Raw genomic sequence first — 144179 nt, 5'->3', positions numbered from 1 at the left:
AATGGACATTTCCCCCTCGTCCCACGCTCTAGTGATGAATATTCAGCAACATATCATAAATATTTAGATTTTATTTTCAAATTATAAAATTAAACATATCAAGGATTCTAAACCAATTTGAATTTTTGTAAACAGGCCCCCCTACTGTTGCCCCACATGTTCTTGTTATCGGCAAGGAGCGGCCGATGTGTTAGGTAGTGTGCATGGGGAAATGAGAGGAATCATTATTTCATTGTTTTGGTACAATAATTCCTTATCAATAACATGTATAAAAGTTCTGAATAAAGACCTTATATATATATATATATATATATATATATATATATATATATATATATATCATGTGATCTACAAAATCTATTATTACATTCATTTGCATACTATCATGATGGTAATTCAACTAACATTTCTTAAATCAATTTAGTTTCTTCAATGCACATAGGCGGATTGAGAATTTCAATTCAAATTTTTGTGGGAATAAAAATTCGGTGTGTTGGTCGCTTTTAGGTCACCCGAGTTCGTCCTGATGGGGGCCCAGGGGCATCCCGTATGTTTAACTGTGTGTTTCACAAACTAATAGACGTTTCAAGTACGTATGCTATAATTTAACTTGGGAATAAGTAATGTTTAATGTAGAAGTTTTTAAGCTTCATCCCGTCTTGTTTGATAACGCTGAACATGGACTCCCTGTGTCTAGCCACTTTTTCAGAGACAGACTTGGGTGACTTCACATTTTTAGAAAATGTTTATTCAGAACTTCCTCGATATACATGTTGTAGCACCTGTAAGTTTAAGATCTTTTTAAACGCACTTGCTGGTTTTAAAATGATAAATTTTAATTTCTGTTGCAATTTTAACTGGGCACATCCAATATTGACACCGAAAAATTGATATTTATTACATTCATAATCATTTTTGGAAAATCCTTAAGTGCCCTTACATAAAGGATAGTATTATTAAATATTATTAAATGTGTTTTTAAAGTGAGTATTCAAATTTTTTTGTTTAAATTGTGTCAGTTTCCATTTTTAAATAAAGTATTTGATAGTACAATTTCCATGTGTCTTTTTTTATTTGAAATAGTTTTGAATACCGGTATCTAAAATTTTAGCGACTGATTTGACGCTTTGTATCAAAAGAAGATGGGTGAACTTGGCGAACAATAAGCCTATTCATGATTGGGCACCGGTCGCCAATCGAGAGTTTAAAATCCACATTGATGGTACCAGTAGTTACAATAGATACAGTACCGTACTAAAACGCTGTCCAAAATATTTAGAATTCAAAACAAATATATAGATCATACTTCAAAGAATGATATTTAATCCAAATCATCATCATAATTTGTTTCACAGGCAGCATCATGTATATCAGACATAAAGCGGGTTTTAACTGACACATAATAACACCGATGCCTGGAGTACCTTAAGGTACTAAACGACATTGCATACATGCTCGCAACATCCAACAGAATGTGCTCCGCATTTCCATTGACATATTAACTGATGTGAATGAGAAACCTCACGTTTTGGGGTGTAAATCAAATGTGGAATAGCGTTTTCTGTATGGTGCAGTATCAATGTTTTCATTTGGATTCAGTTTCCCCCCAACAAATGTTTTTGAACAGCATTTACATATGGCAAGCCCTTTTACTATCTATTCGTAAAATAAGATAGCTCTTTAGATACAAGAGGCCCATGGGCCACATCGCTCACCTGAGTCACCTTGACCCATATCTGAAGACTTTCCATATATATTTGCATGTAAAACTTTAATCCCTATTATGGCCCCAACTACCCTGGAGGCCACGATATTTGCAAACTTGGATCTACACTACGTCAGAAAGCTTTCATGTAAATGTCAACTTCTTTGGCCCAATGGTTCTTGAAAAGAAGATTTTTAAAGATTTTCCCTATATTTGTATGTAAAACTTTGACCCCCTCCCCACTTGTGGCCCCATCCTACCCCCTGGGGCCATGATTTGAACAAACTTGAATCAGCACTATGTCAGAAAGTTTTCTTGTAAATATCAGCTTTTCTGAGTCGGTGGTTATTGAGAAGAAGATTTTAACTATATATTTGTATGTAAAACTTTGATCCCCCTTGTGGCCCCAACCTACCCCCGGGGGCCATGATTTGAACAAACTTGAATGTGCACTATGTCAGAAAGTTTTCATGTAAAAATAAGCTTTTCTGGCTCAGTGCTTCTTGAAAAGATTCTTAAAGATTTTTCCTATATATTTGTATGTAAAACTTTGATCCCCTATTGTGACCCCATTCAACTCCCGGGGCCCATGATTTGAACAAACTTGAGACTGCATTATGTCAGGAAGCTTTCATGTAAATCTCAGCTTTTCTGGCTTAGTGGTTTTTGAGAAGAAGATTTTTAAAGTTTTTCCCTATATATTTGTATGTAGAACTTTGATCCCCCCTTGTGGCCCCATCCTACCCCCCGGGGGCCATGATTTGATCAAACTTGAATCTGCACTATGTCAGAAAGTTTTCATGTAAAAATCAGCTTTTCTGGCTCAGTGCTTCTCGAGAAGATTTTTCCTATATTTGTATATAAAACTTTGATCCCCCCTTGTGGCCCCATCCTACCCCCGGGGCCCATGATTTGAACAAACTTGAATCTGCATTACGTCAGGAAGCTTTCATGTAAATTTCAGCTCTTCTGGCCCAGTGGTTCTTGAGAAGATTTTTAAATGACCCCACCCTATTTTTGCGATTATCTCCCTTTTGAAAGGGATAAGGCCCTTCATTTGAACAAACTTTAAAGCCCTTTACCCAAGGATGCTTTTGACCAAGTTTGGTTGAAATTGGCCCAGTGGTTCTAGAGAAGAAGTCGAAAATGTGAAAAGTTTACAGACAGACGGACAACATGTGATCAGAAAAGCTCACTTGAACCTTCGGTTCAGGTGAGCTAAAAAGAGATATCTCTACACTAGAGAGATATCTCTTTTGGTTGTAGAAATATCTCTGAAAGTTAGAGAGATATCTTTTTACATTTGGGAGATATATCTTTAAACAAAAGATATCTCTTTATGCTAGAGAGCTATCTCTTTCTCTTTTAAAAATATCTATAGCTTTAAGAGATGTCTCTCAAGGAGAAAGAGACATCTCCCTTACATAAAGAGATGTCTTGTTTTGCTCTCTACACCGTTGTCATGGTATTACATTGATAAAATTCAAAATGAATTTTGAGGTTTGGTTATAGTTGATACAGTATATTATCTCTTCATGAAACATTTTGTACAGTATCCTATTAGTGTCTTTACTACATGAAATGAGGTTAGAAATACATGCAAGGTGAAGATAACGTACATGTAAATTGTCTATATATGTACCTTTAAATACCTAATTAGAGAGCACTCGTATAGACAGACATTAGTAACAAATTAGACATTTTTATACAACTGAAATACATCAAAGAGTTTGATATTATTAACTGCTGGGAAGAAAATCAAACACAATATTTTATGATAGACAAAAGAAATACCATGTCTAAATGTTCATTAACTGCTCGAATTTGAAAAGCAAGTAACAGAATCGACATACTTGCAGCAACAGGAAAGACATTAACTTTAAAAATATGAAACTTTTCCATGATTTTCTATTATAGTAATTAACAAGAGGCCCATGGGCCTAGAATCACTCTTCTGATACATTGTAGAACAGGCAAAAATTCTCACTAACCAAGATTCATCAATTAACAAAGTTTGAAGACCTCTGAAGACTCAAAATAGTACCTGAAATTTAAATGTAACTGTCCAAAAGTAGGTCATGGTGACCTACTTTTGGTTGACACACTGAAGACTCAAGATGCATCAACTGACAACTCAAATAGTATTCAAATATAGCCGTCAAATTCCAAAAGAAGGCCACAGTGACACACTCCAAAGACTCAAGATGCATCAACTAACAAAGTTTGATAATTGAAGTCAAATAGTATCCAAAATATTCAAATATAAACATCAAATTCCAAAAGTAGGTCATAGTGACCTACTTTTTGGTCGACACACTCTGAAGACTCAAGACCCATCAACTGACAAAGTTTGATGATTGTAAGTCAAATAGTATCTGAATTATTCAAATATAACCGTCAAAATCCAAAAATAGGTCACGGTGACCTACTTTTTATTCAAAACACTCTGAAGATTCAACATGCATCAACTGACAAAGTTTGATAATTGTAAGTCAAATAGTATCTGAAATATTAAAGTATAGCTGTCAAATTCCAAAAGTAGGTCATGGTGACCTACTTTTTGGTCAACAAACTATGAAGACTCAAGATGCATCAACTGGCAAAGTTTGATGATCCTAGCTTTCATAGTGTCCAAAATATGCATCTAAAATTGAAAATGTGAAATTTGAATGTCTGCAAAATTCAAAAAGTAGGTTACTGTGACCTACTTTTTTTATAAATATGTTTCGAGGCCTCTAGACGCATCAACTTACAAGGTTTGATGATTCTAAACCTCTCGTTATCTGAAATAACAACCTAAAATGTATTCATAAATGATTAGCCATAAAATTCAAAAAGTAGGTTATGGTGACATACTTTTCACATGGCGCACTTCAAGGTCCCATGATCCATCACCTGGCAACTTTTGATGATCATAGGCTCAAAAGTGTCCAAGATATGCATCAAAATCCATTTAATAATTACCTGCGAAATTCAAAAAGTAGATCACCATGACCTACTTTTAAGACATGATATCAGGTCCTAAGATGCATCAACTGACAAAATTTGATGATCCTAGTCCTTATACTAAGCAAAATATCAAAGTTTTAACAAAACAAAATTTAAGGTCAACTTTGAAGTGACCTCGAGACCACACCCTTTGCCCCAGGATGATGCCTTGAACAACTTTTTATCTACAACCTATCCTCATCCTTATGCATAAATTTGGTGATAATTTGCCCAGTGGTTCTTGAGAAGATTGTTTAGCAACCACTACTTTTTTGCATTTTCCTAATTATCTCCTCTTGTTAAAGGGTCACAACCCTAGTTTTAGTACAAATGAAAGCCCTTGGGCCAAGGATATCCTGTGACAAATTTGACAAAAATTGGCCAAGGGGTTCTTAAGATATAGCCCTTTTTCCAAAAAGTTGACACACACCGCACACCAGACATATGGCCATATGATTAGCTCTTTGAGCCTTCGGCTCAGAAGAGCTAATAAATCTAGATTCTGGAAGCACAATTTGAAAGTTTTTGATTTATAAATCCAACTAATTTTCATTTTATATGCTATGGATATTATTGGAATTGAAGTGAAGTTCAGCTCACGGATAATGTACGTAACAGCATACACAACAGTCTGTATCAGCAGATGACTGATTACTCAAATAAGATAAACACAAGTCACTCAGAGAGATAGTTTTACTCAGAAAATAATCATTTATCACAAATCAAAGCAAAAGCACATTATACCTTTACCATGATTACAATGCAAATGTAGTCAGCTGTGCAGAATAAATCAAACATATTATGTGTTGGAATTTTTTTCCAAATCAAATGAATTATGCTTTACAATCACCATGATATATACATGTCTTTGTTAAAAAGAACAGAAAAGACCTCTTTGGGAAAACATCTACCTCTAAAATAAATGTACACTATTTTCTAGGTGTATTACACAGATTAAATCTGATTACATGTATTGGATGACAAATTCATATTCCAGATATCAGTTTATTTAATTTAGTATTTTTTTGTCCATCATTCCCTATTTGTGCTTGCTTACCCATGATGCTTAGCACCGTGGGAAAACAAAGTGTGCTGCCAAGGCAACAATAGGGGCTCCAGTGGGGATTCCTGGGAATGGTCCTGATGAGCCAGCAATATCTAGATGGGAATATGGCAGAGGTTTGTCTGAATCCTTACCGTGCTGTAAACAAGTACATTCAGATCACTTTAATTCCACCAATATGGCTTGTCAATAATGTAATGAGTCTATTTCATCAACAGCTTCATGTGGTATCAATATTGTAATGAGGTTATTTCATCAATAACTACATGCTGCATCAATATTGTAATGAGGTTATTTCATCAATAGCTACATGTGGTATCAATATTGTAATGAGGTTATTTCATCAATAACTACATGCTGCATCAATATTGTAATGAGGTTATTTCATCAATAGCTACATGTGGTATCAATATTGTAATGAGGTTATTTCATCAATAACTACATGTGGTATCAATATTGTAATGAGGTTATTTCATCAATAGCTACATGTGGTATCAATATTGTAATGAGGTTATTTCATCAATAGCTACATGTGGTATCAATATTGTAATGAGGTTATTTCATCAATAACTACATGCTGCATCAATATTGTAATGAGGTTATTTCATCAATAGCTACATGTGGTATCAATATTGTAATGAGATTATTTCATCAATAGCTACATGTGGTATCAATATTGTAATGAGGTTATTTCATCAATAACTACATGCTGCATCAATATTGTAATGAGGTTATTTCATCAATAGCTACATGTGGTATCAATATTGTAATGAGGTTATTTCATCAATAACTACATGCTGCATCAATATTGTAATGAGGTTATTTCATCAATAGCTACATGTGGTATCAATATTGTAATGAGATTATTTCATCAATAGCTACATGTGGTATCAATATTGTAATGAGGTTATTTCATCAATAACTACATGCTGCATCAATATTGTAATGAGGTTATTTCATCAATAGCTACATGTGGTATCAATATTGTAATGAGGTTATTTCATCAATAGCTACATGTGGTATCAATATTGTAATGAGGTTATTTCATCAATAGCTACATGTGGTATCAATATTGTAATGAGATTATTTCATCAATAACTACATGTGGTATCAATATTGTAATGAGATTATTTCATCAATAACTACATGTGGTATCAATATTGTAATGAGATTATTTCATCAATAGCTACATGTGGTATCAATATTGTAATGAGGTTATTTCATCAATAGCTACATGTGGTATCAATATTGTAATGAGATTATTTCATCAATAACTACATGTGGTATCAATATTGTAATGAGGTTATTTCATCAATAACTACATGCTGCATCAATATTGTAATGAGGTTATTTCATCAATAGCTACATGTGGTATCAATATTGTAATGAGGTTATTTCATCAATAGCTACATGTGGTATCAATATTGTAATGAGATTATTTCATCAATAACTACATGTGGTATCAATATTGTAATGAGGTTATTTCATCCATATCTACATGCTATATCAATATTGTAATGAGGTTATTTCATCAATAGCTACATGTGGTATCAATATTGTAATGAGATTATTTCATCAATAACTACATGTGGTATCAATATTGTAATGAGATTATTTCATCAATAACTACATGTGGTATCAATATTGTAATGAGATTATTTCATCAATAGCTACATGTGGTATCAATATTGTAATGAGGTTATTTCATCAATAGCTACATGTGGTATCAATATTGTAATGAGGTTATTTCATCAATAGCTACATGTGGTATCAATATTGTAATGAGGTTATTTCATCCATATCTACATGCTATATCAATATTGTAATGAGGTTATTTCATCAATAGCTACATGTGGTATCAATATTGTAATGAGGTTATTTCATCCATATCTACATGCTATATCAATATTGTAATGAGGCTATTTCATCAATAACTCCTCCCCACACACTAGATCTCACCTTCTCCAGTCCCGAAGCCTCTATCATGAATGCTGCTGGGGTTTGGTGACCCCGAGCTGTGGCTGAAGATGGGGCATTATTACACTGGAGAACATCCTCATACTCTGAGGGTCCGCGATGGAAGTCGTAGTCCTAAATAAGAAATACATGTATCTAAATTTTCTGACACCACTGGAGAACACTCTATTTAATGACATGTTTGTGGCAGTCATGCATGTCCTGTTTCATTTTGTCACTTCTTAAGGTTAAATTATTCAGAATTTGCATTTACTGTATAGGGGAAAAATAAATTGTGGCGGAAATTTTCCCTATATTCGCGGTCTAGACAAATCCTCGAATTTAAGAAACCGTGAATATTTTTATTATTCTTTAATACACAATGTGTTTTTAAAAAAGGGTGGTGGTGGGGCTTATAGTGGTTCGAATCCACAAATTTATGAACCTGCAAATGTGTCTAAAATGAAAAACCCTCGAAAATTACAACCCATGAAATTATTCCCCTATACAGTATATCTTGTATATATGTACAAGCAGTCTGTCTGCTTCACAATTTGAGCAAGTACTAATTATCATTTTATAGGCATTAATTGTTTATTTTCAGACATGATATGCATGGGTGAGCAAACAAATTGAAAAACATTTGTTTCAAAATTTGTCTGTACACTGCTGTGTCCAAACAGAACACCTCACCCTTTACTCCGTTCCTTTATAAAAAGTAAAGGGCGAGGGGTTCCGATTGCACTGTGTCTTATCAGCGCAACAGATGTTACAACACTTAACATTGTAAAATCCTTATCCTAGAACTCTCCGTGTTTTAAAAGCTGGATCCGCCAATGCTTTCTCTACACAGTTGGATCGGCATTGAGATGTCGGCGTTATTGTTTTACAGTGTGACATTGTGATGTCATTCAGATTATTGTCAAACATTCATATTTTTCATAGAAAAATCATGTTGAAATATAAATGTAATACATGCATATATACATTTAATGTAGACAAACCATATAAATGGAATTCTGCTGAAAGGCTGAATTAGTGAATGCCCATTACATACTGACCTCAGCAATAAAATTCTAGAAATTTGACACATGATTCCAACTCTTTGACAGAGAATGCAAACTTACATCTCTTCTGAGAGTTGAGATTTCGAAGGGATCCCCCCATGTGTCCCCTGCTGCCTGGATATCCTGGGCGTTGTTCAACTTTCTGGCCGGTCCATTGTCAAGAATAGCCTGAAAAAATGTTGTCAAATTGTGCTATGACTGCATTGACAGTAATCCTTCTGTATCACTAGTTATAAAACGCTGGGCCGGAGAACATTACAACATGTATCTAACACAGATGTAGCTGTCGTCAGAATTACGTACTGTATAATTTGGTCCATAGGCTCTGATGACATGTCCTGTTAATGTTGCAATGGTGAACAGTTGAGGATTTACTGCATTCAGGGCCTTCAAAAAACAAGACATGTTTCAACAGTCATTAAATGACAACTTCTGATAAATGCGTGCATCAACTGAAATACCAATTTTTACTATCAATCAGAAATGTAACATAACAAATTACTTGTTCCTTAGCTTGACAAAGAACATCAGCCATGGCCATACGACCTTCGGCATCGGTGTTTCCGACCCTTATCCTTACTCCAGCTCGTGAAGTGATGATCTCGTCAGCCACGTAGCAATCTACAGAATATCAAAACCATTGAAACAAATCTAACTTTTTGATTGAAAAAAATTCAATACAAAAAATTTTCCTTTGGAAAGTTCAAAGCATCTTCATAATTGTATATTTATTTGAATTTCACTCCTGTCATCGAAGAGTGATAAAAGCCCACAAAAGCAATTGTCAATTCACTTACTTGCACCGACACTGTTTCTCACCATTGCCATTGACCCAACAACTCGCAGACCTTTAGGCTTCATTTCACTCAATATCTATAACCAAATGAAATAACAATCTATTTTTAATGAAAGTGAGACATTTACTACCATTTTATATATACCTGCTTTGTATTCTACAATCTGTCAATCACTAATATAACCCTATACTGGTACCTTGAAGAAGCCTGCTACAGCTGCTGCCCCACACTTGTCTCTGTGCATTCCTGCCATCACTCCCCCAGCCTTGATGTCAGCCCCACCGGTGTCATAGGTCACACCCTATTGGTAAAATGCATATTCATCTCGTGGTGTATTCATCTCATGAATATGCATGTTTATCATCATACTCTGGTTGTTAACATTTATTTACCTTGCCAACGAGGAACAAAGTCTTCTCAATGTCTCCTGCTCCAACATACTCCAAGAAAATTACCCTACCTTGGTGTCTCTCTACCTCTGTTAAATAATATTTACTACTTTTAAAAGTGTCATTTACATGTACATGTAATAATTCTTATGCATATAATTAAACACAGAGTTAAGCCAAAACATATTAATTGTATATTTGATCACGAATACATATGTACCTACTGGAAAATATCAAGTTTTTTAAAATTTTACATCATTTAGTAAAAAAAAAAACCCCACTATTATAATTCCAAAATTATTTGAATGATTTATTTCCTATATATTACTGGTAAAGTCATATCCATGTTATCTAGTTAAAGGTGGTCTGACTGAACAAAGAACACTACAGAATCTTGTAAAGAAATGAATCCCACCTGACTTTATTTGACCCTGTGAATTTTCAAAAAAATTCAAAGTTGTTGGTATAAGCATATTTAGAAAGCACATCACGATTAAAGATCTTTGATTATTATAATACATATTGTACCTTATACACTAATATTGTGTGTTACATTGTATAATCATACTATTTAATTATTAAGTTGTTATAGCATGATTCTGTCAATTTTTCATTCATAGCAACCAAACATTTAAGATATTTTTATTTAGAGAATATTACCTGTGATTTACTTTTTAAATATAATTAACAATAGAACTGATATTGACACCTAATACTATTCATTTATTTCTTTGGACTCGTGTTCAAATACTTTGTGATATAATCGAAATCAAGAACTTTACAATCTTGCATGCCCTGTTTTTCCCCAACTGCACTCCATTGAAGAACTGAAATGCTCTATGAGTGCTCTATTTTTATATCTGTATCTAAAATTGGGCATGAGTAAGCATTTGTTTGATTTGTAAATTTAACAGGACCATTACAAGTGTACAGTGAACCTTGCTCTCTCTGACCTGTGTTGTAAATCTAAAATGGTTCAAGGGTATCATCTAAAAAGCAACATTGAAACAACTCGTCAATACGTACGATCGGCTGATCTGTTGACTGCAGCATACAGTGGGTATTCACGCCTCAGTTTGGCAGGATCGGATATCACTGTGACCTGATTTCAAAGCGAGACAAGTCTTAGTGCTTTGCTTTATTCCGCAGATATCTCACAATACATGTGTATTGACACTCTTTATAAATTTGTGAGAAAGCCATCAATATTAGCATACCCAGCCAGATACCACATTGGCCTGATTTCAAAGTGAGGCCATGCAGTCTATTTGAGTGCTTCAGATTACTATTCTGTTTCAGATATTTATACATATATTTCATGTTCTCAAAGCTTTCAAAAGAGCCCTTGATTATTAACATCAAATACAGTTTTGGTTATACATGTAGCATGTTCTTTCTAGTATATGTAATATATTATTGGCTCTTGTGTGGCTTGAAAGGTTTGTTCTGTTAGACAAAATTTGATTGATTAATCTGACCTTGACACAGGTGTCCTTGAACTCTTCCTCCACATACTTGGCCACATTGGGGGCAGCCATTCTTTCTGGGTCTGATCCACCAATATCCCTTGTAATAATCCTGTTGAAAAATCAAACCCAGGATTAATGCTGTTCTCCTGACTTGTTTTATTAGTTTGTAATACCTTGACTTAAAGATAATTGCTCCTGGGCATGAATGTCTTTAGAAAATTTTGCAAGTACAATGTATATTTTAAAGTTCTGTCTACAAACTTGACAAATTACAAAATTAGACATAAAAGAGGGGGTCTTTGTGCTGCTTAACGTGGTTCCACCCTCCTGTGACATCATAAGATTTTGCAGTCAACGATTTGACAAGATTTATTTGTTAACCATAAAATATTTCAAAAGCGTAAGTTATATATGAATAATCAATTATATGTTTCAAAACATAAAATCCATGGGAAATAACTGTTTTCATGAAATTATTTATTAAGTCCATTATGTGATAGATTTCCTTAATTTTTCACAAACATTTTGTATATTTCTTTAAGAAATAGTTTCATGAAATTGTTATGAATACTATCATATTGTTTCAACAAGATTTTGTGAAATTTTGATAAATAAATGCTGTTTTAAAAAATTTCAATTTTCCGATGTTGATACAGGTATATGTGTGCTAACTGATAAGAAAAAATGTTAATACCACATCATACTTATTTCATCATTTTTATTTGTTACTAAGATATATCATTTGAAGAATCAACAATCAAATATAAAATTGAACCTATTAATTCTAGAAGGGTGGAGTTACCTTAAGGTCATATTAAAGATACACAAAATTTTGGAGGCATCAAATGAAGGATTTTTCTGTGCTTACAAAGAACACTAAGAAAAATACGTTTCTCAAGGATTTTAATTTTCAGGTAAAATTTTTCAATTTTCAAGTAAAGATTTGTTAAAATTGCAAAAATAAAAGTGGTTTCATAGGAAATTTTCTGGTAATTGTGGAATTTCAGCAATATTAAATACTTATAAACAGATTTACAAAATTCTATGACAAATCTTTTATTATTATTCTTTTTTTGGTAACCTATATGTCCTTAACAAGCTAAATGGCATTGAATTTTACATTTTTGCTATTAAAATTCAAAATTTACCTAATCATATAAAAACATTTGCTATGATTAAAATGATTGTATCTCTATGATAAAAGTCGTTTGATGCAAAGTAACACAATGACAAAACTTTTCATACATCTTTTTCTGCATCAGTTGTGACCTTTTTGCACTTAAATGTTTAATAAACTTAACATATGAAGATGTTAATATCATGAGTGTTTCTTGAAAAGAAGTTTAAAACTTTAGAAATCTTTACACAACAGTGAAACAGAAATTTATTCTCAATTTGAAAAAGAAATTACGGAGACCGCGGTCCACGTTGAAATCATGAAGATTATAAGAGAGTGCAAGTACAATTTATAGAATATTTTCAAAAATGTTCAACCCAGTAATACTAAACCCCTCTCCAAAGTAGATAAACATTTACAAGTACTTTATCAGTTGAAACCGAATCCAAGATACAAAAAGTTTTTATTTCGTCTGTGTTGGAATTTCCATCCTTTTCTTCTATAAACAAGAATACTTGAAATTAGGTACATAATATGCCTGTCACAAGCTTAATATATAGAGTGTATTTCTTAAGCCATGAGTTGAGGAAATATCAGCCATTATCAAACTGTGACATACATATAGGATCTCCCATGGTTTGATACGATTTATATTCAACGAGTTGTGTGTTTTCTATCCCTGAGTTTTGGCGAGGGGATAGAAAACACACAACAAGTTGGATATAAATCATATCAAACCACAAACCATGGGAGATTCCTTTTATCTCATGTTAACCCCCTTCCCCAGTTTTATTTACGTTACTGTTTGGCCTTCAAAGCCGCATAGCATTCTGTAGCTACGTCACTATAAACATTTTGTTAACATACTGTACATAAAATTGACGATAGTTTGTGAGGTCACAAACTGTGTAGGAATACCTAGTGTAATAATTAAAATATATATAACGGGTGGTATAGACTGGATAAAGGAGTAAACATGTAATAAACGTACTTTCTTTTGCATCTTACGAATAAAAGGTCCTTGCTTAGAAACTGTGTCGGGGGAAAATAATCAAACCAAGAACTCTTTGTGTAAAATATTTCAATAACATGTATTTTTTTGCATTATCAAAGACAACTTGCACATCTTCAAGTTTTTTGGCCTTAGCTTGAAAACTGTAAGAGGAGTGAGATGGACAAAGAAGTACTCACCTTGCAATGTGTCCACTAAGTGAAAACTGACAAAGTCTAACAACTTGTAATTTTCTCAAATATTGAAGAAACTCACAATCCTTGCCACATGCACATCTTCAATACCAATACAAAGATTTCATAAAATAAGAAGGTCCTCACTTGAAAACTCTGGAGGGGAGACAGACAAATCATGCACCCTCCATATAATATCAAATTTTAAGGGGCAAAACTCCTGCAAAATAGGTCCAAAATGAATCAATTCAAACTTGCAACAAGATCTAGAGTGACCCACAAAGATGGTACACAGCAAGTCAGATATGAAAATAGAAACAGAAAACCCTGAACAGAGAGATGTACAGACATCTCTGTACCACAAGACATCCCCTAGACTGACAAACAGGCATTTATAAACCAATCTGCCACAAAAATATACTCACTTGCACATACATGTACATACAGGGCACTACATTTAAGGCTATGATTTTACGACCAAAAATTCTCACATACACAGTAGAATTTATAAGACATGCACAAGTTGTTGCACAATCTTCAGAAGCATATACAAATTGATTAGCGACATAAAGAAATGTTTCTCTCTTTCTTCTGCAATATATGCTGCAAAATTTGTGTGACATTCAATGATTCCATACTATGATTTTGAATCTGACACTATTTTAAACACATTCTAAAGTATAACATTACCTGCCCAATTCCACGGCCTTTGCTAGAGCGATGCCCTCTTTGACTCTCTCCTCCGAATTACACCAGATCCCCACAGCTTCAGCCTTATAGCATTTGGACGGTACATCCTCTCGTACCTCTATAGGCTATGAAACAAGACACTGCTATAGTAATCAAAGTACCGATACATCATGATCCTAGTTTGCTTCATAATTCATTTCTGGTATATCCAATAAGTTAATTGTTATCTTTACACGGGGAATAAAAATTACTTCATCATAAGCAGTCCTTTATCATCAGAATGTTCATTATAACCATGTCTTATAGTACACATACCGGTATAAACTTTTTGTTAGTACAGAAAAATTCCAATTCTAAGCAGCATAAAAAATCTGAAGCATTTATATGCTCTCTATTTTTTTTTTTTTTTTTTTTTTTGCAATATTTGTTTGATTAATTCAAAATTAAATTATTGCAAACTCAAGTGGTAAGGTTTACAAATTGTTTGAATTGTGCTATTAACATGGATTAAAATTTCATGGTGGCATGGATCTTGATACATGTATGTTCATGTACTAAGATGACCACATTATCAAAAACTAAAATGTGAAAATCAGAAAAGTATGACTTCTTAGACTGACCACATAGAGTCAGAAAAGTATGACTTCTTAGACTGACCACATAGAGGGCCGAGAGGCTGCCCAGTGTTGTGACACTTCCTGCTTTTGGAAAACTGTCATCTATTGGCCGGACAAGGAGGGGTTTCCTACAGCCAGCCTGCAGGGCCCTGAACACAAAGCATTAAGAGTATAGTCTCTTTATATGTATTATATATTAGATATTTTTACTGTACCGTAATATGTAATGAGATATAAATCTACACATGTACTACTGTAATGAGATATATCTACACATGTTCTACACACTATAATGAGATATATACTACACACTGTAATGAGATATATATACTACACACTGTAATGAGATATATGTACTACACACTGTAATGAGATATATGTTCTACACACTGTAATGAGATATATGTACTACACACTGTAATGAGATATATGTACTACACACTGTAATGAGATATATGTACTACACACTGTAATGAGATATATACTACACACTGTAATGAGATATATGTACTACACACTGTAATGAGATATATGTTCTACACACTGTAATGAGATATATGTACTACACACTGTAATGAGATATATGTACTACACACTGTAATGAGATATATGTACTAAACACTGTAATGAGATATATGTACTACACACTGTAATGAGATATATGTACTACACACTGTAATGAGATATATGTAATACACACTGTAATGAGATATATGTACTACACACTGTAATGAGATATATGTACTAAACACTGTAATGAGATATATACTACACACTGTAATGAGATATATGTACTACACACTGTAATGAGATATATGTACTAAACACTGTAATGAGATATATACTACACACTGTAATGAGATATACGTACTACACACTGTAATGAGATATACGTACTACACACTGTAATGAGATATATGTACTACACACTGTAATGAGATATATGTACTACACACTGTAATGAGATATATGTACTAAACACTGTAATGAGATATATACTACACACTGTAATGAGATATACGTACTACACACTGTAATGAGATATATGTACACATGTATTAACTCTTTATTTTGTAACAAAATACTGGCAGTAGCACTGTAGAACGACATACCTCTTCATTCCTTTGAGTGCAGCATCAGCAAACCTTCTGACATCATCGTAGTCCCGGTTTAAGGGCCCAGTAGGAGCAAATATCTAATTCAACAGATAAAGTCTGAGCACATCATCTGATGAATCATCAAAACACCAACACCAAAACAACAACCGGTAATGAGTCAACAACCGGTAATGAGTCAACAACCGGTAATGAGTCATTAATGAGGATACTGGTTACTATATCACCTCCATACAGAGTACGTCCCTGATGATAGAGACGGTTTAATCTGATGATGGAGACGGTTTAATCTGATGATAGAGACGGTTTAATCTGATGATGGAGACGGTTTAATCTGATGATAGAGACGGTTTAATCTGATGATGGAGACGGTTTAATCTGATGATAGAGACGGTTTAATCTGATGATGGAGACGGTTTAATGGCTAGTTATGAAGCTTCATACTTACCAGTCTTTTCGAAGGAACAACATCTGTGTTGATTAAAACCACTTCTTTTTCAAAAGCTGAGTCCACCTGGAATTTAAAACGACTTCAAATTCAGTATTCTACTTTTTCAAAATGATGTGATGGATATTAATTAATTTTCTGTCTGAAAAATTTGCTCAAATACATATCTCAATTTATTTCTCCTTCAAACTTTGTTCACAAACGACATCAAGTATATAGGTATAATTTCCTTTAACATATCACGCAGCAATTATAATCAGATCAGTTCTATAGCAAAATTATACACTTAAATGCCAATTTACTTGAAAGAATTTTAAAATTCATCATAAACACAATAAAAACTAACAAAATCAGAATGTGACCTTTGATTTCTATTGTTACTAACTTTTGCATAGTTCTGTACTGCCTCTGCCAATGTGTTCAGCTGATTGTCCCGCAACTTTTGGACTGTGTCTGTAACCACCACCACTCCATCATACTGGGGGTCATTTACGTCCAGGCAAGGAAGAAGTTCTGGCAATCTATAAATATTTACGTGTACCTAAGTTACTGGTATGAAGTGGAAGGAAGAAGTTCTGGCAATCTATACATATTTACGTGTACCTAAGTTACTGGTATGAAGTGGAAGGAAGAAGTTCTGGCAATCTATACATATTTACGTGTACCTAAGTTACTGGTATGAAGTGGAAGGAAGAAGTTCTGGTAATCTATACATATTTACGTGTACCTAAGTTACTGGTATGAAGTGGAAGGAAGAAGTTCTGGCAATCTATACATATTTACGTGTACCTAAGTTACTGGTATGAAGTGGAAGGAAGAAGTTCTGGCAATCTATACATATTTACGTGTACCTAAGTTACTGGTATGAAGTGGAAGGAAGAAGTTCTGGCAATCTATACATATTTACGTGTACCTAAGTTACTGGTATGAAGTGGAAGGAAGAAGTTCTGGCAATCTATACATATTTTACGTGTACCTAAGTTACTGGTATGAAGTGGAAGGAAGAAGTTCTGGCAATCTATACATATTTACGTGTACCTAAGTTACTGGTATGAAGTGGAAGGAAGAAGTTCTGGCAATCTATACATATTTACGTGTACCTAAGTTACTGGTATGAAGTGGAGGGAAGAAGTTCTGGCAATCTATACATATTTACGTGTACCTAAGTTACTGGTATGAAGTGGAAGGAAGAAGTTCTGGCAATCTATACATATTTACGTGTACCTAAGTTACTGGTATGAAGTGGAAGGAAGAAGTTCTGGCAATCTATACATATTTACGTGTACCTAAGTTACTGGTATGAAGTGGTTAGCATCCATACAACTTTATAACATAACAAGAGCTCTGCATGGAAGGGCATATTCCCTTGCAATGAGTGTCTACAGGTTTTTTTCCCTGTAATTCCCATAGTGATCTTGACCTTTGGACCCCAAAATCAATAGGGTTCTTCCTCTTTCAATAACAAAGGTACACGTGAAGTATCAAATCAATCGAGCAAAAATTGTAGCCTTTAGTTTGTGTCCACAAGCTTTTTCTATGAAGTCCTGTAGTGACCTAGGCCTTTTGACCCTAAAATCAATAGGATACTCCCTCTTTTAATAACTGTTACAATATGGTAAATATATTTTATCAAACAAGAAATCAAACACAAATTGTTGGCATTCTTCTTTTATTTTACATATACAACTTTCTTTTAAGCTTTTAAAATTTTCGATTATTCTTTTTAAATCATCTAGCCTAAGAATTGATGTGTTTGTCATGTCGCACATAAACTTTCACATTGAACTTTATTTTTTAACAAATACATTTTTTGCCAGTTTTTATTATTGGGAAAAGTGAAAGTTAAATTGGGAAAAAATCGGCAATTTTTGGGAAGGTAAAAGGCCGATATTCGGACCTAAAATGGGTCTTAAAAAATCACTGGTTACACACAAACATTAACTCACTCACATGCAACTGTTACTATATCCCCTCTCGCAATGAATTTCGAGATGGTAATAAATGATTGTTGTGTAAATAATTGAATTTCTTTCCTATGGAAGAACTGTTAGAATTATGGTTGAGTAGATAATGCTGTAATATAACAGGAAGGGATAAAATGCAACGAACCAGACCAGGATTCGAACCCAGGCCCCCTGAATCTCTAGTCAGCTGCTCTACCAACTGAGCTATCTGGCCACCGATGATCTAACACAACTGACCACTACATTCCTCCCTCCTTAAATTGTCTTTGCTCTCAAAGACACACAACCCAGATTTTTTGCCCCTGGCTGGACTTTTACCTGCAAGTCCTCAAGTGATTAACAGCACAAAATGTAAAAGGAAGGGAGAAAATGCTACGGACCAGACCAAGATTCGAACCCTGGCCTCCTGAATCTCTCTTGTCAGGTGCTCTACCAACTGAGCTATCTGGCTACCGGAGATAGAACCAGAATGACTGCTAGCCCACAACTGTAAATCTTCAGACAAGTCCACAGCCAAACTGGGTGAAGGTCATGCCTGTCCACTTCTCTAAAGAAGCCGATGTGGGGGAGAAAAAAAAAGGTTCCTGCTCGAAAAAAAGAAATCCTTTTCTGCATGTGCTGCAGCAGATGTAGAGTATAGTGTGTATAGTGTCTATTTGCACGACGGGTCTACAATTACACAACATATGTGAAGCATCTAATTTCACCTTTGAGAATATATTATATTGTAGATGAGATGGGGACGTGACGATGCAAACATCCTCTAAAATAACACAAATAACAAAACTGAAAGTTATAAAAATTTATGTCTAATATGCATTAGCCTAATTAATGTTTCGATACAGTTTAAAATTACATGATTCTTATGAGAGAGAAAAAGGCAAAATTGAAATTAAAGATTTTGAACTTACCCATTTTTGGCTGGCATTTTTGGTTACTCGTCGTCAGCGTCCAGGTCTGGAGTGCTATCACCTGATACACGATGTGTTGAGCTGATGTTCGTGGAGGGTAAAATTAGATCATGTGACCGGTACTTATGAATTAAAGACGCAAGATAGTTAATGTAGTCTAGGTTTTTCTCTTATTACTCATGATAAAATTAAAGTGAGTCATATAGTGATGTACTGCAACAACCAGTCATATTGAAACTAATATATTTTGAACTTGTGATGAAAACTACGCCCGCCGGATCACCTCTTGTAGGTCTAGTTTTACACAGCGTTTACTTTCATTTTCGCTGTGTTTGAATTGGAATTTCCAGCAATTTTGGGTCTAACAGTGAGTTATTGATAATTTAAACCTGAAAATGAATGTAGAATGTATATATGAAGTGATATTCCAAAACCTTTTTTGTGAACTTTCAGAGATAAGAGTAACCTGGTTAAGATAAGAGCTGTCAGCTGACCCGCAGTGATATTCGTAACCTCTCGTGACTTTCCAGCACAATGCGGTTTGTCCAGTTTGAGAGGGGCGGAGTGCGACAGGTAGGGGTGGAGGTTTGCGATGGCGGGGACATCGTGGATTTGTGTGCAGGAGATTCTAAAATTCCATCAGACATGCGAAGTTTTATTGAAGGTGGTCAAAAGAGCTTACTTGCTGCAAAAAGGTATGAGCTGGTTACCCGGAGTCCTAATTTATCTGTGGTGTCAGAAATAGTGACGTTGCAGGTATATATGTGCCCCAACTCGCCTATCTGCAGCCGTATTGTGCACCAAATCGATCATTATAGCACGTCGAATTAAATAGGCACGGTATCTGACATATTTTTAATCACGTAGGAAAGCACAGAAGATGTGTTCAGTAGATTGTTTGCCCGCCCCTTTACAAACCTGATCGATTAATTTAACTGTACCCCCCCCCCCCTCCCTTAGAAATTCTTGTGTTCTAGATTCATGCACTCACACGAGAGCATTTTATGAAACATCAGCTTTATTAATAATAATTAGTCACATGTGCCTGTTACAAGTCGTGAAAAAGGGCCGATCTTTTGAAACCCTGCCGGGTACATGTAACCCATACATGTATTTTGAAGAGATGTGGGTATACAGTGCAGTTTCCCAAAATAGTAGTGCGCAGTTATCTCTGTAGTAACCCTTGTTTTATCTATGGGTTTACAAAACAATCTCAGACTAGTCACTACCTGTACGTGTATATATATAATTAATATATATAATATATGATATGATTTATTTCCAAATTGGGGCCCTCTTGGGCATACAGCATACATGATAGTTAACATTTCAATGTACAATGTTTATAAAAATGATATATATAGTACAACCCCCTCCTGAAATATATTCCAACACGTATCAACATCAAACTTTTGCAGTGTCGTCGACAGAGGCGGATCAATTATTCCCAGGGATTCTGTCACAATAGCAGCTCCGATCTATAACCCAGACAAGGTGCTGTGTGTAGGGATGAATTATAAGGACCACTGTGAGGAACAGAACGCACCTGTTCCTGTAGAGCCTGTAATCTTCAACAAATTCCCGAGCTGCATCATAGGTCCCACGGACGACTTGGTGTATCCCTCAGAGACAAAGGTCAGAACTGAATAAAGTCCACAGTTAGCTCATGTTCCATTGTATCGATTAAGATTGTTATAATGAAGTCACGCAATGCAAAGTAGCGTTTGAAGATAGGTAGAAAATAGGTAGAATTCAAATAGAATTGGACTGAAAAGGTATAAATTATATAAAATTCAAATGATATGTATGGGGAATATATTTTTCTTAATGATGTCCATCTTTTGGTATAAATATCGTAAAGAGAATTTACAAACTGTGTTGTAGGTTGTTTATTTTTATCAAGGTAATATACATGTACATGTGTATGGTGAAATTCGAAATCGGAGAGAAAAGTGGGGCTCCGTGACCTGGTGTAGGAGCCAGATGATGTAGCTATTTCAGATGTACCCCTGTTACAATTTCCATAATAGATGTTCTCCGTGTCCCCGAAAATTGTTGTCTTTTAAAAGTTAACAAACTTGCTGACAACAATTCTCGTGACATCTCTTTTTGTATCAGTTGGGACCTATTCGCATTTAGAATTGTATTAAATTTTATTCATTGAATTTCTGTCATATTACAAAAGAAATTCATAAGCTTTTTTTCCCCTTGAAACTCATGTTATTAACATCGATATGATCATTATAGTATCTTAAAATTTGAAATAGAAAAAGAAATTACGAGAGTCCATGATGTAATCAAGACGGAAACTTGCGAGTGCATTTTGGATTAAAAATTTACAAATATTCAAAAATATTTCATCTGACAATACTAATTCTCTAAAATGTCTCTAGCACACAGGTACTTGTTTCATACATGGGTCCCCCCTCCTTGATGATACCAGTATTATTAAGGAAGGGGGGACGGGGACCCATGTATGAAACATGTGTCTGTTCTCTAGAACCAGTTTTAAATTTTGATTTTATATTGTAGAAATTGGACTGGGAAGTAGAACTGACAATTGTTATTGGGAAAGACGCCAAACGGGTTCAGGTACACCCATTTTGTCTCCTGTTTACATTTCTTACCGCTTCAATGACGTAATATTGATGTTTTTGATTAATGCATGTGCTGATCAGTCTCAGTCTAAAATAAATACAGGAAAGTGATGCGATGAATTACGTGTTTGGTTATACTGTTGCACATGACGTAAGTGCACGGGACTGGCAGCTAGATCCTGGGAAGAATGGTGGGCAGTGGGTGATAGGAAAAGCCATGGATGGGTTCTGTCCACTGGGACCCGCCATAGTTATGAAGGAGGACATAGTTGGTACGTATAACAGTCATGTCGAATTTAATATTTCAGAAGCGGTTTCATGATTCAGCGCATAGACATATTTTAGACATGGATAGGGTTAAAGGGAGGGGGTGGGTGGGGGCAGAAGAGGGGAAAGTGAAGAAAAGTGGACCCTACTGTGCAACCCCACACATAGCAAAATGTAAGAAAGTGAGAGATAACCAGACAGCACACTCTTACGTGTCACATAGCAAAATGTAAGAAAGTGAGAGATAACCAGACAGCACACTCTTACGTGTCACGTGATATGTAACAGAATTGTGGCTAATTGTTTATTGTAAACAATGGATGGAATGTGTACAGGGCCACGCAGCTCAGTTTCATGACACAGTACAGCGAATTGTAGGTCTGTTATTGAATGACTGCTGTTTATGACGTGATGGTGCGATGACGATGACACGGTAATCCGACAGCGCGATGACGATTGCTTGGTGGTTCGATGAAGTGATATTAACGAAGGTACGATGAAGCACTATAGATATGCGGATGTTGTTCGCTAATCGTTACCATCACACCATTGCTCTCTCGTTTGATTGTCATCACGTCATCGCGCCATTATGTTAGCGTACATAATTTGATGACCGAATTACATGGCCTTGTCTGGATTCCCAACCAGTGTTGTTTCGTCGTGAGTAAATATATAAGTAAATCAATCTGCAGGCAATTAAGTAGCTTTCGTCAATTCGGGATAGAAGATCATAAAGCTAGTGTGCAGGACATACCCTTCATAAAATATGTAAACAAAATCATAAAGTCAATATGCAGGGATGTGCCCTTCATAATGCCCATCTAAGTTTAGAAAGAAGATGATAAAATCAGTCTACAGGGAGATAGTCTTCGTAATATACGTCGTATAGATCAATGATCCTTTCGTGCAAATACCGAGCCAACGAAAAGTTATAAATGCAAGTTGTAGATTATTTTTTTACGTCCCGTTGAGAATTTTTCACTCGTATTGAGACGTCACCAGCTGTAGGCAAAGTACCACAAATTTAGGCCTATGCTTAGCGCTTATGGCTGTAGCAGTGAGGGTTCTATATCGTGCCAACGCCTGTCGCGACATGGGGGCCTCCGTTTTTAAGGTCACATCCGAAAGAGCCATGATTCACACTTCTAATAAATGCTGAGGATTTGGCGAGGAAGCAATCACAGCCTATTTTCACGTCTTAAGTTTGACGCGTCTATTGTACGGGCGGGAATCGAACTCACGGCCTCCTGGTTACAAAGCGAACGTTCTACTACTAAGTTACCACGACCGGTTTGCAAGCTGTACAACTTGTTTATTTAGAATACGTAGAAAAATATGATAAAGTCAATCTACAGAGGTATACCTAGTCGCGGATTGGTTCTAAAGTAGTTGGATGCAGTATACATATTGTGTATGTAGGATTTAAGCGTCTTGTTTTATTTCCCGGGAGCTCCTCTGTATGTATTATATATCTGTTTTAAATATCTATAACGACATAACACTGTGCATCATAGTCATTCTCTATTAACAGATCCTCACAATCTGGGTCTACGCTGTAAAGTGAACGGCGTCACCAAACAAGACAGCAACACTAATCAGCTCATTCACAAAACGGCAGCAATGGTCGCATTCATATCCAGGTAACACACATTGATACACACAATAGCTTATGGAAACGGTGAAAGGGGCAGTAATTATGTAGAGAGATCTTAGTGCACGTGATAGCTCCCTATAACTGCACGTCACGATAATTATGTAGAGAGATCTTAGTGCACGTGGTAGCTCCCTATAACTGCACGTCACGATAATTATGTAGAGAGATCTTAGTGCACGTGGTAGCTCCCTATAACTGCACGTCACGATAATTATGTAGAGAGATCTTAGTGCACGTGGTAGCTCCCTATAACTGCACGTCACGATAATTATGTAGAGAGATCTTAGATTACACGGTGCAGATGAATGATCGAGCTTATTGTAACGATTAAAGTTAGCAGTATATTTAGAGAGATGGTAAATATAAGTACATAGATGAGGTGTGTAGAACTCTTCAGATGTTGTGTTACTAGGGTGGTTAGATCAATCTACCCTGAACTGTATACCTGTGCATGTACGTCACGTTTACTGACGGTACCAGAAACAAAATAGTTTTAAGAATTATTCAAGTTTTCTTCTGCTAATTTTCCATGTGAGTTAGAATACCATGAAAATGTGTGATAGAATATTGTCTTTTAAAAAAACTGAAGACTACTTTTTATGACATAGTCGCATACTAATACTTGGACACGATTGTCCTCTTGTGAAATATGCTACTTCTGTACTGTCGTAACTCGTTACATACTAGTATCATCTCTTGCCCATGATGAAAGACCTGTCGACAAGTACATAGTACGGGTCCATGGAATTCGCGAAAACACCAGGTAATTACCAACATGGTGCTAGTTTGTACTTATATACATATATTCTGTAAGTTTCTTTCACACTGATAGAAAATTGAGTGATTTATGGCTGGTGTATCCGCTAATTCCTGGACTGCACGGTACTATTGATCAGTATGGGTAAACAAAAGTATATTCGTAGGATGTATTCAAAACGTAATATTTTATGAATTCTATTCTTGCTTTAAAGGTTCATGACGCTGAAACCAGGAGACCTGATTTTGACAGGTACTCCGCCAGGTGTCGGGGTGTTTGGAAAACCACCGGAATACCTACAGGTAAATGATACGGAGTATTAGGGCTGGAACGAGTACCTGAAATAACCAAAAACAGCGGGTCATTTTCGGGTCGGGATTGGTTCCATTTTTTCCGTATTTCGGTTCGGGTCCGATTTTTACGATGGAATCATTTTTAGAAATCCGTTCAAACAAGATGATGTCAAAATTCTCAAATATGACTGTATGGTGGCATTGTGGACAAAACAATGACAGTATGTAAAATATGTCAGACACATTTGAAATACGCCACAGGATCAACATCGTCAATGACAATCATTGAGAACGAGTAGAAGTGACAATGCTGTTTCTAGTACCATGGATGTCGAGTCTAAAGCTCAGTCCGCATCCACGAGTAATTATTGTAACAAAATACAATAAAAGTGTTTGATTTTAGATTAATCATTTTTAAAATAGCTATATAGACCCAAACCGAAATACTCGAACCCGAATTGAGAAATCCTGAACCGACCCAACTCGAAAAGTTTTTGGAACCCTACTGAATGAGCTGTAGCTCTACCGGTTCCGCGTACACTGTCTATTTAATACTAATCAATCTGTGAATGCATCTGTTTATGGAACATTTAAGAAATAAATTTCATGTTTGAAAATACACGAGGACATAAACTGCAACATATTATGCCAGCATACTTCATGAAGCACATTGCTGTTTAATCAAAAATGAAATTTATTTTATATATATATATATATATATAATATATAATATATATATATATATATATATATATATATTTACATTTTCCTTTCATTTTTGTTGGAATATTTCTAGTCGTTAAAATAGTTGTACCATATTTATCAAGATTTTTTCACACACTCATTATTTTATGAGTCAATAATTGTTCAATCTCATAGATAGCTCATTTTCAAACACACTTAACTTGCTTTATCTACCTAACAAATTCGCACTCACCGGCATGCAATGAACACAGAATATTTTTTTTATTTTCCAGAAAGGTGATATTGTGGAATGTGAAATTGACAACATAGGGAAAGTTGTCAACAAAATAGTATAGAATTTAAATTTGTTTATCATATTAACACTTGCCTTTGTTATTCTGAAGAAGAAAATGTCTGAAAATTTAAAGTGATTCATCTCCAATAGAACAAGACATGCCTACTTAATAATTGAAAACTATTAGTGGATATTCGAGAAGGAATAAATCATCGCTGTTTTCATTTCATGAAGAGTGCGAAATACTCCATGTCTTGGAGAACTGAGACGGTGTTGTCGTTGGTAGGAGGGTTTGGCGTTTGTATGACTTGTCTTTTCACACGTCACACATGTATGAGACTGCCAAATGCATTATCAATAAATCGTTTTGAAAATATTTTATGTTCGTTTTGCTAGTTTGTATAAGTATCAGCTCATTTAAAGCTTGCAAAATTACATCATTACATGACATATAATATTAACAGAGGATTGCCATTACCGGTATCCGTCATTTAAATTTTCAACAAAAGGAGAGTGACCTTGATGTCAAATTATACCAAGGTGATCATTTCACCCAGATAGTTGTGCACAAATACCCGTATAGAAGTTCAAACAGTCCATATGAAAATAAAAAGTTTGATTTTTTTTAAATTGCTGAGACAGTTGCTGATCAGAATCCATGAATATCACAGTTAAATTTTTTTTTTCATGAAAAGCACCACTTTTGTTCTGATGATCTGTTTAAAACACATGTTATTCTGTGGTTTTGACTTTTGATTCGTTGTTGATTATATTATTATTAATTGTCGGGTCTTCCAGAAATTTTCGACTTCGTCTAGAGTCAGCAGATCCTGTTTTTAAACGTTCAGTCGATTCAGATCGATAAAAGCGTTCCGTAGAAGCTGATCGAATTCGATTGATTCTTTTTGTAAAGTTTATGTTTGTAGATTCCTCGACCCATCGAATGATTCGAGTGTCGACTTTAGAATCCTCGCGTACCGTGACCCTCTCTTTGTCACCAGAGTGCAGTGCATCGTGGACGCCTAGGTTGTGCTCGTTCAACATTGCTTGCGTTTTGTACTTTCCACCGAATTTTGCTTGAGTTTGTTCGACAACGTATGTATTGACACTAGGAATGATTTCGGAGTCCTCTCGAAACAACTCTTTACCTATGTTATCCGGAAGTCGATATGAAAACCTGACCTTCTTTTCTTCAATGGAGGCTGATGACTTGTGACCTCCACTTAAGGGTCTTGTGTTGGAGGATGTCGGGGGTCGTGGGGAAACCGCTCGTTGCTGAACAGAGTTAGGTGTTCTCGGACGGGCGTGCAGTTTGGAGGATACAGATATTCTTGGCGCTAAAGGAACACCATGAGTGATATTTGGTCGACCATGAACATCCAGCTGAAGCGGCACACGCCGGATGATGTAGTCTGATTCACGAACAGTACTGTTTGGCGCTAAATAATTGTTTTGGCTGTTCATTTTCAAACGTCTTTTAAACAATTGTAATGAAGTGTGAATTTGAGCTTGTCTTTGAGCTGCCTCAGTTCTGCGTAATATTAATGGAACAGATTTATGAAGTCCGGAGGAAGATTTAATGGCATTACCACGCACTTCGTATCCGGGGTTTTGGTTTCCTGGTACGTAACCGTTTGTGTCCTCCATCCTGAACCTGACTGTTTTAGCACTAGCTGTCCTTGGGTCACTCTGTGGCATGACGTCATCCCTGTGAGAAATATCCCCTATATCCAGCGCTGGAAATTGATGTGCTCCTCTACCACGTGACTCTTTTAACATTTTCAAATGAATTCTTTTCACTTTATCGTTTTGTTTGTCTTCCTTTGTCTTTATCGGCTCAATGGGAGCAACTCCTCCTTTCTTTTTTATTTGATAAATGATAGCGGATTCTTCTATATTCATATCGAGGTTTTCTTCTGTCTGTTCTTTTACCAATTCAATGATGTGCTGCCGGAGATCATTGACTACACCCGAACGTATAGGACTGCGCATGCGTCCTTGACACTGACTGTGTACGGTGACCGGAGTACACACTCGTAACATCTCTTACTTTGGGGTACTTCCACTGCAAAGAAGAGCTAGAAATTAGATCTGTACACATTCCAAATGAACTGAACAACACACATCTGTTTGAAAAGCCTGGCGTAACACCCTCTATAATATGGCTTTTGCCATGCCCCTATTGTGTAGTTTCTTTTATTCCGTTGTGACAAGTAGTTAATAAACAAGTTAATCCGATATAATTAAATCTTTTCTTTAGGAGTATGTTCCATTTAACGCTTGTACAAAATCAAACCCAGAGTTAAGAATTTTTCTGTGCAGAAGTTTGCGAAGCTCTTCAAGACACCATTACAAGTGAAAAGAGTATCGAATTTTTCGGCGACTACAATGATAATGAACTGTAATAATTTCTAATGATCAAGTTGACATAAAATGCCGCTTACCCGGATTGTAAAATAAATCCCTACATCAAATCATCGTTCTATCATTCCTAGACCTCACGTCGGAGATGATATTTGAAACACTAGACTTCTTGGTGTACAGAGATATATTCAAAATATATCTTGTTAAATCTCACGAGAGGTTACACAAATCCCAACATTACAATCCATGGAGTGTACGGATTGAATATATCCCGTTAATTTAATTACTAGGGTTTGTCGTACACGAACGGTTTTCAAAGATTTAAATGCAGGTTTTTGTTGATTGTATTAAAAGGCGCCTCTATCGTAGTGGCGAATCTCAAATACATATACGGAATTAAAGCTGGATTAGGAAAACATATGTGGCCACAATAGGCATAGTCACGCGCCTCTTGTAGATAACATTGTCTTCTCGTGAGACCTCTTTTGTCAAGGAGGGATCAAGCAGTGTTTTATCTCGTCAAAATATTCCCTCCTGTTGCCCGATATTTGATGTTTAGGACCAATATATCGCACCGAATTGGTAGAAAGAAAAAGCTTCTAAGCGCCGATTAAGCACTGTGTGGGGGAATCAACGACTTTCCGCAAGAAGGACGACAGGCCGCTATTCAAAGAATTATTTCAAACAGAACTACTCGAACTCTCAAATAGACCTACTCATTCTAAAGCCGGTCTTGCTGTGCATGTGGATATCAGGACATACCTGAGACATGTATGCTATGTATGTCTCTTGGCATACTAAATATGACACAGACAAGACGCAGCAATATCGGTTTTGTGTTTTTGAACATTTGGAACAAGTCAATAAATCGGTTAGAAAAATTTGAAAAAGTTAATACCGTAGTTTTTAGCGAAAGAAAATGTTCTTCGTGGTTGGAGATGGGAAGATGTCAAAATGCGACCTTCCTACCATTCTTTTCAAATATGTCTAGAATTGTTTACATTCAGCCAAATCATTACTGCAGTGGGTGTTTATTCATTTGAGACATTTCTTATTTGGCTGAAAGGTTTTTTATTCATATTTCCTCATCGAGACGAAAAATCAATTTGAAATACAACTTTATAATCCCATTACGTTGTTTGACAGGGTTATAATTGTATTGCAATTTGACTGATCAATAGTTGGTAAAAAAAAAATAAAAATATTAATTACATCGCATTCAAACTTGCGTAGCATTCACACCTACTCCTTCAGGGTTATAAGCTCTTTCGTAAAGAATGATGCTGATTGTCCTTTACGCTACAATTTGAAATCCAGGGTATCTATAAATTGTTCGTTTCATGAATTCAAAAGATTACTTACTGGTTATGGAACTCGGCATGTTGTGTATTTCAATTAAATCTGCAAATAATCCATCGTGTTCGGGTTTGAAATGAACATTGCGATAATTTAAACAGTGGGCGGATGCTTAGTGAAGATATTTTGTCAAAATAGGTGTCAATTTCCGCGTCTTTATAAATGAGAATTGTTTAGTACATTGTCTTCAACTGGGTCACGTGGTGTAGGACGTCATTGTACCCTTTTTTTGTTTTAAAACTCTTCGCTTTATCAGGAATCTTTACTTAGCAGGAATCAATCTCCAAGTTTAAGTTCATTTGTAATCGGCGCGATGATAACCTTGGTTGATTGCTGATACCCTTGCTGTATTTGTAGTAATTTTAGGATACATGCCACTTCTTGCACGTTGATTAAGAAGGTAAAGCCGTTGACAAGCCGTGATTCGGAACTACCAATTAAATTACCTTTCAAGGACGTGTATGTTAAACAGAAATCAATTATTTAATCTTCAAATCGATACACTGTTAATTAAGTTATAATTATGTTTGTTCGATAAATCGGATATTCTGTTGATTGCGGTCTGAGGTAGACTAGTAATTTATATTGATTTTAGTAAAGTTCTATATCTGACGTGATTCCCCCCCCCCCCCTCTGACGTGATTCCCCCCCCCAACCCTTTCACAATGGAAAGCCAGGACAAGTGGGTCACATAGGTCCCACGTAGTTTTCTCTGTATCATGCAGATTCATATGGATTGTGTTATCAAATGTGCTGGCTGCAGATCTGTAGCTCTCTGAAAAAATATTGGGACATATCTTTCTGAGAGATCTACAGATCTGCAGCTAAAGCTGTGTATTTAAGACATGGAAGTTAAGTTTTTGGAAAAGTTCTGTAAAAAATTGTTTTTAACCATGCATTTTTACCTTGTTATTACGGAGAACAATACTAGAAAGTGGTCCCCAGGTGCCTATGTCTAGGTAGTTTTTATTGAGGGTATATAGACAAAGGAAGCTAATTATAATGCTGGTATTATCCCCAAACGCTTCCACTGTTTTACCCCCTCCTTCTCCCAGAAATACAAATAACTTGGAGACAGGTATTCTTCCTTTCTTTGTATATATGTAAGCTAATGGTATGTAGGATTTTAATGTCAAAAGAAAAATATATTTCATCGAGAAGATTAGATATATGTTAATGAGTATTATACATGTATAAGGAGTACTGATTCGGTGAGGCTACAAGTAAGTAAATTTTCTTAATTCATCTCTTGTTATCTGTATTTTTTTTTTCCAAAATATTTATTCATTTTGAGTTACCTCGCTTTTCATAATCGATTTATCCACCGAAGGCAAGGTAAATATGGTCTTTGGAAGGTAGCTAAATAATCATATTAATCTTATAAAGATCTAATAATATACCATTCCTTACATCTACAAGTAAGAAGCCTGGTGGAAAGTGGGTAGAGAAGCGAGGTTTGAATGGACGACCAAAAAGTATATGATAATCAATTTTGAGATTTCCAATTAAATTTTTGTCCGATGTTAGAAAAATCAAATGTTATAGGCAGGTACAGATCACGTTTTAAATTTTGTTGAGTGAGCGGACAGGAGGGGTGGGGGGGGGGGGGGGGGGAGTTTGTGTCGGATTGAACAAGAAAAGCAAAAACGAAAATACCCCACATTATGGTTAATAACATGGTTTGCCATTGGTTGCTAAAATGAAACTTCGAAGTTTCAAATATTGGTTCAAATTAAGAGCAACAGAAAATTGAATTCTCAAATCTTGTTACGAAAATTTAGTGGTACGAAATGCAATCTAATTAAAATTAGATCCTTTGATCCGCTCACGTATATCGCTACACAAGGTTGTGATATACGTGAGCGGATCAAAGGATCTAATTTTAATTAGATTGTACGAAATGAGAAATGGATTTTACATAAAAAAAAAAATGAATTGATGTCACTTGGTTTAAACTATATATGGTCAGAAAATCACATAGACTTGAGATATTTTTCTGTTATAAAGCAAAGACTTCTAGATCTACATTAACAAAATTTGTTTGAAAATATTGTTTGATCTTCAAAAGGCTACTTATATCATCACCTTATCGATAATTGCTGTTTATTTAACAAAACCCATAGATTAAAAAAAACCACAGAAGGTTATTAACTAAATGTAGGTTGTCTAACCATCTTCTGAACATTGAATTAGGTAGAAACTACAACGTTATCAAATCTAACAGATTGTCTACATGTTGTGATCTCCATGATAATGAGGACGAATTTCATTTCATATTGAAATGTCCACTGTATAACGATTTGAGGGGGGAAATGAAAAGGTATTATTCTAGACCAAGTGTTTTTAAATTAATTCAATTATTAACTACTAGTAATGTCAGCGATTTGTTAAAATTGGGAAACATTTTGAGTGCTGCTATACTAATTTAAAAGAGAATGTCACACTGATGTTTAGTTATTTACCTGTTTACTTTGTACGTTCACACTCTCTGAATTACCTTCAAATATCACTGTGTTCAATTGTTACTCTGGTGAGCCAGTTGGCTCAAAGAAATATAGAAATTGGCTATAAAGGTCAAATTTTATAACCTGATCATAAATTATGAAATATTCACAAGCTTTGAATCTTTTAAGGTAATGAAAGGTCGAGTCGGATTTTTTTTTTTGTTTTTTTTTTGGTCTTGGTCAGTCTAGTCATGTTCTGACTTTTCGACTCTCACAAACACAACTCATTTACCCTGCCTGTGTCCACATTTAAACCCTAAACCCTTGTCTCCTCAATATCCAAAGGCATTCTATATGGGTCTAATGAATGCATCTAACACATTCAAAAAAATAACATAGAATGAAGAAGGTTGGTGTTATACATGTTTATACGCAGTGTGTGGCATGCAGAAATCTTGAGCCCTTTTCGCAAAAAATCTTACAATTGAGTGAAACTTTAAAAGTCTATACATAAATGATAAAACTGGCATTCTTACTCGGGGCATAGTTGCATTCCATTGATTATAAAGCAGACACAAAATTATAATATAAGTCGTAAGATTTTTTGTGAATATGGCCACTGTCTCCATGTGTTTCGTTCGAATTTAAAAGTGAAATACACTTGGAACAGGTGCCTAAAAGCGCATTGACTTCACTTTATCTTAAAATAAAAAGTATTGAGTTTTGCACCTAAAATAACAAATTACATTCATTGTACTAATGCTATATGTACCTGTAACATGAAAATATACCGCAATTAAAGTGGTAATCTTACTTTTCTAGAAAATGATTTTGCATATCAGCAATTAATTGAAAATGAAATTGAGTTAGTTCTGTTGCCCTAAAGGATGTACCAAAAACATTCATGTCCTAGTATCCAAAAATACATCTAAAGTTTTTTGTGTACGCATGTACATGTACTAGTATTTTTTAAAAGATGTATTTTTGAGTGTGACGTATCTTTCTGTATGTATGCAAGTTCAAACTAGCCCCGTTAAAGGCATGGTGGTTGCTTCATTGTCAATTCGATGGGTCGGGATAGTTGTGATTATGAATATCATCTTATGCATTTGGGGTGGGCAGGGACGTAAATTACATGGAGGCGGGGGAGGCAGCTGCCTCCTCCAACTTTTGAGCCAAACAAAATTAAAATTTAAAGTTCATTAGAATTTATGTTGTTTCCAATAACTAAGAACATGATACCTCCCTTAAAAAGCATTCCAAATCTTTCTTTTAGAATGAGTTAGTCAAGTAACATCTTAGAAGGCCCTAGAATCAAGGATTTTGCACGAAACGTGTTCAGTGTGCACAAAATGTGCTCAGCGTCTGGGGGCCTGGGTGGCCCCCAGACCCCCGCCTAATTTCCTGCCTCCTCCAAATTGAAGGTTAATTTACGGCCCTGGTGGGTGTGTACATATGTGGACGTAATTGAAAACTAAACAGGCTGTCTAGCACGGGACATCACATGTAACTGACATTAGAGGAATACTAAGCTCAATGATATACTTTTGTATGCAACATCTGTTGAGACAGGGAACTCGTAGTTTGGATTTAATTTCCAAAGGTACAACGGATGATTTAAAAAATTCCAAAACTGCAAGGAATGTACGCATACGAATATCTTAACGCCATTTTATGGTACATGTATACTTAAGAATTTTGCCATCTTTATCAGATAGGAAAACCTAAGTCGCCGACGGGCTTGTGATGCGATATGTACAGTATAAATGTATATTATGTATATGAAATATTCTGCCGACCGAATTTTTAAAGTTTTCCGGCTTTGATGTAGGTCATCCGGATCGATAACTATCCATGTGTTTACCATCTCATATAATTTGTCACTTTAAAATAACATACCAAGGTATAAAGTACGTTTTGTGATGCATTTTTTGTTGTACGTGTTGTCTTTTTCCGATCACTACAAAATGCAAAACTGAGAAATTATGGAGTAGCCTTTTGTTCCTTAGATCGACATTTTACCCGAATCTATCGACTTAAAATAGTTCGCAATGTTTTTAAAATTTACAAAGTGGATCAATTAATCACCATGTGCAGAGTCACTAATTTTTTTTTTATCAGAAACAGAACTTTTGTCAATATGCTGTAAACACAGCATTGCCATGATTTGATGTCGCTTTGAATAGATTCATCTTGTCTTGATAACAGTTGAAATCTTTAGAATAACGGGAAAATGACTGTTCAATAATTTCAGTTGTACAGTGATGCAGTTATTTTAAAATAAAATCATCATCGCTTTTGAGACACTTATATACATTATTAGTTCAGCCATCTGCCCGAGTCAAGGGTTTCTGATCAGCTCCGCTCCACATAGATATGGAGCGGATCAGAAACCCTTGACTTGGGAAGATGTAGTTCAGTGCAATTCAATTCATAGCATGTACAAGCCGTCAATACCTTAACCGAATCTCCGGGGTGGCCAGCTACTTAAGTCAATTAAATTATTTGTTGCATTTAAAGTAGTCCGAGTGACAGATTTTTCGTTTAATGCCGATGACAGCACGACACAAAAACATAACAATTGTTAATTTGGAAACTGTAGATAAATATATCCAGGTAGATATCTCCAACACGCACGGAGAGCCCTAGATACACGCGAATGTTTCATATGCAAAGGAATTATGAAAAAACTTGATATCATAATTAGTTGATAAATGGTTGGTATATCTCAATGGCTTATACTGGTCAATAATTCCGCGCTTTTCTTCCTGCGACATTTCAGTGTTGTCAAAGAGGGTATATATATATATAAAGTTAATAACAAACAGTGTTGACTTGTGGCAACGATATGAAGTCATGCACCATATGTTCTTAAAACCCCCTATAGCAGTGCGATTTTGAATTTTAAATCTTATCGTTTCAATTGACGATAAGTAATTCAAAAATAAGAATGGAACGTGTAAAGATTTCCTAATTCAATCCGATAGTTTACAGTGTGCACAAAAGAGGGCCGTACAAGGGTACCCCGCTCCGATTTCACACAAGAGCCCGCGGTCTCGGTATATGTAATTTTTCCAAGGTTGATTCTATGTAGCAGGTGGGACTTCCATATATAAGGAAGGTAGCGGCAGAAGTCTGGGAGATAAGAATCTGAGGATTGCAGGGATGTTAACACACGAGTCGCCGCTTCTAAAACTGACTTGATTTCATGTGTTCAGAAACTGTTACAACGGTGACCGGATGTGTGGGGGGAAATCACCATATAGAAGTCACTGACTTGATTCTAAATTATGTAATTTATTCTTTGAATGTTTTCGGACGGCGAATTACGGAAGTCTTTCAGAAAAAAACATTGTGAAGAAATGAAAGATTCCTAGCAGTGCAGATTTTACAGTGTCATAGCAGTGCAGATTTTACTGTGTCGGAGGGCGGGTGCCTCATCTCGGAGCAGTACCGTTTTTCTTGCATGGAGCTTCATCACCTTTGTGGACTTAATGGAAGAGGAATGGCCGAGAGGTAGTAAACATGTCTAGTTAATTTTCTTCCCATGCATGTTCATCTGTTTATATGATTGAGGCTTTATCTAATATTTATAAATACGTAATCCTATAGCCTCATTTGCTTAGTGTTTATTCCCAAAATGGAATATTATACTACCTGTATAAGTGTATTTTTTGTTTATGGTATACAGTTTACATAAATATTCACTCTCTAGGAAGATGAGACAGTTTAGTTTTTACATACATGCAAAATTCTTCAAAATGTAAAATAAATAGGAAAACATTATCATCTTAACAAGCATCCAAATGAACTTAATTTCTTCATGTAAGGGCCTGCTTGACTTAATCAGTCGTTGATAAGTACTCGAGAGGAGTCTCAGACCTGGGCAGCGAAAAATGTCAATCTTTGTTGTCTTTTCAGCACGAGCCCGATAATGACTTTCAATTGATGACAAATTCGGTATCACGTATTTAATGAACATTTAAATTCCAGAGAAAATACGGGTGATTTAAAGAGGACTCAAAACTAAAGCCGCAACATAGTTCAAGCTATTCAATAGTAGATTAATTGTGTGTTCAAGTCAGTCACGGAGGATACAAGATATTCAATGACGATACATTTTAATGCAATCGAAATTAGCCATCGTAACAATACGGGTAAGATTTACTTTCATGTCGCCGGTTTTTAAATGCTATATACGTTTCAAGTGTCGAAATAAAACAACCACCAGAGAGAAATGTGTTTGAATGGCTTTAAACTATCGATCAAAATCGCTTTATTTGAGAAGTAATGGGAGAAAAAGAATTTCCAAATGAGAAAAAGAAGTTATTTTCGGGCATGGTTTAGTTACAGTCGATTGTTTTAATTATCGTTGTCATACGTTTGAGGACACGCCCGATATCTATAGATTGTGTCAAGATTTTCAATTCTTATTTAATTAATAAACATCTATTATATGCAAAGCATATTTCAGGAAGAACATTCGGCAATAGTCTTTTGCCAACTTACTGCTAATTTTGAATACTTTAATAATTTTACATTTAATTCAGGATCTTAATCAAAAGACCCGTGACTCTTGGACATTAAAATGTGTCAAGAACAAAGCGACTGCAAATTGAATTGATTCAGACCAACCACTGCATTTCTTTTTAACTAATGTTTTTTCATATTGAACATATTTTCATCTCTGTATTTCATGTACGTTTAGGATAATGATGATGAAAATAATGATATGATTAGTTTATTTAAGTATCAAATAGAAATACAATTGTTACATCATTTAAGATGTAAATCAAAATCTATTCTATCCAGACCACATACGTGACAGAATATTAAATACATGTACATAAATCAAATTTAAAAACAACAAACACTAATACATGTTCTTCTGAAACAAAAAGTAAGTATATATTTTTCTTAGTAAATATTTCCTGCTTTTATACTTTTTACACACATAGAATATTCACAAAATCGCACGTCTTTTTCCATAATTTTGAGGAAATAATGAAAACTACTCACCATTGCTAATTTTGTCCACCTAAAGACGTATAAAGCTGTCATTATTTAGTAAACAAGCTAAGAAATAACCCCAACGAAATTAATTATTTAAGTAAACTGGTTCTTCGTCCCGAGATCGATTCGGTGGCGCCTGGACCTAGTAGATATCCTACTGTGGCAATCGATAGCCAGCGTACAACCGAACCGTAGTCACAACAAATTGCTAATCTAGAGCGACAGGCGTCAAATTACGCAAAAAATCTATGATACAAACACAAAATATAACTTTAAAAAAAGAAATGATCAGTTTCTCTGTTCCTTTCCTTAGATTGGTAGATTCCCTCTTTGCTGCCAATACAAGAGAATCATATAGACAAAAGAGTCAACTTACCCATTCAGGGAATCACTTTGAGCTTTCTAAGCCAGGGAAGAATAAAACTTTAAAATTTGTCAATCTTTTAGAAAGTTTTAACGATTGCTATTCTTACAACACGTCTCCCCTGTAAATGAGGTAGTTCTGATAAAGTTTAAAACAATGAAGCTATTACTCGTTATTTCATTGACCGTCGAGTTTTCTTGGTAAATATTTGCCTGTATATGTATGTACCAATGTTTCGTAAATAATACACCTCTGCTGTTTCATTGAATGTACTTCTTGCTAAAACACCGACCCTTAAACTTGACATAAGATCATATATTCCTAAAACGAAACCAATATGATTGAAATGTATAAGGAATTAATGTCCATCTGCTTGTATTACAGGGATATAAACACAGAGAACGTATTTATCCACACCCCTCATGTATAAAATGTTGTAAGAAAGACATTACAAATGACCATATGCATTGGCCTATTTTTTATTTTTATTTTTTACCGTTATGGACTTACTGGTTCCAAATTGCAAATTTCATGTTTAGGAAGCTTATTCACATAATTCAAAACAAATCATTGTTTTAAAAAAAGGTTTGGCGTGTGTTGTTAGGTATTGATCCTTTCTGCCTGAAATGCTACAAATGTTCAGTCCTTTACGTAACAGCATTATAACAATGCCCAGATCCTAGTTCGAAAAGATTTTAGCTTTTGACTTTTAAAACTCGGACTTGTTTGGAAAAACCTTTAATCATATTTTCTATTTAATCAGGAATAGGAGGGTCTTAGAATTCAACTGAGCAATGGTATAAAAGGACCTCTAGAATAACGAAACTTGCGTGGAGGATTACCCAGCGTTAATCTCGAGATTGTAAACGGATCAGCGTCACTATTGCATGTTTGCCTGGAAGCTCGGACTATTTGATTCTGCGACCACTATTCCAATAACGTGGCAAAGACTTGAATAAATGTTTACACGAGAACCAAAGCTCCGAATTCATACAAGCTCCAATCATTGGAATTGATCGCCTGGACATTGTTTTAATGTTAGAGATAAAACTTCCACATCGTAACAGGAAGTTTGTGATGGACTCCTTGGCAAGAACTAAAATGTAATTTTTCAATGTTTCGATTGTTCATAATTGGTTGATTTTTTTTTTCACATCGACGATATAATGGGACCGTTGATTGGTTCGTACCGGGAGGAGGACAAATATAGCTTGCCCAGAACTCCTCTTTCTAGACGATCAAGAACAACAGATGATGGTCTGATGGCGTTCGAATCGTCTTCTGAGTTCAGTTTCGATGACACCCAGACGGATGAGGGACGTTTGTCGCAAGCGCTACAAACATGGATGCCTGATTACGTGATAGTACCAATCGAACCTACGGTCAAACCTCCTCGACAACCAGTATACTCGGGTCGACTCGGTAAAAAGCCGTCTTTGCAACGAATTCCGAGTGATGAATCTATATCTACTAAATTGTCCTTGCTCTCATGCTCAACAAGAGCCACATCACCGGAAACACTTGTATGTACAGCTACAAAGCGCCGACGTAAAAAGAAAAACTTAAGTTCAAGAGCTCCTTCCGCTATTGAAAAGATAGGATCAAAATGGGAGGAATTCGCTAGGCAACGCTCCAAAGGTGCTTTGGATAGGTTTTCAAAAACTCATAATGCAATGAGAATGGACGTTGTACAACGCATTGATGATGACGAAAGTGAAGCTTTCCGAAACATGGATAAAGACGAGCAGAGAATGTTGAGATCAGTGGGCATAAAAAGGAGTCGATTGTTTGCTGGAAAGCTTAAAAAGTCTCCCAGTCTAAGCAATGTAAAGGATACTTACGTCCTTCAACAACCTAGACAGCTTCGGAGAGCTTTATCAGTTGGTGCTAAACCTCGAAGTCGTGGTATCAATTTGGAGGAAATAAGACAGCAAAGAATACGAGAAAAAATAGCCTTGATGCAACAGAGGCAACGTTCTCGAGGTGGAAGACGATCATTTCTCTCTCATCGAATGCAAACTCGAACTACAATTACAACATCAAGCCTCGGGTCAGCAGCACCAGTAACACCTTCTCCCCGATCAATGTCTCCAGCAAATCAAGAAGAAAGAGTGTCGGTGTGGAAGGGAGACACACAAATCTTAGAGATGGATTTAAGGCGAGGTTTGACAAATCGTGTTCAGAAAAAGATTATGTCCACCACTATGGCAATAAATCTGGTCACAGGATTCGGGGAAACGAACCAACGACAAACGATGATTGGTCGCCATGAAGAATTTCCTTCGTATACAGATGAAGATTACTGCGCAGTGCCAAAAATGGTGCAGAGAATTCGCATCACGCCTGATCTTAGCCTTGTGATCAAAGATGATATACGTATTCGCATGGGTCGACCACGCTATCACGAAATAAAGATAAAAGATTTGGAAATATGGAACAGAGGACAAGTGTTGAATCGATCACATAGAAACCTCAAAGTGTTCAACTGGCTCCACAGTCTAAAGGAGAACGAGTTCGACAAAGACTTAGAGCCTTACATTGATGATAGCATTCCCGCCTGTCCTGATGACGTAGACATTTTACACATAGAGGCGGCGGACGAGCCCGACGTTAAACCACTGTCTATGAAAAAGTTTAAAATGAAAGGTCGGAAAAGGAAAGACTATAAATCATAGGAACTTTATTCAATTCCCATGAACTAATTTTCATCTGTGTTCAACATAATTGTAATTTTAGAATATATTTTTGTTGTACTTATTCATACAAGACATTTTGGTTTTGGTACAACGTTGGCTGTGGAATGGAATGCCTGCTAATGTTCATAACATATTTTCCAAATTATGAAATATAAGAAAATAACAACGCTAACTTTGTACAATAAAGTTTGACATTTAATCACAAATTGTACTTGTAACATGAACATAGAACGCAATCGAAACCATACTGAAATTTTAAAGATTTTGCATAACATCTCTTGCCCACTAAAATGCCATTTTGTTAGATCAATGAGGTCTCAACAAGAGTGCGTTTTAGTTTTCAAAAATTAGATATTGATTCCTCCTTGAAATGGCACTGAAGGTTTTATGAGAAGAAAAAAAACCTCAGCCATTTTGGATATTGAAAAGGTAGGATTATGGTTGCAAAAGTATTTAAACATTCGAACAGATTAAATCTCATTGATTGTTGACCTTCATACATCTACTTGTTTACTTAGAGAGTGTATAGTGTAAGAAGAGTGGGAAGTAGTAGAAGTGTGAAAAATGTTTTAGATATAAATAAATCAATGTAAAATTGATTGCGATTTTATACAAGAAATGCATTATCTTTGTACAATAATCCTGATTACAAAATCTTCTTGTGATCATGATGATTTACCTAGGATAACCCCTGTGAACTAACTTTAAAAGATGATGGCGTGGAATCAACATATCTTGTTTGAATACAGGGTACTCGAATATGTCAAATTAATTGACAATACTCTCATATCTCTAGCTACCAATATTGAACGTTAAGATTAAAATTGATCTTTAATATGCTCTAGTGAATTTGCACACAACATTGTTAAGAAATCAATGAAATCGTCGACGGTATAGATTAGTATATGAAAGGTGAAGATAAAGAACAGTGATATGTGGTTCCTTTCCTATGACGCGGGAGACTGTTTCACCAAAGAAAGAAAATATTGATGAAGTAATAAAAATCAAAGGGTCTCAATTATTGTTATATTACTCGATGACTGTTTTTCTTTCAAAAGATGTAAATTTAAGAACACTGTTATTTATGAGCCTGAAAACCTTGCAATATTAAGCATATGCACCTTAGCCATATGAACAGTACATGTAAGTTTTAATCAGATATTTTCTGCATGAAATTTCTCTTTTGAAACGATTGAATCCCAGAATTACAGAATAATATTGTCATGGAATCGCAATATAGTTATACCAAAGGACTTACAGAATCATTGAAATAACAAAATCATGGACTTACAGAATCATAGAATTACAAAATAACAGTATCATGGAATCACAATATAGTTACATGTATAACAAAGAACAATAGAATCAAGGAATTGGAGAATCATAGAATCACAATTCTTATAATCAGAGGAATCACAGTCATAGAATCACAACATCATAAAATCACAGTCATAGAATCACAACATCATAGAAATCATAAAACTATAGAAATCATAAAACTATAGAAATCATAAAACTATAGAAATCATAAAACTATAGAAATCATAAAACTATAGAAATCATAGAATAATAGAAATCACAATTCTTATAATCAGAGGAATCACAGAGTTATAGAATCACAAAATCAGAGAATTGCAGAATCATGTAAATCACAGAACCGTAGAATTACAGAATTAAAGAAATCACAAAATCAGAGAATTGCAGAATCACAGAAAAATAGTATTATAGAATCACAAGATATTGATAACGGAGAATAATAGAATAACAAAGTCATAGAATCGTGGAAATCACGCAATCATAGAGAATACAGAATAACAAAGTCATAGAATCGTGGAAATCACGCAATCATAGAGAATACAGAATAACAAAGTCATAGAATCGTGGAAATCACGCAATCATAGAGAATACAGAATAACAAAGTCATAGAATCGTGGAAATCACGCAATCATAGAGAATACAGAATAACAAAGTCATAGAATCGTGGAAATCACGCAATCATAGAATTACAGGATCATAGAATTATAGAACCTTATAAAGATAAAATCATTGAAATCACGCAATCATAGAGAATACAGAATAACAAAGTCATAGAATCGTGGAAATCACGCAATCATAGAGAATACAGAATAACAAAGTTATAGAATCGTGGAAATCACGCAATCATAGAATTACGGGATGATGGAATTATAGAACTGTATAAAGATAAAATCATTGAAATCACACAATCATAGAGAATACAGAATAACAAAGTCAAAGAAACGTGGAAATCGCTCAATCATAGAGAATACAGAATAACAAAGTTATAGAATCGTGGAAATCACGCAATCATAGAATTACAGGATGATAGAATTATAGAACTTTATAAAGATAAAATCATTGAAATCACGTAATCATAGAATTACAGGATGATAGAATTATAGAACCGTATAAAGATAAAATCATTGAAATCACACAATCATCGAGTATACAGAATCACAAAATCATAGAATTATAAAGTCAAGGAATCGGAGAATATAGAGAAATAAAATAAGAATATATCAAAGTTGACAGATAATTTAACAGCGATAAGGTTATGTATTGGGTACAGCACATTACGCTTCGCCCCTCTCCCCATCATCCATGGGCACATTTATACCAATCTGTTCGTTCTAATGAATAATTAATGAGACCATATTATTCATTGATCAGGGCATTTTCGCTTTGTCAGTTATCCCATGCCTGGTAGCACCGGTAACTGTCTCTAATAGTACATACTAAATATCCCGTCATGTTTGGTTTGCAGAAACTTTATATTTATTGATATGATTTACTAAATCTGATTTTAATATGATCGAAAGGCAAAGACATCACGGATTCTGATCTAATCTACAAATATATCATGTTTTCCATCATACGTTAATTAACGTACTACACAGTCGTTTTTACACACATACAGAATTCTACATTACTTATATGTCAGTAGTACGTGGTGCAGTCCAATCATTTAAAGTGTGTAACCGGATTTACATTATACCTAATGCTACTTTAATATGCAATGGAAGCAGAAAAAAAAAACTGATTTAAAAAACAAAGCGTCACCAAATTTGCATTAAACCTCTTAAATGCCAACGTTTTTGTATCATATTAAACATTTGTTTTGGCACGTTCGAATTGACCGATTTATTTGATTGTGTTTATGATCTAAACTACCACCAGTAGAGACCTGCTGTATGTAAATTGGTGTCAAATTATATAATTGGATATACCAATATCACAATATATTCAGTAGTGGATCTAGAGGGAAAACAAGGGTTAATATATCTCCATAGTTGGAAAGCTCTCACAAAGTGGTCATTTTGTGTCATTGTCATTAACTAACCCCTCACCCTCTTGCGCAGGAAAGTACCATCTCTATTCACAACTTTGCCATCTTTGAATTTTTCATAGGGATCTGCTCCTATCATTTTAATACAACGAGACCAAATACATCTACCTCAGCAATTAACATTTTCTATGATTATCTCAAATTTCCTCCAAATATTAATTAGATGTTTTTAACTGAATTACAGATATCTGCCATTTAAAAAATCTCTAATTCGTTTGGAAATATCTCTAAAATAATTATATCGATTTCATTCTCTGAATTACTGCTTTCGTTTATTATGTTAGAGTGCACTCGACTTGAATCAGAACCATCTCCAATATGAATTAGGGTTACCTTTAATTCAACTGGAACTATTTTCATTTGGATACGACCTGTTCTTATTTTACTGAAGACCGGATTCAATTCACGAGAAGTTTAAATCCACATATTCATCATTGAATTATTTCTCTCTTTAAGATAAATACATGTAGCACATACATACGTTTTCGTAAAGTAACATTGAACACATCAGTTTATTGTCCGAGATCATAAGTTGGTTGTAGTACGGTTAGATCGGACGAATGCTGTTGGTTCAATATCCCATACTCCGCTAAAATAAAACTTCAACATTCACTATGAAAGGTGAAGATAACGAACAGTGATCAATCTCATAAATCCCATAAGCAATACAAAATAGATAGTTGGGAAAACACGGACCCCTGGATACACCAGAGGTGGGATCAGGTGCCTAGGAGGAGTAAGCATCCCCTGTTGACCGGTCACACCCGCCGTGAGCCCCATATCCTGATCAGGTAAACGGAGTTATCCGCAGTCAAAATCAGTGTGCCAAGAACGGCTTAACAATCGGTATGAAACACGTCAGACAGCATTTGACCCAATGCGAGGTTGTATTGACGAACTAGATCGTTATAACGACCATAGAATTTGCAAAATGCTGACTTCAATTGAGACTGTTGAAATCCCTGTACCATCAACTTGTTTGTCAGTAGCTTACCTCGATTTAAAAACTTACTATACCCAGAACAAGCTCTTGCATATCGAATCAGTTGAGATATATAAACACCATATGCAGGTGATAATGGAATATTACTACATAAATGTGGGAAGTATCTGTTTGCACCATCACAGGTGCTTTTCTTAACAGCAATGAACCTTCGTTAAGCAATCGGGAGACAACGCAGGAGGTCATTCACGTCATTTGGGATAAGGCATAATCAGATTGAGAGTTGATTACTAAGGGGGGGGATGTTTTAATGGACAAGGATGGAGTTAAAACCATGAAAATAAAGGAACATGGTGTGGAAGTTGAGGGTAAGGGTGGAGTTTACAGCACCAAAGGAGCATGGTGTGGAAGATAGTTAAAGATTCCTGGAAAAGAGATACCAGCTGTGGCCGAAAAGCAGAGAGGGCGTTAAAACGACCCGGAATACGGACTGGATACATCAAAAGGAGTACTTCTAGTAATGTTGAGACCATTGCGAATTCACATAGGCCCTCCAAGACAAACGACGAAGTAGAGGCAAGGATGGGAAAGAGTTCCTCTCAACTTTAGCAACATCAGATTGGATGGGACAGGAAGCAAGCTAACACTTACATGTAGTACAGACAAGAATTGGTGTAGCAAATCAAGAATCTGTCAGAGAGAGATGATGTAGCAATAAAAGGTAAACGTATGCAGGCTAAGACTAGGCGTTCTGATGACGCCGAAGTAGAACACGTCGAAAGGAGAAGAGATGTCATTCATGAAGCAGTAAAACAGTTTTATGAACCAGGGAAGCACAAAATACCAGACAAATGCATTAAATTAAACCAAAATTATCAATGCCAATATTCAATTCTTCATTGCATTTATCTTATATTTTACTAAATTAAGTACAAGCAAATGCTATAAGTATCGCTCAAATTGTTTTAAAAAGTGGCACATAGTAGAATAGTTAGGGAATCCGACAGTGAGAGTAATCCATACGCAATACTTTAAAAGATTTTCGGAGAAAGTCTTGTAAATATACTGCTTTCACGTTCTTTGTTTATGAAAAGGTGAAGATAACAAACGGTGATCAATCTCATAACTCCTATAAGGAATACATAATAGAGAGTTGGGCAAACAAGGTTCCTTGGATATACCAGAGGTAGGATCAGGTGTCTAGGAGGAGTAAGCACCCCCTGTCGATCGGTCACACCCAGCGCGAGCCCTATATCTTGATAAGGTAAACGTAGTAATCCGTAGTCAGAATCAGTGTTCCAAGAACGGCCTAACAGCTGGTATGAAATAAGTCGGACAACATTTGACTCAATGAAAGGCGAAGATAACGAACAGTGATCAATCTCATAACTCCTATAAGCAATACAAAATAGATAGTTGGGCAAACACGGACCCCTAAACACAACAGGGGTGGGATCAGGTGCCCAGGAGGAGTAAGCATCCCTTGTCGACCGGTCACACTCGCCGTTAGCCCTATATCCTGATCAGGTAAACACTCTGCCAAGAACGGCCTAACAATCGGTATGAAACACTTCAGACAGCATTTGACCCAATGATAGGAGGTTGTATTGACGAACTAGATCGTTATAACGACCATAGAATTTGCAAAATGCTGACTTCAATCGAGACTGTTGAAACCCCTGTACCATCAACTTGTTTGTCAGTAGTCTGCCTCGATTTAAAAACTGACTATATGCAGAACACGCTCTTGTGCATGCAAATCAGTTGAGAGATATAAACACCATAATTATGCAGGTGATAATGGAATATTGCTACATAATTATGGTAAGTTGAAGATGGAGAAGCTGAAATCATCCCGTTTGTCATAAAGTTGAGTTGTTAGTTTGCCGTTGATATCTATTTTCAATCAATTGTCTAAGGACGAAGGGGATGTGGAGGACTCTGTAGTGTCTTTTATTTCGGGTTCACTGGGATCGTTATAACAATCTAGTTCGTCTACGGTCGTTATAATGATCTAATTCGTCAATACAACCTATCATTGGGTCAAATGCTGTCTGACGTGTTTTATACCGATTGTTAAGCCGTTCTTGGCACACTGAATTTGAACTTTTAGTAAATTTGAAATTACAATTTTTTCCGAACTCATCAGCATCAAAGTGTAAGACTTTTCAACACTTTACACCACTACACCTCACGATAAATTAAAAAGGTAGGTTTTTTGAAATCAGACAACTGCTTCTTTAATAAAAAATGGATCTGGGAATATTCATATCTTGTGATCTATTATTTAAAAAATTCAAAATTAAATATCACTCTGATCTTAAGCACAAGTACTCTGTAGTTGATTAGTAAGATGCCTGAGTTCCTCACAATATCTAGCTAATCTTTGGTGGTCAGGTCTTCAAACAGTTTGAATTCCAATTAGCAAGAACTATGCTCCTTCATTATCCGACCAAGTTTTTTATTTTCATGAGGCGAAATGTATTCAGAATCTTCTACATGGGAAGAAAACAATTCTTGCTGTGGTTTTTAACTGTTTAGATACATCAAAGTTTTAAAATATGATAACAACACTCATTCGTTCACAAGTCGATTCGATAAACTCAAAATAAAAGACACCATAGTCTCCCCATATCTGAGTCATATTTGAATATTTTATTGAACATATGTGCTAATGGCAAACTAACGACTCATCTATATGACACAAAGGATTACTTCAACTTCTTTATTGTTAATTTTCCATATTATCTATGCAGCAATATTTAGATTATCACCTGCATATGGTATTTATGTCTCAAAATTGAATCGATGTACGAGAGCATGTTGATCAATTTTTCAATGGAGGCAGGCTACTGACAAATAAATTGATATTACAGGGGTTTCAACAGTTTTGTTTAAAAGTCAATTCGCAAATTCTATGGTCGTTGTAATGATCTAATTTGCAAATACAACCTATCATTAGGTCGAATACTGTCCGACGTATTTCATACCGATTGTTAGGCCGTTGTTAGCATACTGATTTTGACTACGGGTAACTTTGTTTACCTGATCAGGATATAGGACTCACGGGGGAGTTAGGCCATTCTCTACATACCGATTTTGATTACTGCATACACCCGATCAAGATATAGGGCGCATGGCAGGTGTGCCTGGTCAACAGGGGATGACTGTTCAGTACGAATTCATGTTCACGCAACTTGACGTATATGAATCATCTCGCCATATTAGGTACTCGCGTAAAATAAGGGATTCGCAGTACAAGTATTTCAAAATTGGAGTGAGTGGAGTAAAGCCAGCAAAGTCTTGAACAAATTTTCAAAAATTTTGAAATAAAAACTGGGTGTTTATAGGCTTATTGCCTCCTGTACAATCCTTCTCTGTATTAAACAAATATTTATAAACTATACAGGTATGTGATGTGCATAGCTTCAAGCACATGCTACAAATGAATGAAATGCATGTATCATACAAAGTGGCATACATGAATATTCAGTACATGAATGTGTTAAGTGAGTGAACATTTTAAAGAAACTCTATATAATATATTTAAAGCCTTTTAATGAAATTCCATTATCAAAACATATACATTTGTTAGATACAATTTTAAACAATAACACAACACATGTAACACATTGATAATGCCGCTGTATAATTTGTAAATAGGCAGAATCCAACAGAGTATAAAAATGAGGGGGGGGGGGGGGGGGGTTCATGGTACAAGGCAAATGTCACTTTAGATCTCAAGATTCTGGGCTGCGTTCAAAATCGTAGCAGGTAACCTAGGGGCTGGGTATGGTGGCTGATTTTGCCACTTTACAATTTGTTGTATATTCGTTCTTTTGAGTCGAAAAGTAGCTAATATTATCATTCTGTCGTCTTCTCGTTATTTCGGGTCGAAAGGTCGCTAAATATCGTTTTGTTGTCTTTTTGCCTAGAAATGAAAAGACGATGTAGTGCAAAATGGCACAAATCAGCCAACATACCTAGCCCCTTGGCTAGCCGCCATGATCTTGACTGCAGCCCAGTACTAGAACTTTTCTGGGTAAAATGGGGCCAGTGACTGTGGAGATGAAAACCATCCAAAGCATGTGTGGGACTGGCCCACTCACAAATGTTAATCTATGACTGCAATCTAATCAAAATCAGACTTCTTAGATCCGCTCTTACGCAGAGTATATGGCGCGGACCTAAGAATTCTGATTCTAATTAGATTGTTTATGACTGTAAATCAAACGGGTGCAACTTATGTGAGCTTTTAAGTTACAATTCTTGCATAAGAAATATAAATGATAATATAATTTTCCAAAAATACAAGTAAAACTAAAAATGGTAGTAAATATATTAATGATATCAATTAACATTAAATAGAATTTATGTAACATATGAAATTCATACCATTTTAAACTAGATCTGTCCTAATGGGAATAATAAGTTTCTGTGGAGGAGGATACTTGCAGAATGTACAGAAATTTCAAGATTTAAAAATGAATTTGAAAATACCAGGTGCACGGGTTTACATAGTATACAACATTTCCGCAAAAGACCTCCCCACTTTCGCTGTAACATACGGTCCCCTATGATTTAGTAAAACATCAAAGTTTGAATTATGCAATCCAAGATGATCATTAATACCTTAACTGAGCATTTTATTTTACTGAAAAGTTCGTTCACGTTTGAAATCGAGTTTGTCTGTTTTTCTTAAATCTCTATTGATATCCATCGATTGACTGGCTTTTAAGCCATTGTTTATATCAAGCACAAGGTTGTCCAGATTTTTGTAATAAAGAAAATTATATCCAAAAGGCAAAACTGGACAATCTTGTGCTGGTGATGAAATTCATAAAAAAAACCAAAAAAAACCAGTAAAACTCTGCCAAACTTGGACGTTTTCTTTCTACCTCGTTGACCTGAATAGACCTTGGGAAGCAATTCTGTAGTTTTCAGGTTTAGGGTGACCAATTAAAACTTAGTTTTCTACCATGCATTATCTTCCAATATCCCAGGGAAAAAGGACTGTACACATACTGGAGATACATCAGTGTTTAATCAAATATTTACCAAAAACTGTAATGGATAAATCATTTCTTCTTTGAAAAGAGGGATGGTAAAAAGCTACAGCTAACGTGGGGAGGGTCCTTTGACATAAAGTAAATGAAATGCCTTTCAGAAAATCTTTGGGCTAACTTTTTACACAGACGAACAGACAGGATGTATGGAGTGAAACCAATATACACTCAAACTTTGTTCGAAGGGTATATAATGAATGTAAGTGCATGATGTGAAGGAAAATACATGTATCACACAACCCCACCACACATCATCATCCTTGTATACTTCTGTTTTAACACTATTTGTACTTGTACTTAAATGACGAATCGTGTATATGTGTTTACACTATATCATTGTTATATGTAATATAGGAGACATATTTACACAAGTCCTGAATCCTATTGCACTTACAGTATGTTTATATGTTTCATGTGAATTGTTCAATTAATAAATACAGTTTACATCAATGAATATATTAAATTAAACCCGTCTGTGTATAAGTACATGTAAATGTATACATATGAAGGATAAAACAAAGAAATCCTTCCCTGTTTCCTGTACATGAACTTGTGTTTATAGTGTCAATGTAGCAATTACAAATCAATACTTCATAGACATAAGTACAAAGGTACAATATCATATATAAAACACAATCAAATAAATTTATCACAACTATTTGCTTACATGGACTGTATTACATATTACATGATTAGCACGTTTAGCTAAAAGTGTGGTCATATAAATGAGTATGCAGTCCTACAGTTTGTATTTATAACTGTCTTTACGGGTCCGAATTTCCCGGAGGATTTTTGCCCTTGTCTCGTCAGTGATTGGTTGTTCAAACTCTTTGACACTCAATGCTTCTACGATACTTGGCTCTGCTGTTCTCAGGAATGGATTGTATGATCTCTCCTCTTCAATAGTTGATGGACACTAAATGTAATGACATAAGTAAACAAGAGGTACAGGGGGCAACAATGCTCCCCTGAGTCACATTGCTAATACGGAGATCTTTCTGAAACACTAACAGCTGTTCAGCGATAAGTCGAGCTCAGTACACCGACTCTAGCATTGGGCAGTTTAAAAAAGATAACTTAAATATATATATTCATCATATGCATGCACATAAAGTAACAGAGTGTAAGATTTCAAAATCATACTGTGGAACCAGTCTGGTTCTAAGATCACAGAATGAAAAAAAAATGTACACTACATGGCGATGCTTGCATATTAACTCCATCATATGGAATGCCTTACCTGTTTCAAGGTCAAGCTATTTAGTATATGGTGTGGTGCAGTAATGAAACAATATGATAATATTACATAATGTATAAGATTATTATATGATGTGTTAATGTCATTATATTACACGGTAAAACACATGTAACAATATGATTTGGTAAAGACATTATGAGATGTGTTACCTTCATTATGTACAAAATGTAATATGGTAACATCATATTACATGATGTGGTGATATCCTTATATGATGTGGTAATATCATCAAATGATGTGGCACTGTCATGATATGATGTGGTTCTGTCATGATATGATGTGTTACTGTCATTATATGATGTGGTAATGTCATTGATTGATTGATTGAATATTGTTTTATGTCCCTCTCGAGACTTTTTCACTCATATGGAGACGTCACCACTGCCGGTGAAGGCCTGCAAAATTTCAGCCTATGCTCGGTGCTTATGGCCTTTGAGCAGGGAGTGATCTTTATCGTGCCACACCTGCTGTGACACGGGACCTCCATTTATTTATAAGGTCATATCTGAAAGACCCACGATTCTCACTTCTAAATGTTGAACGTTTGGCGAGGGAGCAATCACTGCCTATCTTTAAATCTTACATTTGACACGGCCATGACACAAGCAGGGCTTGATCTCACAACTAATTGAAAGCTCTATCGCTGAATTACTGTGACTGATATCAGATAATGATTGATTGTATCTTGCTTAATGTCTCGCTCTAGAATTTTTCACTCATATGGAAATGTCACCAAGACTTCAAATTTAGGCCTATGCTCGGCGCTTACGGCCATTGAGTAGTGAGGGTTCTTTAGTGTGCCACACCTACTGTGACACGGGACATCCGGTTTTAAGGTCATCTCTGAAGACCCGTGACATTCACACCTGATGCCGAGCATTTTGCGATGGAACTGTCACTACCTGTTTTATCGACTTAGGTCTGTCGCGGCCGGGATTCGAACCCCGGCCTTCCCCATGCGGGGCGAATGCTCTAACCTCTCGGCCACCGCGGCGGTTATATCAGAAAATGAAGATACCACATCACATAATGGCATCATATAATATCATTACCACATCACATAATGACATCATATAATATCATTACCATATCACATAATGACATCATATAATATCATTACCACATCACATAATGACATCATATAATCACATTACCACATCACATAATGACATATAATATCATTACCACATCACATAATGACATCATATAATATCATTACCATATCACATAATGACATCATATAATATCATTACCACATCACATAATATCATTACCACATCACATAATGACATCATATAATCACATAACCACATCACATAATGACATCATATAATCACATAACCACATCATGTAATGACTGTAATATGCCATATCTATGTATAATAAAAAGCTTGACTTATGGCATTCCATAAGATCACATAAATTCTACCCTTTTGGTTATCAAGAAAATTTTCAAAGACTTTCCCTGTACATCCCTGTGTAAAACTGAACCTCTACTCCACCCTGGTTGTGTATCACGATGTGAACAAACTTGAATCGACACCAGCTGGAGAACACTTACAAACTAAAGTTGACAAACTGTGTCCTTGTGGTTCTTATGAAGAAGGCTTTAAAAGAATACTCATATAATGATATTTCAATGTGAACCTGTATTGAAGCCCTGGGAGTCGTGATGTGCACAAACTCGAATCTAGTCTAGTCCCATGGGTGATGGTGTGAAGAAATTTGAATTTACAATTAATAAGAATGCTTGTGTATTGATTTGATGAAAGGCACCCTTGTCCTTAAGAAGATTTTAAACGAATTTTTCTACCTAATTATGGCAGAATATTGGCCCCAGGGCTCATTGTTTAAACAAACTTGAATCTTCATGATATAAGGAAGCTTTCATGTTTCTGGTTCAGAAGTTCTTAAGAAAAAGACTAATTGATACCCAAACTTATTTTCACTATCTTTAAGTAATCTCCCACTTGGAAGGGCATGGCTCTTCAATTGTGCAAATTTGAAATTCATTTATCCAAGGATGCTTTGTGGCAAATTTGGTTGAAATTGGCTCAGTGATTTTTAAGAAGTAGAAATATGCTAAGTTAGCAACAACATCTTATGGCTGACACATTTTGATCAGACAAGCTCTCTTCATCATGAGCCTTCAGCTAAGGTGAGCTGATAAAAGATAATCAAGTTATGAAATATCATCTTACAGAATTAAAAATTGTGTGATATCACAAGAAAGATAACTCCTAGTTAACATCTGTCCAAAAATATACAATACAATTACTTACGGTACACAGGTTCTGTTTCCTTTGATTCTTTATCCAGTCATACTTTTTCTTCAGAGAGCACAAAACAGTCAAATTATGCAAATTAATTTCTTCAGGGAAAAACCATTTATCCTATGTTATTTGAGATAAGAATTTATAAGGTTTTGTGGATACACAGAATATCTTTAGTTACCTTCGATTCTTCATTGCTGCTTTCTAAATGACACGCAAAATCCAAATTATCCTTTGCATATTCATGACCTAAAAATAAAACATACCCTGGTATTGATAACTATACATGTATATTTATGATAGATCTATAATCTTATCTCTATTTCTTTACTTATGCAATGTATTTGACATTGAATATGAATTGTGCTATCAAATTACCTCACATATCTTTATTTATCAACTTGATTGAAATATCAGCTAGAAATTTAATGTTTTCCAGGGTAAAAATTCCACAGATTCGGTTTATGGTCCATAGCAGTTACAATACAAGAATTTGAGCAATTTTCTATCATACTTGTACATTATAGATTTACATTTGGATAATAAATGGAAAAGATTTCTGCAACTTTTTTATGACCATGGATAAAGCAGAAATATGGGGAAAACTGTTTTTACAGTAACACATGGTTAGTGGAAATGTAATACCTGGCCATAAATTAATCAATCAATCAATCAATACCTGGCCAGACCAAAACATCTCCTTTAAAACTGGACACTTTGTCTAGAGATCCCAGCATGACAGATGGTGCCGCCTCAAACATCCTCCCTAAAACACGGTAAAAATGGAATGAGTATACTTACTGTACCTGAGAAAAATTTGAATTCTGATATTATGCATAAATAGTTTGGGGGGAACTGGGGATTAAATCCAATGATTGCACAAAAAGCATGATGATCATGTTTCTGATTGGTCTATCATCAAATTATCTTGGACCATGCGGTCAACAATTTTTAGTGCACACATCTAAACTTATTTCTTGACATAATAAATAGCAAAGGTATGATTTCATTCCTATGTTTTTTTAATAAAAAGTATATATGGTATGTGTATTTGAAATATAAAAAAGGATAAATTAAAATATATGAACAAGTAAGTAAAGACAACAGAATTTCATACATTTGTAAATCCTACAAAGGATACAAAATTAAGAGAAGGGCAAACACAAACCCCTTGCCACACCAGAGGTGGGATCAGGTGCCTAGGAGGAGTAAGCATCCCCTGTCGACCGGTCACACCCGCCGTGAGCCGATAAGATAAGTAAGTCGTACGTTAAATTATATTTAGCACTGAACAAATATATATGTGATGCAATTTTTTCTCAAGATGGTCCTCAGATTTTAAAAGTATTCTTTTGTACAGGATTCTTTTTACCACAAGAAAAATTTGGAATCATAATCAGCATCTCACCACATCCACCCAGAAAGAGATGGTCCCCTGAGAACAAGGAATCTGACATCCCGAAGGGTGTCCCATCTAGAAGAAAAACCACATGCCCTTCAGTGTGCCCCGGGGTGAAGTGAACGGTGAAACTCATGTCACCAAACTGCAAAACATCCAGGTCTTTCACAGTGCTGGAAATAATACCATCAACAAAACTTCAAGTTTCTAACGGATTTTTTTTCCATATTACAGTTCTAATTCCAGTATGAAAGGAAATACACATTTTGCATTTATATGCAAGTAGTTTTACTGGTCTTGATACAATGCGGCAATGAGTGAATGTTACAATGTTCTGGAAGGGCACACAATTACAATCAAGAGTTTGCAATCAAATCTATGTATTACATCTTATATAAGATTACATAGCTCGTTTTCATGAAAAAGTAAACATTTTGTAGGACTTTTTGTTACTCATGCAGAAAATATAGGTCCATCAGTAAATTTCCTGCATGTCCCATTCATATAAGTTTGGTCAAAGTAAGACTAACAAATATTTATGTCACTCTGACACCCATCTGGTTTTACATTAATGAACAGCATCTGAAATACGACTACAAGAGTCTGTAGGTCTACATTGTTCTTAATATAGAATCAGTGATAATTCACCTTAAACACTTTCACTCTCATAACCATTCACCTATACATGTAATCCTATTCACCCTAATTTTCTGTATATATAAAGATATCCTGTTTTTACATTACATTTTTTTTAAAAATACATAAAAAAAACATGTACATTGTTTTAATGACTCCAGAACAAGGGTAGACACTTTGTGACAAAATTATCATCTAGTTTGATTTCATCATTTATTACATGTGAAAGATATTTCCACAAAGAAACTGTATTGATGTCGGTTCTTGTTGTAGAACTTACTCAGTCACATTGTTCACATTGTCGTGGACTCCTCCATAAATCCGGATGCTGGGATACTGCTGTTTCATTGCACTGTTTCCACCACTGTGATCCCTACCAGAAAGCAAGAAAGAATCATTTTAATGGTGGTGAATATTTTTGTCTAAAAATAGAACTTTTTAAACATCTTTCCCTTCTTAACTTTTATATCACATATATATGTAATGATGTTCCATGTATCATGATGAATAGGAATTCCCCAAATAAAATAATGCATAAACAATCTTTAAAATAATTTTTCATATCTTGGAAGTATTACTAAAAATTATATAAGATGTTTAACAAACTTCAACATTGAATACAGTACAACGACATTTGTTTTAAATGTTTTTTACTTGTTGATAAATGTACTCACCAGTGTTTGTGCGCGACTAACACAGCTCACCAGTATTTGTGCATGACTAACACAGCTTGTAGATAGATGTACTCACCAGTGTTTGTGCATGACTAACACAGCTTGTAGATAGATGTACTCACCAGTGTTTGTGTGTGACTAACACAGCTTGTAGATAGATGTACTCACCAGTGTTTGTGCATGACTAACACAGCTTGTAGATAAATGTACTCACCAGTGTTTGTGTGTGACTAACACAGCTTGTAGATAGATGTACTCACCAGTGTTTGTGTGTGACTAACACAGCTTGTAGATAGATGTACTCACCAGTGTTTGTGCATGACTAACACAGCTTGATGATAGATGTACTCACCAGTGTTTGTGTGTGACTAACACAGCTTCAGGAGATATCTGGTTGTCTTGGAGGTATTTCTAGGCAAGAAAACACCTCACATTAGATAGAAGGGGCATGCATGATGTCAGTTATTCCTCCGATTCCGAAAAAAAAAATTTCAAATCGATACATATGTGTTCCATTTTTTTCCCATCATTAACCACTGAAGATTACCCACACACTTCTTTCTAAAGAGTATTAAATGGTGAGCATTCCTAGTTCAATTAAAGTTCCGGTATTGCATAGCATAGCTGCTATAACATAGAATTCTATAGCGTAGCACCCCGGTAATAAAATCTGGGATGTGGACAGTAACTTTGGTCTCACTTCCCAAGGGAGCTACAAAACTTCAACAATATGTACTACAGCTGTATTATATGGAATTACAGAAAACATTCTTGAAACTCACAATGACTGGTTCTGGGTCACCGGGGTCAATTACAACTGCTGATTTAGAATCCTTGAGGATGTAGGAATAGTTGTCCAAGAGAATTGGAAGAGGTGTAAGTGTTAACTCTAAAACAAAAATTCTTTAATGGTTAACTTATACATAATCTCTATCATCAGCATTAATTAAATTTCTACAAGCATTTTCGGGCTTCAATAAAGAAATCAACAATTTTGTTGATGTACTATTTAATTCTGTAATAAATTGCAATATACATGTAGCAGCTACACAATTTTAATATTACAATTCAATGTTATATTGACCCCACTAAAACAGAAGGGAAAAAATCATTTTGCTGACAACACGAATGTTGGATTAGATTCAAATCACTGACCCCCATATTTCAGTGGTTGAATGACGGAATGTGTCTGACCATCTGGATATTTTTCTCGAGCCTTTGCTATGTCTCGATTGTGATAAATCTGTCCAATACGAGTTCTTGAGTAGAAAAAGTACCTGGAAGACATACATGAAATAGAGTAAGATTAAGCTTTAAAAATCTGTCTGTTTTATACATAATATATATATATATATATAATATATATTCAACACCATGGATATTGATTGTTGTTGGTTTGTATTACATGTATATGAATAAAGCATTTATTATCCATGGTGATTATTTGTTTTATATAATTTCCATACTTAGTCACCAAATTATTTCTCTACACTTTATCACTATACATGTATAATTCAACACCACTTTTTATTTCTTTCTTTATCCTTTGATCTACGTGTACATGTATTTGTCTTACCTTTTTATTCTATCCCCCCCCCCCCCCCCCCCCCCCCCCCGTATGAAATACTTGTACTGATCCATCATCAGAACAAGTTACATGCAACAAACGGATTAGTTAAGCTGTTCTTTGTTTATGACTTTATCTATAGCAATGCAGTTTATTGGTTCAGTTCAGTCTTAACTCTCGTTCAGAACAGGTATTTCTTTATTGCTCTATGATGTAACACTTGATATTTCAATTTATAAATGCTCTGGTTTTGTTCTCAGCCTTTGTAGTTTGCATTAAGAGCTAGTTTGCATTTGTTTTTGGGTTGTTTTTTTTTCTTCGTTTTTTTTTTTATTTTTCTATATTGTTTAGTTTTCCTTTCTATGTAAATAATATGCCATCATGAAGAAGAGACAGGTTGTCCCAAAAATTTCACAATTTGATATTGTTCGTGACATTGGTCATTTTCATAGGTGCTTGGGTCATAATATATGAATACACATCTAACCTTATACATATGTAAATAATCATTATTTACATATGTATAAGGTTAGATGCGTATTCATATATCATGACCCAAGCACCTGTAGTCATTTTTAGTGCTTTTATCATAGCCTTTCTACAAGGTCAATCCATATTTATCACCCTCAAAGAATAGCACATTGGCCTAGCATGTATCAGCATAAAGAAACAGCAGACAGGACGTCTGTCACTAGGAAATCAATAAAGGAATTACTGTTTTTCATCTCTACTTTGTTTTGTGAACATTTTTACTGTTTCTTTGAAACAAAGCTAAAACAAGTATGGACAGTTAAGGTTCAGCTTTCAAATCAGCTTAACGAATCTGTGAACAGAAACCAGTCACTATCTAGGAAAACAATAAAGGAATAACTTGTCTTTCAATTTCACTTAGTTTTGTAAACATTTTTACTATTTCTTTAGAGCAAAGAGCATTATGTCAAAAAGATCCACAAGAAAATCAGAGAGGAGAAAAAAACCTATTCCAACCTCAGGATGAAATTTAATTTGCGTCCAACTGCAGATGCTCGGGTCATAACATATGAGTACATATCTAACCTTATATATATGTATATACATATAATCAGGCTCAATACGTCAATTCACTCGAGTTTGAAATTTTATCAATAAAGTCAATAAAATTCACTTGATTGACCAAGCCATGAGCTATGCGTTAGCATAGCAAACAAAAATGAAACTCCATTTGGGGAAATCTTGAGTTTCGCTTTGAACTGCCGCGCAATGAATATAACTCGTCAGTATTTATCACTAACAACATTTGCCTACTTGAATTTGCCTCCTTACCCCTCTCTAATGCTGTCAGTATCCACTTTATTCAATTCTGTGTAAACATTGACTTTACCAAGGACCCATTGCAATATTTCACATTCACTTTGGGCCCAACATTTAGTATTCCAATGACATTTCGCACACATGCAACTTTCTCAACAGTTTCGGCTTATCACCCTTTGTTTTTAAAACCTGAATATAGTTTCTGACCTCAAATTATAATAATATGCCGGTTTTGAGATTCGTACTCTTCTGTGAAGGAGGTGCATTTAGTGGAACTCTGAATGACTATGTGGGACAAAGTGGACCTACAGTCAGCGAGGAAGATGATGAAATGTAGTAAAAACAGCTTCTCTTTTATTATGTAATTACTGATGAATGATATTCACTGGGCGGCGGTTCAAAGCGAAATTCTCGATTTATCCAAAATGGTGCTTCACTCCTGTTCGCTTAATCTCGGCCGAATCTCAGCCGAGATTACTGTTAGCTATGCTAAAGCATAGCTCATGGCTTGGTCTATCGAGTGAATTTTATTGACTTTATTGATAAAATTTCAAACTCCTGTAGTCAATGTGCCCGTGCACGAAAACTGAAGACACACTGACACGATTTAAGATGACAAGAAATTTCATAAATAGACTAAAATATGTATTTCATTATATCCAAAGACAAAAATCACAAATACCCTATCCGAAACAAACAGCCCCCTTCCTTCGCCATCTCTTCAGACCCTCGTGAGCGGCTCGTCTGTCACTAACTTGCAACTGTGTGTACACTGAATATCAAGTAGGAACCGAAAATGTCGTTCTAATTTTAAAATGAACAAACTTACAATAAATATTTCCGGATTCGCACGTTACAAATAAAAAATGTAAGAGTTATAGATCTTACCCAAACACAAGTCAGCTGTCAAAAAGTAGTAAAAGAGACTATTACCGTGTGAACCGCAACTGGGGGAGGGGGGGGGGGGTTCGTAGTAGGTGAAAGAATATTTGAGATGCGTGGACAAATGGAGGTAATTAATCTCTGCAGCCGTATGCTTTCTCAATTTTCTCATAAGAAAATTAATATTTCCGCCCCTATCGATGATGTTGGACAGGTTCCCTTTTTTTAATGAAAATTATATCCGGCCAATCTGAGTAGGTTTCACGTACAGTTTGCTATGTGATTTTCTCGGAAAGTCCATGTTGCTGGGGGATTCAGTTCACAGCTAGCTAGGGGTCGATACCAGTTTATATTTTTAAAGAAATTTGCCCAAGTTTTGAAAGGTTTACGGATTTTTCTTTTTCATACTTTGCTTTATTTTTCTCACTGACACTCGACCACTGGGCCTATTTAAGAAAGATATTAAAAAATTCCCCTCTTTTATATTCAATACATTAAAATGCCATCGATTTCCTTTCAGATCGTATATTCATACACGTGTTTCACCTCAATGTATAAATATACAAACCAAACGGAACATTCTTGATGGTATACATTTGAGTGTAAAGTGTAAAGTATTCAAGTTAAATATTTTTGTAGAATAAAAATGAAAAAAAAAATGTCGATTATTTTCGATTTTCTTTCTCATATGAATATACAATATATAATACACATAAATAAATATGTAATACACATAAATATGTAATACACATAAATAAATATGTAATACACATAAATAAGCATATATAGTCAAATCTTCAGATAAGGGGGAATCAAAGGTTGAAAAATCAACATGCCTAAACGGTTTACGAGCCTCTTCTTTGGCATTTGCCCCATACTTTAACTTTTCTTCTTCTTCTTAAATATACACTGTACAATAAAACTTTTATTATGTAATAAATATCAACATAAGCACGAGTAGCAATTATAGTATATAAATATAACATATGCGATGCATCTACTACACTCTTCACAGAGAGACATATAGGCCTACACGTGCATACACAAAACATTCAAAGATGCATAAACACACTTAGATCTGAATTGTAACAACATATATTGAGTCATTAATTTCTGCATCCTTTTCCTAGTCAATGGAGCCCTGGTTGAACATTTGTTGCAACAAAATGAGAATAGCTTGTTATTCATTCAACTATATATATATATATATATATATATATATATATATATATATATATATGCAAAGATTCAACAAGATTGAAACCAAGTTTTAAAACCTAACAATTAACATATACACAACCAGCAAACATTCCTCTTCATGCTCTGTTACTTAGATTTATAAACATTCCTCTTCATGCTCTGGTACTTAGATTTATAAACATTCCTCTTCATGCTCTGTTACTTAGATTTATAAACATTCCTCTTCATGCTCTGTTACTTAGATTTATAAACATTCCTCTTCATGCTCTGTTACTTAGATTTATAAACATTCCTCTTCATGCTCTGTTATTTAGATTTATAAACATTCCTCTTCATGCTCTGTTATTTAGATTTATAAACATGCTTGTCGTCATTCTCTTTACAATAGTTACAAAGACATCATTGACCTACTGGGAACTTACAAAGAAAAGCTCTGTCGGCATTCACGAGAGAGAGAGAGAGAGAGAGAGAGAGAGAGAGAGAGATCAAATTCAGTGTTAAGTAAAGATGAGATACAATTTTAGAATTATTTTTTTTTAAATTTCAAAAGGTCTTATTTGAACTGTGTCAAACTAGGAATCGATCTTTCCTATCTACCCTATTCAATAAGATGATTTCATTCACTTTATTATCGCTGTTACACTTACATATGTAGTAATGAAAAAATACTATTTTCTATCTGATCGGGGTTAGAATAGGTCCTGAATATCCCTTGTCTCTCGTAAGAGGCGACTAAATGGGGCGGTTCTTCGGATGAGACCGCAAAACCCGAGACACAACAGGTGTGACACGATAAAGATCCCCCCTGCTCAAAGGCATTAAGAATAAATTTTGAAGCCCTTCACCGGAAATGGTAACGTGTGAATGAGTGAAAAATTCTCGAGAGGGGCGTCAAACGATATAAAATCAATCAATCAATCAATCAAACCAACAGTTGAATTATGAACACAATAAAGATCAACATTTATATAGATAGCTACGATTTTTGTAATACGCCTGCCAGTCTGTCTGTTTGTTTTCGTATTGGGTTCATGTCTCCTCTTTAAAATGAATGTCAGTTGTATGATACTGTCAATAAGTTTTATTGGGGGGGGGGGGGGGGGTCTTTTACGTGTGTGTGTTTTTTTTTGTGGGTTTTTTTTTTTGTGGGTTTTTTTTTCTGTTTTGCTGAAGTGTTTTCCGGTCGGTACACCTCATCTTCTCTCCGAATGATTATAGTAATCTCCGGATGATTATAGTAATCTAGACTGAAACTGATTTCCAATGTCTGACGTGAAGTAGACAGAGCAGTCTCCACCGAATGGGGTTCTGATTCCATATCACGTCTATAAAATATAATATACTGTATCCACGGAGCGAGTAACTTGAAGGTCATATGTAGGTCAAGGTTTGTGGTTTGTAGGTTTTACCACAGGTATCTGAATTTTAATCAATAAATAGATATACATGTAAATAGAAAAAAAAAACTCCATCTATATATATAAATATTTATGCATATATTTTTTTCTATTTATTGATAAAATTCAGATACTGTGGTCTTTGATGATCAGGTCTTCGATCAGTCTGTTGGAATTCTCATGGGTACGAATCGTGCTCCTTTGATAGTTGACCTGTTTTTACTAGCTGCAATAATGAAGCCTTTTCCTTTTTTTTGGGGGGGGGGGGGGGGGCTACAACTCCTTAGGATCTCCGTAATGGTGCAAATGCGGGAGTGATTCACTCCCGCAATATTTTCGATCATTCTAAACATTTGCTGACTTTCTTTACGTAAATATAATGATATTCTATGTTTCTTCTTAGTCAATATATAAATTTACAACCTGCAACTTACGATTTGTGAGGCTCTATTCTACCGTTTTCAACAATTTCGATATATTCCAATTTCTCGAATCATATTTGTGAGCCATGTTTCATGACTGAAGTTTCAACTTCCGATTTTCAAGTTATTTGCATATGCCATATAAGGTGGTATTTACATCAATGGACAAGTGCGGAGAAGAAAATTATTTCGTCGGTATAAAAAAGATTTAGATTCAATATCAAGTTGAAAACGAACAACAGAGTGTAAATTATTTCTGCAACCATATGGTCTTCCTTTCTTTGTCGGAGTATAGTGTTTCAACTTCAGATTGGCATTCAAAAAATAATTAATGTACAATTAAATTTTTAATTCATGAATGTAGTTATTTTTGTTCTGTGTATTTATTGAATACTTATATAAGTTGTGGTCTACAGATACATTGTGTGCACTTCCCATGTTCAGGGTTTGCACATTATTACTTCACCAAGCTGCCATTGTTTTTGGTGCTTCTGTGTACAAAAAAAGTGAACAACAAAATTGGGCGATTTAAAATAAAATTAAGAATTTTTAATCCACTTTAAACATCAGAAACAATAAGTTACGTATACAAAGTGTCACAAATCTTTATAATCACGTTTCCATCTTTACACACAGTTCTAAGTGTCATCGTTTTAAAAATCCAAAGAACCCCAGGATCCGTTCCCTCCATGTGGTCCTCCGTCTCGCCACCACACGGGGTTCCTCAGCAGGAGACAGCTCGGTGGTGCAGAGGAACCTGTACTGGAGAGAATTTGGTTTCACTGGTTTGGTCTCTTTTTGAGGGATCCTGGGTAATCCTTGATCACGAGGTTCCGGAACGAGTTTGAATGTTTCTATACTGGATAAAAATAACTTCCGTGGAATAAATTTAGGTATTTTGAGAGCTGGTTTCAGTGCAGACAGAAATTTAGTTTTGTCTAATTTACTTCTTATCTCCTTGGTCTTTTCCTTAAGCTCTTTCAGAATAGGAATCATTAGGCAAGCATGTTTTTTCTGCCATTCATATTCCTTTTCGAGTTGTAGGTCTGGATCTGAATTATTCTCAGCCTTTTCTACAACGAGGCTCTTTTCAATCGTAACTACAGAGTGTAGTTTCAGGACTGAAACATCCTTTGATTTTGTGTTGAGTTCTTCACCACTGCATTTTGGTTCCGCCGTCCTCAATGTGTCTCTCTTATCTTCTCTTTCTGTGGTCGTTTCCAATGCATTACTTTTGGTTTCCGTCGTTGTATATAACTGAGTGAAATACGTGTCATTTACCCATGGCGGCAAAAATGAGCAAGTATTTGCATTGGCTGCTTTGAGATTTTCAATTCTTAAGATTGTGTCTCTGATTCTGTCATGGCGAACAAAATCAGGACTTGGTTCACTTCCTAAAAACATGTCGTTTTGAAATTCCATTTTTATTACCACAAGAATATAGATACTGACTCCGAGCAAGCGTTTGTTTTGGTTTGGTGGTAAGGAAGTGGATTATGACGTATTATACATCGTATGGATTATGACGTATCATACATTGTTACGTTCATAAACTGTGACGTGATCATGGTGTGATCTACATGTACATTGTGAAATCTTTTGTAGACAAGTTAGATGAAATAAAAAAAAAATCTTTAGGCTTAATATTGTTTTATTATGAATAATTCAAATATCGAAACCAGTTCTTCTCACTCGTTGTTAACACAACAAACAAGCATTCAAAAACAATATTCACGCATGCACAAGTAATTCATATAATTTTATATCACAAAGTGAATCTCGGATCAAATCTAATAATGCATGTTCAAACCTTTTTGAATGTAATGCGTTTAAGCGTTTTAGGTCAAAAGATGATTTTCTTTTGCGTCTGTTGACTGTAGATGGTTCATTATTATGAGCCAGATAATAAAGCTCAGAGTCTTCAGTGGGTAGGGCCTGGGTCCTCAAGGCCAAAGAAGTTCAAGACGCAACAATCTGCTGGCAAGGTGATGACCACAGTATTTTTGGACGCAAAAGGCGTTATTATGTTAGACTTTTTACCCAAGAGAAGTACAACAATTACAGATAGTTTTACAAAATTCTTTACGATTGGGGGGGGGGGGGGTATCCTCTGTCCTTAAGACAATATTTTAATTTAAATAAGCGATCAAACTAAAACACACACACACACACACCCACACACACACACACACACACACACACACACACACAACTAAATTCACGGCATAGTTTTCATATCAACACCCCTTCAAACTAAATTTAATGAATTTTGAAAATAATAATTAATTATTGTGTTAAAATCGATGTCGGATAACACACTAGTAAACTTACAGGAGTTTTAGCCTTCCCGGCCTAACTGCTTGAATTTACAGAAAAACGCTTTAGGCACTTAATCACAATCACATATATTAATATGATAGCAAGCTGTACTCAGGGGGAAATAACTCGAGCCGCATTGTGAAAAATTGAAAATGTATCCCATTTAGGGGTCTCTTTATCCAAATACATGTATAAGAATTTTTACCACGTGACTTTACGGAAACTGTCAAGATCAGACATTTTCACGTGCAACGTCATGGAAAAGAAATCATATTCTTAGTCCTCGTGTGATGTCATAAGTTTTTGCAAAAATCTTTATCAAATTAAACTTTGCACATGATAGAAATATATCTTTCAGAAGAATTTTATCCACTGCATAAAATAAAAAATCTGATAAAGTATTGATTTTGAAAAACTTTATATTTTCCATAGATAATCATTTCTTTGTCAAGGGCAATAACTCCTATGCTGGTATTTCTTCTACTGTAATCTATTATACATGATTTACCTAATATCCACAGTTAATTTGGATCTATACATATTTATGAATTAACATTTTTTTTAAACTGTTGACATTTAAAATTTGTCATTTCAACAAATTTTTATCTATTTCAATTATTCTGTATAACGAAAATGTGTGATTTTCTGATGTTAACATATATACTTCCGTTTTTTATATGTCTGATATCTTTAAAAAGGTGGCAACATACACATTTTCTTTGGTTATTGCTTAAATTTAACTATATTGAATGGAAATTAATACAGATTTTGCACTTTTAACCATTAATATTGATAGGTCACATGAAGATCGACCCACTTTAAGCATATCGATTAATCGGACACAAGCATTTTCGTATCGATCAATCGGACAGGCGTACACAGTTTATAGCTTGCAGTTGATAAATTGCAAATTAATTTAAAATCTTATATAAGACTAGATGCTTTATTGAGCTACCAAGAAATAGTTGCAACATATAATTAATTATTCTTTACACTTAGTTCGTTCATCTCCGGATTTGATCAACATTTCTCTAAATATTTTACCAGCCTTCGCGTTGTAATTTTCTCGTGCTTTCAAACACCTTTTTCTAAAATTATTTAGTTCTTACACTTCCCAAAGTTTTTGCGGCCCCATAAATTTGGTACTTGCACCAATGTCTCCTGTCAAATAATGTTTTAATTAACATATATATAATTAATTAACATACATATAATTAATTAACGTACAATTACCTATAACTCTCAAGAAAATCAAGTAAAAGTAATAATGTGTACATTCAAAGATTCAATAGAACTCCATCAAACAAAGTGTAATGGGGACGTTTGGGGTACACATGTGACGGTCCCCCTTACAATTAGTACTACTGTTTTATCATAATCAATAACAAAGTCAAGGTACTGGAGTCAAATCTTCATATTCTCTCTTGCTAATTAATAATTAAACTCATTGTTGAATTCTAAATCTTAAGGACTCTATTTCCCTCACAGAAACCTTTGTGCAGAACCGGTCATCTCTCTCTCTCTCTCTCTCTCTCTCTCTCTCTCTCTCTCTCTCTCTCTCTCCATTTTTTCAGTGAAAGAAAATCAAATGTTTTTCATGCATTAATTCAAAATAAAGTACACTGCACATGCAGTACTAATTTACAAATACTGGGTAAATCATGGTCTCTTGCATGTTTATAGAAAAAAAATAAACGATAAAAGAAGCAGTTAATTTCCCCACCCTCTGAGAGAGAGAAAGAAGCAGTTAATTTCCCCACCCTCTGAGAGAGAGAAATTGAGAAGATGTTTTGATGTATTGTTACTTTTATTGGAGAAATTATATTTCGTTTAGAAATTTACAGGAAATAGTAAAGATGACGTACATAGGAGATATATTTCAAGCCTTATAAAATCCAGTCCGGCCTGAGCTTTTGGGGGATTTGCCAGAGCTGGACCCTCTATGGGCCTCAATTAAGGCTGCCCCAGACCCCTGCCTAATTTCAATTCTTGAACCCGCCCCTTATACTTATCTATTCTCGATAGAATTTGTACCTGTCCTGACCGGTCTATTCGCTCAATTCTTATACCGATTTAGCTATGAAATTTTGAAAAACCATTGTTTTACAATTAGACTATCTACATACATGTATTATAAAACGATAAATAAAAATCACGTTAATTTTGAGATCGAAAACTCATTTTTTTTTTTTTTTTTTTTTTTTTGAATTCGAGAAAAGATACCATTACTTATTTATTTGTTTGACGCATGAAATGAACATTTTCTCGTCTTCTTTACGACAATTAACAGTCTTTTAAAATAGTCATCGTGAAATAATCGTCTAGAAGCAGGACATTTTTTGGCAGTTTGAATATAATTTCTAATCATCCTGTTGAATGTTTGGGATGAAGAGATCCTTTAGCCCTTTCATACATACGAACACAGATAACAAACAAAGCTTTGCTGAGACCATTTGCAAACTTTGTATTGGCTTTCGTATTCTCATACAAAGAAAAAAAATAATCATATTGAACATTTGTTTTGGTTATTTTCACCTGACAGAAATTAAATACTTTTTTACATAGAACCCTACACTAGATACCCATTTTCCCCCTTCACAACAAACTTTCAAGTCCTATGAAAAATTAAATATTCACATGAATACTTTATATCTTAAGAAAATTTATCAATAACCATGGGGCGTTTGTGGAAAAATCATTCACCCTCGTTTTTTAAAACTCACCTGAGGTGAAAGCTCATGTGATATGGGTGCTGCTTTAGTATCTAGTGCTTTTTTTTTTATCCTATTGGTCATTGATTTAATTCAAGAATTCATTTTCATGAAATGAAAAATTAGAATGGTTGATATTACACATTTACCGTAATTACAAATAACACCAACGTGCTTTGTGAGTGAGAAGGAGGGAAAGAAAGCGGTGAAAGTGTATGCTCATCTTTCAGAGAATATCTGATTTCTTAAACGTCACCGAATTATAACGTCACAATGTACAGCACGTCATAATGTGTACTACGTAACATATTCACCCTTACGACCAAACATAAACATACTGTGCGTTTGCTTGGAAGTGATAAAGAGTAATGCAAATGGAAAATCAAAAGATGATATTTGGAAATGTTTTCCGTTCTATGGCCGACGACAATGATTTGAAAAATGACTTTGTACCTCATGAACAGGTGAAGGAAACCATCTCGAACATTGAAATCCTAAAAGCTGCTAATGCAAATGTTTCATCATTCCTGCCGTTATGGGCTAATGATATATATTTCATGCAATTACACAAACCGAAGAAAATGAAGAGAAATGTGTTTGAGACAAGCATAGAAACTGGAGAGGCATTGCTGGAGAAAGAGTCAGAAGACAAGGCAACCATCCAGAGCGGACAAACAGAGAACGGACAAATCACACATTCTGTTCCTGAGATCAGTGACGAAGATTTTGAAATAAAAACAGAGGATGTTACATCATATATCCGGAGCATTGTCGAAAAGGCATGTGCAATAGTTCTCCAAGATATAACAGTCCAGAGACTAGACCAGGATGACGGCAGTGTCATGGTAGAAACAAAAAAATTGAACACTTTAGATGTGAGCCAGGAAATGGAAAATGAGTGTCTACAGAAATCTGTTAAATTACAAGAATTAAAACAGAAAATCAAGCCAGTCAAAAGTGGTCTGGACAAACCTGGGGAGCTTACTGCATTAGAAACAGGGAAAATACAAAAGTTTATTCCCCGAAAGCTGTTTCTATCGAGTATAGAAACCTTTAAACTTTCACCAGAATCCCAGGATTCCACCAAGAACAAAGAAGAGAAGATCAATCCCATGAAACCAAGGCCTTTACAGTATGGTTTCCTCTACACCACGGGACTTTCTCCTGCGGAACAGCCCTGTGTGGTGAGACCGCGGAGAACATGGAGGAATCGCATTCTCCGATTTTTTGGATTTAAAAGATAGACATTCTGAAAATTATGAAAATAGAAACGTGATTTTTAAAGGATTTTTTGGTACTTTGCAAACGTATAATGTATGTTCATGGTGTTCTGATATGTTGGTACTTTACAAACATATTATGTATGTTCATGGTGTTCTGATGTGGATTAAATTTGTTTTCAAACTGTTATACCTCTTGATTGTCCTCATTCTCACTCTAAATACTGTTAAGCATTATGACGTCAGAACATCATCTTAGTTTAGTTAACAAATGATGTACCCGAGGCGTGCACAAAACAAAACCTTCCAAGTATTTAATGAATATAAAACGAGCAAAAATCATTATTTTTGATTGACATATGATAAGATACATGTGTGGGTGGGTGTGCGTGCGTGCGTGCGTGTGCGTGTACGTGTGTGTATGTGTGACGTCCTCTAGATTATTTTAAACTAAATGATTGATTCACGAGTCTGTGATTACGTATCATTATCTGTTATTATGTTTTTCTTTATCTAGAAATGACGTGTCCTCCTTACAAGGGGACCCGTCTCCACCAGAGAGAGAGAGAGAGAGAGAGAGTACACACAGGAAAGAGAAAGGACGGGTTAAAAGGCTGATTATATCTGTACCTTTGACCGCCCTTAAATCCGTTTAAACTCTTGTACCATCTTAAAAACGGTCTACTTTGGAAATCTCATTAAAATGCATTTGCACTTTAAAGGGATAATCTGTCACTGTTTACCAAACTAATTAATATCCCTCATCCAAAAGGTCTCCAAATTACTGGCTGATTTAGAGGATTTGACGCACGCGGTGTTGAAACTTAAGTTCACGTTTCTACTATTTGTAATCTAGTATCTGTATTACTGATCGTTGAGCTTGCCAAACTGCAAAACACAGTTTTTACATGTGTAATTGTAATCTCGGCTGAGATTCGACTCGGCTGGATGTTTGCACTGACATCTTTACTGAATCTCGAAGCAGCTGTCCTTCATAATTCATGTCTGGAACTTTACTTTTAGATTCGACTGATTCTAGCAAATGATGTGCACTTAAGCGACGCTGACTGTTAAACTGACTCTCTAGTACTATCAATCTTGCATTGCATACCGTCTAGGTACGAAAATCCCAAAATAAAAACAGTTATATTATCCATTTAACTGTAAACACATTGCACATTCAGTGTTTGACGATTCAGAAACTGAAGTATATTTTGTCTCTTGTTATACATGCATGCTGACGGCACTGTCTTATTAGCTAAATCTGCAGAAGAACTATACAACATTTTCTTTGAATGCTATGTTTTTGTATTGTCAGACTTGGAATCTAAAGGTCAATGCTGAGAAAACTGAAGTTGCTATTTTTTGTAAGAATCGTAATGTAGACAATGGTGATGAATTTTAATATTTAAATTGAAATCTAATTAAAAGAGACTTGTACAACAAGGAAGGAAAGCCATGTTCTATATTCGTAAGCGTCGAGCATAGGCAAAAATTTGAAGCCCTTCGCCGGTCTTAGTGACGTCTCCATATGAGTGAAAAATTCTCGAGAGCGACATTAAACAAGATACAATCAAAATACATTTTTGTATTGCTATGCTCCATGTGCACGTGGGGCCTCTTAGTGAAATGAAAAAAGTTCCAAAGTTTCAAAAATCTATTAATTACATCCGATACTTTTGAGTATGAGGGTATTGTTGGACATACTAGTATATGTATATTAATAGAAACTTGAGCATTTTTTCTTCATGAGAAAAAATTGTACTTTATTGATGAGTTGATTTCGTAATCTGACACATCAACGAAAATATCGAAAATTGGAATTTCACTAATAATTCGTGGAACCACATAGTCTACTTTTTTCCAGTCTATGGACCACTAAATGATCACATAGCTCTCTCAAATTACCTGAAAATATGTCCCTTTAAAATTGAATTAATTATCTCTTCTCTCTCTATGTGAATTCAGAGTCCATTACCATTTAACATCGAAAGTGAATGACAGTTCTCCGTAATACAGTTCAATTGTGGGTATCTTTAATTATCCATTGGGAGCGCGGTCTTCTAAATTCCAATTCATTTTAGATCATGGAATAAGAGATCATTTTAATAAAATTAGAGTGCGCTCTGGATTGATTGAAGAAAGCATCAATTAGAATATTTGTCTATTAGATACACCGGTCCAATGCTCTCTCATTTATTTTGAATAAAGAGCGACAGTTCATTTAGAGCTATGAGAGAGATTCAATTCATTTAGAAGGACATTATTTGGTGTATACATTTTATTAAGAGATTTTCAAATCAATTAAAAAACCCTTTGGTAAAATTGAAATATGATTACCGGTGTCTCTAATCAATAAAATTAGATTATCTCTAATCACTTGACGATATATCTAGATAATCTGAAAGACTTACAATTACATGTAATTAGTCTGTGAGTAAATGATAGACAAGTGATCCCGCCCCATGGTCCCGTCCACGTGGGTATCAATGCAAGTCCTTATCTTCATTTATAATACATGCACATTCCATCAAATATCGAGTTGGAAATGACGCCTATATCCACATCACAGGAACACGTGAACGGGAATCCAATATTAAAGGTACAGAAAATGTAAAAATCATTTATAACATGCTTTCGTAAAAAAGTGTGCGGGATATAATTATAATAGCCTATTATAATGCGTTCATATTAATACCAACATGTGTTATTTACACTGTTTTTAAATCGAGGTAGGCTACTGACAAACAAGTTGATGGTGTAGGAGTTTCAACAGTCTCGATTGAAGTCAGCATTTCGCAAATTCTATGGTCGTTATAACGATCTAATTTGCCAATACAATCTATCATTGGGTCAAATGCTGTCTGATGTGTTTCATACCGGTTGTTGGGCCGTTCTTGGCACACTGATATTGACTACGGATAACTCTGTTTACTTGATCAAGATAGCCTCACGGCGGGTGTGACCGGTCGACAGGGGATGTTTACTCCTAGACACCTGATCCCACTTCTGATATATCCAGGGGTCCGTGTTTGCCCAACTCTCTAGTTTGCTTTTAGAAGTTGTGAGATTGATCACTGTTCGTTATCTTCGACTTTCACTGTTTCTATTGTATTCAACTGAATGATTCTATTATCTACAATGACAAAATTGTACGAAAGTCATCAATGTAAATAGCACACGTAATTCGTCTCTACTAATTCTTCTCTTTGCCTTTGGTTGAATAGTGCATGTTTGTTTTATTTGACATTGCTGTTTTTCAGCATGAGAGATCTCGTTATTTCAAAGTTTATAGGGAAAATCAGGACAGACGTGTTGATATCTTGTGTAATGATATGACAAAGTTTTATATTTGCTGATTTTCCCCTTTGTGAACCTTTATTTTCGTCAATGGTGTTACATTTAATGGTTATTTCACAATCTACTTCTTTAGTTTTTTTCTGGTTTCAATAAACAACATATTTCATTCTCTCACTGTTCTGTCTGTTGTTTTGTCATTAAAAGCAAAAAACAGACTTAGTGATTTTTTTTTTAAAATTGACTTTGCCGTCTTTCTGTATGCGAGACCTCGTCAATTTAAATGACTGATGAAGCACTTTCTCTTGACAAGGAGGAATAGAATCCAGAAGGCAGAAAGACGATATAGAAAAGTAAAAACAGATTTTAAAAACTGTTTAAGTGCACCATTGGTTGTCGATTAAACCACCTTTTGCATTTAGGTTTCCAGTTTTGATATGGTCAATATTTATAGAGATTATGAAGACATTCTATATTCAAGATAACCGGGACTATTTAATGCGTAATCCCTAAATAATAAATATATAAACTTCACAAAAATCAAACACAAACACACAGAAGAATATTTTTGCGTCGGATGAACAGAGGTTTAAGTCAATAAGGTAACACACCAATGAAAAGAAAGAAAATCATAAGACAACTCGTGTCTGTTTAATCTTGCAAGTTTTTTACAACCTACTTATATCAGTGAATACTATGGGAGGGTTAGACTTTGACAGGAACGTCAGTAATACAGACTGACTGTATGGGCGTATGTAGACATGGCAAGACTGGCTCCGTCGTTTGGACATCTAGTCTTCATTTTATCCTTGCTACAGGTATCTGTCGTTTGTCAGACTCCGGACAACGTCAACAGCCTATTGACAAATCTGTTCGCCAACTACAACAACAAGATCCGCCCCGTGAATGACCAATCTCTGCCCATTGTCCTGGACGTCAGCATGTTCCTCTTCAGTGTCAATGCGGTGGATGAGGTCAACGAAAAGTTGGTCACAACCGGTTTTCTTGGCCTGACGTGGACAGATGATCTTTTGCAGTGGGACCCTACCCTTCAAAATGAAATATTCATCATTTTCCTTCCCCAGGTATGAACTAATTGATTGATTGATTCAGATGTTTTCCGCCACACTCAACAATTTTTTAGATATGAATTGATACTATTCATACACGAGCATATTTTTGAACTCACTTTAAAAAGTATTATTTGTGTACCAAAACACATTTTGATTTGAATTGACGTGAATACATATTTATATTTCTCATTAATTATAAAAAAAAAATTCAATGAAATGACCTAGTATCGCCTTTAATGATGGTGAAATATTGAAAACTTCGGTTTCCTGCAAATAATTATGATTTGGTGGATGAGGGGTTGCCATTATGTTGTTTCAACAATTCACTATCTCCTGTTCGGGAAAGATATGACCGCAACCACCCATCCACCCTCGAGCCACAGTTCCTTCAGACGAATAACTTGATATGCAGTTATCAGAAGTTTTTTTTTTATTTGTATAAAATAAGTATTTTCTAGATACTCTTCTACTTCATGTATCTGTTTATTATTATTATTATTTTTTTTTTTTTTTTTTTTTTTTTTTTTTTTTACAAAATTCTATTATTGTCAAATGGGTTTTAATGTACTATTTTTGAAATACTGAAGTATGATGTTTGATAATCTGAGCAAAATCGAAAAGTATACTTTCAATTGTGTTCGCACATAGGCGTAAAACTGGAAACGTTCCATACTATTATCCTCTTCTACATCAGATAAAATTTTGCACGAAAGTCAGCTCCAAATATTTTTTGCAGTAAAAATTCCTGAATTTTTGAAAAATTGATTTTATCTTATCAATGTATCTATTTTTAAATTTTATTTTCTCCCACTAATAAATTTGTGATTTCATCTGATCTGACTAGTTGTTTTTAATAGGTGAATTAATCCCAGACAATTTTGTATTTGGACAAATAAAGATAGTGACCAGTGCTCAATGCAAGGTGAAGATAACGATACATGTAGCAATAGTTATGCCGCTCTTTATTTTCTGATTTTGACTGTGGATTACTCCGTATACCTCATCAAGATATTGGGCTCACGGCGGCTATCGCCTTCAACAGGGGATGCTTATTCCCAGGCACCTCACCCCACCTCTGACGTGTTCAGGTGTCCGTGATTGCCTACTCTTAATATGGTTTCTGAGATTATAACGATCTAGTTCGTCAATACAACCTCGCATTGGGTCAAATGCTGTCTGACGTGTTTCATACCGATTGTTAAGCCGTTCTTGGCACACTGATTTTGACTGCGGATAACTCCGTTTACCTGATCAGGATTTAGGGCTCACGACAGGTGTGACCGGTCGACAGGGGATGCTTGCTCCTCCTGGGCACCTGGTCCCACCTCTGGTGTGTCCAGGGGTCCGTGTTTGCCCAACTATCTATTTTGTATTGCTTGTAGGAGTTATGAGATCGATCACTGTTCGTTATCTTCACCTTGCATTCATCAAGATTCATACACGCATTGTTTGCGCATTCAAATGTAAATGGGTATCATTACAATTTTTAAAGACATCAAAGGCAAACACATTGTGAATGTAAATATTGCTTCATGATTGGCAACCTTCTAGAATATTTGAATGCACAAATTAAAAATATCGAGACATGTTTACAGTAACCAGTACATGCATAGTTCATTTCTGTCTGAGACACAATGTGATGATACAGGTATTTTATTTTATTACAGAGTTATCTATAGTAACTGGCGCTCTGAGCGTCCTATAAACATGCATATAACTATAAACTAAATTAATTTTGATTTTAAATTCTTATGAAATTAAAAAAATATATATATTTCAAGAGAACTCACATTCGTTTTCGTTTTAGAAGGATATTTGGAAGCCAGACTTGGTTCTTAAAAATGGCTTTAAGAAGTTAACGGAGATGGGAGGAGATTTCTACTTTCTTTCGATTTCAAACTTTGGCGATGTCTACTGGTATCCGTATGAAGTGTTCGAAACTCGTTGCTCCATTGATATTACTTACTTTCCTTACGACAAGCAAACATGCAATGTTACATTCATTGTCTGGAGTTATTCCGCCGATGAAGTCATCATTACGAAATCGTCTGGTGGAATAGATTTTTATGAATACGAGGAAAATAGTGTTTGGACAATAGTATCCACTGATTCTGACATAAAAAAGGATTCTTATGAATCAGAAATAACCTTCACTATCACCTTGCAACGAAAACCTCGATATTACGTCATGAATATGATTCTTCCTGTCGTCTGCTTAGGACTTTTGAGTCTGTTGGTTTTTATCGTACCTGCTGATGCCGGAGAAAAAATGTCGTACTCCGTGACTGTGTTTTTAGCGTTTGCGGTATTTCTGACCATCATCAGCGCTGAATTACCTGTAAATTCAGAGAGCACATCGATTTTGAGTTTCTATCTTGTACTTCAATTGATGATAGGTGCCTTGGTTCTGATCATTTCATCAATACAACTGCGATTGCATTACAGGAAGAGTAGCCGAGGTATGTCAAAATTCTTTGTAGCCATTGTTAGAATCGATCAGTTCTTGAGGTGTGTTAAAAGATACCGTCTTTGTTGCAAAAAGGATGTTACCACTGTTGAAAATTTTGACAAAAATGAAGAGGAACAGTCGACGGAATTGGAAGCTGCCATAGAATGGAGTGATGTGACGAATGCCATCGACTTTCTCTGTTTCTGGTTCTTACTTCTTGTGAATGTCGGATTAACAATGTTCCTATTCTTGTATATCACTGGGTCATAATGGGTTTTTTTTTAAGATTTAAAAAAAAAATATCTATCAAATCATCACCAAATTGAATAAAGGATATAGGTTAAACTTTTCATTGTGAGCTTGTGAGCTGACCTAAAAATGTTATGCCATACTGAAATGTTTACTAAATGAGACAATAAGTTAAAATATAGACATTTACTTTTGTCAAATTGGTATTAGGCTTGATGAGAGTCACATGTTGCTTAACCAATTAAAACAAGCCAAAGAAAAAACAAGTGATCCATATGACCAGATGATACAAAATGAGTCGTGCAAATGGACAATTTGTAAAATAAAAAAAGTGGGATGCTAAGACTGATATTATTTTCTTGAAAGAAATTTTCCTTTGTTTTTGTTTTGAACATATTTTATTGATGAAATCAAAAGGATTGGAAACAAGTTCTGACAACTTACAAGTCCCTCTCCTAAAATATTACAATATGTTATGCAAGGTAATAATTAACAGGTAAAATGTACAATGATTAGACAAATCTACAAGTTTCTTCTATAAATTTCTGAACAACTGAAAAAATAGTTATATTAGTTTGGAGAGGTAAATTGACATCACCGCACAATAACAATTCTGTATCAATATTAACCAAGTCAAGCATGAAAAGGTGATTAAAAAGATCATTTCTAGCCCTGGAGTAATTTTTACAAGCAAAAAAGAGATGGTATACATCTTCATTAATATGTCCACATGTACAAAACGTAGAATTTGTGATATTTAATTTATGAAGATCATAATTAAGTATACAGTTGTATCTTAGCTTTGTATGAATAATGTTGATATATCGTTTTCCAAAAGAGTAATATGATGGTGGTCTTGTAATGTCTGTTATATTTTTGCGGAATGAATTGATTGAGATAGCTTCTCTGGCTTCTACATTTAATAAATTCCACTGTTTTACAGAGTCAGGTACAAATGATTTTTTGAATAACTCTAATCGGCATTTTGGAATGTAAAACTTATCATTGTTTCTAGTATTATAAAGGGATATATTTTCATGTTTATGTGGAATAAATTTTCCTTTACTTGAACTTAACTGACCATGGTTAGTTGGTTGGTTGGTTTTTTTAACATCCCGTCGAGAATTAATCACTCATATTGAGACATAACCAGCTGTGGATGAAGTAACATAAATTTATACCTATGTGTAGCGCTCAGGGCCGCAGCAGTGAGGGGGGTGTCTATAACAAGCCAGCACTGCCCTTGAACAGTACGCATACTATCCAGTCCTCTGCGTGACTGCACGGTTTTTGTGTGCAAACGACCTCTGGCGGAAGTTTGGGACAGTACTATGAAATGTTTCTTTTTTAATGCATTAAAAAACAAATAAAGTTAACAGTTTTAGCCATATAATTGTCTTGTTTATAGAAACATTACGCACTTTTCCGACTTCGTAATGGACTATTTTAGGAAATTCAAATTGAATAAGAAAGCCTGTAATTTTTAAAGGGACTGGTTCATGATTTTTGATAAAAATATTTTTCATTTTTTGATGTTAAACATTAAAAATATAACTCATTTAATGTTTTACAGCCAAAATTGTGACCTTCTGAATGCAAGAATAAAAGCAATATTTCAGCCTTAAATCTGTGTTATGTAAACAAAGACTCGAGTCTTTTTATGTAAACAAACAAGTGAAACATTGATTTTGCAATATAATGCATCTTAATTTTGCATAGTCACAAATTTTAATTTTTACCTGACACATTTTATCCCAAAAATACTTGAAATGTGAAAAGTATAATAAATAATGTAAAACTTATACGGTACCAATTTTGATGCACCAGATGCGCATTTTGACAAATCATGTCTCTTCAGTGAACTTAGATCGATATCCATTTCTTTTGAAAATTTTGTAAACAATAGCATACCGCAATCTTTGTTTACAAAACAAATAATACATTCTCTAAAATGAGACTCTGTGATAATATATAACCTTAATTTTCATGTGAAATATTTCAAACACAATAGACAGTAAATTTTGATCATTAAAAGTGAAAAACAAAATTTTGGGGAAAATAGTGAATCAGTCCCTTTAATCAAAATACAACGTATGCCTTCTTTATACATGTACATAACTTTAATTGGATAGGTCCCAAAAAGTTTGTTGGGGTTTTAAAATTCTATTTTATTAGAGTACATAGAATACACATAACTCTGTTTACCTGATCAGGAAATAGGGCTCACGACGGGTGTGACCAGTCAACAGGGGATGCTTACTCCTCCTAGGCACCTGATCCCACCTCTGGTGTGTCCAGGGGTCGTTTTTGCATTATCTTTAATTTCTTGTTTCTCGTAAATATATACAAATGCTTGACCTCTGGTGACTTATTTCTTATACTCCGATTGGTTATATATAATTATACGTTTCCTCTGGCCCAAATCACTTTCACCCTCATGACCTTGCAAACAAGCTATAAACATTTTTACTAATAATCTCCCTATCACCTCACCTCACGGTGAAAAGTTCAGACACTCTTGTTCAGCATCTTACTGTTGTTTTTGCTTCCCATTATTTTGCCATTGTCCATTCATTCATTACCCTTCTCCCATAATTCAGAATTCTATCATCTGTTTTATACATTGCAAATTTCGTTACGATAGTACCCAGGGATCTTCCATTCCTCCGCCTTTTCTTAAAACTTTCAGATGAGGAAGACTTACTCATGTATTTATAAAACCAAAATGCAAAGCTTTATTTTGCAGGTTTTTTTTTTTTTACTCTACTGATGAAAAAAGGTGACGATAACGAACAGTGATCAATCTCATAATTCATACAAAATTGAGAATATGGCAAACACGGACCCCTGGACACACCAGGGGTGGGATCAGGGGTCACACCCGCCGTAAACTTTCTATCTTGATCAAGTAAACGGAGTACTAGTCAGAATCAGTATGCAGAGAACGGTGTAAAAATTGGTAACACGTCAGACAGCATTCGACCTAATGACAGTTGTAGTTGCAAATAAGTTTATTATGACAAGAGTATACAATTTGCGAAATGCTGACTTCAAACGAGACTGTTGAAACCCTTGTAACTTCCATTTATTTGTCAGTAACTTGCCTCAATTTAAGAAATGATATATTCATATTCAGAACATGCTCTCGCGTATCGAGAGACATGAACACCATAATGAAACATTAATACATAAATGTGGAAAGTTGGCGATGGAGAAGCTGAAGTCATCCCGTTTGTCCTGTATCTAGGCTATTAGTTTGCCGTTAACGTTGATGTTCGATATCCAAATATCAAGCTGATGCGGAAGACTTTGTAAAACATGTCAGGTAATAAAAGAGCATAATGTATGGCCATGCGAATTCCAACAGACTGTTGGAAGAGTACAGAGATATTGTCATTGAGGAACTCCAGCATCTTTTCAATTTGAACGTCAGAGTACTTGTGCGTAGAATCAGAAGTAATTTTTAAATGGCTGATTACAAGATATGCATGAAAATTTCCGAATCCATTTTTATTGATAAACCCCCCCCCCCCCCCCCCCCCCCAGTGTTTAGCGTTTTGATAATGTTGATTTTCGAAAAGTTTTGTGATTTCCAAGCTGCTAAAAGTTCTTAGGAATTTTTAAAATTCCACATTAAATTTACACCACATATGTTTTGGCACAATATGTTTGAAGTTTCTCCTTCACAACATCTTAGCTAACATGGGTATATCTAGTGTTCGCAGGGTTGCATTACACTCAGGTGACCGTTCTGGCGCATGAGCCTCTTGTGTATAAACACACTTTATTTTTCGGCACTTATTAACATGAAAATTCCGAAGCCTTATCGCACATCATCTAGGACGACACCTATCATATTTTCATATTTTAAATCATGATTTAGCTGCTGTGTAAATATGTGAGAAAGGTTCTAGAAAAACATGATTTTTGTAGAACACAAGTTGTTTTTCAAACCCTATTTGACCTTCTTGGTGAAAATGAAAATTCCGAAACATTGTTGCACATAATATACAGGACACCTTTAATTCGTATTCCAACATATGATTTGCCTACTTCATAATATCAAAGATGAGTTCTGGGAACCAGGTTTTAAAAAACCACGTTTTTCAACCCCCATATTGCCTTTCGGAAGAAACAACCTCCCACACCTTCTTGCATATATACAGTACATCAACAATCATATTTTAAAAAAATGATTAACCTACTGCACAAAGTGTAAGCTTAGTTTTGGGAGCCAGGTTTTGTGGAAATTCGTAATTTTTTTGGCCCGTAATTGGCCTCCCCAATGAAATTGAAACTTCCCAAACTAAATTAAACATCTACGGGGCATCATCAATTATATTACAAATGATAATTGGCCTACTGCATAAAATGTTCTGGGAAACAAGTTTTTGTAGAAAACTGTTGTTTGTTTTTGTTATTTTTCAAACCATTATTTGCCTCTCAGGATGAAAATGAAAATCCTGAAAGCTCTGGGTAGGTAAAAAATCGTAATGACCGAGAAAATGAGACTAGGTATTTTAGTATATGATTGAATACTTAAAAACATTGAAACTAGCTACTAAAGCTGATGAAACTACACCTAAAGTCGGTCATCTTTGTTGACAGCTTGAGTGTAAGACCGAGTTGAAAGTGCTCAAAGGTGCGAGTATTCATTGGTTGACCAAAAATAATAACCATGGAATCAGATTGGAAATTCCCATTTTTTTTGGTCCGATGTTGAAAAAAATATCATATTCATCCTCTAAGGTATTTTTCTTCTAAGTTAGATCTCAGTCAATAAGAAATCAGAAAGCTCAGAATTATTCAAATTAAAAATAAAATATGAAATTAGTGTCACTAGTGATAAATTTATCACTAGTGACAAATTAGTGATAAAACGCCGAGGCATTTACAGATATTTTTAGTTTGGTAGTAGTGCTAGTGCATTAAATTAACCTCAAAGCTTATGTGTTGATTCACTCTCAAAGAAATTGTAATCTGTGCATTATCATGAATCTTCCTTCAGCTTCTTAAAATTCACAAACGTGTGTGCTTATTCCTAAAAATAATAATTCTAATCTCATTTTGGAGTATGAAACTCTTACAAATAATGAATTAGAAAAAGTAATCTTTTAAGCCTAATTAAAGGGTTTGAATGCATTATGAGACGAAACGTATTGGTCTCCAACTTGAATTCCAAATCAAAGTTTAGTTCGCTGATACCTTGTCAATGCTAAGTGTTTTAATGCTTGATGATTGAGGATAATGTTCATTAAATCCATCCATAGTTCCACACACCATCTCGTCCCAAAACCCACATTTTCCAGTATTGAATTCTAAATTTGGAAGCCAGAGATATATTATTCAAACATGTTGAACATGAATTTGAATTGTATAGTTCTTCTTTTCATTAAATTTTCATCGAACAAGATCTTTTAGATCACAAAACCTGAAAAGCGACGGAAAAAATATTGAGATGGTATCCATACCCGATGTTTTGTGTGAATTTAAGACTGAAACTAATTTCATAGAAAGTTTGAAATATTGACAGGACTGTGAGATAATGTTATTCAGTTTTCACTTCACACGATACATTATTTTCATGGAAGGTAATTCTTCAATGTTCATGATCCCTTTCAATGACAAAACCCTCACATGGTTTGGACATATTTCTTACGAGTGTTTTTTTTTTTTTTTTTTTTATCAAGAATGAGGATTGATTGATTGTTTGTTTTACGCCCCGTCGGGAACTTTTCATCATATTGCAACGTTACCAGCTATAGGCGAAATACCACAAATTTAGGCCTATGCTTAGCGCCCAGGGCCGTAGCAGTGAGGGTTCTTTAACGTGCCAACGCCAGCCGCGATGCGGGACCTCCGTTTTTAAGGTCATATCCGAAAGACCCATGATTCTCACTTCTAAATGCCGAGCGTTTGGTGAAGTATCAATCCCTACCTATGTTAACGGCTTGAGTTTTACGCCGTCATGGCACGGGGGGAGGGGAGGGGGGGGGGGCTCGAACTCACGACCTCCCGGGTTACGAAGCGAACACTCTATAACCAATGAGCTACCGCGACCGATCAAGAAGATTCATTGACAAATAGAGTGCGTTCGAGATCGCCGTTCCCGTTGTTCTCGTGCTCCGTTCTTAGAGTCGCGAACGACGAGAATATGTGCGAACAACGAGAATATGTGCGAACGACGAGCGTGCTTTTGTTCTTCGGCCACACTACCTCTGTTACAGAGTGTTACAGTTACAGTAACTCTGTTACAGAGGTGGTGTGGGTTCTTCCACTGTGTACCTGTTCTCGGGTTGCATACTCGGCGTTCGGGATCGACAAGAATTTGTACTCGTACGACGAACGGCGATCTAGAACGCACTCCTAGATTTTTATGCCACTGTCCTACCTTCCTTAACACTTGATAGTGGTGGTAGATAACAATTTGACATTTTACCCGCGTTACGACTATACACATGCACGCTACGGCGTACATTTCACTGTGACATCATATAGTGTGAAGTGCACCGACACTGTAAAAACAGTGCGTTACCCTAGCTAGTCCAAGATGGTGACAGACAATGTGTATGCGTCTGTTATGTTACACTTAATTCACGACTGAATAAAGTATTGATATATTAAGAAATGGGTTGTTAAAGTGGAACGTAAATATTGCGAAAAAATTGCATGATTCCTGTCCCAAAGATGCTCCATACCAAATTTGAAAAGAATCGGAAAGGTAGGTTTCAAGAAGTTAAACATCTTCAATTGTTAACACACATTTAATCACAATATTAGCCCCATCCTGATACCAAACCCCTATCCCTGGGATCAAAAATTTTACAATTATGGTAATGAGCTACTTGTATCTTCTAAATATATCCAGTTAGTTTCAATTTAGTATTAATAGACTTTATTTAAGTGTTTTACACGTAAACACTATATACCAAGTTTGACCCCGCCCTAGAGTCAGAAGATCATGAAGTTTACAATTTCGGTAATTTCTGTGGAAACGAGGGGGCTATTTACATTCAGTCTCTCCTATCCCTCGAATATAAATAACTCCTCCGTTTCCACAGAAATTAGACCGTGTGGATCCGGGTTAGAATAGGTCCTCAGTACCCGTTGCATGTCGTACGAGGCAACTAAATGGGGCGGTCCTTTAGATGAGACCGCAAAACTCGAGGCCCCGTGTCACAATAGGTGTGACACGACAAATATCCCTCCCTGCTCAAAGGCTGTAAGCGCCGAGCATAGGCCTATATTTTGCAGCTCTTCACTGGCAATGGTGACGTCATCATGAGTGAAAACAATTTCGAGAAGGACGTTAAACAATCGACAGAAATTACAATTTTGGTAGCGGCCTTCCTGTTTTACTTTACTATGAATTTCGTGGGGGTATATTTTTTTTTAGATGTGCGATTAAGATTAACACTATCTATTGAATTGGTGCAAAATGAATTAAAAACTTACGAAAGAAAACATCTGTGCTGTAATGAGTGACGTGGAAGCGTGCTTGCCTGACGCCGTTTTTAGACTAGGGTAACGGGGTTTCTACACAGTGACCAAGGAACATTTCTACACGGCTCTGTGATTTTTCTCTCTGCGTAGATTTGATTGATTGATCTATTCATTCTTCGAGGAATAAAAATCATGAGGAAATTTCAAGTTTACCATTTTATTGAAATACATGTATATACCATTCAAATTCTTTGTACCATGGTTGGAACTAAGCAATACGATGGACCACTTGCTGATCGATCTTGTTTAATACATCTATAAGCTATTTTGGTTCAAGTGGATATTTGCTGTTTCACGATTTACTCGAAATGGGGTTAAATACCGCGGATGATGTTCAATGTGACCCACCAAACATTTTTGAATCCAACGAATACATTTGTGATTGTTAAATCGGCGCCTAGCATCCATTTACTATAGAATTTCAACAAAAGTTCGATGTGGATTGAGGACAAAATCCAACCATATTTCTCAATTGTCAAGTGAAATACTATCCTCCCGGATTCAGTGTTACTATACATGTAGTTCTTTCTCGGCGTTTTTTAAACGTTTTAAATTGCTTGCATTGTGCAGCGACTGCCAGAGAGCGTTACTTCAGGGTTTATATGTTGATTTCAATCACTCCATGATTTTCTACGCTGAGACACAAGTGATACCAAAAGTTTAATAAACAGTAACACTAATTTCAGACCGCAGTACATCTTAACAACCCAACAGCTAGCCCGAATCGGAAACATCGAGTATAAACGCTAGTTACCATTCATCCTGGTGAAGTCATTGGGCTTTTCCATGCCATCAGGACGGAATGAGTTCAGCCAGTGCATCAAAAGCTTGTTCCAAAGTCTGCGGACGTCTCCCGTTTCCCTAACATACAGTTTCTGGTAAATAGCTTGTGAAATATTGGATTACAAGACATGTTACTCAGTATTATGTAACCGCAATCTCTGACAGTTCTGCTGAGGGTCTAAGTGTTAGAGCTATGTTTGCATAGAAACAGGAGATCATTACAAGTTTTAAAGTCTCCGTGCGGCAATGGATTGTCTAGTCTGGTCCTCTCCAAGTTATTTAAGTTCCTGGAGCGCTTAAAGTCAGCCACGAATGGTGGCTCTGCTAAGATATCCGTTATCCATTGATTCTTGCGTAGAATGGGGAGGTACCTCTTCAGGACAGGGCGATGAATGAGGCTCTGCTGCTTTTCTTTTCTTTTATATTGTAAGGAAGACTGTCCGCAGACGTTGTCGGAAAGTGGGGTCAAGCCCATCCAGATTTTCATCAGCATCAGTAATATAATTTTTCTCCTATGAACCGTTGTTAACCTGATACATGTAACACAATATAAAATATAAGAAATCTAAATTTTAAGTTTCTGTAGCAATAAATGAATAGATATAGCAAAGTGCAAGGAATCCTATCACATTCATAAAGCATCATTTTGTAGTATTTCATTATCATCTGCATATGGTCTTTATATGTCTTTCAACTGATTTGATACGTGAGAGCGTATGATTCAATTTCTAAATCGAGGCAAGCAACTGACAAATACGTCGATGTTACAGTGGTTTCAATAGTCTGGTTTGAAGTCAGCATTTTGCCAATTCTATGGTCGTTGTAATGGTCTTATATGCAAATACACCATGTCGTTAGATCGAATGCTGTCTTATGTGTTTCATACCAATTGTTAGGCCGTTCTTTACATATTGGTTTTGACTATAAATTACTCGGTTTACCTAATCAAGATAGAGGGCTCACAGCGGGTATGACCGGTCAACAGGGGATGCTTACACCTCCTGGGCGAATGATCGCTCCTCTGGTGTGTCCAGGGGCCCGTGTCTCCCCTATACTCTTACTTTTGCATTCTTTATAGGATGTTTTAGATTCATCACTGTTCGTTACATGTATCTTCACTTTTTATTTATGATATCTAATTTGTAAATCTATACCTGTGTAACCATTATCGTAATTTCCAACATGTAAAAAACACTAGTGACGAAGTATTGAATGTTCCATGACGACTATACTGACACTAAGTCATTACCGATGCCTACTCCTCCTAGACACTTGATCCCACCTCTGGTGTGTCCAGGGGTCTGTTTCCTCAAGTCTCTATTTTGTATTGCTTATAGGAGTTATGAGATTGATCACTGTTCGTTATCTTCACTTTTCATTAGCAGGTGACTTGGTGCATATCAATCAATCAATTCTTGAAATTTGATCTGTGCCAGTAATAACAAAATATAAAAATGTGCTGATTTTGATATAGTGATTTCACCATGATTTGTGGTGTCTTCCTTCCATTCATATGGTCATGCATTGTAATATTATCCGACAATCATTAACTCAATATCATCAAAGTTTTATGTAAACGATGGACCAATTTTTGATACCGGTCAATCGCAGTTAATGCGAAGATTACTAACTAATAACCCTTGTAAATTGTCAACACGCACCAGGTATCTACACCCCCCCCCCCATTATGCTTGCGTAATCACACTTCGCCCCTCCATTGCCTAAAGTTGAAGCCCTTCACCGGTATTGGTGACGTCTCCATATGAGCAAGATACAATCAATCAATCAATCAATCGCCCCTCCATTGACAACAGATCGCCGTTGATCGCCAGTACAAATTTCATTTACCCCATCCCCTATTTTCAAAACAATTCCCCAACGCCCTTGCCGGGTTACGATATAAGTGCTTTAGCCACTGATCTAAAAAAAAAAAAAAACCACCTCAGTTTTAGTATTATTTTATGACTTTTTCTATTTATTTTTTGTTCTTTGTTTTGGTTTGTTTTATTGTTTTACATGTAAAGCGCTTAAGGGTAATTGTCTTAATTAGATAAAGCGCTATATAAATGTATGATAACAATAAATGATAATAATCTACTGCGGCTGGTAAGATAAGTCTTTATTTATTCTTTAAGCAAAATGCCTTATAAGATTGTCCACTTAAAATAATACACTTACATAATAGGAATATATGATACAGAAGTAATGGATCTTACACAGAATACAAAATAACTCACAAAAAAGTAATACTTTTGATCTTAGTTTTTGAATGTCATACTGTTTAGGTTAAGATACATGTATTTCTTCAGTGATAGACCACAGACATCAAGGTGATGGGGTTTTAATAGTCTTGTTTTAACTCAGCATTTCGCAGATTCTGTGGTTGTTATAATGATCTAGTTTGTAAATAAAAAAATATCAGAGTCGAATGCTGTCTGAGGTATTTCAAACAACGTCTTAGGCCATTCTTTACATACTGATTTTGACTACAGAATTCTTTGATTACGTGATCAAGATATAGGGCTGACGATGGGTGTGACCGGTTGACAGGGGATGCTTACTTCTCCTTGGCTATCTGATGCCATCTCTGGTATACCCAGCGGTCCGTGTTTGCCCTTCTCTTAAGTTTGTATTATATATAGGGTTTATTAGATTGATCACTATTGGTTATCTTCACTTGACTTGTTTAAGTATAACTTCAAGAGGCTGCCACTGCGGTAACTCAGTGGTTAAATGTTCGCTTCGTAGCTGGGAAGTCGTGAGTTCGAGACCCTGTCATGGCCGGTAAAACTTAAGGCGCCAACAGAGGTAGTGATTGCTCCTTCGTCAAACGCTCGGCATCACGGGTCTTTCGGATATGAACGTAAAAACGGAGATCCCGTGTCCTGGCTTGCGTTGACACGCTAAAGACCCCTTACTGCTACTGCCCTGGGCCCTAAGCATAGGTCTAAATTTTCAATATGAGTGAAAAATTGTCGACGGGACGTAAAACAAACTTTATGAATCAGTGGGATAAGGCATTTTTTAAAACGTGGATAAATTAGTGTTCTGTGATAATGACACGTGTATTTAAGCTTCCTGGAACATGAAAAAATGTATAAAGAGACACCATAGATCAGAGAGAAATATTTATGCTTGGTTCGAATTTCCTCCATTGTTTACATATAGGTTATAGTGCAATATCCTTGACCCAGGCGCCTATGAACGGCACAGTTTTAAAAAATATGCAAATCATGGTTCCGCCCACTGGTGTATCTCCAGTTCTTGTACATTTTATAAAAGGAAAAACACTACAGCCATAATACAAATAAATAAACGTGTAATAGCGTAAGTTTATAAGCACTATCACAAGTGCGGTTTATTGCAATGCACATCTTTCATTTATGTCATTATATCAATAATGTCACAAAAATACACCATAAAAAGCCCCCAGTGAGGATCGAACTCACGACCCCTGGTTTACAAGACCAGTGCTCTAACCACTGAGCTATGGAGGCTCTTTATCACTATATCTAATCCCGCTATGTTCAGGTAACAACTAAATTGATTAAACTCACAACTGCTTGTTATCTGTAAATGCAAAAGCTATTCTATACATTAATCAATCAATCAAGATTTTTCTTTTCACTAGTAAATCATTTGAATACCATAATCAGATAATGTACTTATTGTCCCTTACTGAATGTTTAACTTGCACATGTATGAAAGAATTTATTTGTAAAACAAAATTCACACGTAATCACACTAGTCTTGTTAACGATTACATGTACTGCTTTTTATGCGTAAGATTATAGTAATGAAACTACATTTACTTTTATTACAAGTAGTGTTTTCCTTCAGTCATTTATTACGGTATATACAATTCCAGTATTTTGTACGGGCTACAAACATCATAGCATAATGAAATAATTACACTGTCATTTTAATTGCAGGAAAATAGTCATTTGTCTCGAAATATTGTTGGAATATCTCTCTTGATTATTTATTTTCCAACCCCATTTCTTCGTGGCATCATAAATCATTATTACTCTAAGGGTTCTATGGGTGATTTTATACCTCGATGTCAATTGCATAGGCGTAGCTTGGGTTCGAATATTACCGAGGCAGGGGGTCTGGGGGGCGCAGCCCCCCCCCCCTCCCCCCCCCCCCCCCCCCCGAAGCTATCGACATTTTAACAACGTAAAAGGTGTTGTTGTTTTTTTTTTTACCGAGGCAGCTGCCTCGGTTGCCTCAATGGAAGCTACGCCACTGCAATTGGTATATCTGTCCGTCTCTTATAGAATAACTGGACTCCGAGTTGGTCTTCAACAAAACCAAAGTGATCAGTCAGATTCTCTTAAAGTTGATTGGAAATTCACCGGAGAACACTTAACTTCCTTTGATTTTAGGACTGCAGACAAATTTGAGTCAATCATCAAAATGTCTTGTGAGCTGGATCCGCCCCACCAATTTGATAAAACAATGCATAGACTCTCTTCCTATAATAACATCTATAATTGACTCATCCCTCTCCGAAAATTCAGTTCCATCCAGCTTCAAGGAGGCAGTTGTAACACCGCTGCTTAAAAAAAACCCAGGACTCAATAAGGAAACCCTTTCCGTTATTTTCGCCTTTCAAACTACAAACCTTTCAGCAATCTACCATTCATCAATATAATAGTGGTGGCTAAGAGATTGGACGATCATCTTGATGTGAATTGTCTCTGTGACACAATGCAGCGGCGCGGGTTCGAATCCCACTCGGGCCCGTAAGTGAGAAAGCTTCCCAGTTTACTGTCGGAAGGTCGGTGGTCTCTTCCCAGATACTTTGTATCTGGGTTCTCTCTTCCACCACTAAAAATTGGGCGCCACCAGATAACTGAAAAATTGTTGAGTGTGGCGGAAAACATCAGTCAATCAATCAATTAATCAATCAATCAATCACTCAATCTACAGAAATTGCCTTGCTGAAAGTCCATCATGACATTACACAAGCATTAGATAATGGTTCATCTGCTGTCCTCGTACTTCTGAATCTATCTGCTGCATTTGATGTCATTGACCATCGCATCTTACTGCATAGACTCGATACAGCTTATGGAATAACAGGTGGTGCCTCTAAATGGACCCATTCTTACTTAGAAGAACAAAGTCAATCTGTATCTATCAACTCTTTGAAATTCACCGAGCGAGTTCTTTCTCTTGACGTCCCCCAAGGGTCTGTTCTTGGACTCTACTGCCTGTTTTCCAAACCAGTCGGAACCATCTGTCAACAATACGTTATGAACTACCATTGTTATGCGGATGATTTGCCAATTTACCACGTAATATGACCAATGAAAGGATTCTAAAAACAATCCAAAGAACTATTAGTAAACTTGAAATCGCAAAACTTTTCCCAAATCAGTAACATTAAATCCTATGACTTTTCAACACTTTACACGACCAATCCTCACGATAAATAAAAGACTAGACTTTTTGACATCATAGACAGTTGCTTCTTCAACAAAAATGGCAAACGGAAATATTCATATCTAGTGATCAGTCATCCAAGTACTCTGAAGATGAAATAAAAAATATGCTAGAGTTCCTCATTGACAATATCTTCGTGGTCTTTGGTGATCAGGTCTTCCAACAGTGTTGGAATTCCCATGGACACGAATTGTGCTCCTTTGTTAGCTGACCTGTTTCTATATTCATATGAAGCAGAATTTATTCAAAAACTGTTGACCGGTCGCACCCGCCGTGAGCCCTATATCCTGATCAGGTAAACGGAGTTATCCGCAGTCAAATCAGTGTGCCAAGAACGGCTTAACAATCGGTATGAAACACGCCAGACAGCATTTGACCCAATGCGAGGTTGTATTGACGAACTAGATCGTTATAACGACCATAGAATTTGCGAAATGCTGACTTCAAACGAGACTGTTGAAACCCCTGTACCATCAACTTGTTTGTCAGTAGCTTGCCTCAATTTAAAACCTGACTATACGCAGAACAAGCTCTTGCATATCGAATCAGTTGAGATATATAAACACCATATGCAGATGATAATGGAATATTGCTACATAAATATGGGAAGTTGACGATGGAGATGCTTAAATAATCCCGTTTGTCATACAGTTGAGTTGTCAGTTTGCCGTTAATGTCTACTTTCAATAAAATATCTAAGAATGAAGCAGAAGTGGACGACCGTGTGGTGTCCTTTATTTTGATCTCACAGCGATATATCAAATCGACATATGAATGAAAGCTATTATTGTTAATAGACAAAATGTCATCGATATATCTAAATGTCGAATTGAAGGCCACAGCGAGAGATTATGCGTCTTACGGGATTAGTGAGAAACCAAATTTATATCTGGAGAAAGCATTGCATGGGGAAAAGTGACAGTTTGGGCTGCTTTGAGTTCAACGTCGGTAATCGGACCTTTCTTTGAAAACAAAGATGGAGATACACACACAGTGAACAGCATTCGTTATCTTGAAGTTAAAAAAATCTTTCTGATTCTAATCAGAAAAGGCATAAATCCAAAAGAAATTTTGAAATCTGGTTTTAACAGATTTCTTTTTAAAAAAACCAAATGTTTGATCCCTCATTTTCTGACCAGAACCCACTCGATTTCTTTTTATGTCGGCAGACAATCCACAACCAGACTCTATTGCAGAACTCAAATTCTCAATTTGAAAAGAAATATGGAAGATTTCAGCTGAAACGTGCACTGCTGTTGTCAGAAATTTCACACACAGATTGGACATTGTTACAGCTCAAAACGGAAGTAATTTAGAGTATATCCTTTGAAGTTATTGTGATTTTTTTAAATAACACTTAATCTGTTATTAACATATGTAGGTTTTTAATTTTATTTTTTATGCACAAAAACGTACATTATATAAATTTATAAAGTGCATTTTATGTTGTTGTTAGGAAAACCTAATCAAAAGTTATTCAAAGAGGAAATGGTATCAGATATTCTGGGACAGCCTGTAAAAAGAAACCGGATTTATTTGAAGTAATTGCATTGTTTTCGGAAGCCAATCTCTTCTGTCCCTTGGGATTGACAATTAAAAATCTGTGCTCGTGGGACCTCCATTACATAAGTACAAGTATGCATATATCAAAAGTGGATAAGCTACTTCCAGCAGCCCATCAAGTTTGTCTAAACACCATCCCTCCTTAGCAGACTTCTTTCGTTATTTCAACTTAATCAGCATATACATTTAATGCATATTGATAACAAGTACATGTACACAAGGACGCAAAATTGTCTCAAAGAACCTTAATGTTGTATACATGTATGTTAAAGATTGGTTGATATAACGGATAATAAATATATTTATTGCAGGTTGATACATCTAACGTGTTTACATCGAACACGTGGCTGTATATTTGTAGTTTGTAAGAGTTAATACCTGTAATGCCTAGCTAGCATGCTCTGTTTTGCAGTCATTCGAGCTCAAAACTTTGAGCTTTTCACACGCTTTACTCCCACCCACTCTCTGCTTTATGCATTGCTAGTATACTTTCATAACTTAAAATATTTAAAATGTATTACAAAATATGTATATCGTTGTAGTTACCAAGTTCTGCATCAAGACAATGGGGCTGATATTCGTTTAGTCTATGTGCTTTATACAATGTATGAGTAAATGCGCAAGTTTTGAAGCATTTACCAATAATCAGTGTTGTTATGATTTTGAATCAGGGTAGTAAAACAAATTGTGTTTGTTTGAGACTGGGTCGAATTAGAACATAAATGAAAAAGAGGAAGGGATATCTCAGGAGAACAATTACAAGCTCATTCAAAAACTATTATTATACATTTATATACCGCTTTAAAGACTATTACCCTAAAGCGCTTTACATGTAAAACAATAAAACCAAAGTAAAAGAAAGAACAATAAATACAGAGAAAAGGGCATGAAATGATATTAATACTCAGGTATACATAAATACCGAATTATAGATTAAATGCAAGTTTAAAAAGATATGCTTTAAGTTTGCTTTTAAAAACAGCTAATGAACCTTCCACACGACATCTTTGGCACAAAACAACAATAAAAAAACCTCCGTTTGATTGAAGAATTGAATCTAAGTAAAAATAATGTAATAATAATACCATATTTATATAGCACCCTTTTCATACACTATGTACGCTCAAAGGTGCTTTACAATGCATATATACCTTACTACAGAATGGTATACACATAATACATAGAAAATAAATAAAACATTAAAAATCAATGATATAAAAGGCGTTATCACATGTAAACAGTCCGTAGCTGTATCTATCCTGATTGTACATTTAAAACATCAAAACACAAGATACCATAAATATGCTAGATAAGAATAAACATCAGTTTCAGGGCGTATAATGATAATGAAATACACACACGCACATATAGCATATAATGTCTCAGGTATAATACATTAAAACAGAGAATTTTTTTAAAAATAAAACATCACAAGATTGTACTCGAAAACTAAGACACACAGTCAAAACAGATAATGCGATGAAACAGCAAACACTGATATGATAAAAACTAGTCCTGCAAAACTTGATGGAAAAATGTGTTTTCAGTGCCTTCTTGAACGCACACAATATTCTACAGTCCCTTGCATGTTCTGAAGGGCATTTCACAGTTTTGGAGCTATTGTTCTGAAACACCGATCCCCGTACGTTACAGTTCGACTTTTTGGAACAACTAGAGTGACTGATTGTTTTATAGACCTAAGATTTCGGGTAGACTTATATACCTCTAGTAATATTTGTTTGATATAAGTTGGGCACTCATCATGTAAGGTTTTGTAAGTATAAGTAAGTATCTTATATTGTGTCATATACTGCACAGGTAACCAGTGTAGTTCTCCTAGTATTGGAGTGATATGGTTGTAACGAGAGGTCCTGGATATGAGACGTGCGGCAGTGTTCTGAATATGTTGGAGCTTGCTCAGGACTTTCTTTGGAACACCGAGCAGGAGAGCGTTACAGTAATCTAACCTTGAAGTAACTCGGGAGTTCACAAGAGATTTAGTTGCTTCTGTTGTTAAATATTTTCTGATGTGGCCTATTTGCCGCAACTGTGCATAACAAGATCTGCTGACAGAGTTCACTTGTTTCTCCATATCCATCTTGTAGTCAAACATGACACCAAGATTTCGAACGCAGGTTGAAGGATTAATTTGCGAGTCACTTACTGTCACTGAAATGTTTGTAATGAGGTTTGCATTACGATCAGATGCAAACACAATGACCTTGGTCTTATCCGTGTTGAGTTTCAACATATTGCCATGCATCCAAAACACGATGTCATATAGACAAAGCTCAATACGATGTAATGTCTCTGCCTGTGTAGCTATGCCCCTAGGTTTAAAAGACAGATAAAGCTGACAGTCATCAGCGTAAAAATGGTGATCAAGTCCATGATATCTACAGATGGAACCAATTGGTTTTGTGTACATTGTATATAATTTTGGGCCCATCACTGATCATTGTGGCACACTGAAATTCATTTTCACTGGCCTTGACTTGGCACCATCTATGCAGACCGTTTGGTGACGGTCACTGAGGTAAGATGATATCTATCCTAGTGATGTACTGTACCTGTTATTCCGAACAGATGTTCAAGTCTGTGCAACAGGGTAGTGTGTTCGATAGTGTCAAATGCAGCGGAAAGATCCAGCATCACAAGTAAAGTGACATCATTTTGGTCTAAAGATTGTAGTATATCAGTCTGTACCTTCAGTAGTGCAGATTCCGTGGAATGGAACTGCCTATATGCTGACTGGTGTTCTTCATGAAGGTTATTTAATGTCAAATGGTCTTCAATACGGGAGTTTACTACCTTTTTCAGAACCTTTGAAACAAAAGGCAAATTGGACACAGGTCTATAGTTCTTAAGAGTATTTGGTTCAAAATTTGCTCTTTTTTTCAGAAGAGGTCTTATATGTGCTTTTTTAAATGCTGCTGGTACACTTGCAAATTTAAGCGATAGGTTTATAATGTTTGTCAGAATTGGTAGAAGTTCTTGCAAACAAGATTTTAAAAGCCATGTTGGTATTGGGTCTAGCTCACACGATTTATTAGGTGAATGCTTGATTATTCTCTGTACCTTCTCCTCTGTAACAGAGGTGAACTCCTCCAAGAGAGTCATGGTCGTGTCTACTTCTGTCTCGAGATTGTCCGTACATATTTTAGGCTGAGACTTTGAATTTATATTATATCTTATACACTCTATTGCCACACTGATTTCTATAAATGTCATGGTCGATTGTGAGTCTTGTCCTATGCCATTTGCGTTCCAATTCACGCCTCAGATGTTTTGCCTCATGGAGTTCTTCAGTGTACCAGGAACAGGTAGGTCTAATTATAATTGTTTTTGTGCGTTGTGGAGCATGTTTTTCAACAAGCGATGAAAGTTCTCTGTTGTATGTAGCAACTACCTCTTCAATGTCCACAGATTTTAGAGAGTCCTTCAGAACTTTTGACACTTCAATGTCCTTCCTGAAAGATTCCTCATTGATGGATCTGAGTTTTCTGTATGTAACTGTTTTCATCAAAGGTACGTACTGTCCCTTGGTTTTGTAATAGGACATCTCAACCTTACCAACCAAGACTAAATATTAGCAATTATTTTATTTCGATATTACGATCAAGATTAGGAACTTGTCTACCAAATATAACACATCTGATTAAAAGTGACAACAAAATCAAATCTCTGCCAAACAATATGATAAGCCGCCTAGTGTACCCTGAGAATCTGTCAATCAAACATTTAGGTGACAATCTTCTGGTAGGCCCTCGTCCTCTGAACACTTCATCTCTGAGATATTTGTACATGGAAAATTGATTAAACATATTCCAAAGATCGGCGTATGAGACGTTATTCTGGAAATGTCCAGATCTGATTTTTCTTGATATGACTGGTGTACAGGTAACATGAAAGGTGAAGATAAGGAACAGTGATCAATCTCATAACTCCTATAAGCAATACAAAATAGAGAGTTGGGCAAACACGGACCCCTGGACACACCAGAGGCAGGATCAGGTGCCTAGGAGGAGTAAGCATCCCCTGTCGACTGGTCACATCCGCTGTGAGCCCTATATCTTGATCGGGTAGACGGAGTTATCCGTAGTCAAAACCAATGTGCCACGAACGGTCTAACAATCGGTATGAAACACGTCAGACAGCACTTGACCGAATGATAGATTGCATTGGCAAACTATATGTTGATCGCTATAACGACCATAGAATTTGTGAAATGCTGAAAACGAGACTGTTGAAACCTCTGTACCATTAACATGTTTGTCAGTACATCTAAGATAAAAACAAATAGGAATTTTCGCCCTTGCACAGATTACAAGAATTTATTTTTAAAAGGACATCTTTTTTCTGTACTTCCAGCGAGATTGTTTTCAGGCATGTCAAATTTGACAAATGATGTATTTTCATAGATTGTGTCGCAAAAATTTCTACAACTAGGCCATAATTTGATATCAATCGTCAATCAAACATCATTGCCTCTACGTGTTGAGAAAATTGACCTACAGGGAAATCCTTTCCTGTGCTCCTGTGATCTTGTTTTGGTTCCGAGAATGAATTCGAGAAAATTCTAACAGACTTTCAGATTGGTCAACTGACTACACTTGTAAGCAACCATCTAATTGGGCGGGAAAAATTAATGGACTTCCATCTGTCGTACATGTACTGCGATCCGTTCAACCTCATCACGATTCTGGGCATTTCAATAAATAGTTAACGATTCTGTTTAATTTTTTTTTTTTTAGATATAAGCATAACTTCACTAGATATTGGCTTTTGAAAACAGAATTATCTATTAACTCCCATGCAAATATATTTATTGGAAAATCTGAACTTCGTCAGGGATGTGTCTGAGGAAGAAAGTATTAAACGACTGATGATACACTTCTCAAAATAGAATTCTTTAGAGGCATAATTTACAGAGAAACACTACATATGTGAAATCAACACATTTTCATCTAGTGTTAAATATAGACTGATGTTTTTCAACTTTTTAATAATCTAATAGTCTCCATGAATCACCCTTTCGATGAATTTTGATAAAATGTTAGTTTTAAAGCCTGGTTTCCGGACATATCTTCTTTTGCAAATTTGCATGATTTTATCGTAGACACGATTTTAATCTAGAAAGAAATTAGAGAACGGATAGCTGATTAAATAAATCTTTTTAAATAACGGATTATTTTAAAACCAGTATGATAAATTGAAAATGTGTATTAATCTATGCATAGGTCACACATAAGATTTATGACAACACTTTGTCACTCGTTTTCTTCTTGGAGATAATCAACTTTTCTTCAGTCAGGAATTATTACACACGTAGGTTATCCTCTTTCAAGATGCGGCAGGTTTTAAGACTTCAATTCTCTCTCTCTCTCTCTCTCTCTCTCTCTCTCTCTCTCTCTCTCTCTCTCTCTCTCTCATTAATCCTTTCTTTTTCTCACCTATTCCAATTTGCCACTTTTCAGAACGAGATGAAGGTGAAACCAGCTGTGTTGATCCTTACCGTTATTTGTATGTGTTCAGTTGGAAATGTTGTATGCCAGACTTTCGACCAAACGAAACAATTAATAACGACACTGATGACGGATTACGACAGCAGAATTCTTCCCCTGAAGGACCAGTCGAAAACAGTTCAACTCGATGTCACTTTGTACATATTCAGCATAAATGAGATTGACGAAGTGAAGGAAAAAATGGTATCAACCGGTTATTTGTATATCAGTTGGTTGGATGAAAATCTGAAATGGGACTCCTCCACCAACCAAATTTATTTTACTTACCTAAAACAGGTATGATTATCAATTGCATTCGTAATTGATGAAATTAAACGTTTTGAAATTAGTTGATATAGAGTATCATCGGATAGCAATTTGATTTATGAAAAGAAGACATTAAAACGGACCTGTGTATATCTATATATACACGTGCGGCATGGTTACCTTTATATGCATATTTTTACGTTTCCAATGCTGAAGGCTTTGATATCTCTACAAATTATAATGATAGCCATAATATAGTACGTCTATTTAAACGGCCGGGAACCGTGACAGAAGAAACTTGTAAATATAAGAAATAAAGTTAATTTTTCAAAATACATCAGGATATGAAATGCAACGCCTTCACGTCGGATACTTCACGAGCCGCGTTTCGTGATACGTATGCCGACCTGACTTGCACGTATTCTCAAAAATAAAACTTATGTCTTAAATGTATTTTAAATTAACATTCCATTTTATCTATAGAGTGCATTATTAAGATAAACACAAATAACTGAAGATATTGTTAAGTATTTGAAGGTACCATTAATTCAATTACTGCGCTAAATCATTCAATTGCTATGCTCATCAACTCAGTCATTGCTCTTATGCGCATATCAATTGAAATATTGCTTGCAGTAATTGATTTGATGCATGTATCAATCGAGTTACTACGATCAATAATTGTATTGATACGCGCATTAATTAAGATATTGCGCGCAATAATTGAATCAATGCGCGCATGAATTCAATTATTGCTCTCATCAATTAAATTGATGCATGCATTAATGCATTGGGATTAATGCTTGCAAAATATGATTTGGAGCGCGGTATAAGTGATTTGAGGATCTCTTTAATTCATTTGAAGATATCTTTAATTCAGTTGAAGATATCTTTAATCTATCTCTCTCTCTCTCTCTCTCTCTCTCTCTCTCTCTCTCTCTCTCTAAAAATTATTGCATGTATCACTTCAATTAATCATTAATTTAACATTTAAGAAGACAATAGCTGAATTATTGCGCGCGTTAATTGAATTTTTGCGCACATCATTTGAATTGATGCGCGCAATAATTCAATGGAAAAGAACACTAATTCAACTATTGTGCGTATCGATTGAATTGAAAATTATGGATTTTACCGGCAACTTACGTAAACGGGCCGACTTTGTCAAGCTGCAAGTTTTCAGATTAAATGCGGGTGTAATAAATATTTCAAGGTATATCTTGACACAAGTGTAGAGGGAAAATATCAGTGATAGGAATATTTTAGGAATTTTTTAATAATGAAATTTTGATGCAGCTATTTCTCCGAGAGCTACAGTCCTGCACTTCCGGAGACTGAGAAAGTACCCGCACAAATATGAGGTCCTGGAAGACATTTTTTAAAATAAATTTAAAAGTAGTGGAAAGAAGTACCAAACTGGTCTGGAAAATGTAATTTATTTCACTATATGCATTTTTTGAATGACATTTGACTGTAGTGCCTTTCTTCTTTTTATAATTTTCTCAAAGCATTGTCTAATTTACATTTCAAAGAGGCTTGGGCACAGTTTGAACTTAAAAAAATTAAATCTTGTTTTCCCATTTTTAATGTTTACAATGCTAAACTATGGTATTTTTGATGATCAGCAAAACGAATTGAAAGTCGGTTGTTGAGATACAACACTCGCAATTCTCTGTTATGAAACCACAGGCATTTGCATCGCTTGGGGTCGAATTTACTATTAAAAAGTAAAGGTATAGAACTCTAAATAAAGGATACTCTTTAATAGTAGAATTGACCCCAATCAATGCAATTGCCTGTGATGAAAACAAGGCCCGTGTCATATTTTTGTTCACACATATATTGCTCAATAGAAAACACCATGTTTAAAACAAAATGAGATGTGACAAACACTAGAGCTGTTTAATTGTGTTCAGAATTAACTAGTAATTTGATCAATCTGCTTTAAACGAAACTTTTACCAGTATATTTAATCTATGTAAACAAAAACATGACACGAACTACATAACAAAGAATTGCATGCTATGTATTTCTCTTGTAACTCGACAACTCGCATTCAAATTCTTGCTAATCATTAAAGATAACTTGGTTAAACATTGTAAACATTAAAAATGGAAAAATAGAACTTGAAAATTTTAAGCAGAAATGGTGTTCATGTCCATTTTAAGAACCATGTATATAACCCTCTTTGTGCTAATCCGATATAGTTTTTGGACAAGAATGTCATACCCTTGTTAAGTTATAACTTTGTTCTGAGAGGTCATCGATAGCAAAATCAGGGTTCGACACTAACCAGTGGTTCACAAAGGTAAAAAAAAAAAGAAGTTAGTGTCGAACATTGGTATTTTCTCCCCAGGACATCGTCCTTCTCTACTATCAAGTCTGAGAAGCATGTGAGTTTTTATGAACCAGAACCAGTTACAGTAGCCTAGTGATTAGCGCGCTCGCTTCGCAACAACGATCACGGCGGCACGTCAATCCTTATCCTATGGCGATTAGCTGACGTTTCAAGGTAGTGACGGTTCCTTCGCCACGCGCGCAGCATAAGAACTAGTCTTCTGGGTATGACCTTGAAAACGAAGGCCTCGTGTTACGGTAGGAATTGACACGATAAAGAACCCTCACTGCTTCGGCCGTGAGCGTCATATATACGTAATATTCTTTGCACTTCACCTAAGGTTGGTGACGTTTCTACGTAAAACATTTTCGAATAGGACGTAAATAAACCAACAAACCATGCAACTAGTGGAAAAAATCTATGTCTTCTGACAATATTACATCAAGGCTGCAGACAATGTGACACCGTTGCAGTGCGTCCTTGGTGAATGAACGAGTTTACGGGTTAAACGAAAATGGGTATCACCTAAACAGCGGGATAACATCGTAGGATCCAATGGAAATCGATTTTCAAAAAAGATTTTCTTAATTTTTAGGGTGACATTTGGAAGCCAGACCTGGTGTTAAAGAATGGTTTCACGCGGTTTAAGGAGATGGGCGGAGCTTTCTACAACATTATGGTCAATAATGGTGGCATGGTGACGTGGAAGCCATATGAAGTGTTTGAGACGCGATGTTCCATTGACATTACGAAGTTTCCCTATGACAGACAATCGTGTGATATTACTTTTATCGTTTGGAGCTACGGGATTGCTGAGGTCAATATCAATACGTCTATGGGTGGAATCGATTTTTACGAATTCGAAGAGAATAGTGTGTGGACGGTAGTTTCTACTAAATCAAAACTAGGTATAATTGGATCTGAATCAGAGATAACATTCTCTTTGGAGTTCCAACGAAAACCTCAGTATTACGTGATGAACATGATCATCCCTATCATCTGCATGGGATTTATGGGTTTATTAGTTTTCCTCATCCCCGTTGATGCAGGAGAGAAAATGTCCTACTCTATCACCGTATTTTTAGCGTTTGCAGTGTTCCTGACCATGATCAGCGGTGAGTTACCAGTCAATTCTGAGAGTATATCTATGCTAAGCTTCTATCTCATTCTTCAGATGCTGACTGGGGCCCTCGTTCTTGTCATCTCGGCAATACAACTTCGATTGCATCACAGAAAAGGAACCGCTGGCATTCCGAGGTTTTACTTGAGAATAGTGTTTTTAGCACAATATCTGAGATGCAAAAAACCCTGTTGCTCGTCAAGAAAAAAGAATGAGGTGGTCAATGTTGGAACTATAGAAGTTTGTCATAACAAAGAAGATGAAAAAACAAAAGACTTGTCAGGGGAATCAGATCTTGAATGGAGTGATGTGACATCTGCTATCGATTTCGTTTGTTTCTGGGTATTTTTTATTGCCAATATTAGTGTGACTGTCTTTCTTTTTGCATACATTGCTGCGTAGATTTTCTCTACACGATGTCATAGCATTGTGTGTGTGGGAGGGGGTATGGGCCTACATTTCTTTTTAAAGAAACAATGTCAATTTTTCGAAACGATATTTATCTAATTTTGACGAAATGTATATGTATTTGATCCTTCCACTATTTTTCCAAAGCTCTAGATATTCGTTATCTTGTGTGTGTGTGGTTTTTTTTTTTTTTTTTTGTGTTTTTTTTTTGTGTGTGTTTTTTTTTTTTTTTTTTTTTTTTTTTTTTTGGTTGTTGTTGTAAATATGAAATGTACGCTGTTACCATACGTCATACAGATTACATATTCATAATCATGCTGTCAATTTTCTTTCCCAAAATGAAAGATAACCAACAGCGATCAAACTACTCCTATAGGCAATACAAAATACATAGTTGTAGACAGAGATTTAAGCTAACAAAATATAGGAAAATATAGTTGTAGTACCGGCGTAGGGACATGATCTGACGAGTAGGCCAAGATGAAGCTCATAATGAAATATCTTCATCTTTTTCATGAATTACGTCGAATATCACACCAGACGATGGGCTAAAGAAATGAAAGGGAAATGTTTTTACATCTTGTCATGGTGAATAAAAAGAATGATGGGAATTATACAATTTTGTATTAGACAAATCAAAAAGTTCATTCGTTCCATCTTTCATTATGTGTTTAGTATACCAGAAGTGATAAAAGAAGTACATAGGTTGCATGAGGAATTTTTCTTTGTTCATTCTTATTACAATGGTATTCTAAACGAACTTCGTATTAATTCCATATTCGGTAATCCATTTTATGCTGCAAGTTTCCTTTCTATAGACGTTTTTCATATAAAATTGTACTTCAGTTTTAAACATATAATATCCCAGTCATCGGGACGAATGAATGCAAGTTTCCGTACATATATTAGTTTCTAAAATTTAATAAAAACTCTTACAAAGGTACAATGCAAGACCTAGTGAATGTTTTACAAAGCACCTATATTTTCTCCGCTTGAAAATGAAAGTGATCAATCTCATAACTCCTATATGCAATACAAAATAGAAAGTTGGGCAAATACGGATCCCTGGATATACCAGAGGTGGAATCTGGTGTCTAGGAGGAGTAAGCACCCCTGTTGACCGGTCACACCCCCGTGAGCCCCATATCCCGATCAGGTAAACGGAGTTATCCATACTCAATATCAGTGTGCCAAAAACGGCGTAACAAACGGTTTGAAACCAATTAGACAGCATTTGACCCAATGAAAGGTTGTATTGGCAAACTAGATTGTCATAACGAACACAGAACTTCAGAAATGTTGACTTCAAAAGAGACTGTTAAAACCCCTGCACCATCAACTTGTTTGTCAGTAGCCTGTCTCGATTTAAACTGATCATAGCAGAATAAGTTCTTTCGTATCAAAAGAATTGAGAGATATAAATATTATATGCAGGTAATAATGGAACATGAATATGAGAAGTTGACGATGGAGAAGCTGAATTCATCCCGTTTATTATAAAGTTGAATTGTTAGTATGCCGTTGATATCTATTTTCAATAAAATATCTAGTATGAAGCGTCCCGTGGGGAGCCGGGTTAGAATAGGTCCTCAGATTGTCGTAAGAGGCGACTAAATGGGGTGGCCCTTCGGATGAGACTGCAAAAACCGAGGTCCCGTGTCACAGCAGGTGTTGCAAGATAAAGATCCCTCCCTGTTCAATGGCCCTAAGCGCCGAGCATAGGCCGAAATTTTGCAGCCCTTCACCGGCAGTGGTGACATCTCCATATGAGTGAAATATTCTCGAGAGGGACGTTAAACAATATTCAATCAATCAATCTAGTATGAAGCAGAAGTGGATGACTCTGTGTTGTTGTTTTTTAATTTGAGTTCACAGGGATATATCGAATCGACATACATGTATGAATGAAAATTATCACTGTTAATAGATAAAAGGTCGTTGATATCTCTTAATGTCGCATTGAAGACCACAGCAAAAAAAAATTCTTCTTACGTAGAAGTTTTTGTATAAATTCTGCTTCACAAGAATATTAAAATAGGTCACTTAACAAAGGAGTACAATTCTTGTCCATTGGAATTCCAACAGATTGTTGGAAGACCCGACCCGACCACCAAAGACCATAAATATATTGCCAATACGGAACTCAACTTCAGAGTACTTGTGCGTGAAATCAGAGTGGTGTTTAACAAAGTAATTTTTGGGATGACTGATCAATAGATAATATTTCCGTTTTCCATTTTTGAAGATATTAACTATGGAGGAGAAACTTCAAACGTATTGCGCCAAAACATAAGTGGTGTAAATCAAATGGGAAGTCTTAAAAATTGCAAAGAATATTCAGTAGATTTGAAATCAAAGAACTTTTCCCAAAATAAACAACATCAAAATGTATGACTTTTCGATACTATCAATGATAATTCCTCAAAATAAATTAAACGATACGAAAACATTCATATCTTGTAAAAAAAACAAAAACAAAAAACAACTTTCTTAACCAACACTGATTCTGTGCATAAGTACTCTGAAGTTGATAGGAAAATATAATGGAGTTCCTCTTTGTCAATGCTTACGTGGTCTTTGGAGATCAAGTCTTCAAACCATCTGCTGGAATTCCCATGGGCACAATTTGTGCTCCGTTATTACTTGACCTGTTTTTGCGTTCTTATGAGGCATAATTTATTCAAAAACTTCTTCATGCGAAAAAGAAAGTCTCTTGCTATGACCTTCGACTCAACGTTTAGATAGAAACAACATTTACAACAAACAACGCTGAGACCGCCGAACAACAGGGCTCATCTCAACAACAATTGTGTCGTCCGAATGGACAAGTAGCCTGCTGGTTAATCACAATCAAGTTACCGGTACAGTCAACATACATTGTCTTCAATACTGTATTTAACTTGTAACCTTATTGAAATTGTCAATATCAAATAAAAATTCATAAATCAACATCCATATATCAACTGTCAAGATCACAATACAACATATCCAAGGTGACGATTTCGCCATTTGGGCAACCTAATGAATTTTATGCACAAGTAGAAAATTGAATGAGGTTGTCCACTGTCACATGGTGGGGTGGGAACCTTCAAATAATAAATGACCACCCTGTCACTGCCTATAAGCCGCCCAATTGTGATAAGTCAAATAAAAGGGAAATCTTGACGTTTACTCTCAACTACAAAATACCCATTTGCCCCTATTTGTATGTTAAGAAAAAAAGATCAGAATAAATATATCAGTAAAACGAGCTCCACCAAATTAAAACATAGTATAGTTTACCTATGGATTGAGAATGAGTGATAATATTCCCCCGCAATCAAATACCTGTTTAGCTGTCCCCCCCCCCTCCATTCAGTCTATTCTTGCCTGTTCCATAGCGCTAACATTATGGGAGTGCCTCCAAGAAATACGGGGAAGTAGAGAAAACCAACCAGCGTAGTATCAACGGTACTCAAAAGTAATTGTGTGTCCTACTTGATTCAACAATTTGGAAAGTTAAATTTGGCCCAAATAGAATAGCTCCTCAGTACCCCTTGTTTGTCGTAAGAGGCGACTAAATAGGGCGGTGCTTCGGATAAGACCACAAAAATCAAGACCCCGTGTCACAGCAGGTGTGGCACGATAAAGATCCGTCCCCAAGCACCAACCATAGGCCTAAATTTTGCAGCCCTTCACCGGCAGTGGTGAAGTCTCCATATCAGTGAAATATTATCGAGAGGGACATTAAACAATATACAATCAATCATTCGCCAAGGAATAAGTGAATATTGAGGTTTATTTTTTAGGGTAGCTAGGTAGATCTACCCAACTTTTCGAAACAAGTCGATAAATTTACCCCCCCCCCTAATCTTACCGCCCAATATCTAATCCTGTTTTATTTAGTCTTGGCTCCGTCCCCCTGGACTACGACTGCACTTTCTATATTACGAACCGACTATCCCTACCTTATACTGCCACGTTTTGGGGTCCCTGTAAATATGTATCAACATATATATATATATATATATATATATATATATATGCATGAAAGGTGAAGATAATGAATGATGATCAATCTCAAAACTCCTATAAGTAATACAAAATTGATAGTTGGGCAAACACGGACCTCTGGACACACCAGAGGTGGGATCAGGTATATATATATATATATATATATATATATATATATATATATATATATATATATATATATATGCATGAAAGGTGAAGATAATGAATGATGATCAATCTCAAAACTCCTATAAGTAATACAAAATTGATAGTAGGGCAAATACGGACCTCTGGACACACCAGAGGTGGGATCAGGTGCCTAGGAGAAGTAAGCATCCCCTGACTACGGATAACTCCGTCTACCTGATCAAGATGTAAAACTTATACGGTACCAATTTTGATACACGAGATGCGCATTTCGACAAATAATGTCTCTTCAGTGATGCTCAACCGAAATGTTTGAAATCCGAAATAACTATGAAGTTTTAGAGCTATTATAGCCAAAAACAGCGTATTTTCAAGCTAGTAACGAAGTACTTAGCTACTGGGCTGTAGAGACCCTCGGGGAGTAACAGTCCACCAGCAGAGGCCTCGACCCAGGGGTCATAATGTAAAACTTATACGGTACCAATTTTGATGCACCAGATACGCATTTCAACAAATAATGTCTTTTCAGTGATGCTCAACCGAAATGTTTGAAATCCGAAATAACTATGAAGTTTTAGATCTAAATATAGCCAAAAACAGTGTGCCAAAAAAGTGGAGCCAAATTCGTCCAAGGATAAGAGCTATGCATGAGGGAGATAATCCTTAATTTTGAAATAAATTTCTGAATTTTATAACAGCAATTAAATATACATCCGTATTTTCAAGCTAGTAACGAAGTACTTAGCTACTGGGCTGTAGAGATCCTCGGGGACTAACAGTCCACCAGCAGAGGCCTCGACCCAGAGGTCATAAAGTAAAACTTATACGGTACCAATTATGATATAGGGCTTACGGTGGGTGTGACTGGTCGACAGATGATGCTTACTCCTCCTAGGCACCTGATCTCACCTCTGGTATATCCAGGGGTCCGTGTTTGCCCAACTCTCTGTTTTGTATTGCTTATTGGAGTTATGAGATTGATCATTGTTCGTTATCTTCGCTTCTGAAGTAGATAATTAACATAAAGATGTTCACATAACCGGCGACCAAATATAAGCTTGAAATGCAGTGGACCACCATCTTCCAGCCATTGATTTTATCATCTGAGAACCCTTTATCGACCTGTCTTTGTCGCAGCCCTATTCTAAAAGGAAGCTTGTAATACATGCTATCTAGGGCTATAGCGGCAATGAGTCATTCAAAACTGTTGATAAATGATATCTTGTAAGCGGATTCCCTCCAAAATAACAAAACAAGGGTCCGTTAAAATTTTGTCTCACTTGCTTACAATTAGCCATAACAGGGCAAATGAATATGCCATGGCAACTTAGTACCATGTGACCCCCGTCCCAAATTGATTGATCCGTTTTGACACCTAGAATCACACTAATTAGCGTTTTTGTATGCTCACATCAACTTCTCCAAGAATGGTGTGCTGGCTGATGCCTGTAGATAAAGAAAATTCTCCAACCCTTAAAATCTCCCTTGTGGATCCGGGTTAGAATAAGTCCTCAATACCCTTTGTTTGTCATAAAAACGACTAAATGGTGCAGACTTCCGAATTAATTTATGTATACTATTATATTACAAAATTATTCTATTATCAGTGCAACATAATACTGAATACATAGTACTGAATGCTGAATATATACATGCAAATTAATGAACTTCTTCTCTACATGGCATTATATGCATTTGCATTCCAGTATATTTCAAGTTCAAGTCTACATCCTGTATTTCCTACAGACTTACTTCTACTATTGCATCCAAGGCCGTAAGCGACGACCATATGTCTAGATTTTTGAAGCCCTTCACCGGCAATGGTGACGTCTCAATGAGAGGGACGTTAAACAACATGTACAGTCAATCGTTCAATCAACGTAAAACAATACTCAGTATACAATCAATCAATTCAAACGTTTTATTTACAAACTTTACAATGTCTAGAAACAGACCAACGTATACGTAGCCCATCTATATGTTCTTTTTCTTTCAAATATAGTTCAACTGGGCATATCAATAATTCCCGGTCTTTTCGTCGGCGACATAACTTCATCTCTAATACGAATTCTGTCAAAGATTACGCCAGACGATGGCTAAATATGAAGAAGAATTTGAGACATTCTCAGGATGGATAAAAAGCACAGGAGAGATATTAAGATTCGGTATTAATAACTATTATACACATCAAAACAAAAGTACGTACCATCTATTTCTTTGTGTATAATAAACCATACGTGAGAATAGATTTAGATAGGTTGCATGTGGAATATGTTTTGGTTGAACTGAAAAAGCTTGTAACAACACTGTCTTTGTTTGTAAGGTACATTATGTATCTGTATTTTAAACGACATTTACTCTAATTCCACATTTGGTAATCCAAAATACAATACATAAGTTAGAAAATGAAATTGTAGTTTCGTGTACAACGTACAGGGAGGTATATACATGATTAGGACTTCAAAGCAGAAACTAGTCTTTGCCAGAATAACTCTTTTTCGTTTTCTTTGTTTTTCCACTCAATGTAAGTAGTAGTATTGAGCAAAACATGCAGCGAGTTTGTGATATTTTTTGTTTGAATTCTTTCCAGAAGAATAACTACTACCATATTCTCACCGTCTTTCATAGATCGAATCTGCGCCATCATAGTTTCAAAACGACACCAATGACTTTCAGCAAAGTTGTTGGACAAAATAAGCAATATCTTTCTACTCCTCTGCATTGTGTCAGTAATGTTATCAATGATCATTTTGCCGACTTCAAAGTCTCGCTCATGCAAACAGAGCTTCATATTTTCCTGTTTCTCTAATATCGGTATCATTTCAGATATCACCCACACACGGTCATTCGAATTATATGCAATGAAAACATCGTATACAAATTCACAGCCAGGAAGTGCCTCATAGCCGCGACTCTTCGCTCGTAATAAGTATAAATGATATTTTATGTGCCATCGATAGTGATACAAAACTCCAGATGCAACTAAAATGACAACCGCAACAACACTAATAGAGATTCCCAGAATCGTGATGGGGTTCAACGGATGGCAGTACATGTACGACAGATGGAAGTCCTTTAAATTTTTTCCCATCCAACTAGATGGTTGCTTACAAGTGTAGTCAGTTGACCAACCTGAAAGTTTGTTAGAATTTTCTTGAATCCATTCTCGGAACCAGACAAGATCACAGGAGCATAGAAAAGGATTTCCCTGTAGGCCAATTTTCTCAACACGTAGAGGCAATGATGTTTGATTGACAATTGATATCAAATTATGACCTAGTTGTAGAAATTTTAGCGACACAGCCTTTGAAAATACTTCATTTGTCCATTGACTTAATTTGCAATTTTCCAGGGAAAGATTTGTCAATTTTAACATGCCTGAAAATAAATTCTCTGGAAGTACAGACAAAGAGGTACCTTTTAAAATCAAGTCTTGTAATCTGTGCAAGGGTGAAAACAGCGTAAAGACTTTGCTTTTTGTTTCATTCTGATGCGTGAATTGTACATCAGTCATGTCCAGAAAAATGAGATTAGGACATCCCCAGAATAACATCTCATACTCCGGTCTTTCGAATATGTTAAAACGATTTTCCATGTGCAAATATTTCAAAGATGAACTGTTCAGAGCCCAAGGGCCAATCACAATATTGTCACCTAAATTTCTGATTGACAGACTCACAAGATTCACTAGTCGGCTTATCATTTTGTTTGGTAGAGATTCAATTTTGTTGTCACTTATGATCAGATGTGTTAAATTTGGTAGACAAGTTCCTAGAAATGCTCTCGGTTTGATTTTCGAAATAAGATTACTGCTAATATCAAGAACTTTTAGCCTAGGTAGGTAAGGTTCAGATGTCCTGTTACAAAACAAGGGGACAGTACGTATATTATTTTTACTTAAATCTAATTCTTCAAGCAAATGTAGTTGTTTATTCAAGCTCACACTTGATATGTTATTTTGTGCCAAAGATATCTTCTGCAATTTTGGAGGCACAATAAACACCATTGCCTCGAATGTGTCAAGCCAGTTGTTATTCATGATCACTTGTGTCAGATTGGAATTTTTCATATGGAAGAAAAAGTCTTCCGAAAGGACTCTTAAATGCATAGCTGAGATACATAATATTTGTAGCTTAGTATTTTGCAGGCTAACAAAAGCATTTCGTACTTGCGGCACGCTCATTTTGTTGTCGCTAAGGTCTAACATTTCAAGCTGATGAAGAACATTGAACGCTCGAGTATCAATGCGGTAGATTTGATTTCTTCTCAGTATGAGGCATTTCAAGCCAAGGTTTGATATATTGGAAAACACACTAAGTCCCAAGGTAGGCAACAAGTTGTCTACGAATTCCAGCCTGGTTATATCCGACGGTAGATGAGGAATAAATGTCAAATTCTTACCATGATTTTTACAAGTCGCCTTTTGATTTTTACAAGCACATGATTTGATGGGACAATTTGATTGATTTTGTCCTAACACAACACACATCTCTATCGTTACAAAAATCCAAAGCATGTTAATCATTGTAGACATTCTCATACACAGTGCTTATCTCTCAGAAGTCCAGATTATTGTCATACACAGTGCTTATCTCTCAGAAGTCCAGCTTATTGTCATACACATTGCTTATTTCTCAGAAGTCCAACTTATTGTCATACACAGTGCTTATTTCTCAGAAGTCCAGCTTTTTGTCATACACAGTGCTTATTTCTCAGAAGTCCAGCTTTTTGTCATACACAGTGCTTATCTCTCAGAAGTCCAGCTTTTTGTCATGCACAGTGCTTATTTCTCAGAAGTCCAGCTTATTGTCATACACAGTGCTTATCTCTCTGAAGTCCAGCTTATTGTCATACACAGTGCTTATCTCTCAGAAGTCTAGCTTATTGTCATGCACAGTGCTTATCTCTCAGAAGTCCAGCTTTTTGTTATACACATTGCTTGTCTCTCAAAGTTCCAGCTCAAACTTGTTGATGTATTGTATATTTTAAGATTTCCTTGTTTATCATCAGCACGCCAATTAAAAAAAAATCACACGTTCGTCAAATATCCTTCCTTGTTTGACTGTCTGTTCATGGGAGTGTCGATTACATTGTTGAAAGTATATTTGATTCATTGAATAACTCTTCTGTTTGTGCTAAATCTTTTAATTGACTGATTGTAAATCATTTTAATTTTAGATGAAATGGTCTGTTATAAGTAATGTATAGTTATTTTTAAGACTTCATCATATAAGTGCATGTACAAAACCGACACTGTCTGACAGTACCAAAAATGAGAGGAACAGCGAGACTGTGTACCATCACACCTTTCATCCTGGATTTAGAAATTTGTACAAGAGTTGTGGTGTTGAAATTTTCGCAATATTTCAAACATTTCCGTCCGGAACATATGATATTAGAATTTCCGGTTGATGGATGTTATTCCAGTGCTTTTTGTTTATGATTAGACGTGTTTTTCGTTTCTATTCAATCCTTTTTTTTCTTTTCCCAAACTTTTAATATTCTTTGTCGAAAATATATACCATGGAAGGCAAAAAGGAATATATGTATCTTGTTTAAGTTCGGTTTCTTTTTTCTTTCTAAAAATCTTCTCGGGGTTAGCGTGCGAAGGGGGCTGTAAAAGTTGTACTTTCGAAGACATGAATTTAAAACTGTCGTTTGCTGAGGTGAAAATATACACTGTATATGATTTAAAACATAAAGATGGGTAAATGCTTCAAGACACATATTCATTCGGTATAATGTACATAGACTACACATATATCAGACTTCAAGGTAACGAATGATGCTCACTGTCTGTGATTCTCCATCTTTGTTTTCAAAGAAGAAAGGTCCGATTACCCCCGTTGAACTCAAAGCAGCCCGAACTCACTTTTCCCCCATCCAAAATTGCTCCAGATACAGATTTGGTTTCTCACTACACCAGTAACACACATTTTTCTTAGTTATGATCCCATTTAGGTACAAATAAGCTTCATTAGAAAATCAAAATGTCATCCACAATTTCAATGTTATTCTTCACCCATTGTGTAAACATAAGGCTACTTTCAATATCACTTTACTTGAAATGCTGCATAATGAATATGTTATATGGTTTCAATTGGAGATCAAATCTTAAGATTCTGTGCATGCTTGAACTGCTGCATGTAACTCTGTCGCTTATATCATTTGAGACTTTTCTAACAGATCTTTTAGGAGTTTTTTTTTTTTTACATCAGTCTTCTCACCTCATGCATGATGTCGTTGTTTCTGACTGACTTTGGCCTGCATGTTTCTTATACGGATTCTGATTTCTCAAATATTCTGACTATCAATACATCTACTGCTTGCTGAGTTGTTTTACCCCAGGGTGTTGTTTTCTCATCATTCTTGCTACAGTCACTGGGGACTGTATTTGGTAGTACAGTAGAAGCCTGTTCCCTTGACAGATTCATCAAATTCAGTTTGATCATAGAAATATCATGCAATTGTGTGACATCATAATGCACAGGAAAGTGCATATTTTTCCAAATTTTGCAGAACATTTTTTATGAATTCACCTTTTATTTGAGCTACAGTTTACAACTTTTGGTCAATTCCTGTTTATTGACATGATTTTGAAATGGTATAAAATATTCTGAAACACCCAGAATTGATATATTGTCTCAAATTGTGCCATACAATATATGCACCAGACTTGCATTCTATTTATGATACGTTTTCTATTACGTCGGTTGCAACTAGTATATGAGTGCGGGAAAAGTCTTCAACGTCGGTCTCATACATTTTCAACAATGAACAAAAACACAAACGTCAAACAATTATGATAGCATGCTAAAATATTGTAAAATGAACCACCAGAGACTCAAACAGAAGTAATGAGTGGGCCCCTTTACAAAAAAACTGAGATCATTACTTGACAGAAATAGAGGCCCTACATTTCAGTGAACACCAGATTGTACTTCAAATGAATGAAAAGAAAACAAAGAATGTGAAACATTCATCAACAAAATGAGAACATAAGAAAAGAAAACAAATAATGTGAGACATTCATCAACAAAATGAGAACATAAGAAAAGAAAACAATCCTTCGAATACCAGAAACAGAGATGGTGAAGAGTGGTAGGCCACTAGAACAGAATGGGACCAAGGTAACGAAGACTTCAGACTTAGTTTTACCAATAGAAGTCGATGTATTATAAAAATTATAGGGGGTCTAGTATTCAATAGTCTTTGTGATACATGAAAGGTGAAGATAACGGACAGTGATTAATCTCATGACTACTAAAAGGAATACAAAATAGTAATTTGTTTAAATCTGTACTTTAGCCAGTTGAATTTTAATGTTGAATTTGATATTAGCAAGTAGCCCTGATTTACCATTAAAATATTGTTTGATGAGCTAAGGATTTTTTCGTGAACTTCGTGGCAGGGCAGTACACTCCTTTTCTGGTCTCAGATTGTTCCACAAGACTCTGCAAGATCATGTTTACAGACAGCGAGATCTTGTAAGAATTTGACATTTATTCCTCATCTCTCGTTGGACATAACCAAACTGTAGTTGTGATTAAATGCATGTGCTTTAATCTAATTTTTACACAAGGTGTAAATTGATGTTACTTTAAGTATTAATAATATGTATATAAATTTTTCTATTTTCATTTTATTTTCATCAATATCAGTTTATTTTCCTATTCTTTCTTTAATCCATTGAATATAATTTGGCCTACTTATTGATGAAACCTTGACTCACTTGAGCAGATTGATACGTGACATTTAAAATTCTATAAATGTAAAACGTATACGGTACCAATTTTGATACACCAGGTGCGCATTTCGACAAATAATGTCTCTTCAGTGATGCTCAACCGAAATGTTTCAAATCCAAAATAACTATGAAGTTAAATATAGCCAAAAACAGTGTGCCAAAAAAGTGGAGCCAAATTCGTCCAGGGATAAGAGCTATGCACGAGGGAGATAATCCTTAATTTTGAAATGAATTTCTGAATTTTATAACAGCAATTAAATATGCATCCGTATTTTCAAGCTAGTAACGAAGTACTAAGCTACTGGGCTGTAGAGACCCTCGGGGACTAACAGTCCACCAGCAGAGGCCTCGACCCAGAGGTCATAATGTAAAACGTATACGGTACCAATTTTGATGCACCAGATGCGCATTTCGACAAATAATGTCTCTTCAGTGATGCTCAACCGAAATGTTTCAAATCCAAAATAACTATGAAGTTTTGGAGCTAAATATAGCCAAAAACAGTGTGCCAAAAAAGTGGAGCCAAATTCGTCCAAGGATAAGAGCTATGCATGAGGGAAATAATCCTTAATTTTGAAATGAATTTCTAAATTTTATAACAGCAATTAAATATACATCCGTATTTTCAAGCTAGTAACGAAGTACTAAGCTACTGGGCTGTAGAGACCCTCGGGGACTAACACTTTTTTATTATTTCTTATATCATTTTTTCAATTTTAAGTTACATAAAAGTCAATAAAAATCATCCTATCAATCTTTTTTTAAATTCTAGGAATTTTCTTTACGTTCCACTAGAGATCGGGCTCAAAATTTCCATTAATTTCTTTGAGAACATGGGATACTACAGACGATAAGGATATATTTAAAACCAAGAGGAAATAATGAATGACTATTTTTTTTCACAGTAGGATTAATTTTAATCTACCTCCACAGAGAAAAGAGTTCTAAAAAAAATCAGATGTAAATTGCAATCGTAAATGTTATGACTACCACAGGTTTCGTGAAACATTCGTATAAGGTGCGCATTGGTGATCGTAAACGTAATCGTACGTTTCCTATCTATGATCAGTTAGTGAAACAGCCGTCTGGATTAATTCGGGAACACATCCCACCAGTGTGCAGAAGGTAAACACCTTGATTTTGTATTGTGGAGGGCATTGCACTGGAAGACAATGCAGCTGCACTAAGACTGGGGAAATGTGATCCGTCATTGTCATCGGCACAATCCTGACTGATGTGTTCTGTACCTTCTGTAAGCGGTCCAAGGATTCCGAACACAACGGAGGTCGTATACTCGAGTTTTGATGTAACGAGTGAAGTGACAAGAGTCTTGCACGCTTATGTAATTATTAAATGGCGAATTTGACCAATATTATTGATATGAAAGTACCATGTCTTCAAAATAGATGACACATGGTTCTGAAAAATGAGACAGGAATCGAAGTGCTCGCCAAGATTTTTGATACACGATGCAGCATATATCCTGTTTTATTCAATGTTAAGCTGGTGTAATAGATTTCTGTTGCATTATGTTTGGAAAAGAAGATGATTATTTTGACCTGGTTCTGCTTCAATGCGTTTGTAGCCATCCATGTAGTAATATCTGCTATACACGCTTCTAATCTTGAAAAGTATTCATACCATCTTTCCATTGGTCGTATTACGAGGTACATTTCGAGTTCTCCACATAAGAATGGTAGTTAAGGTGCTACTCTACATCGTCATAATGGCTGACTTCCTTTAAAAACATGGATGAAAAAATCGATATCAGCAATATTTAACTTTTCCTTTTCCATTTAAATACCTAGCCGAGTAGCTTAGTAGGTTTGAATACCGACTGCTGAACTGTAGGTCGCAGGTTCGAGTCCAGCAGGGGTTTTAAATTTTTTTCAGATTACCTTCTACTAAAACTGTATTTTTTGACAAAATAAAGTAAACTTGAAAATTTTCAACTTCAAAATATTGTTGTACATATCCTCCACTTTTCATCTACATCAAATTTCTCTAGTGTAGCACACCTCCTTAATTCCGTATTCTTGAACCGCCGCGGTGGCCTAGAGGTTAGAGCGTTCGCCCCGCATGCGGAAGGCTTGGGTTCGAATACCGGTCGCGACAGACCTAAGTCGTTAAAACAAGTACCAGTAGTGACAGTTCCATCGCCAAACGCTCGACATAAGGTGTGAATGTCACGGGTCCTCGGATATTACCCTAAAAACAGATGCCCCGTGTCACAGTAGATGTGGCACGCTAAACTACTCTCACTGCTCAATGGCCGTAGGTACCGAGTAAAGGTTTCAATTTGAAGCCCTTCATCGGTCTTGGTGACTCATATGAGTGAAAAATTATCAAGAGAGACGTTAAAAAAGATACATGTACAATCAATCCGTATTGTTGACAGATGGTTTCGATTGGTTTGGAAAACAGTCAGTAGAGTCAAAGTCCAAAAACAAACCCTTGAGGGACGCCAAAAAAAAGAACTTGCTTGATGGATCTAAGTACATTTGATGGACTATCTGTTATTCCATAAGTTGTAATGAGTCTATGTATTAAGATGCGATGGTCATTGACATCAAATGCAGCAGATAGCTCCAAAAGCACGAAGACAACAAGAATCATTATCTAATGCTTGTGTAATGTCATGATACTTTCTGTAGAATGCGCATTCTGTATGCTGAGTGCATTGTGTCACAGAGGTAATTCAAATCAAGATGATCGTCCAATCGCTTATAGTTACCACCATTTCAAGTACATGTATTTTAGAGATGATTGCTGACAGGTCTGTAGTTTGAAAGTATTTCCGTATTTAGTCATAGTTTTTAAGCAGTGGTGTTATCACTGCCTCCTTGAAGCTGGAAAGAACTGAATTTTCAGAGAGGGATGCGTCCATTAAAGATGTTATTACATCAAGAGAGTCTAAGCATCGTTTTATCAGATTGGTGGGGCAGATCCAGCTCACGAGACTTGTCTGCGTACATTTTGATGATTGACTCAACTTAGTCTGCAGTCGTAAAATCAAAGGAAATTAAATGTTCTCTTGTGAATTTCCAATTCATTTTAAGAGAGTCTGACTGATCGCTTTGGCTTTGTTGAAGACGTACTCGGAGTGCCGTTCTTCTATAAGAGAGAGGCCGAAGTATGCAATCACTAATAATACACTTAAAGTAATAAAGGTTTATGATGCCGTGGATAAATGGGGTTGAAAATTAAAAACCAACAGAAATTTTCCAACAATGTTTCGACGTTTCGAGACTGTTGACTGTTTCCCTGTAATGAAAAACGACGGGGTAATTATTTCCATTCTGCTTTGATGTTTGTAACAGGACTTGTACATGCCGTAATTAATTACTTCAGTTAGTAAATTTTGATTAGAAAAACAATATTTGTAATAAAAGTGAATATAGGTTCATTACTACAATCTTCCGCATGAAAATCAGTGCATGTAATCGTTGACAAGACTAGTGTGATTACTTGTTAATATTGTTTTACAAATAAATCGTTTTATGCATGTGTAAGTTAAACATTCAGTAAGGGACAATAAGTACATTATCTGATTACGGTATTCGGTTGATTTACTAGTGAAAAGAAAAAAATCTTGATTGATTAATGTATAGAATAGCTTTTGCATATACAGATAACAAGCAGCTGTGAGTTTAATCAATTTAGTTCTTACCTGAACATAGCAGGATTAGATTCAATTGATAAATAGCCTCCATAGCTCAGTGGTTAGAGCACTGGTCTTGTAAACCAGGGGTCGTGAGTTCGATCCTCACTGGGGGCTTTTTACGGTGTATTTTTGTGACATTATTGATATGAAGAAAGAAACCGAACTTCTGAGAGCGCTTTCTAAACTTACACGTTCATTTTATGTTCATTTTCGTGAAACGAGTTAGAGCATCAATTTACAACATTTCTGTTACGCAATGCTTTGTCTTTTTAGGCTTTTATATAGGAGAAAGTCCACTTGTAGTGTGAAAAGGTTACCTGTAGGTGTCCAATAAGTTGACAATTGCTGTCCCTTATTTTTAAGAATGGACAGATACTGTCTGTTCTTAAAAATAATGGAAAGTAATTGTCAACTTATTGGACAGTGCCAGGTAAACCCAAGAACTTAGACGTCTACAAGTAGGCTGAAAATAAGAGACAATGCGTTTGTCAAAGAGATACAAATTTAATTTTAAATTCCCTACAAGTAAGAATCAACACATCTATCGGAAAAATCACTGAAACACTTAAAATGATATTTCCACTTAGTAGAATTCTCTGCTTCAACTTAAGATTCACAATTTCTTTAATTCCATTGGCCATTATTATATCGCATCAAACCTTAAATTTGAAAGATATATCCATACTGTATTTGAATTTCGCTGAATTCAGAGGCACATTCCAAAATTTCTTCACAACGCTTTTTTTTTATGTTTTCTTTATTAGCATATCCTAATTCTGAATTATTATTTTCGCTTTCATAAATAATTTCATTTCACGAGTTTGGCGTATTAAGTTGTTTTGGTTGGCGTATATTATTTCCTCATCCAAATATTCCAAAACACAATGCTTTTCAAATCAAAATTTGGCTCCATAACTATCTCACCTTCCATATCCAGAATATAAGACTCATTAAGATAATATTTGCAGTACTTTTATTAAAATCCTTAAATTTTGATTGTGCAATGAAAATACTCTCCCCATCAGAGGAAGACATGTTGATATGGCTCAGTACTACAGAGTGAGTGAATATAAAACCTGCAGTACAAGACTACTTACCTAACACTGTCCAATAAGTAAACAAAAGAAACAGACTTCTACGCAAGACTGGTTATATTGTCAGACTATTCAAAAATAGCTTTATTCATAATTATCATTGTCAGTGGGTTTACCTGAGACTATCCATTCTTAGAACAAAAGATGTAATGTTTTAAGTAGAATATAAGCCTCAAACTGTCCATTCTGTGAGAGAAAGAACTGATCGAGGCTCGTAGGGCCGAGATCAGTTCTTTCTCTCACAGAATGGACAGTTTGAGGCTTATATCCTTTACATAAATAGCAACTGAATTAATACAACGCCATATTAGTTATAGATTTAAGAAATTATGACTGCGTTGAAGGTCGCTGTTGGAGTGCATGTCATTGGGTCAAATGATGTTTGATGTGTCTCATACCAATTGTTAGGCCCTTCTTTACACATTGATTTTGACTACGGCTTATTCCATTTATCTGATAAAGATATAGGGCGCACGGTGGATGTGACCAGTCGACAGGGGATGCTTACTTCTCCTGGGCACCTGATCCCACCTCTGGTATGTCCAAGGGTTGGTATTTGCTGAAACTCTTAATTTCGTATTCCTTATAGGTGTTGTGGAGTTGGTCTCTGTTCGTTAAAATATTTGAATTATCAAATTCGGTAAGGGACAATAAGTATATTATCTGATTATGGTGTTCAAATGATTTACTAGTGAAAAGAAAAATCTTGATTGATTGATGTATACAATAGCTTATGCATGTAAATATATAGATTGCAAACAGCTGTAGGTTTAATCAATTTATTGTTACCTGAACATAATAAGAATACATCCATATGGTTATTAAGAGCCTCCATACCTCAGTGGTTAGAGTACTGGTCTTGTAAACCAGGGGTAGTGAGTTCGATCCTCACTGGGGGCTTTTCACGGTGTAATTAGTTACCTATCTGAATATCGTCATCTTTCACCTGTATGGAGTCGATATGTACATGCGTTGGTTTTCTTTATTCCAAACAACTATACACATCGGGGGCGATATCAAGGTCACAGAGTGATGTAAAGATTACTTTACAGTCTTTCGTGCACATACTATATATATAAAAATATGAGACTTATCTCATGGCCCCATCTTACAAATTTTTACAAAATTCAATCTGCACTATGTCAGGAAGCTTTCTTCTTTGACCCAATGGTTTTTGAGACGAAGATGTTTAAAGATTGTTTTTTATATATTAGTATGTAAAACTTTGATCCCCTATTGTGGCCCCATCCTACCCCCGGGGACTATGATTTTAACAAACGTGAATCTGCATTATGTCATGAAGCTTTCATGTAAATCTCAGCTTTTCTGGCCCAGTGGTTCTTGAGAAGAAGATTTTAAAAGATTTTCCCTATAAATTTGTAAGTACAATTTCGATCCCCTATTGCGGTTCCATCCTACCACCAGGGGTCATGATTTTAACAAACGAAAATTTTCACTATGTCAGGAAGCTTTCATGTAGATTCCAGCTCCTCTGGCCAAGTGGTTCTTGAGAAGAAGATTTTTAAATGATCTCACCCTATTTTTACATTTTTGTGATTATCTCCCCTTTGAAGGGACATGACCCTTCATTCGAATAAACTTGAAAGCCCTTCACCGAAGGATAGCTTTGTGCCAAATTTGATTGTAATTGACCCAGTGGTTCTGGAGAAGATGAAAATGTGAAAAGTTTACGCCGACAACGACGCCGACGACAGACAACGGACAAATTTTAATCAGAAAAGCTCACTTGAGCCATCGACTCAGGTGAGCTAAAAAGGTATGTAACAAACAACCAAAGGCCCAAATACAATTGCCAATTGGATCCACAAAGGAAAGGCATATTGAAAATGAAATGTAAATGGGGGGGGGGGGGGGGGGGGCAGACAGGAATTTTAACATTCGCATGACCATGGTAATGTTAGCAAACAAAAAGGTTTATAATTCTTTAAGTTTGTTTGTGTTCTAAATCATATATATTTTCACTTCAGCAAATAATGGTTTTGAATTCATGTCTTCGAAAGTGGACGATAGATGCTCATCCCGTGTATAACTTTTACAGTCGCCTTTGCACGCCGATTCTAGAAAGAAAAGGGGGACCTCACATAAACAACTATTAGCGAGGGCTGTTCGATATGTAATGTATATTGTACGATATCTCAAGAGCATTCGCCTCAAATAGTGAAATGAACATTACATCCCTTCAAAGTATCCTTCGCGGTTTGAAATACATACTTTCAATCTCTGAATCCATTTCTGAAATGCGTCACAGTACGCTGATTTAAGTAGACCTCTGAGGCACTGACTGATGGCTGAGCCAATGGCTTGTCCTGACTGGTAACAACGACCAGACAAAAACTTTTTATTTTTGAAAAAAGGAAAGAGTCGCATGGGGCTAAATCTGGAGAGTATGGTGGGTGTGGCAAGACGGTAACCTTCTCCGACTTCAAAAATTGCTTTACAAGCTCAGATGTACATTGTATATGATGGAGCATTATCATGAAGTAGACGAACATGCCTAAATCCTGACACAGGGCGTCGTTTATGATAATATTTCTTGAGCTTTTTTAGTATAAGATCTCGGTAATACCGACCTGTAACACTTTTGCCCTTCGCCACCGGAATTTGTACGGCTATCGCATCACATGAGAAGAATATGCACTAAAGAACCTTCTTTGTACTTATGGTTCTTTTGGCAACTACAGACCTTCTACCGTGTTTAGTTAACCACATTTTGTTTCCAATTTTTTTTACTGGTTCGAAGTAGTGAATCTATGTTTCGTCACCAGTAACAATGTTTGCAAATTGTCTTTGATTGAATTTGGGAAACATTTTGAGCAATTGCTTAGCGGTTTGTACTCGAACCCGTTTTTGGTCATCTGTCTATATATGCAGTATCCATCTGGCAGAAATCTTTTGTACTTTCAAAATACGCTTCTTTGCTTGACAACTGATTAGTTTGACTTCACTATGAATAATTCAATCTATACAGGTCGAAAATATATAAGGTGAAAGGTAAAAAGGAAAATATAGGAGGGCTGTTCGATATCTAATGTGTATTGTACCACAGCGCGATCACGCTTTGCATGATTTGGTGGATGATGATACTCTTGAATAGCTCTATTTAATACCTTTACAACGGTATAAACACGAGCCTTCAGATCCACATAGTTTTAAACTTATAGTCATTTCAATACAACCAGTCGCTTACTACTAAGAGTATTGATAGTTTGGCAAAAGAAGAAAAAGAAGAAACATATACAACTATGTATAACAGTTGAGAGATTTGTATGTAAATTAGAGGCGATGTAACACCCACAAACAGGAAATCCTAACACACAATATTTATTTGTTCCGTGCGGAAAAGTTTGAAACATTTTATTAAGTAGGAATTGGGGAAATTTGAACATGACAACTCTCGTACGACTTTCGAAATCCACTAGTTGTGGTGCAACACATGTTTTCTTAGTGCTGCCATACAGTGTCGTTTTTATACATGCACTTACACTTGTTTTAGATACCGATAATTCAACACTACAACAGACCATTTCATTCTTAATCAAAATCATTTACAATCAGTAGATTAAAAGTACATGTATTAGCACGAATACAAGAGTTATTCAATAAATCAAATATACTTTCAACAATATAATTGACACTCACATGAATAACTACTCAAACAAGGAAAGATACTTGAAGCACCTGTCATTGTTTTTTCCTTAATTTGTATGATAACGATAGACAAGGAAATATTAAAACAAACAATATATGAACAGGTGTGAACTGGACTTCTGAGAGATAAGAACGTGTCTCACAATGTCTGCAATGATTAACATTTTTTGGATTTTTGTAGCAATCGAAGTGTGTGTTGCCTTAGGACAAAATCAATCAAATTGTCCCAAATCGTGTGCTTGTAAAAATCGAGAGGCGACTTGTAAAAATCATGGTTAGAATTTGACATTTATTCCTCATCTCTCGTTGGACATAACCAAACTGGAATTTGAAGGCAATTTGTTGCGTAATTTGGGTCCTGGTGTGTTTTCCAATATATCAAACCTTGGCTTGAAATGCCTCATACTAAGAAGAAATCAAATCTACCGCATTGATACTCAAGCGTTCAATGCTCTTCATCAACTTGAAATGCTAGACCTTAGCGGAAACAATATGCACGTGAATCAGGTACAAAACGCTTTTGTTGGTCTGCAAAATACTAAGCTACGAATATTATATATTTCAGCGATGCATTTAAAAGCCCTTCCGGAAGCCTTTTTCTTCCATATGAAAAATTCCAATCTGACACAAGTCGTCATGGATAACGATTTACTTAACACATTTCAGGCAGTTGTGTTTATTGTGCCTCCAAAATTGCAGAAGATATCTTTGGCACAAAATAACATATCAAGTGTGAGCTTGAATAAACAACTACATTTGCTTGAAGAATTAGATTTAAGTAAAAATAATATGCGTACTGTCCCCTTGTTTTGTAACAGGACATCTGAACCTTACCTACCTAGGCTAAAAGTTCTTGATATTAGCAGTAATCTTATTTCGAAAATCAAACCGAGAGCATTTCTAGGAACTTGTCTACCAAATTTAACACATCTGATCATAAGTGACAACAAAATTGAATATCTGCCAAACAAAATGATAAGCCGACTAGTGAATCTTGTGAGTCTGTCAATAAAACATTTAGGTGACAATATTGTGATTGGCCCTTGGGCTCTGAACAGTTCATCTTTGAAATATTTACACATGGAAAATCGTTTTAACATATTCGAAAGACCGGAGTATGAGATGTTATTCTGGGGATGTCCTAATCTCATTTTTCTGGATATGACTGATGTACAATTCACGCATCAGAATGAAACAAAAAGCAAAGCCTTTACGCTGTTTTCGCCCTTGCACAGATTACAAGACTTGATTTTAAAAGGTACTTCTTTGTCTGTACTTCCAGAGAATTTATTTTCAGGCATGTCAAATTTGACCAATCTTTCCCTGGAAAACTGCAAATTAAGTCAATGGACAAATGAAGTTTTTTCAAAGGCTGTGTCGCTCAAATCTCTACAACTAGGCCATAATTTGATATCAATTATCAATCAAACATCATTGCCTCTACGTGTTGAGAAAATTGACCTACAGGGAAATCCTTTTCTATGCTCCTGTGATCTTGTCTGGTTCCGAGATTGGATTCGAGAAAATTCTAACAAACTTTCAGGTTGGTCAACTGACTACACTTGTAAGCAACCATCTAATTGGGATGGAAAAAATTTAATAGACTTCCATCTGTCGTACATATACTGCCATCCGTTGAACCCCATCACGATTCTGGGCATCTCCATTTCTGTTCTTTCCGTAGTCATTTTAGTTGCATCTGGAGTTTTGTATCACTACCGATGGCACATAAAATATCATTTATACTTATTACGAGCGAAGAGTCGCGGCTATGAAGCACTTTCTGGCTGTGAATTTGTGTATGATGTTTTCATTGCATATAATTCGAATGACCGTGTGTGGGTGATATCTGAAATGATACCGATATTAGAGAAACAGGAAAATATGAAGCTCTGTTTGCATGAGCGAGACTTTGAAATCGGCAAAATGATCATTGATAACATTACTGACACAATGCAGAAGAGTAGAAAGATATTGCTTATTTTGTCCAACAACTTTGCTGAAAGTCATTGGTGTCGTTTTGAAACTATGATGGCACAGATTCGATCTATGAATGACGGCGAGAATATGGTAGTAGTTATTCTTCTGGAAAGAATTCAAACAAAAAATATCACAAACTCACTGCATGTTTTGCTCAATACTACTACTTACATTGAGTGGAAAAACAAAGAAAACGAAAAAGAGTTATTCTGGCAAAGACTAGTTTCTGCTTTGAAGTCCTAATCATGTGTATTATTTTTATATTGTATGCGAAATAAATGATCATTCATTTTCTAACATTTGTATTGTACTTTGGATTACCAAATGTGGAATTAAAGCCAATGTCGTTTAAAATACAGATACAGAATGTAACTTACAAATAAAGACAGTGTTGTTACAAGCTTTGTCGGTTGGAACCAAAACATATTCCACATGTAATATATCTCATTTTATCACTTGTAGTATACTAAACATAAAATATAGATGGTACGCACATTTGTTTTGATGCGTATAATACGGGATTTTAATGTTGCTCATGCAGTTTTTAATCATTCTGACAAGTTATCAAATTGTTTTTCATATTTAGCCCATCATCTGATGTAATCTTTGACAAACGGGATGATTTCAACTTCTCCATCATCAACTTCCCATATTTATGTAGCAATATCCCATTATCAACTGCATATGATGTTTATATCTCTCAACTGATTCGATACGCAAAAGCTTGTTCTGCGTATAGTCTCGTTTAACATCAGCATTTCGCAAATTATATGGTCGTTATAACGATCTACTTCGTTAATACAACCTATCGTTGGGTCAAATGCTGGCTGACATGTTTCATACCGATTTTAGGCCGTTCATGGCACACTGATTTTGACTGCGGATGACTCCGTTTACCTGATCAGGATATAGGGCTCACTGTGTGTTTGACCGGTCGACAGGGGATGCTCACTCCTAGGCACCTGATCCCCCCTCTGGTAAATCCAAGGATCCATGTATGCCCAACTCTCTATTTTTTATTGCTTGTAGAAGTTATGAGATTGCTCACTGTTCGTTATCTTCACCTTTCATTCAGTAATATATTGCAGTGATAATGGTATTACTGAATTATTTTGAAAAATATACATAAATTTATAAAATGACTCCATCTATTTGTGTTGTGTTTTGTATTATTTTATTTTATTATTCTTGCTGTTGTTGGAGTCTATAAAAAGATATATTCTTAATGTACAGTATATATAGAATCTCATCGGGTACGAGTTAACTTTACTATTTATCAACGTAATATAGATAGTTCGTTCCTCCTGAGATTAATTAAGTCTATTATCACTCCTTCGTGTATTGTGGATCTGGGACCCGTTTTACAAAACAAATTACGACAAAGTCGCAAGTCTTAAATTGTACTGCATAGTTATTAGTTTAAATGAAGGAATCAAAACGTTTCTGAGGTTTAATTGTCAATATTATCTTTTTACTAATTTGCTTTGGTGTGAATAATCTTACAATAAACGAGAGTATTCCAACAGGTAAAGTTGCTCGGAAGTCGCAAGTTCTTTTTTAAAACTTTGGACAAATAGGATATGTCCCAATTCGCTACGTTCTTATCATTGATTGGCAAGCCTAAAAACCTAAACCATGTATATATATAATTTTATTGTTTCAATATGTAAACGTTCTGGCGTTTTTCAGCACTTTTAGTTTTGTTTTAGAGCTAGTTTGCATAGTATTCATATCCTTATAAGTATTCTGTTGTCCTGAAGAAATGAGAGGTCGTCTAGAACAATTTTACAATTTCATATTGTTTGTGCTGTTGGACATTTTTGACAGATAGATCGATATATAGAAAGATACATCGATATATAGATTGATAGAAAAATAGATAGAGTTATGAGATTGATCACTGTTCGTTATCTTCACCTTGCATAGATCGATCGATAGATAGATAGATAGATTATGTGGCAAAAACATCTGCGATAATAGAAAATATATATTTGAGCAATACCATCTTTGATTATAACTAAGAAAAAAATTGCACCACTTCAATATATGTCAAACAGTAAAATTACTGTCTTAAGTATTTGTGCATACTATGACATCTTAATCCATTGGTCATCAATAACTTTCACCCCTGGCGTTTTCGTGAGAAATTTAAATTCATCTTTTTTGTGATTATTTGGTCTTAAAAACCACCGCTGTCCCTTTTTTCTTGTCATGACATTATTTAACCATTGAGAAGAATAAAAACATTAAATATCGACAATGATTTCAAACTTGCAACTTCAAATCAATTAAAACCCCGCTAGACACACCGGAAATTGGCCAGAAAATTTTTATTTTTTAAGATACTCAGTTATAAACAGAAAAAATGTCTCCATCTATCTATTCGTTTATCATGCATTATATGAGTGTTGTCCGCCCGTAATTTGTAATTATAGATCACGAAAGGTCCGCGGAGTGACAACTTTTCTCAATCATCAAAACTGCGCAGAAGTGTTTCCAGACTCTGCTGCGTTTTAAGCCATTTGTTGATCTACTGTAGAAACTAAATAATCTTACAACACGTGTTCATATTTTTTTGGCAGAAAAAAAATCTGCAATGAAAAATATGTTTACAATCATTCTTGCTTTGACTGGCAAATCGACGCTTCCGATTTGAAACCCTGTATATCACCAACGGAACGCCCGAATTTACAGGTGTACATAGTAAGTTGACAAAGGAGAAGCTGAAGTCATCCCGATTGTCATAAAGTTGATTTGTTCGTTAACATTTCTGCTCAATAAAATATCCTAATATGAAGCATAGTTAAGATTATATGGTGTCTTTTATTTTGCGTTCACTGAGATATATCAATTCGACATATGAATGAAAATGATTATTGTTAATAGTTAAAATGTTGTCACTATTTCTAAATATTGAGTTGAAGGTCATAACAAGAGATTTTTTTCTTCTCATGTAGAAGTTTTTGAATAAATTATACCCCATAAGAATGCCAAATACAGGTCAACTAATAAAGGAGCACAATTAATATGAAATTAATGCGAGGTTCGATTAAAATACAGTTGTAATAATGAGCCTTACAAAGACACTTTGTCAGCTGGAACCAATACATATTCCTCATGTAACCTATCTAATTCTTTTATCATTCTGGTGCATGTACCAAACACAGAAGGATAGATGGTATGCATTTTTGTGTGTCTAATACAAGATTCAAATATTCCTCTTATACTTTTTATCCACTCCGACCAGGTCTCAAGTTCTTCCTTTTCATATCTAGCCCATCGTCTGGTATAACCATCAACAGAATTTATGTTAGAGATGAAGTCCTGTTGCTTATTGAAAGATCGGGGTTCTCTGAATTTTGGACCTTACAAAGTAGGTGACTTTAGGTCGTCATTTTCAATCATATCGACATCACCAGTAATGACATGCTTGCTGGAATTTAGTTCAAAGAACAAGAATATATCGATAGCATATTTCAATTTTTGAGTGTTTCCATGGAATGTAAAACTTATACGGTACCAATTTTGATGCACCAGATGTGCATTTCGACAAATAATGTCTCTTCAGTGATGTTCAACCGAAATGTTTGAAATCCGAAATAACTATGAAGTTTTAGAGCTAAATATAGCCAAAAACAGCGTGCCAAAAAAGTGGAGCCAAATTCGTCCAAGGATAGGAGCTATGCATGAGGGAGATAATCCTTAATTTTGAAATGAATTTCTAAATTTTATAACAGCAATTAAATATACATCCGTATTTTCAAGCTAGTAACGAATATGTATTTTAGAACATTTTTGATGCTTTGCATCAAAATCATTTTTTTTCTTCATTTTTTCTCTCACTGCAGCCAATAATTTATATTTTTAGGTCGATGACAGTCTCTATTACTAATTTAGAGTAGTTTCTGGGAGAAAGTTTGCCAAAAGTCACTGAATCTGTAAGAAGTGATTAAGTCTGGGAGAATTATTGCTAAATTTTATTCATATCAGTAGAAGCTGTCCTAATGTTGATTTAGTGTAAATTAAAGATGTTCGCACCTGAGATTTGGAGTAATGACAATTTTTTGGGAAGTCTATTTTTGATTTCTACACTGAAGGAGCATTAGGAAATTAAAAAGAAAACCTGGGGTCGCAACGCTTGTTATTGAGCTACAGTGTTCTAAACATGACGTTTTGCACTTAAAATTTATTCAGTTAAACTTGATTTTTCTGTTTGTGTCAACACAACATAAACAACACAAATCAATCATTACATAAAATAGATACATAATCATGTCTTCTAACACTTCAGATGAAAAACATTAAACACTAGTAATGGAAATGAATAATGACATTTTTACACTTGATATACGAAAACTTCATGATATCAAAATTGAGAGTTTAAAATGACATATCGGGAGTAATGTCAATTTCTAAAGTGTTACATCATTTTCAAAGGTTTGGTCTTACACTTTAAAATGGAAGTGTTCAAAAGTGGAGGTTGGAGATCAAATTTTTGAATTATTGGCGAAAATACTGAATTTTTATACAAAACTTCGAGTAAATTAATTAAAACTTTTCTAACAATTGATGTTGTGTTCGGAAAAATATAACAACCAAGTTAATTAATTACAACATTTGAACTACTTCCAAGTCTCAGCTACCTGTATCATAAATCATAAAACTGAAATACATGAGTATAAAATAGACAATACATTGGATGAAACAGAAACTGTAATATCATACAGATTTAGAACTTTTTAATTAATGAATCCTTCCGCCACAAAATATAGTCCCTGCCAAACCCTTTCAAAATTTGAAGTGACACAAAAATTTTCATCCTGATAGGGTTCAGCATTAGATGTGTATTATGTTTGCACCAATAGGATCAGTATTGAACCAGTAAATACTTAGTTGTAGTATCCTGCGCAGTTGTGCTTAAAAGATCAGGAGCTAACTTCTTTAAAGTTAAAGTAATGTTTACAGTAAGGACATTTCAAGTTTTTCAGGACCTGCATCTTTTTAAAATATTATATAATACTAATGTTCGTTATCTTCACTTTTCATTATATATATATATATATATATATATATATATATATATATATATATATATATAAGTTTTACATTATGACCCCTGGGTCGAGGCCTCTGCTGGTGGACTGTTAGTCCCCGAGGGTATCTACAGCCCAGTTGCTAAGTACTTCGTTACTAGCTTGAAAATACGGATGTATATTTAATTGCTGTTATAAAATTTAGAAATTCATTTCAAAATTAAGGATTATCACCCTCATGTATAGCTCTTATCCTTGTGTAATATTCCGGAATTTTATCCATCGACCATCTAGGTTCTACATTGTAGTTTTCAATGTAAACATCCGTAATTTAGTCACATGACCTAACATTATAAATACAGCGCGAAACAGTTGTCGTCAGTCAGTTATTGTCGAAGCCCAGAGCGAGAAGACGTGGTGGACAAGATTAAGAATAAGTTGCAAGCAATAAAGTGATTTACTGAGAAAGCCAGTGTTTGATTCCGTACGCTGTAGCGGTGTCAGAGTGGAGGCATTGAGGCTGTCCTTTTAATAGGCTGACCTTAGTAGTAAGAGGCCTGCCACTGTCGAGGTCGACCAGATAAAGGCTAGTCACATAATTCGTCTGTCCTGTGTACTGGACTTGACTGACGACCAGGCTGTTGTTCACAGTGTCTGCCTGAATAAGGCTCTACAGTGTGTGCAGCGGTTGAAGGGCTGTCACTTGTACTGTGTGTCCTGAATAAGGCTGCAGTACAAGCGTTAGTTCGAGGTCAGCCAGTCGTTGACTGAGGGTGGTCATACCCATTGTTAAATCATTTTGATATTATAAATTATTTGGTGAACCCCTGATCTTTGTATGTTGATTGACTTTCCTTGATTTCATAGTAATTATTAACCTGGGTAGGGTTAGGCCATATTTGTATATATCTGCAGGCCCAATTTCTAATAGCATTCCCAATCTTATTTTATCAATGAAAGTTGCTATTCTAATTACACCTCGAACCCTTGAATTGACAAAGCACGGACTTTGATAGCCTTCTTGCGTATAAGGAAATACGTTACAAAAATTGGTGGCAGCGGTGGGATTCGAGGGTAGTTAAGTTAGAATTATATTGTTGTATAAAATAGGATAAAGGGCTATTATGGAGAATTTAGATTCTGATCTAACTAAAGTAGAGAGGGAATTAAGTAAGCTACAGGCTAGTGTTGATCAGAGCATAAGGAACGCCAGAGATTCAGGTATTCCTGAAAGTAGGCGAGAGACCTTAAATGAAGAATGGGGTGCGAGACCTAAGTCAGTTAGGACGACCCCCCAAAGATATGAAATGCCTGTGTTAGCTAGCTTAGATCATGATGCAAGAGATTCAAATAGATTCTCCTCAACAAGTACGCCTTTAGATAGTGCTAGGCAATATTTTCCTTTGCATTCAGAGGAAAATATAACAAGACGTCGTCCAAATGTTAGGGCAAGTTTTGACCAGAAAAAGAGTAGTAATGTCAAACCAGACAAGTTTGATGGTAGTACCTCGTGGTTAGACTTCAAGTCTCATTTTGATATATGTGCGGAATTAAATGGTTGGACAACCTCGGAGAAAGGCATGTATTTGGCAGTAGCACTGAGAGGTCGAGCACAAGGTGTCTTAGGAAGTTTACCAGAGGGAGAGAAATGCAATTATCGACTCCTGTGCAGGGCGTTAGAAGAACGATTTCTACCTTCCAACCAAACAGAGCTGTACAGAGCACAACTTCGAGAGAGAAGGCAGCGAGCTTCTGAGACGTTACCAGAACTTGGACAAGATGTACGCAGGTTGACCAACCTTGCCTACCCAACAGCTCCAACAGAGGTCAGAGAAATTCTTGCGAAAGAACAATTTATTGATGCTCTTAAAAATAGTGATATGAGATTACGAGTGAAACAAGCGAGGCCGACAGACCTTAATGATGCAATTCGCCATGCAGTAGAGCTTGATGCATTTAATTTGGCTGAAAGACGTCGAACAGAAGACCAAGGATATCTGAGGGAAGCTATCACCCAAGAAGATGCCATTGCCGAACTGTTGAAGGCAGTTCATGACTTGCAAGAGGACATGAAGTCGATAAAACGAAAAACAGGGAAATCAAAGAGTTCTAAACAACAGTCTACTGATATTGTTTGCAATTATTGCAAGAAGAAGGGCCATATACAGAGGAACTGTTTTGCCTATAAAAGGAAATCAGAAACAAGGAAGAACAAGACATACTCTTCTCCTAAACAAAAACAGGAGAAAGTCAATGAGAATGACACAAGCCGTACTGGGATTAGTCGAAGAGCTGGTGAAGCAGGTATATTTGTTGATGCAGCCATCAACGGCAACAGAGTCAAATTGCTCATAGATACAGGAGCCACAGTCAGTATCATCTCACCTGACATATTACATTCTGGGATAAGTAATCCAAAGCCAGTCCTTAGTAAGGTTAACCAGGAGGTGCTCACAGCAGATGGAAGTGCTATGAAAGTTGAGGGTGCCATCTCAATTTCTTTCTCACTGTCGAACTTGGAGTTCAGTCAGTTATTTACAGTGATTGATGTTGGTATTGATGGTATTTTAGGGCTTGACTTTTTGGCATCAAACAGTTGTTTGCTTGATTTACCCAATTCTGCTATTATCATACAAGGAAAACAGATAAAACTGTCCTTTGAAGGGAAAATATGGTGTTGCAGATTGACTATTGCTGACAATGTCACTATACCTCCTTGTAGTGAAGTTATTACCATGTGTAATGTTGTAGCCCCAGTATATGAGAAAATACCAGAGCTGGGTATCATAGAATCATCAGATCGTTTCTTGGAGTCAGATCGTGGTCTAGTCGCTAGAGCTCTGATAAACGGTAACAAGGTCGCACAGGTCAGACTCGTCAATTTAGCAACAGAGGCAACGTGTCTTTATAAAGGTACATTTGTTGCTACCTTGTCTGCCGTTGATACCGTGTATGAAAAGAGCAGCTATGTAAGGAAGATTCATGGATTACCAGACTATCTGCAAGATTTATATCAACGCTCCACGAAAGGTCTGACTCCGGAAAATGCGAAAGTTGTCAAACAGCTGCTGGTGAAATATTCTAATCTATTTGCTGCCACAGATGCTGATCTTGGACGAACAAAAATTACAGAACATACAATTGATACTGGAAATGCCACTCCAATCAAACAAAACTCGAGACGACTTCCTATACATATGCATGAAGAGGTAGATGGTCATGTCAAATACATGTTAGAAAGAGAAGTTATAGAAGAATGTACCAGTCCATGGTCGTCCCCTGTTCTACTAGTTAAGAAAAAGGATGGCACAACAAGGTTTTGTGTCGATTACAGAAAGCTGAACAATGAAACTGTAAAAGACGCATATCCATTGCCAAGAATTGATGATTCATTGGATCAGCTATCAGGCGCAAAATACTTTTCCACCTTGGATCTGAATTCAGGATATTGTCAGGTTGAGGTGGCTGAGAAAGATCGTCCAAAAACTGCATTTGTCACAAGGAAGGGACTATACAACTTTAAAGTAATGCCATTCGGACTTTGCAATGCCCCTGCAACATTTGAGAGGCTTATGGAACATGTGCTGAGAGGATTACAGTGGCAAATATATCTTGTATACCTTGACGACATTATCATTGTGGGGAAATCTGTTGATGAGATGATATCAAATCTCACTCAGGTCTTTGACCGTTTAGTGACAGCAGGATTGAAATTAAAAGCACGAAAATGCACTTTATTTTCCACTGAAGCAGAATATCTAGGACATGTGGTCTCCGAGAAAGGGATAGCAACACATCCAGATAAAATTGCGACTGTTCAGAATTGGCAAGTACCCTCAAATGTATCAGAGTTGAGATCATTTTTGGGATTCTGCAGTTATTATAGACGATTTGTTAAAAGCTTTGCCAATATAGCCAAGCCACTGCATGAACTGACGAAGAAGGGTACTAATTTTAGATGGTCTGACGAGTGCCAGGCATCATTTGACAGCCTTCGAAAAGAGTTATCAATAACTCCTGTTCTAGCTCATCCAGATTTCAATGAGAGGTTCATCTTGGATACCGATGCGAGTCAATATGCAATCGGCGCAGTATTGTCGCAGATAAAAGATGGTCTTGAACGACCAATTGCCTTTGCCAGCAGAAGCCTTTCCAAATCAGAAAGAAAGTATTGTGTTACCCGAAAGGAGCTTCTGGCTGTTGTACACTTTGTCAAGTATTTTAGACATTACTTATATGGCAGACAATTCACGGTAAGGACAGACCATAGTGCCTTAAGATGGTTGATGAATTTTAAAGATCCTGAAGGGCAGCTCGCCCGATGGATGGATGTTTTATCCACCTATAACTTAACAATAGAACATCGGCCAGGTAGACTACATGGGAATGCTGATGGTCTGAATAGGATGCCATGTAAACAGTGCAAAGTCAACCATGATGATAACACTTGTCAAACTGTTAACAAGCTTGAACTTGAGGACAAGTTAAACATGGAGAAGCCTATGAAGTGTCTTCAGAATGAAGATAAGGACATCAAAAAGGTAACAGATTGGCTTGAACTAAGGAAACGACCGAAAAATGATGGAATCTCATCCGAATCCATTGTTGTTAAATCTCTTTGTTCTCAGTGGGAACGACTGGTCATTGAAAATGAAATACTATATAGAAGATGGACTGATCTTGTTACAAAACAGGTCACATTACAAGCCATTGTACCAAATCGGGAGCGACGAAAAGTTTTGAAACATTACCATGATTCAAGGACAGCAGGTCATCTTAGTATTCATAAGACACTCGCCAGGATCCGTCAATCTTATTATTGGCCAGGTCTCCAGAGAGATGTTCATTCTTATATTGCCGGCTGTGAAGTGTGCACCAAGAGAAAAGCACCAAGACAATCCAACAAAGCGCCGATGCATTTAGTCTTCACGGGGTATCCAATGGAAAGACTGGCAACTGATCTGTTAGGAGAACTACCTATGACATCCAATGGGAATAGATATATCCTTGTGGTGGCAGACTACTTCACGAAGTGGACCGAAAGCTTTGCATTGCCAAACATGGAAGCAGAAATAGTTGCGACAAAGATTGTTGAAGAAGTTGTTTCAAGGTTTGGAGTACCAGCTGTGATACATTCTGACCAGGGTCCACAGTACGAAAGCAAACTTTTCAAAGAAATGTGCAGAGTGTTGGACATACAAAAAATCCACACCACTCCATACCACCCTCAGTCAGACGGAATGGTAGAGCGGTTTAACAGAACGCTAACAACAATGCTTAGTGGTTTTGTTAATGAACATCACACTGACTGGGATGTCCATCTTCCTTTCATAATGATGGCATATCGAAGTTCGGTGCACGAAACGACAGGAATGACACAGAATATGATGATGTTTGGGCGAGAGGTATCGACACCATTGGATTTGATGTATGAGATGCCTTCGTCAATTCAAGAGGTGCCCAACAATAAATGGGCCTGGTATTTACAAGAACGCCTAGAAAATGCTCATGAATTTGTAAGAACAAGAATGAATCGGGCAATGGTCCGACAAAAACATTACCACGATCGGAAATTGCAATGGCATCATTTTGAAGTGGGTGAAGAGGTTTATGTTTACTTCCCAAAAAGAAAGCCAGGCACATCACCTAAGTTTACAAGTTACTGGCGGGGTCCTTTCAAAGTTGCCAAAAGAATGTCTGACTTGACATATATTGTCAATTGTGGTCCGCGAGGGTCGGATCAGGCTATCCATGTTGATAGAATGCGCAAAAAGCACGCTCAAAATTTGTCAAGGGAAAACGATGAGCTGTTGACAACATTTGAAACTCCTGAGGACTCTGGTCCTACAATTGGTGATGTTGATTCATATATTAATGATGAACTGCCAGTAACTCATCGCCCTAGTAGAGGTCGTAGACCTCCTAGTTGGTTGCATGATTATGAGACGGATTTCTGATTTACTTTGTGGTATACATTTAGAAATTGTAATAGGAAGCTTATCCTGATTTTATTGTGTGTTTTTTTTTATAGCGATGGCCAAAACTAAGACAACAGCAAGGAAGGAATATCGGCGGTGTCCAATGTGTTCAGAACCTGCAAAAACAGAGGAACAATTCAAGAAGCACATTCTGGTGTGTGCCATGCGAATGTTTGAGTGCCCAATCTGTGGTTTTACCAGCACAAGGGAAATTAATCTTAAGAGACATGTCAAAAGATGTCATCCTGGTCTAAAGCCTGAAGATGAACTCATTAAGCTGGGCACAAAAGAGAAAAGTGAGAGGAAAGCAGGTGGTTCACTGCATGAAGAAAAGAAAGACGAGGAAAGCGGAAATGAAGATTGGATGGACCAGGACCCTGGTAATGTTATAGGTGAGGTGTCCTCTACAGACTCGTCAAGTGGTAGTTCAAGTGATGAGAATGAGGAAACTGATATTGATGAGAAAAAGGAGAGACATAATCCAGAGAAGAAGGAGGACAACCTGTTAGAAGGAAGACTCTTCCGGAAAAAGACCCAACCGTCTTTACCATTTACAAGAAAGAGATTAAGTGTAGAGGAGATCCCTGTTCCAGAGAAGATTGCTCTTGTGGACAGATCCACCCAAGTTGATATGGGGCCAGCAATTCCATCTGTGGAATGCAGTAGAGTCGACGTTGGCACACAGACCTCCCCAAAGAAAAGGGTAGTTGTGACAACAACGGTCAGAAAGTGCAGAGAAGGTGATGCCGATGTAAAGGTCATCAGAAAGGAGAAGATCATTTTTAAATGACTTGTTGATATTTTGTTTGCATTGTATTGTTATAAACACTGGTAGTGTACAGTACATATTCGTTGACAGTTGTAAACATTTTTAGGATTTGATCATTTTTGTGGATTTTAAGCATAAATCACATTATATATCATTCAACACTTATCATTGGTTAATTACTTTGTTTTCATGCGGGACGCATGACATCGGAGGCGTGGGTAATGTAATATTCCGGAAATTTATCCATCGACCATCTAGGTTCTACATTGTAGTTTTCAATGTAAACATCCGTAATTTAGTCACATGATCTAACACTATAAATACAGCGCGAAACAGTTGTCGTCAGTCAGTTATTGTCGAAGCCCAGAGCGAGAAGACGTGGTGGACAAGATTAAGAATAAGTTGCAAGCAATAAAGTGATTTACTGAGAAAGCCAGTGTTTGATTCCGTACGCTGTAACGGTGTCCGAGTGGAGGCATTGAGGCTGTCCTTTTAATAGGCTGACCTTAGTAGTAAGAGGCCTGCCACTGTCGAGGTCGACCAGATAAAGGCTAGTCACATAATTCGTCTGTCCTGTGTACTGGACTTGACTGACGACCAGGCTGTTGTTCACAGTGTCTGCCTGAATAAGGCTCTACAGTGTGTGCAGCAGTTGAAGGGCTGTCACTTGTACTGTGTGTCCTGAATAAGGCTGCAGTACAAGCGTTAGTTCGAGGTCAGCCAGTCGTTGGCTGAGGGTGGTCATACCCATTGTTAAATCATTTTGGTATTATAAATCATTTGGTGAACCCCTGATCTTTGTATGTTTATTGACTTTCCTTGATTTCATAGTAATTATTAACCTGGGTAGGGTTAGGCCATATTTGTATATATCTGCAGGCCCAATTTCTAATAGCATTCCCAATCTTATTTTATCAATGAAAGTTGCTATTCTAATTACACCTCGAACCCTTGAATTGACAAGGCACGGACTTTGATAGCCTTCTTGCGTATAAGGAAATACGTTACACTTGGACGAATTTGGCTCCACTTTTTTGGCACGCTGTTTTTGGCTATATTTAGCTCTAAAACTTCATAGTTATCTCGGATTTCAAACATTTCGGTTGAGCATCACTGAAGAGACATTATTTGTCGAAATGCGCATCTGGTGCATCAAAATCGGTACCGTATAAGTTTTACATATATTGCAAACATTGCACCTATATTTATATTTCATGTGTACAAAAGGAAATTCATTCGCACATTTACTGTCTTTTGAGACGCCCACCGGTGCGTGTAGTATTAAATCAATTCATTGCTATATATATTGACTGCACAGTAATATATGGATGATACATTTATTTTATGTCATCATATCATATGACCCGATGTTCATGTATTATTTTTGTACATAATTACTTTAAAGCAGATTAATTACTTTATAAAGTTATTAACTCTCCCTTAATTACATGCTTGAAAACATCTGCATGTAAAAGAAAACAGTGAGAATATTGTTTAAAAAGTAAATATAGTGGGTACATATATAAATCATCCCATAATAGACGTCTATAAATAGACCCACGCGCGTCAGGGGAATCCCAACATGATGTATTAACTCATAAGCAACTGTCTAGTTTTAAGGCTGAAAGAGCGTAAAACAACGAATTACTAAGAGGTATTTGATATTTTTATTTCTATTAAACTTATGGCACGGTACTGTTGAAACAAAATACACAGATAAGACCACCGATGATCTGAAAGTTTGAACTGGTCACGTGACTGTCACTTGAAGTGACGCGGTTATTTGTAAACATAGATTTAAAATCAAATAATTTGGGTTAAAACAGATGAAATAATGTAGGATATGTCATACAGCCTCATAATTACATACGTGCGATGATTTTATAGCATTTTTACGAGATGGACAAAAATATTGTAATTCGGACCATACAGCTTTAAAATCACAAAATATACACCGTAAAAAGCCCCCAGTGAGGATCGAACTCACGACCCCTGGTTTACAATACCAGTGCTCTAACCACTGAGCTATGGAAGCTCTACATCGCCAATATGAATTTAATCCCATTTTGTTCAGGTAACAACCAAATTGATTATACTAACAGCTGTGCGCTATCTTATACAATGTACACATGCATAAGCAACGATGAATGAATCAACAACTTTTTCTGTCGCTAGTCAGTGAATTAATTTAATACCATAATCAAATAATATACTTACTGAATTTGATAATTCAAATATTTGATTTTTTACATTTATGAAATGAATTTGTAAGACAAAATTTACACATAAGTGCACTAATCTTATCAACGATTACACGTACTGATTTTCATTTTAATGATTCTCGATGTACTTTTCTAACATTAGAAATTTTACTAATTGAAATTTACGAAATCATACCTAAAAGTGGTCGTATCTCCAATGTGACCTTCAAGAGTTTTGAATGTCAGCAGTCTTCGACGTTAACCAGTGGCCCGATGCCCGAGGCCAGTAAAATCGGGATCGGGCTTCTTAAAATATTAAACCCAGGAGTCCGACGGGCCTGTAAATGTTTTCTTATATGTTCTGTATATATTACAAATAAAGTGTGAGATTGACTCAGACTAAATGTCATGACTTATTAGTCAAATTTCGCATAGAAAAACGATCAACCATGCTGCCTTTTCTGAAGTATAGGGAGGGGGCTGGTCCGGGAAATTCAAAACCACCCAAGCGTATTTCATAATCACAACCATCCGATAAAAAAAACACCCAAAAACCTGTCGTACGAGGAGAAAAGAGCGAAAATTCATGCTCCATTGGACCGAGGGTAGGCCTTGGCTAACATTTGATTCTGGAGAAAACAAAATGTTTTATACGCGGTGTATACAAAACAAAGTTGAACATGAGCTGCTGATGTATCTGCGAGATCAATATGTTGAAAAATAAAATAAGACAATCTTTTTAATGTCAGTTGTTCTCTAACTATGATCATCTTCATGATCTTGACCTGTATTTTCCTACAGTAGAACATGCATGTATCTATAGTGTAGAATCAGCAAATGACATGTGGTCAAATTAGAAAAAAAAACATTTTGGGCCTGTAAAATATTGTTCGGGCTTGCACAATTATTATACTGGGAGGCCCGAAGGGCCTGTGCTTTACAAAGTTTTTCGTGAAAACTGTGTCAGTGGATAGATAGGTTACTTATTAGAGCATCTGGCTAGAGTTTCAGTGTCGGGGAGTTTTTAATGACAATGGATAGATAGGTCAGTCACTAGAGCATATGACTAGAGATTCAGCGTCCGGAGTTGAAATGCTCATCTGATTTGCTCCAATTTCTCCCTTTCTGTTACGTTTGGTGCTACAGCCCAGTCTCTGGAAATGCCTATAAGGGGATAAACACCCTGGAATGAATTCTTTAGACTGCAAAGGCATTTACGGAGAGAGTAATGTGGAAGTCCGACGTGTACAATCCCCGGTGGTCGGATAACTCTGTTGGTAGAGCACCGGATTAGAGATTCAAGGGTCCCGTATTCGAATCTTGGTCTGATTCATTGCATTTTCTAGCTTCCTGTTAAACTAGTTTTACCTGTCAAATCAAATGAACATTGATCGATCTCATAACTTCTATAAGCAATACAAAATAGAGAGTTCGGCAAACACGGACCCCTAGATATACCAGAGGTGGGATCAGGTACCTAGGAGGAGAAAGCATCCCCTGTCGACCTGTCACAACCGCCTGATATCATGAACCTGATCCTTAAGTGTTGCAACAAATGTAGCCTAGAGTGTAATATTTTAGTCATATTATTTAATTCTTAAGGTAGTAAAAACCCTTTAACATTGTATCTTAACCACAATTAGAAAATATAAATGGTTCACTGTCAAATATACAAAAATTTACATTGATAATTAAGTGTAATCTACATATCTACAAGAGTTTTAGAAATGCCAAATATAATCAAACATAATATTCTATAGTTTACAAGACGGGAACTTATTGAAACGATCGGATAACATCTACAGTTCATATCTTCCAACTTTAAATTTCTAGATCAAAGTTGTCGTACATTAGCCTTGTTGTAAAGACAATTACCAGATGTCTCCATTGTTTAAATTTAAACCAACCTCCCTCATCTCGGTCTCGATGTGATTCTCACTTTTACCATGTGATACTGTCCTACTGACCATGTCATTCTTTAATTCTGTCCTACTGACCATGTGATACTGTCCTATTGACTATGTGATACTGTCCTATTGACTATGTGATACTGTCCTATTGACTATGTGATACTGTCCTATTAACCATGTGAGTTTGTCCTATTGACCATGTCATTCTGTCCTACTGACCATGTCATTCTGTCCTATGAACTATGTCACTTCGTCCTATTGACCATGTGATTATCTGCCAATTCATTCTTGTGATTGTCACATTTACCAGGTTTTTCTAGTTCACCTTTACAATGCGGTTCTCTTTCACATCTACGATGTGATTCTCTCACTTTTATCTTGTGATTCTTACTCACAGGCTCATAGTGATATTCCTATTTTCTGCCAATGCAGCCGATATCGGTGATTTGTTGTTTCTCTATTAAGGTTTGTATCTTTCATCTAGAGTAGTGTCTGGGAGAATGTTTTATCAGAAACCACTGACTGTTAAAAGTGATTAAATCTGGGAGTATTTTGTTAACTTCAGTAGAAGAAGAGTTTAAATTCAAATGTTGACTTCATGTATTCATAGCAACCTTACACTGAAGACATATTGCATTCATGAGGAGCTGTATTATTTCAATGAAGCCATGTTGGAATGTGGCCTAGCGTAGCCATGTATATTGCACAAATATATAAATCATGCTTCTTTCTTTTATGTCATCGTATTACCTGACCATTCCATGACTAGTACCACAAAAATACAGTGCAAAAAGCCCCCAGTGAGGATCGAACTCACGACCCCTGGTTTACAAGACCAGTGCTCTAACCACTGAGCTATGGAGGCTGTACATCGGTTATTTGAATTTAATCCCATTTTGTTCAGGTAACAACTAAATTGATTGATCTAACTGCTGTGCGCTCTCTCAATGCATCAATATAAACATGTAGAAGCAACGGTATATATATGAATGAATTTAGAATTTTTCATGTCACTAGTTAATGAATTAATCTAATGAAAGGAGAATATAAGGAACAATGATCAATCTCATACCTCCTATAAGGGATACAAAATAAAAAAAAATTGGGCAAACATGAACACCTGGACATACCAGAGGTAGGATCATGTGACCGGGAGTAGTAAGAGTCGCCTGTTGACCAGTCACAAACGCGGTGAGCCCAATGTCTTGATCGCGTAAACGGAGTAATCCGTAGTCAAAATCAGTGTACCAAGAACAGCTAAACATTCCATATGAAACACATCAGAAGCATTTGACCCAATGACAGGCTATATTTGCAAACTAGATCATTATAACGATCATAGAATTTACGAAATGCTGACTTTAAACGACACTGTTGAAACCCCTAGCCCGTAACATCAACTTGTTTGTCAATAGCCTACCTGGATTTTAAAAATAACTTATCATACGCAGAACATGCTCTAGCGTATTGAATCCGTCGAGAGGCCTAAACACCATATGTAGGTGATAATGGAATATTGCTACATAAACATGGGAAGTTGACTTACTTTCCCGTTAATATCCATTTTTAATAAAATATCTAAGTACCAAGCAAATGTGGAAGAATATATGTGGTGGCACTTATCTCGAGTTCACAGGGATATAACGAATCGACATATAAATGAAAATTATTATTATTAATAGATAAAACGTCGTCGACATATCTAAATGTCAAGTTGAGGACCACAGCAAGAGATTTTTCTTCTCATTTAGAAACTTTTGAATAAACTCTGCTTCATAATATAAACACAAGTCAGCTAACAAAGGAGCACAATTCGTGCCCATGGGAATTTCAACAGGCTGTTGGAAGACTTGATCAGCAAGACTACGAAGATATTGTCAGTGAGGAACTCCGGCATATTTTTGTTTCTACTTCAGAGTACTTGTGCGTGGAATCATGGTGGTGTTTAACAAAGTAATTTTGGATGACTGATCACTAGATACGAATGTTTCCGTTTTCCATTTTTGTTGAAGAAGCAACTGTCTATGATGTCAAAACGTCCAATCTTTAATTAATCGTGCGGAATGGTCATATAAAATGCTAAAAAGTCATACATTTCGATGTTGTTGATTTGAGAAAAAGTTTGGCGATTTCAAATTTTCTAAATGTTCTTTAGATTTTCTTTTTTTGAATCCACATTTGGTTTACTTCAATTCTAGCATATGTTGTGGCACAGTACCATAATCAGATGATATACTTATTGATTTTGATCTTTACATGTATGAAAGAATTTCTTTGTAAGATAAAATTTACACAGAATTACACTAGTCTTATCAACGATTACATGTACTAATTTTCATGTTTTCATTTTAATGATTTTCTATGTACTTTTCTAAGATTAGTACTTTTCCTAATTGCAATTGACGAAATCATCACTAGAAGTGGTCGTATCCCCAATGCGGCAGTCAGGGAGTTTTCAATGCCACTGGATAGATAGGTCAGTCACTAGAGCATATCTGATTAGAACTTCAGTGTTCTGGGTTCAAATGCTCATCTGATCTGTTCTAATTTCTCCCTTTCTCTTACGTTTGGTGCTTTAGCCCAGTCTCTGGAAATGCCTACCAGGGGATAAACGCCCTGAAATGATGTTTTAGAGTGCAAAGGCATTTAAGGAAGGAGTAATGTGGAGGTCCGACGTGTACAATCGCCGGTGGTCGGATAACTCTGTTGGTAGAGCACCTAGTTAGATATTCAATCGGCTCGGATTCGAATCTTGGTCTGATTCATTGCATTTTCTACTTTCCTCTTACACTGGTTTTACCAGTCAAATATTATGAACCTGATCCTTATGTTTTGCAACAAATGTAGCCTAGAGTGTAATATTTTAGTCATATTATTTAATTCTTAAGGTAGTAAACGCTTTAACATTGTATCTTAACCACAATTAGAAAATATAAATGGTTCACTGTCAAATATACAAACATTTACATTGATAATTAAGTGTAATCTACATATCTACATGGGTTTTAGAAATGATAAATATAATCAAACATCCTATTCTATAGTTTACAAGACGGGAACTTATTGACACGATTGGATAAACCTTCTCTACAGTTACGACTATCAATCATACCTTACAATTCCAAATTTCTAGATCAAAGTTGTCGTACATTAGCCTTGTTGTAAAGACAATTACCAGATGTCTCCATTGTTTAAATCTAAACCAGACTCCCTCATCTCAGTCTCGATGTGATTCTCATTTTTACCATGTGATTCTGTCCTATTGACCATGTGAGTCTGTCCTATTGACCATGTGATTCTGTCCTACTGACCATGTGATTCTGTCCTATTGACCATGTGAGTCTGTCCTATTGACCATGTGATTTTGTCCTATTGACCATGCGAGTCTGTCCTACTGACCATGTGATTTTGTCCTACTGACCATGTGAGTCTGTCCTATTGACCATGTCATTCTGTGATTCTGTCCTATTGACCATGTCATTCTCTGCCACTTCTGTCTTGTGATTGTCACATTTATCATTTGGTTCTCGTTCACTTTTACAATGCAATTCTGCTACAATTACCATGTAAATCGCTGTCATATTTACCATGTAAATCTCTGTCATATTTACCATGTAAATCTCTGTCACATCTACCATGTAGATCTCTGTCACATTTACCATGTAAATATCTGTCACATTTACCATGTAAATCTCTGTCATATTTACCATGTAAATCGCTGTCACATTTACCATGTAAATCTCTGTCACATCTACCATGTAGATCTCTGTCACATTTACCATGTAAATCTCTGTCACATCTAACATGTAAATCTCTGTCACATCTACCATGTAAATCTCTGTCACATTTACCATGTAAATCTCTGTCACATTTACCGTACCATATGATTCTATCACTTTTACCTTGTAATTCTTTGTGACATTTTCATGGTGATATTCATATTTTCGGCCAATGCAGCCGATATCAGTGATTTGTTGTTTTTATATTAAGGGTCCATTAAGGTTTGATCTTTCATCTAGAGTAATGTCTGGGGGAAAGTTTTTATCAGAAACCACTGACTCTGTTAAAAGTGATTAAATCTGGGAGTATTGTCGCTAAAAAAAAATTCAATTTAAGTAGAGAAAGACTTTAAAAGCAAATGCCGACTTAATGTACTTAAAGCAACCTTACAATAAAGAAATAGGAGCTGTATTATTTCACTGACACTAAGTTGGAATGTGGTCTAGCGTAGCCATGTATATTTCACAAATATATAAATGGTGCACCTTTCTTTAATGTCACCGTATCACCTGACCATTTCATGACTAGTATCACAAAAATACAGTGCAAAAAGCCCCCAGTGAGGATCGAACTCACGACCCCTGGTTTACAAGACCAGTGCTCTAACCACTGAGCTATGGAGGCTCTACATTAGTTATTTGAATTTAATCCCATTTTGTTCAGGTAACAACTAAATTGATTAATCTAACAGCTGTGCATTCTCTCAATGCATCAATATAAACATGTAGAGTTGGACAACCATGAACACCTGGACATACCAGAGGTAGGATCATGTGACCGGGAGTAGTAAGAGTCGCCTGTTGACCAGTCACACCCTCCTTGAGCCCAATGTCTTGATCGCGTAAACGGAGTAATTCGTAGTCAAAATCAGCGTGCTAAGAACGGCTTAACAATCCATATGAAACACGTCAGACTATATTTGCAAACTAGTTAGATCATTATAACGACCATAGAATTTGCGAAATGCTTACTTTAAATGACACTGTTGAAACCCCTGTAAGATCAAGTTGTTTGTCAGTAGCCAACCTCGATTTAAAAACTTATTATACGCAGAACATTCTCTTGTGTATTGAATCCGTTGAGAGGCCTAAACACCATATGTAGGTGATAATGGAATATTGCTACATAAACATGGGAAGTTGACTTACTTTCCCGTTAATATCCATTTTCAATAAAATATCTAAGTACCAAGCAAATGTGGAAGAATATGTGGTGTCTTTTATCTCGAGTTCACAGAGATATAACGAATCGACATATGAATGAAAATGTTAATTGTTAATAGATAAAAACGTCGTCGATATATCTAAGTGTCGAGTTGAAGAC

At 35.8% G+C, this 144179-nt stretch overlaps 11 protein-coding genes and 6 non-coding genes across 21 annotated transcripts in view; 9 read left to right on the top strand and 8 right to left on the bottom strand.

Moving 5' to 3' along the window:
• Positions 1–1055, top strand: part of LOC125659209 (zinc metalloproteinase nas-38-like) — a 19860-nt gene extending 18805 nt beyond the window's left edge. Inside the window, exon 16 of the mRNA XM_056148379.1 lies at positions 1–1055. This exon is cut by the window's left edge and continues 903 nt beyond it. The gene's annotated coding sequence lies outside the window, so the exon portion shown is untranslated.
• Positions 1056–5371: 4316 nt separating this feature from the next.
• LOC125657745 (putative aminopeptidase W07G4.4) lies at positions 5372–19619 on the bottom strand. The gene is made up of 16 exons (XM_048888500.2): positions 19482–19619; positions 16992–17127; positions 16607–16672; positions 16156–16238; positions 15084–15192; positions 14427–14551; positions 11444–11543; positions 10992–11067; positions 9969–10054; positions 9773–9877; positions 9577–9652; positions 9282–9400; positions 9083–9166; positions 8840–8947; positions 7716–7847; positions 5372–5894 (listed from the first exon to the last, which is right to left on the bottom strand). Exons 1-16 carry the CDS (start codon positions 19496–19498, stop codon positions 5760–5762), a joined length of 1557 nt encoding a protein of 518 aa, XP_048744457.2. The 5' UTR covers positions 19499–19619; the 3' UTR covers positions 5372–5759.
• A 396-nt stretch (positions 19620–20015) lies between these two features.
• On the top strand, positions 20016–27832 carry LOC125657748 (fumarylacetoacetate hydrolase domain-containing protein 2-like). 2 transcript variants are annotated; one of them, XM_056148378.1, is made up of 7 exons: positions 20016–20176; positions 20900–21116; positions 22014–22073; positions 22182–22350; positions 23877–23985; positions 24971–25058; positions 26955–27832. In XM_056148378.1, the coding sequence occupies exons 1-7, from the start codon at positions 20016–20018 to the stop codon at positions 26973–26975; spliced, it is 825 nt and encodes a 274-aa protein (XP_056004353.1). In that variant the 3' UTR covers positions 26976–27832. The 2 variants fall into 2 exon arrangements, with proteins under 2 accessions (XP_056004353.1, XP_056004352.1); XM_056148377.1 differs by lacking the exon at positions 26955–27832 and adding an exon at positions 26027–26407.
• On the bottom strand, positions 26391–37502 carry LOC125657747 (uncharacterized). Of its 3 annotated transcripts, none has more exons than XM_048888505.2 (2): positions 37212–37502; positions 26391–28093 (listed from the first exon to the last, which is right to left on the bottom strand). In XM_048888505.2, exon 2 carries the CDS (start codon positions 28069–28071, stop codon positions 26761–26763), a length of 1311 nt encoding a protein of 436 aa, XP_048744462.2. In that variant the 5' UTR covers positions 28072–28093; positions 37212–37502; the 3' UTR covers positions 26391–26760. The 3 variants fall into 3 exon arrangements, with proteins under 3 accessions (XP_048744462.2, XP_048744461.2, XP_048744460.2); XM_048888504.2 differs by lacking the exon at positions 37212–37502 and adding an exon at positions 29755–29978; XM_048888503.2 differs by lacking the exon at positions 37212–37502 and adding an exon at positions 28473–29737.
• On the top strand, positions 30189–40471 carry LOC125657746 (uncharacterized). Of its 2 annotated transcripts, none has more exons than XM_056148374.1 (2): positions 30189–35708; positions 38333–40471. In XM_056148374.1, exon 2 carries the CDS (start codon positions 38736–38738, stop codon positions 40242–40244), a length of 1509 nt encoding a protein of 502 aa, XP_056004349.1. In that variant the 5' UTR covers positions 30189–35708; positions 38333–38735; the 3' UTR covers positions 40245–40471. The 2 variants fall into 2 exon arrangements, with proteins under 2 accessions (XP_056004349.1, XP_056004351.1); XM_056148376.1 differs by having other exon boundaries at positions 30189–36349.
• A 7642-nt stretch (positions 40472–48113) lies between these two features.
• LOC125659295 (probable hydrolase PNKD) lies at positions 48114–59543 on the bottom strand. Its single transcript, XM_048890917.2, has 10 exons — positions 59418–59543; positions 57034–57155; positions 56661–56767; positions 56231–56289; positions 55485–55577; positions 54578–54741; positions 53849–53935; positions 53351–53418; positions 53179–53226; positions 48114–50554 (listed from the first exon to the last, which is right to left on the bottom strand). The coding sequence occupies exons 1-10, from the start codon at positions 59450–59452 to the stop codon at positions 50378–50380; spliced, it is 960 nt and encodes a 319-aa protein (XP_048746874.2). The 5' UTR covers positions 59453–59543; the 3' UTR covers positions 48114–50377.
• Positions 59544–72927: 13384 nt separating this feature from the next.
• On the top strand, positions 72928–75975 carry LOC125660177 (neuronal acetylcholine receptor subunit alpha-6-like). Its single transcript, XM_056148373.1, has 2 exons — positions 72928–73268; positions 75064–75975. The coding sequence occupies exons 1-2, from the start codon at positions 72945–72947 to the stop codon at positions 75973–75975; spliced, it is 1236 nt and encodes a 411-aa protein (XP_056004348.1). The 5' UTR covers positions 72928–72944.
• Positions 75976–87664: 11689 nt separating this feature from the next.
• On the bottom strand, positions 87665–87737 carry Trnat-ugu (transfer RNA threonine (anticodon UGU)). Its single transcript has one exon. It is a non-coding gene; the product is annotated as a tRNA-Thr (tRNA).
• Positions 87738–99838: 12101 nt separating this feature from the next.
• LOC125659162 (acetylcholine receptor subunit beta-like) lies at positions 99839–101207 on the top strand. Its single transcript, XM_048890749.2, has one exon. It carries the CDS (start codon positions 100016–100018, stop codon positions 100883–100885), a length of 870 nt encoding a protein of 289 aa, XP_048746706.1. The 5' UTR covers positions 99839–100015; the 3' UTR covers positions 100886–101207.
• A 5374-nt stretch (positions 101208–106581) lies between these two features.
• On the bottom strand, positions 106582–110054 carry LOC125659847 (toll-like receptor 13). The gene has a single exon (XM_048891635.2). The coding sequence runs from the start codon at positions 109569–109571 to the stop codon at positions 107484–107486; it is 2088 nt and encodes a 695-aa protein (XP_048747592.2). The 5' UTR covers positions 109572–110054; the 3' UTR covers positions 106582–107483.
• Positions 110055–116483: 6429 nt separating this feature from the next.
• Trnat-ugu (transfer RNA threonine (anticodon UGU)) lies at positions 116484–116556 on the top strand. The gene has a single exon. It is a non-coding gene; the product is annotated as a tRNA-Thr (tRNA).
• A 1807-nt stretch (positions 116557–118363) lies between these two features.
• Trnat-ugu (transfer RNA threonine (anticodon UGU)) lies at positions 118364–118436 on the top strand. Its single transcript has one exon. It is a non-coding gene; the product is annotated as a tRNA-Thr (tRNA).
• Positions 118437–121338: 2902 nt separating this feature from the next.
• Positions 121339–123482, top strand: LOC125658608 (toll-like receptor 13). Its single transcript, XM_048889916.2, has one exon. The coding sequence runs from the start codon at positions 121674–121676 to the stop codon at positions 123426–123428; it is 1755 nt and encodes a 584-aa protein (XP_048745873.2). The 5' UTR covers positions 121339–121673; the 3' UTR covers positions 123429–123482.
• A 10769-nt stretch (positions 123483–134251) lies between these two features.
• Positions 134252–134986, top strand: LOC125660175 (RE1-silencing transcription factor-like). The gene has a single exon (XM_048892014.2). It carries the CDS (start codon positions 134252–134254, stop codon positions 134984–134986), a length of 735 nt encoding a protein of 244 aa, XP_048747971.2.
• A 1941-nt stretch (positions 134987–136927) lies between these two features.
• Positions 136928–137000, bottom strand: Trnat-ugu (transfer RNA threonine (anticodon UGU)). Its single transcript has one exon. It is a non-coding gene; the product is annotated as a tRNA-Thr (tRNA).
• Positions 137001–139868: 2868 nt separating this feature from the next.
• Positions 139869–139941, bottom strand: Trnat-ugu (transfer RNA threonine (anticodon UGU)). The gene has a single exon. It is a non-coding gene; the product is annotated as a tRNA-Thr (tRNA).
• A 3466-nt stretch (positions 139942–143407) lies between these two features.
• Positions 143408–143480, bottom strand: Trnat-ugu (transfer RNA threonine (anticodon UGU)). The gene has a single exon. It is a non-coding gene; the product is annotated as a tRNA-Thr (tRNA).
• Between the last annotated feature and the right edge of the window lie 699 nt (positions 143481–144179).

Source organism: Ostrea edulis, chromosome 9 (genome assembly GCF_947568905.1).
Source record: "Ostrea edulis chromosome 9, xbOstEdul1.1, whole genome shotgun sequence".
Taxonomy (NCBI): Eukaryota; Metazoa; Mollusca; class Bivalvia; order Ostreida; family Ostreidae; genus Ostrea; species Ostrea edulis.
The sequence above is the reverse complement of the archived record's forward strand: the minus strand, read 5'-3'. Positions and strand labels throughout refer to the sequence as shown.

Excerpts from the sequence above, each read along its gene's own strand:
- LOC125659847 (XM_048891635.2), bottom strand. The coding sequence starts at position 109,571 with ATGAGAATGTCTACAATGATTAACATGCTTTGGATTTTTGTAACGATA.
- LOC125657748 (XM_056148377.1), top strand. The coding sequence starts at position 20,016 with ATGCGGTTTGTCCAGTTTGAGAGGGGCGGAGTGCGACAGGTAGGGGTG. Across the intron at positions 22,074-22,181 it reads AAGACGCCAAACGGGTTCAG|GAAAGTGATGCGATGAATTA; the intron begins GTACACCCATTT and ends AAATAAATACAG. Across the intron at positions 22,351-23,876 it reads TATGAAGGAGGACATAGTTG|ATCCTCACAATCTGGGTCTA; the intron begins GTACGTATAACA and ends CTCTATTAACAG.
- LOC125660175 (XM_048892014.2), top strand. The coding sequence starts at position 134,252 with ATGGCCAAAACTAAGACAACAGCAAGGAAGGAATATCGGCGGTGTCCA.
- LOC125657746 (XM_056148374.1), top strand. The coding sequence starts at position 38,736 with ATGGGACCGTTGATTGGTTCGTACCGGGAGGAGGACAAATATAGCTTG.
- LOC125658608 (XM_048889916.2), top strand. The coding sequence starts at position 121,674 with ATGCTAGACCTTAGCGGAAACAATATGCACGTGAATCAGGTACAAAAC.
- LOC125659162 (XM_048890749.2), top strand. The coding sequence starts at position 100,016 with ATGGGCGGAGCTTTCTACAACATTATGGTCAATAATGGTGGCATGGTG.
- LOC125660177 (XM_056148373.1), top strand. The coding sequence starts at position 72,945 with ATGGCAAGACTGGCTCCGTCGTTTGGACATCTAGTCTTCATTTTATCC. Across the intron at positions 73,269-75,063 it reads TCATCATTTTCCTTCCCCAG|AAGGATATTTGGAAGCCAGA; the intron begins GTATGAACTAAT and ends TTTTCGTTTTAG.
- LOC125657747 (XM_048888505.2), bottom strand. The coding sequence starts at position 28,071 with ATGTTACGAGTGTGTACTCCGGTCACCGTACACAGTCAGTGTCAAGGA.
- LOC125657745 (XM_048888500.2), bottom strand. Across the intron at positions 14,552-15,083 it reads GCCTCTCGGCCCTCTATGTG|CCTATAGAGGTACGAGAGGA; the intron begins GTCAGTCTAAGA and ends CTTGTTTCATAG. Across the intron at positions 9,401-9,576 it reads GAGAAACAGTGTCGGTGCAA|ATTGCTACGTGGCTGACGAG; the intron begins GTAAGTGAATTG and ends GATATTCTGTAG.
- LOC125659295 (XM_048890917.2), bottom strand. The coding sequence starts at position 59,452 with ATGGCGAAGGAAGGGGGCTGTTTGTTTCGGATAGG. Across the intron at positions 55,578-56,230 it reads TTAGTCACACACAAACACTG|GGATCACAGTGGTGGAAACA; the intron begins GTGAGTACATCT and ends GCTTTCTGGTAG. Across the intron at positions 54,742-55,484 it reads AATGTGAACAATGTGACTGA|CACTGTGAAAGACCTGGATG; the intron begins GTAAGTTCTACA and ends TATTATTTCCAG.